The sequence below is a fragment of the Cynocephalus volans genome, chromosome 10 (assembly GCF_027409185.1).
Source record: "Cynocephalus volans isolate mCynVol1 chromosome 10, mCynVol1.pri, whole genome shotgun sequence".
NCBI lineage: Eukaryota > Metazoa > Chordata > Mammalia > Dermoptera > Cynocephalidae > Cynocephalus > Cynocephalus volans.
Window position 1 is genome coordinate 44,809,093 of NC_084469.1, and position 121,136 is coordinate 44,930,228.

The window sequence follows — 121,136 nt, forward strand, 5'->3', positions numbered from 1 at the left end:
AGAAGGGGCCCTGTGCTGGTCTGGGGGAGGCGGTCAGTAGCTGCTTCCCTTCCCCGAGGAGAGGGTCTTGGGAGGACTGCCCAAGCATGAGCAGCGGTTGCTCACGCAAAGAGGGTGGAAAGGAGTTTCAGAGGGTGGAACAGCAAGCGCAAAGGCTAGGAGGGTGCAGGAAGGTGCCAGTGCTGAAGCTGACACCACCAGAGGGCACATGGAATGTCAGCTCCACTTGGTCAGTGGGGCCAGAGAGGATCAGGGAGTGCAGTGACTTGCCCAAGGTCGCAAGTGGTGGAGCTAGGATCTGAACCAGTGGTACAGGAACATGAACTCCTAACCTCAGGAGTCTCTGTGGCTTTTTAAAGACCTGCTGCTTTACACAGGAACAGCTGCCAGCCTCCCCAGCAGCAGCCACAGCCAGGCTTCAGAGCCCACCAGGGGCAGGTGCTGGCAGAGAGAACGGCCAGCTGTTGGTGGGAGACCCTGCCCTAGGGAGAGGCAGCAGCGGAAATCACCATGAGATGGTGGAGGCTGTGGTGGGCGTGATGTGGTTTCTCCAGGGCCTCTGTGGTTCCAGCTCGGGCACCGTGCCTGCCTCCTGTGGCTTCTTCACCCACAGAGAGCCCTCACTGGGGCATGTCCTGCTTCTTGGAGCTGGGGCTGGGGTTGAGATCCTAGGTGGGACCTTTCTCACTCTCTGAAGATGTCCCTCCCATTATCTCCTGGGAGGTGGCACCTGGTATCCTGCTTTATAGAAGAGGAAACCAGGCTCAGAGAGGGATAGTGGCAGGCCCAGGACACACAGCAGAAAGGCTGTGTCTGCCCAATGCTTGGAGATATGCAGCTCTTTCCACGATACTTCGTTCATTCATTCACTGCAACAGATGCACATATCACCTGCACTGTTCCCTTGAACACTGACCTAAAGGCTTCCAGCTAGATCACCTGGTGACATTCTGCTTGGAGGCTTTTTCTAACAGCTGGAGCCTTCTGGGCACTGCCCCAAAAGGCTGAAAGTGTTAGAAATTTACCCCTATCCCCCAGCAGCCCTTAGCAATGACTGACCTGGTGGGAGTGGGTGATAAACACATCAGCTCCCTGGTCCATCAGGTAGGATAACTCCCAGGTGCATGTCCACATCATCCCCCAAGTTTCCCCAGCAGCACTGAGTGCCAGTCGCCCACAGGGATACTCCCTTCTCTGTCTTATTTGCCTGCTCCCCTAAAGGTGATCCCTGGATCACATTCAAACAAAACACTTGTATTGGAATCTTTGCTACAGGGTGGGCTTCTGAAGGCACCAGATGAAGACAGTCAGTCAGTTAGTCAGTCAGTCAGTCTTCAAACGTCACAGAATTCATACCCTGAGCCCAGCCCCACATTGGGCTCGGTGATGTGGGCATAATTCACAGGCATTCTTTGGTTTCCAGAACCCCTCTCCTAGTGGGAGAGGCAGGAACAGCAACAGAGGATCCTAACCCAGTGCAGCTACTGCTGTGACCAAAGGATCCCCCAGGGAGAGTGGCCACTTCTGCCTGGGCGGTCAAGCAGTTTCTCAGAAGTTCCCTTTCAGCTTGGCTTTGACGGATGAGGAGGCATTCCCCAGCAGGACAAGGGGGCTGGGGAAAGGGCATTCTTGGTGAAGAGAACAGCATGTGCAGACCACGAGCAGGAGCAGGAGGGGCTGCCAGATGGTGACACTAGAGATGTGAGTGGGTCAGACCGCCAGGCGTGAATCCCAGGAAGACCCTCAGACTGCTGCGTGGCCATGGGGAACTGCCACTGAAAGTTTTTGAGCAAGGGCAGGATTCAGTTTTAGAAAACCCGCTTTCTGGGCCGGCCCGTGGCTCACTCGGGAGAGTGCGGTGCTGATAACACCAAGGCCCCGGGTTCGGATCCCATATACGGATGGCCGGTTTGCTCACTGGCTGAGCGTGGTGCTCACAACACCAAGTCAAGGGTTAAGATCCCCTTACCGGTCATCTTTTAAAAAAAAAAAAGAAAGAAAGAAAACCCGCTTTCTCTGGAAACACCTACAAGTTTAACCTTCCCTCCCTTGTCATAACCCCCGGGAAGTCAGGGGAGCCCACCCTGAGACAGCTGGAACAGTGGCATATATGGAGTTCTCACTAATGTGCTGAACACCTGATTCATTGGGTCTTCAGACCCTGTGAGTGAGGGAGGCACCCTTTATAGTAGCCTCTTTTCATGAATGGGGAAACGGAGCCACAGCGCAGGAACTCAATCAAAGTTCCCTAGCTAGGAAGTAGGGACACTGGGATTAGAACCCAGGCTCTTTGGCTTTAAGCCCATCCTCTAGATAGCTCCACTGCCCTGCTCTTCAGTGGGTGGAGAAGGGGCGAGCAGCCCACGTTGCAGCCAGGGACGGTGCCAGCCTGGCTTCCTTTAGGGGACTTAAGAAGCAAGAGGGTGGTTCTGCGCCAGGATGGGAAATGGGTTGGAATCTTGGCTCTGAAGAGCACTGGACACATGGCCTGTAGCAAGCCATGTCCTCACACTGTCTTGACTTACCCATCTGTGAAATGGGGGTTCCCCACCTCCTAGGGCCGCCCAGAGACCGAGCACACTGAAGACTGTAAAATCCTTAGCACACTGCCGGGCACATGAGGCGCTAAGAGCCCTCGTGTGTGGAGAGAGAGAGTAAGCAAATCCCTGATTTCCCACTACTAGCCCATTTGTGACCAGGGGCAAGTCACTTCACTTTCCTGTGCCTCAGTTTCGTCATTGGCAAAATGGGATAATGGTGGTGCTTTCCTCACTGGGTTGTAGTAAAGGTTAAACATGACGATATATGGAAGTGCTTAGGAGAGGGGCTGCCATGGTGGTCTCTATGTGGGTGCCACTGTCACTGCTGGGCACCTACCAAGTGCTGTGACTGTGAACGGAGGAGTCAACCTCTGAGACCTGCTCGATCTTTGCATCACCAGTGAGGCAGGTGCTTTCACACCTCCTTTCACAGATGCTGAAGTGGAGGTTCAGCAGGGTTAGGAGGTGGCCTGGAGCCTCACAGCTGGTAAGGTGGTGTCAGGACCGGAACCCCGGCCAGGCTGACTCAGACATCCCCGGCCCCCGGCTGACAGGGTGGCTGTGACTCAAGTTTGCGGGAAGAAGAGGAGGAGGGTGGGGTGGGTGGGTGCCCAGGAAAAGCCCTGACCTCTGTTTTCTCAGAAATGGAAGTGCTTGGCAAGGTCGCACATGGTGTGGTTGGGGCTGGCTAAACCGAGAAGCAGCCAGTGACGGGCCTGGGAGTCGCTTGATACAGCTGCTTGACAAGGCCTCGGAGGCTCTTAGCCTCTGATGCCTCAGCCTGGGCACAACTGAAATTTGGGCTTAATCCCTGGCAGTGCAGGGATGGCCAGGCTGGCACGAGAGTCCCGAGTCTTCCCTGGCTCTGCCCTAGCCTGCTATGAGACTCAAGGCGCAGACACAGACCTGGCTCTAGTACTGGAGGGGAGGCAAGTGGCTGGGACAAGTGGGTCCCCAGCCCTCTCTACCTGGAGGGCTGTGAGTCGGTGGACTCAGAATTTGGAAGTGTCGGGCCGGCCCATGGCTCACTCGATAGAGTGCGGTGCTGATAACACCAAGGCCACGGGTTCGGATCCTATATAGGGATGGCCAGTTGGCTCACTGGCTTGAGCATGGTGCTGACAACACCAAGCCAAGGGTTGAGATCCCCTTACCAGTCATCTTAAAGAAATAAATAAATAAAAGAATTTAGAAGTGTCTGGGGAGAAGCCAGAGGCAGGGCCAGGGAGGGCCTTGGCCACCAGGGTTCATGTCTGGTGAGCAGGGCACCCTCTAACCATAAGCAGGGCAAAGCAAGGCACATCCCTCTCCATATGGGAGCTGGCAGTTCACCCCTTCCCCCAGCCCTGCACACTCTGGGCATCAGGGACGTTGCCTTGGCCCATCTGTCCTGTGGGTGTACACTCTACAGCCCCGGGTCCTGAACTCCACCCACCAGCAGGAACCTAGGCTCCTGAGGGGGACAGCTGGACGGGGAGGTCAGAGGACTGTTCCTGAGCACTTCTGTGTGCCACTCATCTAGAGCGGTTCACCAGATCTTGTCCAAGCACCCACTGTGTGCCAGGCCCTGACCTAGGTTCTGGGGATACTGCCGTAAACAAGACAGACAGAAGTCCCTGCCCTCACAGACGGAAGGAGACAATAAGCAAAGAAATAAATGCATGACAGTGTCAAGTAGTGACCGATGCTGCACGGCAGGGAGGGGTGGAGAGGGACGCAGGCAGGGTGGAGAAGCACCGTCCTAGTGGTCAAAGGAGACTGCCCCGAGACATGGACTGGAGGGAGTGGGGATGGGCATCGAGGTGTCTGAGGCAAGGGCATTTTGCGTGGGGGGAAGAGCAAGGGGCTGAGTGGGGGAGGCTCAGTGTGCAGGGGGGAGGAAGGGGGAGGGGCTGGGGCAGGAGGGGCATGTTCTTCCAGCCGTGGAAGGGGCTGTGGATTTGATTCTAACTGTGATGCAGGTCCTTGCTGGGTTTGGGAGCGGGTGACGTGATCTCATTTGTTCATCCTGGTCATCCCCCTCCCAGCAAGGGACAGGGCCCCCGAACTGCAGTGAGGAAGCTGAAGGCTCAGAAAGCATCCCAGCATGTGTCTGAGGTCTCACGTCACCAGTGGTAGAGCTGTGACTTGAGCCCAGCCCCGGAATCTGCTCTCTGTCCTCAACCCTGCAATGACATTGGGCGAGGTGCCAGGTGCAGATCCCAACTCTTCCTCCTCACCCACACTTGGTTAACCCGTGGCTTACCGAGTGGCTTCCGGTAAGACAGAGCTGGGGGTCTTGTCTCTCAACTCTTTACTCAGCCAATACACGTGGGCATTCCTTTCTGCGGCCAGAACCTCGCGAGGGTCAGAGACATGGATGTCCCTGTCTGTTTTAGTCTATTTCTGTTGCTTATAACACAATACCTGGAATTGGGTAATTTGTAAGAAAACAAAATTTATTGCTTACTGTTTCAGAGGCTGGGAAGTCCAAAGTCCAGGGAACACATCTGGTGAGGGTCTTTGGTGGTGGCTTTACAGCAATGCAGGGGTCTCACATGGCAGAAAACAGCAGAGCAGAGAGAGAGAGAGAGAGAGAGACTCTCATGTACTGTCCTTTTAAAGCCCTCAGAATCTTAAAGGTTCGGTTCCCCACACTGGCAGGTGCCAGAAAAATAAATAAATAATAAAGCGCTCAGAACCACGCCCATGACCACCGTTAATCTATCAACTTATTACTCAGTGAACGGGTCAATCCATTCACTACGGCATAATCGTCACAGTCCAATCACCTCTTCAAAGCCCCACCTTTCAATTACCATCATAGGATTTCCTACCCTCTTTCCACTGTCACAGTGGGGACTAAGTTTTGGAGGGATATCAATCCATAGCACTGTCCTTCCTCAAGAATCTGCAATATCACAGGGTGACAGAACCCAAACTGTTTGTCTCCATCCAGGGGGCAGGTTCTGGGAGGGCCAGCAGCCAGAGAAGGCCCCTAACCTGGCCTGTGGCCACTGAAGAATGCTCCCAGGGCAGGGTGCCTCCCGGAATCCTAGAGCCTACCAGCCGTCATCCAGGCCAACTGCTGGATGGGGCCTGAGGAGAGTGAAGAGGATGTTCCAGGCAGAGGGAACAGCACACACAAAGGCTCAGAGGTGAGCACGTGCAGGCCATGTCAGGGACCCCACACATGTGGCGGGGCTGCAGTGCAGGATGTCAGGGGAGCGGTGCCAACAGCTGAGCCAGGAGAGGACAATTCCTTCCCCATTCTGGAGCTCAGTTTCAAAATCTACTCAGTGAGCGATCACAGGGGACACGCGAGACCAGGGTTGGGAAGGGCCCTGGGGGTGGGGGGCAGATCCCAGCTGGCTGTCTTGTCCCTTCTGCCTTTGCCTGAGTGTGTGGGTGGCTTGTACCTAGCAGCCCAGATGAAGAGATTAGATTTGCAATTTTGTTCCCATCTTTCTGCTCAGTGCCTCTCAGATGGGCACATTTACAAGAATTAATAACAATATTTGCTTTAGGTCTTCAGCTTGAATTTCCTTTGGATTAATGAAAGTAATGGAGGGAAGGAAAGAAGAAAGGGAGGAGGGAAGGAGGGAGGAAGTAAGGAGAGAAAGAGGCAAAAGAAAGAAAAGGATTTGGGGAATCTTCTTGCTTTTCTGGGCTAAAATAGCCCATCCTTTGCATTTTCTCAACCCTTGAGTCACTGGCCTCCTGCCCTCTTTCCAGACCCCTAATCTCGGCCTTTACACTGCTGTGTCTGTGTCAGCTCCTGCACAACCTGGTGGCCCCTGGGATGGTCCTGCCGCAGGCCCAGGCCCCAGCACCGTACAGCAGGGGCTCAGAAAACTACAGCTGCATGAACCAGCAGCGACAGGGGAGGCCCTGGTGGCAGGGAGAACTGGTCTGGAGGTGTCCATGCCTCTGGATTGACCAGTAGATCCTGGTACCTCATTTCACCGGCCTTGGCCGAGAGCCCCTGCCAGTGCCGAGGCCAGCCCTCTCAGCGTTCTTCTGACAACACGGAGGTAAGGGTTCATGAGTGCCTACTCTGCTCTGGGCCCCCTACAAAGTGCTGTCCATCCAGCACCACTGTAGAGAGCGGCAGGTGGCCTGAGGCTCAGAGAATAACAGTGGCTTGTCCCAGCTGACACCGCTGGGAAGGGACTGAGTCTGGATTCCAACCCAGGCCTCCTTGTTTCAGGACCTGTATGTGGCCCCCATTAGGAACCAGATTATGGCTGTCTACACAGAGAAAAGCACCCAAATGAGAAGGCTGGAGAAGTCAAGCGATTTTCCCAACCTGTCTGACAATCCTGTTTCCCTTCTCCTTCAAACAGACCCATGCAGGCATACAACGCTTCCTTGTGTGTACAACAAATGTTCATATTTTGTGTGTAGTCAGGGCCTCCCAGCCACCGTGTGAAGTAGACAAGTCATTGTACCGTGTCCGTTTTATAATTAAGAAAACTGAGGCTCAAAAAGGAAATCAAGGAGCAGAGCACGGGCTGCCTGACCACCTCCCCCATCGCCCTCAGGTGACTCTGGCAGGACTGGCAGAGGAGCACTGCAGCATGAGCGCCGTTCCATTATTCTATTAAATGATTGAACGGAGGTGCAGTGTGGGGACACCTGCTTATTGATTTTGTGCATAACTTAAAACAGAAATGGAGACGATATCAGGTAGGGTTCTTTGTTCTTAAGCAATAGAAATGGATTCTAGTTAACCAAAGAAAAAAAAGAGAGGGGTGAGGATTTAGTGGGAAGAAGTGGAGTAGCCTAGAGAATCAAAGTCAAGGTTTAGAAAGGCCACCACCCAAGATCTCAGAGGTGAGAATTGATGGGCAAATTTTTGAAGATGACGCTGCTATGGGGTGGTCCACGAAGGGTAGACAGATGCCGAGCAGTTAATCCAATGGAGGACCCCTCCAGGTGCCTAGGATGTTGGCCACAGAGATCTCATCTGCAGCTGGTACATGGGACCCCACTGAACAGGAAGCAATTTTGCGAGATAAAAACCTAAGACTAAACTATGGGATTGCTCTTCTAGAAACTTACCCTGCAGATCAATTTGCACAGGAGTGCAAAGACATATATGATCAAGGATACACATTGTATGTAGCATCGTTCCTAGAAATAGAATGCAGGGGATAATGTACTTCATCCATTGGGGACTGGTTCAACACACTAAGCCATTAAGAAAGAGCCAGTTCTCTTGACCCTGATATGGAGGAATCTCCAAGAGATACACTGTTAAGTAAAATAAGCACGAGGCAGTGTGCAGAAGGAGTTACTATTTGTACTGTTTGTGAGAGTGTGTGTGTGTGTGTGCACAAGGCAGAGAGATACACACAAGACTGGCCGAGAATCCCTGTTACACCATAACAGTGGTTGCTTCTAGCAATGGGGACTGCGGGTTTGAGGGATAGCAGGAGGGAGACTTGTTTTTCACTGCATGTCCTGATGCACTGTTTGAACTTTTTCTGTGCATGTATATCTTTAAAAACCTTTATTTTGGAATGATTTTAGAATTAAGGAAAAATGGCCAAGATAACACAGGGAGTTCCCCTTTACCCTTCCCTCAGCTTCCCCTAGTTCCCTCACATAACCACTGTCCATTTGTCAAAACTAAGATATAAACATTGGTATAATACTATGGATTAAGTTACAGAAATTATTTGGATTTCACAAGGTTTTCCACCAATCTCCTTTTTCTGAATGAGTGTCTCATGCAGCATACCACGTTGTATTTAGTCATCCTGTCTCCTTAGACTCCTCTGACCTGTGACAGTTTTTTAGTCTTTCATGACCTTGATAGTTTCGAAGAGTCCTGGTCAGATAATTGTAGAATGGGGTATGTATATTTGTAGGAATATTTTCAAAGACCTTTATTACATATAAAAAGAAATAAAGAAAGAACAAAAAGAGATGGAAAGAAAGAGAGAATGAATAAATGAACAAACAAACAAACAAACAAACAAGAAAGATGGGAAAAAAGAAAAGAAAGACTTTCGGGTTTCTCTCAATAGAAAACTTTGCTTGAGTGGATGGGGCTTTTAAGAAAGCCCCATCCAGCTCTGATCCCCTGGCTCCTGGGCTGGTCTGAACTGAAGGTGTGAAGAATTGTCTCTGTGGGGTGACAAAGAGAGCTCCTGGCAGCTTCAGGCTTCTGTGGTCCTTGGTGCCCACAGTATCAGAAGAAGAGAGGGCCTCTTTCCTGATGGTTTTAGCTAAAATCCTGGGGAAAGCTCTTATTGGCTGGGCTTGAATCACATGCCCATCACTGAACCAATCACCATGGCCAGGGAGATGTGGTATTTCCATTGGCCATCCAGGGAGATGCCCACACCCTGAGGAGGGTGCCCTCCAAAGCCGGAGAGCAGGCATAAATGTATGTGTCCAGTGCACCTTCCAGCCAGTCTCTCCTGAGGTATCCCCTGCTTCTCTCTTCTGTGCATCCTGCAATACAGCTGTACTGCTCCACTTGTCAGTGATTTTTTGCCTCCTGGTCTTTTCTAAGCCTGTCCCCACTGCCTGGGTTTCTCTTTCCCTCTCTCTGCATAGCCAGTAAATAGCCATCCTAAAAGGCCCAGCTCAAATGCTGCTCTTTTGGGCAGACTTCTTTGTGCTGTACTTTTGGGTGGTTATGTTTTAAATCTCAACCCAAGCTGAAAGCTTTGTGAACTGTGTCCAAGTTGTTCGTAAATTTTCTGAAGAAGCAAGCACAGTGCCTTTCTGTGGCCAGAGAGGGGCTAAGGCCTTCTCAGACCATGCCATGACTTTTGAGCAGACAGGTACCATGCAATTTCTGAAGAAGGGGTGCTCTGAGGGAGGAGATGCAAGGGAGATGCCAGCTCTTGACTCCAACCGGCTTGTGGGAAATCTCAGCCCTGCACTTGTCAGCTGGGCCACCAGCTAATGCCACTCTCTGCATCTCACTTCACTTACCTGCAAAATGCAGATGACATGAGTGCCTATCTCATAGGGTGGTTGTGACTGTCTCCTGTAATAATGCATGTGCATGTAAGATGTTTAGTCCACGTAGTTAAGTATTTCAAGTCAGAATTTGACAATTTCAGGAAAACATTTTAAAAATGGCCTGGGTCTGACCGGTCAGCTTAGTTGGTTAGAGCATGGTGCAGATAACACCAATGTCCAGGGTTCGATCCCTGTACTGGCCAGCCACCCAAACAAGCAGACAAACAAAAGCAACAAAAAAATAAATAAAAATGCCATACCGGCCAGCCACCGAACAAACAAACAAAAACAAAAACAAATGGCCAGTCTTGTTTGGAATCTTCACCATTATAGGGGAAAAAAACCTGAAGATTAATAGTCAAGGAACAGAAATGTGTGTCATAAGATCAGAAACTAGGTATTAAGTGGATGCTGTTTTGAAGAAGGGCTTCATGTAAATCCCAAGCAGAATTATCAATCTATCGATTGATTTAAAGAAGACTGCGAGTATGAAAGACTAGAATTGACAAAAAACTAAGTAAAACCTATTTGGAAATGGGGTCTTTGTCAGGAATCTGGGTACTGACTAATGAAAACACAAGTCAACTGGCTGAAGGAGAGAAAGGACTTCGTTAGCGTGGCGGGCATTGCTGGCCACCTCCCAGCATCTGTTTCTCTCCCATAACTCTGCCCTCACCTCCAGGGGTGAGCCGCCTAAGCCATCCCATAATTCCCCACACCCTCCTCCCACCATCCAAGTTCTCCCAATCGGAGCAAGCCTAGGATGTTAGTTTGCTGAGCTGAGAGAAAGAGTGGCTGTCTGCTTCTGGGTAGTGTGGCCAATTTACAGCCAGTCAAGACACCAGCCAAGGAAAATGGTCACATGCCTAGGAGGCATATATCAAAGAAACAAAGCTTTGATCATACTGCATCTAAAGCCCTAGCTCTGGAGATTCCAGTTAAATGAGCCAATTGATTCCAATGATCGATTAAGCCAATTTGAATTGTTTTTTTGGTTTTTTTTGAAGATGACCAGTAAGGGGATCTTAACCCTTGACTTGGTGTTATCAGCACCACGCTCTCCCAAGTGAGCGAACCGGCCATCCCTATGTAGGGATCCGAACCCGTGGCCTTAGTGTTTTCAGCACCACACTCTCCCAAGTGAGCCACAGGCTGGCCCTTGAATTAGGTTTTCTATCAGAATAGTTCCAACTAACGTATTGGCTTGTGTGCCAAAAAGTCCACAGTAAAAGCTTCAGGCATGGCTGGTTCAAGGTGCTTAATGTCATCAGGAATCTATCTTTTCTCTCATCTCTGCCCCTGTCTGTGTTGGCTTGAGTCTTAGGCTGGCTCTCCAGTGTGGAACTGCTCCGGGCTTGTCTCCTAGCTCAGCAGCCTGAGGGGAAGAGAAGCTGTAGAAGTTCAGGGCTTGAGTCTCAGTCGCCTGCCTTGAATAACGTGTGCATTCCTGAAGCAACCACTGTGACCAGGGAGATAATGCTCTGGTGGACTTTTCCTTGGTTATACACTCATCCATGCAGCTGGAGGGGAGGGAAAATCTCTCCCTTCAGCCTACTCAACCCCCCTCAAGAGTGTAGCTTTGGAATCAGACAGGCCTGGGGTTTCCGGCATTGCCGCTTCTCAGCTGTGTGATCTTGGGCAAATAACTGAATGCCTTCCAACCCCATCTGTCGAATGGAGACAGTGATGGTCTCAACCTCTTAGGGTTGCTGTGAAGAAGAAATAGGATACTCCATGCAAAGCATTTGCACAGGGCTCCAGCACCTCCACTGCCCTGATTCCTCCGTCCCCATAAGCTAGAAGGAAACTTCCTCCTGTGAGCTCTCACAGCCCGTTCTCTTGATTGTCTACATGGGGTTTCAGTTTCTGCTCACGTTCATGTGTTTCTGTTTATGACTCCTCTGTCCTTCTAGACTTCTAGCTCTTGGAGGTGCCAGAATAGTTCCATCCATCTCAATGTCTTCATAAGCACCACTGCTAGCACCTATCTAGGGCTTTACAGTTTCCAGAGCATTTTCTCCTCTGCCTTTTCATCTGACCTGGAATGCAATTCCATGAGATGGGAGAGGTTATTATTCCCACTTCACAGATGGGGAAACTAAGGCCCAGAGGAGGCAGTGACATGGCCAAGATCAAGGATCAAGGAACACAAGAAGTTAGGTGTTTTTGGATTCCCAGCATGGGCTCTTTTGTGGGACAAATGGTTCTGAATGTAGCGTTCGAGCCTCTGGTGCAGAGCCCTGGTACCTCCTCCTCCACTTTTACTAGGCAATTCTCACCTGGCCTGCAGTCCCTCCCTGCCCCGTCTGCCAGTCTTCCTTCCAAAGTCCCTCCCCCTTGAAGCCCGCCTTCCCTAGCCCAGAAACGTCCCTGGCCTGCACCACCATCTCTATCTTCTTCTGAATACACCACTCTGACCAGTCCCGATCACTCTGCCTCATTATCTACCTGGAGCCAACCTCCAAATCCTTGGAAAGGAAGACAAGACTGTCTACTCCTGCCCTGTCCACTTGGACTGCTTTGGGCATGGGCAAAGTGTCCAAGTTATCCTGCACCCTCCTCTGCAAAACTGCTTATGCACCCTGGACTTGGCAGAACCTGGATCTGAATCCCAGTACTGCCACGTTCTGCCTCTGTTTCCTCATTTGTAAAATGGGAATAGCACTGCTGACCTCAAGCGATTGTCCGTGAGGATGAATTGAGAGAGGGAATGTGATAGAGGGTGATATGCTTCAAAGGAGTCAGAGAAGAAGTGACTTCGAGGAATGCAGGAATGTCCCCTCTGACCCTGAACATGGGTAGTGGTCTTCCAGCCTCAGGAGGCCCTCCCCCACCTCCCCAGCCTGAACCAATCTCTTGCTCTCCAATTCTCACATCACCTCTTTATCTGTATCCAGTTCTCTTTCCAGAGCTTGCATCTTATCTCTGTGACTGCACACACTTGCTAGCTGGGCAGTGAAGGGAGTAGGCTCTGCATGTAGAAGAATCTGCTTGGTGACCACGCCCCAGCATGTCTCCAAACCTCCATTTCTTGTCTGTAAAATGAGGACAATAGGTATGCACACCTTGGGGAGTTACAGTAAGGTTTTAGGCTGACGCTGTTCAATAAAGTTTAAAAAATTCAGCTACTCAGTCACACTAGCCACATTTCAAGTATTTACTAGCTGCATGTGGCTAGTGGCTACCATACTGGACAGCACAGATAGAGAATATTTCCATCATGGAAGGAAGTTCTACTGGGCAGTGCTGGTTTAGTCAATCTTGGGTATGTGTTAGATATAAATCACTTGAAGTTGTTAACTGAGGGCAGGGGGCAGAATCTCAATGTAAAGTTCTGCTCGTCATGAAGTTCTAGCAAAGAGCTGAGGCTCATGAGGAACATTGTACTAGTTAAGTGCATTCTCCAAGGTGGCGGTGGACCAAGTTAAAAATGGGGAGATCCAGTGAACCACTTTGCAGTGGCAGGCACATAAAATATAATTCACTCTCCTGTGGAGAAGGGACATTGAGCAGTAGGAGGGGCAGCTAACTGTGGGAAGGGGTTTCTAGCACCTAGAACTATCAAAGGAAAAGTGGCCGTGTGGGTTTGCAAATGTGTTAGGGACTCTCTCTCCATCTCCATTGCTAGATCCCAGCTTGTGAGAACCATAAGAGATACTTTTGTACATCTAGCTTCCTTACAGCGAGGAGGAATCTGAGGCTCAGAGAAGTACAGTGACTTGCCTTGCCTAAGGTCCCTCAGTGAGTGAGGACAGAATGGGACTTCTGGACACAGCTTCCCTGAAGCCAGAGCTTGGCATACTGTTTTTGTTTTTTGCGGTTGGCCAGTAAGGGGATCAGAACCCTTGACCTTAGTGTTATAAAGCTGTGCTCTAACCAACTGAGTAATGAGCCAGCCTTGGCATACTGTTGATGTCACCCAAGCAACAGGGATGGTAGCTTCTGCCCACCTAGCAAGCCCTCATTCAGGCCCTGAGGGGTCTCTGCAGACTCTCACCCTGGTGGAACAGGTTAGTCAGTTTTGAGGTCCAGCCTCCAGTTCTGACTTCGCTGAGAAGCTTCCACCAGGGAGGGCAGGGCCCCGCTTCGCAGGCCCCAGGGTCTGTCTCACTTGTCGCTTTCGGGGTTGTCTCTTTCTGTGCCCAGCACAGGGCTGGGTGCATAGGAGGTGATGTGTGGGTGCTGGTTGAACTGAAGCGAAGAGGTGGTTCATGTTGCTCGTGACTGTGTGTGACAGTGAAACCGTGTGAAGGTGTGGGCCTGCCAGAGGCGTGGCTGTAGCCCTGAGGGTCCTGCTGAACCAAGAGTTTCTGTCTTTTCAGTGCCAAGAGCCCCTTGGGCAGCCTAGTGATGCCTGTCCTCCTCAGAGTAGTCTTGAGTATATTGAAGTATAACACACATATGGAAAAGCCCACAAATCGAAAGTGGACGTCGATGAGTTTTCACAAAGTGAACACACTTGTAGCTGAAGAACCCAACCGTGACCAGCGCCCCAGCGGGCCCTCTGGTCTCCTTCCAGCCTCGGGCTCCCCAGAGAAGCCTGTCTCCCACATTGTTTCCAAGTGCCAGCTGCAAGGGTAAGAACGCGAGTTTTAGCGTGCGGTGTGGGGCGGCGTTGTGTGTGTGCGCTCCAGGGTGAGTGTGCGGGAGGGTCGTGAGCGTGGCGCCGCTGGGTTTGCAGGGGTCCGAGTGCGTGCGTTTGGGTATTAATTTGCCCGTGTTAGCGCGACGGCCGGGGTTTGGGGGAGCATCGTTTGGGGGATTCGGTGCGGGCTGGGGGATGTAGGAGGGTGGGCCGTCTGCGCGCGCAGGAAGGTCGAGGGGCCGCAGGGGCGGGCCGCGGAAGGGCGGGGCCGCGCCGCGGGGGCGGGGCCTCGGGCGCGCGCACGCAGCGGCGCGCCCCCTCCCGGCCGCCATGTTGGCTGGTGTGTGGGTGTCAAACCGAGCCAGACGCGGCGGCGGCGGCGGCTGCGGCTCCGCGGGCTTCGGTCGCTCCCGCCCCCGCAGCGCCTCCGGCGGCCGCAGCCGCGCACCTCCGCCGGCCCGAAGAAGCGGAGGTGAGCCGGGGCCTGCGGGGCGCGGTAGCCGGCGCGGGGCCCCGGGGCGCGGACCCTCCCCCTCCTCAGGGCGCGGACGCCCCCAGAGCACAGGCGCCCCCACCCAGCAAGCGCCCCAGCATGCACCCCTACCGCCCCAGCTGGTCCCCACCCCAGGTGGGATCCCCTCCTCCCCAATCAGGCCCCGCCTTACGGGCTGGACCATGGCCCCCTCCCCGTCTGGGTTCCCCTCTCCGCTGCAAGGACCCCCCAGTTTCCCTACCACCGAGCCTTCCTTGTCTATCCTCGGAGTCTGGGGCTCCCCTTACTCCCGCCTCAGATCCGGGAGCCACTTCATCTTGGAACAGCCCCGTTCCCCCCTCCGCGGGGCACATTCCTCTGCTCCCCGGGCCGGGAGCCTCTGGCCCCAGAGCCCCGCGGCTCTCCCTCCGCCCCGTGCAGAGCACAGCCGGGCTCCTCCAGGAATCGGAGATGGGTCCCCTTCTCTGTCCAGGATCCCGGCCCGTCCTCCCTCTCCTTCGGGCTGGAGCGGGGCCCCCTTTCTCTCCTCCGGGACCAGGTTTCCCCTTCCCCAGCCCCCACCCCTCCAGCACAGCGGGGACGGGGGCGGCAGAGCCGGGCTCCAGCTGCCTTTTGTTGCGCGTGGGATGGTAGAGACCCGGGCCGGCGGTCCAGCTCGCCGAATCGGGGCGGGTGAATGGGTGCGTGGGGGCCGGCCTCTTCCCGGTCACCCTTCCTCTCTGTCTCCGTGGGGCGGCTCCCCCGGAGCCCAGCGTGTTGGGGGAAGCTAGCCCTTCCTAGAGGAGTCCGTGCCAACAGGTTTTTGCGACCTGAAGTTGGCCCAGTGGCTTTTCTCAGGGGTGGGGGTGATGGTGGGTTGCTTGAGCTCCCTAGAAACCCCAGTAGGGGCCCGTGAAAGCCCATTTCTCTGCCCAGGGGCTCTGTCCCAGCGGCCCCTTCACTGTCGCGCTGCCCTGGGGACGCATCTGAAGACTGCTTTCAGAGAGGAGGGAACTTAGCCGTCTTTAAGGTTTAGATGAGGGAAACTGAGGCCTGGAGATGCAGTAATTTGCCCAAGGTCACGGATGCTGTGTCAGTACCATACCTGGAAGCTCGGTCTCCAGGGGGCTCTCTACCACATTAGAGATTTTTTTTAAGAGAGATGTTCGGAATTACCCCTACATTCCACGCCCCCCTTTTTGACATTCACACAAGAACATGGGCAGAAAAAGATGAGAAGCTTGAGTTCTTCCTTTCTGCCTCCGGAGAATACCCTGTGAAAGAAGGGATCGGATCAGGAGGTTAAAATAATTGGGAAGGGTGAATTTTAATTATGCACACTCCCCCCGTTATGTAATATAACGAGAATTTGGCAGAAAACACGTGCATCTTATAGTTGTAGATACAAAATGATAGATGCTGACAAAATCATATACTGAATTCTGCCCCAGGAGTGATTGAGCTTGCACTGATAATTAAGTGTTCATCTGTATTTAAATGAACATCCAAAGGGACTACAATTTGTTTCTGAATGATAGTTCAGGTGCTTGTGTTTGGGAGAAGTAATTGTGTTGGGGAAGCACACCTAGATCTCATCTTTTATTTATCTGTACTTTTACTTTTACATTTTAAAAGCTTATTTGTTTTCCTGGTTTTAAAATTGGGCTTACCATCCTTACCAGTCTCACTGAGCTATGCTTTCGTAAGCAATGAATGAGATTCTGGTTGTTAAAGAGTTTGGTAAAGTGTAAATTATCATGAGGCATGATTCAGGACTGCTGCCCATAAGCCCCTGGACCAGGCGCAAGTTTGGATTGTCCTGTGGGACATACAGATCCCTCTTGGTTTACAGAGGCTTTTGGCCTCCCTGAACACTGAACTGGACAGATCGGGAGGTCTGTAGAGAACCATCTTCCAGAAAGGTGTGTGTGCCAGGCACTTGAGGTGTGAAGGAATGTAAACCTTTCAAGTGATAAGACCTAGCATCTGGTTTGTAGTCTTGAATAATAATCCATCCTCTGTAGAAATATAGTTGCCTCTTCCGTAACTGTCTTCCATAATGAGGCGTGGATTTCCTGAGAGTTGGAATTATGATAAGTCCTGTAAAAGTAGTTGGAAGGTTTTTTGGACTCTGATTTATTTTAATAGTTTGGCTTTTCCTGAGCTTAAGGCAAGAGCAGTCAAACATTTTTCTTTTCATTAGGAGGAATGGCAACTTTCAATTCTTTGTGGACTAAACTGCTAAGAAATTTTTATGCATGGAATTGTCACTGTTAACATTTTTGGGAAGCACATTACAGTTTTCTAAGCTTTTTGTCAGTTGTTCCCACTGTTCCCCAGAATCTTCCTGCAATGTTGATGGGGTGTGAATGACTGTGATTGTTGCCATTTTATGGCATGAGTACCTGGTGACCCTGAGTCTTGGAGAAGTCAGAAGTCAGGGGTCTTCTATTTGAGGTTGGAGAGGTTGTGAAGAATTATTTAGTTCTGACCCCCACCCCCAATTTGTCTGCTGGACATTTTACTCATATGTTTGATTTAAACAAACCTCATCTGTGAAGCCTTGGCCAGCCTACTCCATCGGTGTTTGGACACTCTTCCTCTGCTCTCCTAACCTCAGCATTCCACACGATCTATTGGAGCCCCTATCACATTGTTTGTGTATCTGGGGTGCTTGTGATAACTGTGACATCTTTGGTCACCCTTTGTTTATTTCTCCGGTAGCCTGCTCAGTCTCTGGCACATAGTAGGTGTTTATTAAAGGTCTGTAATAAGTAGTCCTGAAGGCAGAGGGACAAATTTTTATTGATCCCTTATCCCTTACTACGGGCTCCACTGTTCTATCTTAATCTTGCAAAAACCACTACTATTGGTCCAGCAGTCATGTGTCAGTCGCATAGGTATTATCCCCCTTCTACAGATGAGGAAACCGAGACCCAGGGGGCTCAACTCATGTGACCAAGGTCGCAAAGCCAGTAAGTGCTGGGGCTGTGATTTGAACAGGTCCTTTGGACTCCAAAATATTATTATACCTGTTACTTCATTTGAGAAACTGAACCTCAAAGGGATGAAGAGACTAGACTGGGTAACATGGAGTGATGTAATTAAGATGGTTGAGGACAGGAACGAGCACAGTTTGTTTTTGTCAGATGCGTTGTGAGATGACTGTGTCCATCTGGTGAATTTTGAAAAGCTTTCTGATAAGGTTGTCAATGGCATTTTCTTTCTTAGCTTGTTGAAGGTATCTAAAAATAGAAACGTAGAAAAACATATGCAGTGAAATAAGTCGAGTGTGTGTATTGAGTGCCTTCCAGCTGTGGGCTTGTTTGGCCATACCTATTTCCAGTCAGGCAGTTAAGGGTTCAGGGTCCTGAAATCTTAAAAGCTGTATCAGCAGCCTTTTAATTTTTATTTATTTATTTATTAGCCTTTTTATTTTTAAAACATAATTTCACATTATCATACAACATAGGGATTATCACACATCTGTGAGTGGAAAACCGAGACCCAGAGAGGTTAAGTAATCTGTGAGGAACTGGCACAGCCAGGATTCCAACAGAGGTCTGTGTGACTCCAGATCTGGGTCCCTTCTACTCCAGCGGCTCCTGTAGAATGCGCCACAGAATAATGGGTGTTCATTTAAATTATAGCATAAATTTGTACTAACTTTTTTTGGGCCGGCGGGGGGGCCCGGCATCTGGCCGGTACAGGGATTTAACCCTGGACCTTGGTGTTATCAGCACCATGCTCTGACCAGCTGAACTAATGGCCAGCCAGAATTGTAGGATAAGTTTGTGATTTGAAAATCACCATCAAGTTTATTTGGAAGGTTGGGAATCATGAATAAGGAGAACTCTGGCTTTTTCCTAACCTTAGGATCTGTGAAAGCACTGCAGTTTGAATGTCAGTAATTTAATGGACCACTTTAGCTGACAGACGCTAGATTTAGGATTTGATTTTTTTAAAAAAGCCTGCCTCCTGTGAACCAGATCTGCAGCATTGTTAAAATGCTCCCTTTATATGCACTGGATTCTTTCTGGTGACTGACTCCCAGAGTACCCAGGGATGGAGCCTGCTTTGTTCCTGGGCACAGAAAGACCTTTTCCTGGTTCTGTTTCCTGTTGGTCCTGGTCTAGACAGTGTGTTGCACTTTTAAGCCCTCTAGAGAGAGAACAAGTAACTTAATTCTCTTTCTGTTCAAAGTAGTGCAAGGAATTGGGTGCACAGAAGGCTGTAAATAAAGGGACTCCCCGTCTTCTCCTCGTGGTGACCCAGCTGATAAATACAGCAGGGAGAATCAGGCACATCCTGAGGGGTGGCTGATCATGTAGGGCTAATGCATAATGTGGATTTAAAAGCATTTATAATTAATCACTTCTGAGTGCAGTCTTCATCCTTGCTCTCACTCCCACCCCTCTTAGGTAATGCCATGGTCACATTGTGGCAGCTTGGTAGCTGAGAGCACCAAATGGTACAAACACTTTGGCTACAAAGGCCATCTGGCAAATAGCTTTGGAATCAAGTGTGGGCACTAATGAGCCTCTTGGCTGGGTGGCTTTGGGCCCTTCAATCACTGAGCTTTGGTCTCCTCATTTCTAAAGTGAGACTAGTAATGACCGCTTCACGGAATGGACTAGCAGTGTTTCTCAAACTCGTCTGCATCACAGTCACCCAGACTGCTTGCAAACACATTGCCAGGCTCCTCTCCAGAGTTTCTGATTCAGTTGGTGAGGCATAGAGTGTGCATTTTTAACCAGCTTCCAAGTGCTACTGATGCTGTAGGTTTGGGGACCAAATTTGGGAACCCTGGCCCAGAGGACTGAATGAGAAGGTACATAAGGTGGCTAGCACCAGCTGGCTGTGCAGTGGAAACTCAAAATGACACTTCCTTTCTGCCTCTGAAATTCTTCTAAATACTGCTCTGAAGATGGTTGTGTGATGTTTGGAAAGGAAATTTGGTTTCTCAACGAGATGTTTTCATTTTGTTCTTTCATGATTGTAACTTGGACTGTCTCAGGCATTATCACCACAGGGGTTAGTTGGGACATTTTCCTTAGTGAAGGGAAGACATTAGTGTCCTTTGAAAAGGCAGTAAATCTTGGATTCTGTTGGTAAAGCAGGTCATCGTTCCCACACATCAGGCAAGATGTTTGCTGTCAAGGCTTTTGAGAAAGGCAACTTGGGAAGGTTGGGGGGAATGGTGTTGGTGAGTCCAGGCAGACTTGCATGTGGCCATTAGGGATGGACTGCTAGTGTTAATAGAAATTACTCCTCCTCCCTCCAATAATTCAGATTGATTTAATAGTCTTTGGTGTTTAGAGTTTGGGAAAAAAATTGTTTTCCTCCACTAGTAATTATCAGCTTGTCCATCAAAACCAAACATATAGTGTGTGTGTGCGTGCACACAGGTGTGTGTGTGGGAGCCCTCATGGTTTTTGAATGTCTCCTTTGTGCCAGCTCCTATGCTACTCTTTTTTTTTTTAAGGGCCGGCCCTGTGGCTCTCTCGGGAGAGTGTGGCGCTGGTAGCGCCGAGGCCCCGGGTTCAGATCCTATATAGGAATGGCCGGTGCGCTCAGTGGCTGAGCGTGGTGCAGATAACACCATGCCGAGGGTTGCGATTCCCTTACCAGTCAAATAAAATAAAATAAAATATAAATAAATAAATAAATAAATAAAAGATGATCGGTAAGGGGATCTTAACCCTTGGCTTGGTGTTGTCAGCACCATGCTCCCCCAAGTGAGCTAACTGACCATCCCTATATAGGGATCCAAACCCATGCCCTTGGTATTATCAGCACCACACTCTCCCAAGTGAGCCACGGGCTGGCCCTCTATGCTACTCTTTTTATGCACAGAATTGAATTTGATTTTCATGATGATTTTGCAAGGCTTGTCACCATTTCTTTTACTGCATATGAGAAAACTAAGACTCAGAGGGGTTCAGCAACTAGCCTCAGGCCACACAGCCAGTAGGTGCTCCAGCTGGTATTTGCTTCTATCTGTGTCAGACTCAGAACCGCATTATTTCCACTACTTCACTCTGCAGGTGTGCTCCCATTACCTCATTGTACCCTCACAACAGCCCTGAGAGGGAGGTATTTCACAGATGAGCAAGCTGAGGCTTGGAGGGGGAAGCTTGGCCACGTGCACCCAGCCAGTGGCTAGCAGGATCTGCATTCATTCCCAGTGCCTGTCTGATTTCGGAGCTTTATGAAGTTGTTTCTATGACAACACCTCACTTCTCTGTCCAGGACCACAGAAGTAAATTCTAAGACCCTAAGCTGCCTGGATAGGTACAGCAGGCACCTGGGAGTACTCCAGCTGGGCTGGCTGGGAGGAAGTCTGTGTGGGCTGGTAAGAGTTTTTGTGTTTGCAAAACGGTGTTAAAGTAATTGGCCAAATTGCTCTTTGAGGGAAGAGACATTTCTTCTTACTTTGTAATCCTAAAGCCCAGCACACTGGTTCTCTAAACATTACACATAGGTACTAAGGACTCAAAAATGCTCAGTAATGCTCTTGTTAAAACTGGACCAAATTCATAAGGAAGAACTTGGTAGTCTTAAAAAGTTACATATAAATAAAAATGTAAAGTATCTCTTTCCTCATTTGGCAATTAACACATGAGTTCTAGCCAAAGGGTAATTCTCTCTGGTCTCACAAATGTCTTAAGGAGGTTAGGGTGTGAGCACTTTCCCAAGGTTTGAAACTGCCTGCAGCTACCGAGCCAAGGATGGTAAACAGCTATGTGTTGGTACCTGCCCTGCACTTGGGGGAGGCCCTGGAGGTTTGGACCAGAGTTTGTTGTTTTGTAAAGTCTTTAAGACTCTGAGGTAAATAAATCAATACAAGCAAAAAGTTGCTATCAAAAGGCCTACACCCTCCTACTCCCCCCCCCAATCATAGCAGTAAAGGAATACTGAGGCTAAACATTCACATTTTTTCTTGAAAGCAAGTCCTCACTGAGTGCCTATTTAATACCCAGGACATAATGACTATACTTCGGGTCAAAATATTTTGGAAACATATGATCAGAGAAAGAATTTTTATACAACTTTCTGAGAGGCAGTCCAGGAAACAGAGAAGTATAGGCATTTTGAGGACAGTTTCATGACAATAGGGCAGAATGTTTGAGGTCAGTGTCAGTCTGGAAAATACACAACACGTGGTCTCTGGTGTCAAAATGGTGGGTGTAAATGAAATACCATGTTTCTTGCCATAAAGAATTTCGTCTAATTGAAAAGACAAAGTTAACATCTGTGAGACAATTAGAAGCTAGCACTTCTTTAAGCTGTGATTTTTTTTTTTTTTTTTTTTTGTCGTTTTTTCGTGACCGGCACTCAGCCAGTGAGTGCACTGGTCAGTCCTATATAGGATCCGAACCCGCGGCGGGAGCGTTGCCGCGCTCCCAGCGCAGCACTCTACCAAGTGCGCCACGGGCTCGGCCCTTTTAAGCTGTGATTTTGATTCTTTGTCATGAGGTCAAGACTGGAGAAAAAAATCTAGAAGAGCCAGGGAAGGTGTCAGGGAGAAGATAGGATTTGAGCTGGACCTTGAAGGCAGGGAATAGCATCCTAATCCTAGATCTGCATTTCAGATCTAGGGAGCAGCAGGAGGCAAAGCTTGGGGTGGGCTTGGGCATGGTTCATGAGTATGTGTGTTCATGCTTGCCCGCCTGTGTGTGTGTAGGCTCCCAAAGCAGCTCTGCCTGGTGGATGCAGTAAGGACCGAGATGGTCACCAGCTCTGATGCGGCAGCAGCCTTGGGATTTGGTTTTGTTGGTGGTAGGAAGCAGGGTAGGTCTTGAGGAGTGTGTGCCACAAGTATTTGGGAAGGGGCCCTCTGGCAGTGGCCTGCAGATTGGAGTAATTCCTATGGGTGAGGGCCTGGCCCAAGCTGGCTTCATGAGACTGGTTAGATCACAGTTCTGGAGAAGGAGGGTGAAGGGAGGCCAGAGTCCAGTTCTGTCTAGGGAGAGGCAGAGGCCTCAGTGCTGGATGGGAAGTTTGCATTTAACACCTTGGGAGTCTGCAGTTCTTATCCTTGGCTGCACTTGCAAACCACGTGGCCTGGAAAACTTTTAAAAAATGCCGTGATGAGGTCCCACCCCACATAATCAAGATAGAGCCAGTAATTTTTAGAAGTGCCCCGGACAATTCTAGTGGTCTGTGTGGGTTGAAAAGCTGAGCTATGTGCTCGGGGGAGCCTCTGGGAGTGTCAGGTATTGGAAGGTGGGAGAAAATTAGAGCCAGAGAGAACAGGAAGCCTTAGTAATAGTGAGGTATGGTGTCCTGGGGCCCTGAACTATTGTAGAGTAACTGTGAGTGGGCTCTGAGAAAAGAGAAAGGGGGCAGCAAATGAGAATCGTGGCCAGAGACTGACTGGTGAAGGTGGCTGCCCTGGCTGAAGTTTGCCTCTGAGCCGTCTTGGAAAAGGGCCCAGAGTTCAGCAAAGAGTGTAAACAAGGTGAGGGCAGGAGAAGAGATTGTGATCCACCTATTTGGTAGTCCTCCTTTCAGCCTGAATTTTAGGTGGGGCAGGCACAGCAGGTTCTTATCTGTTCATTCAAGCTTGCCAGCGAGGTTCTTGCTCACACCCCAAATTGTAATGACTGCAGCAGACAAATTTAAAACTACATTTCTTTAAGTTTGTTAAAAATAGTTGTAATGTAGAGTTCCTAATTTAGATAGATTCAATTTATTAGTCAAAGATAAGAAGTGAGGTTTTACTTGGTACACTTAATGCATGTCACAATATTATTATAATTTATGGTATTTCCATCAAAAATTATAGTCCAATTCATTTACTCTTTATTTAGTTCTTATTGAGCACATATGTGCTGTAGGCCGGGCACACATGGATAAATAACATGTAAGTTTCTGCCCTCATAGCTTTTGGTCTGCGGAGGGTGGTGGGTCTTGACTTAGGGACAAGTAATATCAGCCCTGGGAGAGAAGGGCTGGCGGAGAAGTTTAGCAAGTGGCGTCAGACACTGGGAATGGGACCTAGGGGTCAGAGAAGGCTTCAGGGGAAGTGATGTGCGAGTTGTCTTGAAGGAAAGTGAGTTCTGGGGGACAGACAAGAGAAACCTGGGCCGAGGAAGCTGCATTGTGCAGAGTCCTGGGGGTGGAAGGGTCCAGCTGGTGCTGAGTGAGGACGGTACAGTGAGGAGGCTGAACACATGGCAGGGGACGCTGACCAGGCGGGACAGGCTGGAGCTTGGTGAGGGTTTATTTTATTTTTTTTTAGGGGAAGTATTTTCTTTCTTTCTTTCTTTTTTTAACCAAATGATGATCCTGTGCAACTGCCTGGAATAGGACACCATCTTAAGTCATTAACCCCCCGGGGCTTGTATATAGATTATAAATATATAAGGGGGAGAGGGGTGGGTGGGGAGGGGTTGTGGGGCTGGGGCCTCATTTCCCCTCCTCACCCTTCTCCTGGTCCCCTATCCCTGGGGCCGTTTGTTAAAAAAGAATAATAAAAGGATTAAAAAAAAAAAAAAGTCATTAACATGCCATATGAGTTCTGAATAAATAAATGCTATAAAGCCCAAGTTATACACAAATATCTTAGGCAATCATGTTTACAAACCTATGTACAATAAAACAAATGTGAACAATAAATGCAGCATGAGAATAATTAAAGGGTGCACAGGGACAACCACTGGTCAGTCTGCCCCAGGAGCCGGCACCCAAGGCCACCAGCCCTTCCTATCACAGAGAGCTTGGCGAGACTTGACTTGTGGGCTGTGGTTTTCACAGTCTTTGGTGGTGAGTGGCAGGGCTGTGGGCCCTCTACCCCGCCTCTGATCACAGCAGCCCTCCTCTGATGAAAGTGGGGAACTAAAAAGAGCTCATCTGGGAAGTGTTGTTCCTCTGCTGTTTAGAAGGAACTGAAGTGATCTCCTTGCTCTTGGTGCTTGTGGAGCCACCATGAACACGAGTGCCCTGTGGGTACTGGAAGGAGGGACTAGAGGCTTCTCCCAGCGCACCTGGAGAGCTTCACTTTTCTCCATTTGGTGTGAAGTATAAAGTTGAAAAGTGCTCGTTCCATTCTCTACTGGTGGCCTGTCTCAGGGCCCCAGGGTAACGTCTCTGTGAGTGCTGGAGCTGTGATTTACCAGTCGCTCAGGAATAGAACTCCTCGCGGTTAAGCAGCTCTGTTTTCCAGAAACCCCTGGAGAATTTTAGGACCATGTGGTAAAGGTAAGGGGACTTGTAGTTAACTTAGGATGCATTTCGGGGAGCTGCTGTATGCCAGGCTCTGTGCTGGGTACCAAGGAGATGGTTCCAGCCCTCAACTCTTCTCAGTTTGGTCCATGGGCGGATCAAGCCCACAGACGTGTTTGGTTTGGGCTGTATGTACTGTGCTTCTTTTTAAACATTAAAATTGGTTGCTTTATCAGTTTCCTGTGGCTGCAGTAACAAATTACCACAAATACAATGACTTAAAACAACACAGTCCAACATGGGTCTTAGTGGGCTGAGATCATGGTGTAGTCAGGGCTGTGTTCCTTCTGGAGGCTCTAGGGGAGATCCCATTTCCTTGCCCTCTCCAGCACCTAGAGAGGCCATCCCTGTTCTGGCTTGTGCCCTTTCCAACTTCTAAACAGCAATGGCCAGTCCAGTCTTTCCCACATGGCTTCACTCTGACACTGACTCTTCTGTCTCCCACTTTCACTTTGTGATGACACTGGGCCCACTGGATAACCCAGGATACTTTCCCTGTTTTAAAGTCACCTGATTAGGAACTTTAATTCAATCTGCTGCCTCAATTCCCTTCTGCCATGTAACCTAACATTAGGATGTGAAGGTCTTTGGAAGGCCACTATTCTTCTACCATAGTTGCCAGCATTAAAATCAGGAGATCTTACATAGCCATCCAGACTTGCAGTTTCCTTGACAAATCGGAGCACTTGGCTGCGGGGGCCTGCCTGTTGCCTGGCAACAATGGCCTGAGCCAGTGTCACTGCCATCTCTGGATGGGGCTAGTGTGCCAGTTCTCCACAGTCCCCACCCTCCCCTTGCTGCCCATTCATTTCCCTTCGTTGCTTGGTCCCTGCTCCAGGGACCTTACACATCCAGGCATGGCAGCATCCTGTGTGCAGGATGGGCGGGCTTGCCTACCTCCCTGTTTGGTGCCTTCCTGCTTGTCCCCTTTCCCTCCACCCCGCCTTGCTGCCCCAGACTCTTGTCCCACAGCCTCCTCTTCTGCCTCTGCCTGACACACACACTGTCCCTCCTTTCTCTAACCCAAGGTTCTACATTCCACAGCATTTCTGATGCTATTTTAGGTGGGATTGCTTGTGCTGTGATTCTTGTCTCCTGTCCCCTCCTTTTCTGGCACTTAACATTAGTACATTCTGGTGCCTTCCATTTTGTCTTGCATTGGCATTTGTGAAAAGCAAGTTTTTATAATATACTTTTAGAGCAGTATCTGTCAAAAATCAGGATCACACAACAAGCATGTAGTCAAACATCTATGTGCCATGCACTCTCCTAGACACTGGGAATGTAACAGGGAATGTGACAGAGACTCCTGCCTCTCTCTCCCCACCCCCAAATGCAAATCTAGTTCTGGAAGAGGGAGGAGAAGAAACCAGAGAATAGGCAATTACAGTATCAACCTCCTGCTGCTTCTGGGGAGGGCCTTGGCCTGGAGGTGAGCTCTCTTTGCATTGTGTGTTTGGGGAGGAGAAGTTTCTGGGGCTCTGTTAAAGGCATTTTGGTGAAAGATCCCCCTTGTTTCAGACATTGCATGGACCCTAGCTGATACCTGAATTTTGAGCAGGCATCTCGGAGGCCTGGATGTCATTGGTTGGCAGTGTGGGGGACCAAACCCCTCCCTGCACTGCTGCCTGGCAGTCTGAACTGGGGCTCTGGTTATTTCCCAAGGGGCTCTTTGCGCGGCCTCCTGTGGAGAGGCCTGGAGCCAGTGACCTCGTGTTGTTGGGCCCAGGGTAGAGGGTGTCTGGTTGAGCCACAGGAGTTTGACAGCTAAGGGCAGCCAGTTCTTTTACTATACAGTATTATCCAGCATGCAAAGATCTTTGGAAACTTGCTTAAAAACAAAAAAAATGTTTCATTGTGGAGGATTTAAAACATAGAAATAGAATAGTTTAGTGAAACCCCTATCACTCGGCTTTAACAGTTTTAATCTAGGCTTCCTTCCTCCCCTTGGATTATTTTAAAGCGAACTTCAGACTTCACATTATTGATTCTTGCGTTGGTATGTATCTGTCACAGATATGGACTCTCTGCAGACTTATTTTTAAGTGAAGATTGACCACTGGCCCTCCTAATTCTGATTTTCATATACTCTGTGTTTGTAGCTGATTTTTTTCAGTTGTGGAATAATGATCATCTTTACAGAAAATCTTGATTTAGGTTGAATTTTATTAGCAGTTCTATTAGGACAAAATAATGAAAGTTTTGCTATTTTATTTTATTTATTTATTTTTAAAAAGATGACCGGTAAGGGGATCTCAACCCTTGGCTTGGTGTTGTCAGCACCATGCTCAGCCAGTGAGCAAACCGGCCATCCCTATATAGGATCTGAACCCGTGGCCTTGGTGTTATCAGCACTGCACTCTCCCGAGTGAGCCGCTGGCCCCAAGTTTTGCTGTTTTAATTTTTTATTGTAAAAACATAAAATTTACCATAAAATTTACATAACATAAAATTTACCATTGTGACCATTTTTAAATGAACGATTCAGTGTCATTTGATACATTCCCAATGTTGTGTAACCATCTGCACTATCTAGTTTCAGAACTTCTTCATCAACTTTTTTCAGCTTTTTCATTTCTGATAAAAAACCTACACGCATTGAGCAGTCACTCCCCACTAACCCCTCCCCCAGCGCTGGCAACCACTAACCTACTTTCTGACTCTGGATTTGCCTAATGTGGACATTTCGTATGAACGGAATCACACGCTCTGGCTGTTGTGGCGTCTTTCACCTGGCATACTTTCCAGGTTTGTCCATGTGGTAGTTTGCATCAGCATTTCCCTGCTTTCTGTGGCTGATTACTGTTTCATTGTGTGAATATACCACAGTTTGTTTTTCATCTGATTGTGGGGTTTTGGGTTGTTTCCACCTTTGACTATTGTGAACATTTGCTACTTTAACTCGTCATTGCTTGATTTGAAATGTGGGGATGTGATGTGTGGGTCAGAAAGCACATTGTCACATAGAGGGCAGGAGATGATTTGCTCTTGACTCCATTTATTTCAACAAACACACTTAAAGAGAACTTATTACTGAAGTATAATATACTTGACAGAGAAGTATGCTATGTATAACAGTACATAAGGGACGCAGAGGCCCCTTCTGATTTTTTTTGTTTATTTTTGTTGATCGGTAGACCTGCTTAACAGGCAGCTAGTCTGATGGACAAACAATACCTTTCTTAGGCTTGAGAGGTCACAGCTGCAGGTGTGAGGGTGGCTGGCCTTTCTGAGCACTGCCGTGGAGGAAAATGCTCAGCAGTCTCTGGGACTTTGCTCTACTCCTGAGTTATGGGGACAGACTTGTGTTTTTGGTGTTTTCATGAGAGCTGTTGATAGAAGAGTTTGTTTTCTTGGATACTGAGTCAGTACCTTTATTTATATACCTCAGTAAAATAGTCGAAGAGTCTGTGCCTCTGTTTTCTGCTTGTGTTTTCGTGGCAGTGCACTGGAGCTCAGGATGGCAGTTTGCGTACATTGTTGTCAGCATGGAAATGAAGCGGATTTGGTAGTGTGTTTATATGCAGGGCGTTGGTTTTGGTCAGGAGTTTGCTTCCAGCTGGGCATCAGCAGGCAGCCCTTAGTGAATAACCAAGTGCTGGCGGGTGGGCACCCGCATCAAGGGCTGCTTCTGTGGAGCTGTGCTTTGAGAGGTGTGGTAAGAAGTGACCTTGTGCCACGTCTTTGGTGGCTGTGGTCATGGTGTTGGGGAAGGTACTCCACTGCATCATGCTGTATGTCTCCTTGTGAAGGGCATGCGGGAGGTGTTCCTCTCAGGTTCCAGGAAAAGAAGACCCATCTGTGAATCTGGTTTATTTTGATCTTGTGGATAGTTTGAATCTTCTTTGCTTTGGCCACCAGGAAGCTCAGTTCAGAGCTAGTGATTTGTCCCAGCTATAGTGTGGCCTGCACTTTGGGTTCTAGCCTTGCTTTCCGGCCCCATTTTGGGGGGTTTTTTTGTTTGTTTGTTTTTTCTTTGGTCTTCTTTCCCATTTCCCTGTTGCCTGGGTGTTGTCATTCATTGCTTTTCATTATGTTCTCTGGATTTCTCTGTGCCTGTGATTCTCACCTTCGGCTGTACTTTAAGCAGCATCACCTGGAGATTTTTTTGTTGTTGTTTTTAGTGCGCCACTGCTCTGCCCTCACTCCCTTCTGTTTTAATTGTTCTGGGATTGGGCCTGAGCATAAGTATGTTTCCAAATCTCCCCGAAGATGTGAATATGTGGCTAGGGTTGAGAACTGCTGCTTTAGGGCATTTCACATCTTTTTAGCAAAAAAGCAGGGATAAATAGACAAACAGGGTAGAGTCTGGGAGAATAGCTGAACCAGAGGGCAGAGGTATGAGCTCAGAGAAGCCAAGTAAAGAGGATTATGTAGCTTCCAGTGGTTTTCCTGCCAATAGCACCCAGTGGGAGAGCTCAGAGGGGCTTCTCTCCTTGTCCAGAACCACAGGAGACTCAACTCCTGGACCAGAGTGGGTAGGAGTGACCCCAGATTTAGCTCTGAGGGTCTTGGGCCTGTCTGGTGGTGGTATGGCTTTGTAACAAGGTCTTCTGGGCCATTCAGGACACAAGTCTCATACTTGGAGCCTAGTTTATGCTCAATTTTGCTATAGAATGTAATTGTAGAGAAGAACCAGTGTATAAAGAGAACATTGAAAACATGGTCTTTGCTACTAATCTGACCCTTCCTACACTTCAGAAAAGAAAAAGTCCCACTCTCCCTGCTTTAAAGGAGACAAGAAATTATGAAAGAAAACAGATTCTTTCTTGATTTAAAAGAATATATTTTCTTTGTAGAAGAAAATGGCAAGTAGCACAGAAATTACTATGTGACTTGACTGCAGTGTGTTGGGCAGACTTTAACATTTGTCTTTCTTCAAACATGTTTCTTTAAATAAGTTAAACTCCTAATTCCCAACCCCTGCCTAAACACCTAGCTTGTTTTCATTTAGTTCTTTAACAAAAATCTTGCTATCTTTTTTTCCCTTTTCCACCACCTGGAATCATTTCCAAAAAAAATGTTAAAGTCAGTCCTGTCAAAACAATATGGTATTTCCAGACTGATTTTCTATTTTTCTGACCGGGAAGGGGATCGCAACCCTCCGGCACGGTGTGGTCCGCACCACACAGCCAGTGAGCGCACTGGCCATCCCTATATAGGATCCGAACCTGTGGCCTCGGTGCTACCAGCGCTGCACTCTCCTGAGTGAGCCACGGGGCCGGCCCCCAGACTGATTTTCTTTTTTGTACTAGATCCTGGGGAGATTATTTAGGATGCCTGTTTTAATGGTCATCAGAGAAAATTTGGAAAGTATGAATAAGCAGGAAGGACGTATAGCTTTGTCATTGTAATCACTGTTAATGTTTTGGTTTATTTTCTCTCGCGCGTGCCTGCGTGTGTGCGTGTTTAGTACCCAGGGGTCTTCATGGCCTGTGTGGCCCAGAGCTGTTCATTGACTGGCCATGCTGGGAGGAGGTCAGCTGCCTCCTTTGATTGTCATCTACTAAAGGAAGCTGTTGCTCCTCTGCTCCCATGCTCTTGGTGGTAGGGGTCTGCAGCCCCCCAGAGGCTTCAGGAGACCAGGAGGGAAATATCTGGTAGGGGAGAGGCTTTGCTGGACTGATAGGGCATGTTAACTGGTTGGATGTGGGTGAGGGAGGAAGAATAAACACTGACCTGGCTGGCTGCTGGTGCTGTTGCTTAGGCAGGGAGTGTGGAAGAGGAACCAGTTTGGCAGGGAAGATGATTTCAGGGCTGGACGATGGAACCAGAGACTTCTAGCACTCTGGAACCAGAGGCTTCCAGAGTGGGGCAGACCGGCTCCCTAGACAAAGCCACTTAATGTGCTCTAGGCCTCAGTTTCCCCAGCTGTGGTATAAATGAGAGTAGGACTGCATGGTATCCAAGTCCTTTCCAGTGCTGACATGCTTTGGTTCTGTGTCTTTCAAGCCTTTCCATTCCAGGTGAGAGCAGCAATCTAGCTGGAAGCTGTCTTGTTTCTGAGTGTCTCTTTCCCTTTGGTGGAGTGGGGTTTGGTTAATGATGAGAAGTTGGTAATGGATGTCAGCATGTTCTTCCCACACAGTTTATTGCTTCTCTTTTCTGGAATCTCCAGAAGAGAAAACATGCCAATTCCTCAGGAAGTGTGTTTTCCTGAGACTCAACAGCTAATTCTGATACAACCCAGAAAGCTGGTCCAGGCTGTAGGTTGACCAGGTCACTTCGGGGTGACCTGTGATACATGCCAATGTCTAGTTTCCTTCTGGGGGCCCTTGACATCGACGCATGCAGGCAGTCAGAGGTGGTTTGTGAGTCCCTGTGAGCAGATCCTCCATGCTGGGAAAGGTCCCTGGTTTCCCACAGTGGTGCGAGGCATACCTGGCTGGTCAGAGCCAACCCCAGTGGAAAAAAGTTGGTCTTCCCACAAGGCAACCAGTACCCTGTGTACGATGTGTCTGGCTCAGGGCCTGGCCTCCACACGTGGCTTAATGCAGACTTGCCAGGTTTGCATTTGTGTTGCTACATTACACTACCAAATGGTGGATATTTAAGAAATCCTTTTGATAGACGTTTAAAGGCTACTGTGAAGCATTTTTTGTTTTATTTGGAAGAAAAAATCGGTTTAAAACTTGGAAAGGGGAAACAAATGTTATATTCCTTTTTTTTTTTTTTTTTAAAGGATGACTGGTAATGGGATCTTAACCCTTGACTTGGTTGGTGTCAGCACCACGCTCTCCCAAGTGAGCGAACCGGCCATCCCTATATAGGGATCCAAACCCGTGGCCTTGGTGTCATCAGCACCACAATCTTCCAAGTGAGCCACAGGCCAGCCCTCAAATGTTATATTCCTTAAAAGAAAGAACTCATTCTGTAACACACTGAATGGCTGCTGAATCAAGCTCTGGGAAATTTGAGATTTTTTTTTTTAACTGCCCTTTGAGGCCCATGGAAATACAATTTGGAATCAGACAGCCTAGGGTCTTTCTCCTTTCAGTAGGTGATGTGGAAACATGGTTTTGCTTGTGTTTGTCCAGTGTGAGAGGAGCACCTTGTTGATCTGGCATCTTTCGAAGTTGGGTCATTTCGGACGGAAATTTACAAATGAAATCTCTTCACTTTGAGGGCCGGGGCCTTTTGTTTTTCCTCTTTTGCATGCTCCCTCTTCCCTGATTTAATGAAGGCCAGGCTTGCTGGTTCCAGGGGAAAGGCCAGGGTTGCCTGGAGTAAGGTAGATGGGCGTGTGTTCACAGATGGGCCTTGAGATAGCAACTCCTCACACCTGAATGCTTGGAGGAGCGGGCCAGTCTTTCTGTTGTGGCATTCAGGCCCCATCCTGCTCTAGCTGGTGGTCTTCCCTCCCCTTCTGGCCTTACCTCTGGCTGCTCTTCTCTCTTTACGTGCTTTTCCTCGTTTTTCTTGGAACACACTTTGCCAGTTGCTCACCTGTCTTGTCCATCCCCTTGCATGCTCCACGCCTGACAGTATTGTTGCCTTTAGACTCCCATTGCAGGGTTATCATCTGTTTCCTCTGCTCCCTGTAGACTGTGTCACTTGAGCTCTTTGCAGACAGGGGCTGTGTCTGATCTGCATGTCCCAGCACTGTGCTGGAAGTACCTGCTGCTTGGTGGATATTGGGAGCTTCTTGTGGTCTCCTCTGCCAACTTTTGATGGGAGGGACACAGACCTGCACAGGGCCACCTTGGGTGGGGGTTTGTGCATGATGCTGTAGGCAGCCCATGGGAGACTGCCGAGAGAGAGAGAAAGCTCAGACCAGAGTGGACAGTGGGTTGGACGGGGCATGGACAGCAGGGGAAGCCATGAAGGTGTGAAGCTGGAATGGCCTGGAGGGGAGTTGCAGAAAGGAAGAGACAGTCTGGGGTCCCTGCCCTTCAGCTTCACAGTTGGCAATGCCTGGCTCGCCTATAGGTTGACAGCAGAGGGACACGGATGAACCTGGGCTAGTGTTCACTCCTCGGTTGTTCTTGGCATTGGCGCCTGAGACCTGTTGGCCAAAGACTTTGACTTTTTTTTTTTTAATTTTAAATAAAATGCTCTTTTGAATAGGCAATACATTCACATAGTTCTAAAATGAAAAGATATTAAATATACTTTGAGAAATTTTGCCCTTTACTCCTGATCTCATCTGTGCTGTGCCTTCTCCCGATAACCACTTTTAGTAATCTGAATACCCTTCTAGTGTTTCTTTTAGCAAGTACAGTCAAACACAGATGTATATTCTTATTTCTCCATTTTTATTAAATAAAAGATAGCATACTATGTACACTGTTCTATTCTTTGCTTTTTTTCACTTACCGGTATATCTTAGAGATTTTCCATATCAGTCCATGCAGAATCATTGCCATTCTCTTCTTCAGTTGTGTGGTATTGAAATGTTGTCCCCACCCTCCCCCCACCTTTTTTTTTTTTTTCCTGTATCTTATCCTCTAAAGAAAAGCATCTGGGCTGGTTCCAACATGCTGTTTCATAACACACCTTTAATCAGTTCTCTTCCATGTGCACCATTTCCTGCTTGTGTAGGAGGTCCCATGGGGTCTTTGCCCACAGGGACATTGCTGGATCAGAGGGGAAACGCATTTGTAGTTTTGGCAGATTTTGCCCCATTGCGCTCCACAGGGCTTGTTGCATGTTGTACTCCTTCCAGCTTTGCCAACAGAAGGTGTAGTCAAACATTTGGATTTTTGCCAGCCTGACAGGTGTAAATAGTATCTAAGTGTAGTTTTAATTTCGGTTTTTCTGAAGTGTGAGCTGATCATGTCATATGTTGAAGGACTGTTTATATTTTTCTGTGGACGTCCTTTTCCCTTTTTTCTCCTGGGTTATTATTTCTCAGTTTCTGTAAGTTCATTGTATCATGGCATTATAAGTTGTAAATATTTTTTCAGGCTAGGAATTATTCTAAGCCAGCCAGATTCTTTAACTCCATTCCTCTCCTTCCCCTGCCCCATCTCCTTGTGTTTGAAGATTCGGACTATGGCCCAGGGACAAAGTCTGGTCCCAGAATGGGACAGAACCACAGCCTTGGCTTCCTTCCAGGATTTTAAGTTAATTGGTCACAGACATGTTTCCAACATGAACATATGATAATGTGGATATGTTGGAGTCATATCAAGATGGGCTCCATGATGTCGTGAGAACAGCCAGCCCCTCCCAGCTCAGTGGCCAGACGCAGCAGAGGCCTGTTGCTCCCTCATGCTGTGTTTCCAGAGTGTAGGGTCAGGGGACTTTGCTTGTCAAGGTCATTTATGGACCCAACATGATGACGGTGTTTTTTTTCTATTAATAGTTTTATTGATATGTAATTTATGTACCACGTAATAAAGTTCAATCATTTGAAGTATACAGTTTTTAGTATAAACAATTCAGTAATTTTTAGTATACCTAGGTTTGTGCAACCATTAGCATGATCTTATTTTAGAACATTTCATCACCCCAAAGAGAAATACCATAACCATTAAGCAGTCCTTCGCCCTCCTGCTGTTCCCTAGCTCCTGGTAACTATCAATCTGTTTTCTGTCTCTATGGGCTTGCTTAATCTGGATTTTTCATATAAATGGAATCATATGATATGTGGCTTTTTGTGTCTGGCTTCTTTCACTCAGCATCATATTTTCAAGATTCATTCATGTCGTAGCATGTGTCAGTGCTTCGTTCCTTTTTCAGGTTGAATAATATTTCATTGTGTGGATAGACCACATTTTGTTTATACATTCATCTGTTGATGGAAGAAATTGTCTCCAGTCATGGGCTGTCATGAGTAAGGCAGCTGTGAACATGGTGCACAGGTCTGTGTGTGGACATGTAGATACAGAGGCACCACTGTCACCACCACAGGGAAGGGAATGTGGAGGATGGCACTTGCCTTTTGCGGTGTTTGACAGAGGGTGACAGATTACTTCTATCTCATTTTATCATCCTTTGCCAGGACTCACTTCAGAGGGGGTAGGAAAATGCAGTTCTGTCATAGCCCCAGAAGGAGGTGAACTGGAAATATTGGTGAGCACAAACAGTATTACAGAAGAGAAGAGAAATGGGCATTTCTGGGACCCGAGAAAGTGGTTCAGTGTGGACAGGCACTATCCCTCTGGGAAGGGTTCATTAGTGAGGTGGAAGTTCCGGGATAGAAATGATAATGGGTCGTCGACCTTGAAAGCTGGTTGGTGGGAAAACCTCACACCTTCTGAGGAGCATCTTAGATGGGTGTGATGACACTGTAGTGGAGAAGGGCAGTGATGTGGAAGTTGTGCTGGACTGCACTGAGGTTTAGGGTTGGCTCTTCTGGCTTTCACAGGGGGGTGGTGGCTCAGTAGAGAAAGCACAGAGCCTCGTCCCAGCTCTGTGGCTGAGTCACTTACCCTCTTGCTTCACTTGTAAAATGCCTCCCTTGTGTAATTGCAGCAGATCGCTGCCGTGAGACCCCTGGGTCGGTGCCTGCACATCATAGGCTCTCAGTAAATCACGGCTGTCATCTTGGTGCATTTGACCAGCAGCAGCTGAGCCTGTGGTCACTGAGTGACTAGGCCCAGCCTTCCTGAGCCTTGGGTTCATGTTTTCCTCAGGAAGCATGAGTGTACTGAAGGATAGCCCTGTTCTCATGGCCTGGTTTTCCACATGGTGGCTGAAGGAGGAGGGATGGCTGGAGCAAGGAGGGAGGTTGCTGGCACTGATGTGGCCAGTGCATATTCTGAGGGCAAGTAAGTAGTTCTTTCTGGGCTTCTTGACACAAGTTTCTGAAGTAGAGCATTTTCTGGACACAGGAGCAGTTGGGCAGATCTGCACACACTCAGTTGTCAGTGCTGGAAGGGCGCCTCTCTATTATTATTTTTCTAAACAAAGCAGGACAATGGCAGTATAAACACTGTTTGAACAAAAGCATTTGGCTAATGGAGATAAAGCCAAAAGGAAAATAACTTTAATTTCCTTTTGGTTTTTGTGTTTTGACATTTGATGGCATACTTCTAATTTTTTAAGAATTAAAAATATTTACATGGTATGCAAACTGATGTTTGTTTATGCTTGTTAAATTTAGTGTGAAATAGACAAAATTCTCCTCCTGTTGGGATGTCAGCTTGCTGCATTTTGCTTTCTTTTGAAGGGGGTGTGGTCAAGGGACCAGCAGGGCCCAAGAGGGCCAATCAACAGCATGTGGCACAAGTGGGCACACACGGGAACCTGTAATAAAAAAGTTCAACCTTGTTTCATACAGCTCCTTTATGTCTAGTATCTTGCTAATCCTCACTGCTATTCCCATTTTACAAGTGAGGAAACTGAGATTCGAGGAGGTGACTAAAAAGTGGTGGGTAGAGCAGCGATCTTTCCACTCTACTGAGTTATTTTAAGACTATGCCAATATTGATAGGCCTTGTTTTATATTCAGCAAGGGCATTTGTGGGTCCTTGCTTTGGAGGTTTGGTGAGGGTGTAGAGAGGATCTAGGAGCTCTGAGGGAGGGAGGGAAGGAAAGAGTGTGCGAGCAGGTGGGGTTGGGCTTGGTGCTCTGCGGAGTCATTCTTTCCTGCAGCAGATGTGTGCCAGGCACCGAGCCAGGCCGGCATACAGCAGTGAGGAGACAGTCGAGGCTTCTGTGTCCTGTGAGCCTGCAGCCCAGAGGTCGTGGGAGGAAGGAGGGAGGGCGGAGTGAGAGCCGGAAGCCCAGGCAAGCTCCAAGGCCTCTGGCTTCGTCAGCTGGGTAGCAGGTGGTGGATCTCTGTAGCAGAGGATCCCTAGAGGGAAGGAGAATGGGGTTATGGGTTCAGTTCAGTTTTGTCCTGAGACTGGAGGGAGAGGTGGGGTGCCGCAGAGGTGTGTGCCAATGATCAGAAAGGTCTGGGAGGTTACGTATGGTTCCCCAGAAGGGTGTCTGAACGGTCACTCGTGGTCATCGGTAGGAAAAGGCACCATTCTTTCAGCCCCACACTGCTGTGCACAGAGCACAAAAGCATGTCCTCTCTGCTCTCTGCATCCCTGGCACGGGTGGTTCTCCTGTGTCCCCGTCCTGCCCCCGGCCCTTTCTTGGGCTTCACTGCTGTCCACTTGCCTCCTCCTGACTTGTGTCCTTGTCTCCATTTTCCCTACTCCTCCCAGGTGAGCACACCGGCCCCAGACCCCTCCTGTGTGCAGTCCCAGGCTCCACCTGCACTTGGTCGTCTCCATTCTCCTTGCCTGTGCTGCCAGTACCTCTAGCTGTGTTTATCTGAAATAAAACTAAGTATTCTGCCTCTTGGCTTCCCCTGAAACCTCTCCACCTTTACTTTCTGTTCAGGGTGCCTCTGTTCTCCTGGCTGCTCCTGGCCCTCCCAGCCCATGCCCACCGACACTGGTTGTCAGGGTTCATTCTTCCACTCTGTGTTTCTGTCCATTTTCTGCCCTTTCCCTTTCTCCTGCTGTACCGGGATGATCAAGCCCTGGTTTCTTCTCATTGCTTTTGTTGTGGCTTCTTTGTGTTCTTCCTGTCTTCTTCCTTTCCTCTCCACCCCAGTCCTCTCTCCCCTTGCTGCTTGATCAGGATTTCAGAAACACTGTCCTGACAACATCAGTTCCCTGCTCCCAAACAAAACAAAAACTAACTCCAGTAGCTTTGTTTTCAGCAGAATTTCACCAAGTAATTTTAAGTGGTATGCAGTTGAATATTATTAGTTTTAATAGTTGTCTTAAAAATGCAATGGTACTTTGGCAGTTCCACAAAAAGTTAAACATGTAGTTAACACTCCTCAGTATATACCCAGGAGAACTGGAAACATACGTTCACGCAAAAACTTGTACACAGATGTTCATATCAACATTATTTATAATAGCCAAAAAAATTGGAAACAAGCCACATGTCCATCAACTGATGAATGGATGAATAAAAAGTAGTATGAATATACAATGGAAAATTATTCAGCCATAAAAAGGAATGGGGCACTGATATATAATTCAGCGTTGATGAAACTTTAAAACATTATGCAAAGTGAAAATGCCAGCTACGAAAGGCCATTGCTGTATGATTCCATTCGTAAGAAATGTCCAGAATAGGCAAATCCATAGAGAGCGGAAGGAGATTAGTGATTGCCAGGGGCTGAGGAAGGGGGCAGTGGATAGTGACTGCTAATGGATATGGGGTTTCTCTTTGAGGTGATGAAAATGTTCTGGAACTAGGTAGTAGTGATAATTGCACAACATTGTGAATGTACTAAAAAAAACACTGAATTGTACACTTTAAAATGGTGAATATTATGCTATATGAATTATATTTCAGTAAAACGAAACAAAAACAAAAAGACACCCCCCCCCAGATGCCATAGCATTTCATATCTGTTGTAAGTGGGTATTTGAATTTGACAGTAAATCAATTTAAAGAGGAATATCAAGCAAACAGTAGCATGGCTTATAGGAATGATTAAATGAGATAATTCCTAAGAGTGCACCTGGCACACGGCAAGTATTCTTTAAGTGTCAGGTGTTATTATTATTTGGAGGAAATGGCAGAAATCTTGAAGGGGAATAACTAAAAGTGGCAAGTGCAGATTTCTTGTGTGCCTAGTGAGACCCTGGTGATGCAACCTCACCCTGTCCCACTCCCTGCAGGGTCTGCATTCCCACCCGCTGTGCTGTTCTGTGTCTCTCCTTGAGGGATCCCACTCTGCCCACAGTGGCCTGCTTCCCCTGACGCACTCCCTCGTCCCTCTCCTCCTTCATGGCATCACCTCAGGTGAACTTACATTCTGTACCCTGTCCTCGTCTTCTCAAGAGCTGCTTGGAGCACCCAGTTTTGTTGTCCTCTGGGGTTGTCGTCCCCCAACCAGACTGGAAGCCACATCTTGTGCTTACCTAAGTCCCCTATGCCTACTGATATCACTTTACACACAGTGAGCACATGAAAATGCCTGTCACGTCTAGTATCAACTGAACTACTAACACATCTTATTGCAAATGAAAAAATGGTGGTATAAAATAAGATGGCAAAAATCTTTTAAAAATATGGTACAGAGAGATTTGTATACCCTATGAATGAGCAATTCTCCTCTTAGGAACATGCTCTAGAAAAGCTTGGCACATGTGCCCCAGGAGACACACGTGCATAACAGCACTATTTATGATGGCAAAAATCTGGAAATATCCCAGATATCCATTGACAGGAGCATGGGCAGGCACATTGTTAAATATTAACATAATCACCTATTATACAGCAGTGAAAGTGGATGAGCGGCTAGGTATACAGAGCAGCAGGGATGAATCTCAGAAACATACTGAGTGACACAAGCAAGTTGGGGAAGACCATATATCGTTTAATTTTACAGCGTGTGTGATACAATTGTTTTCTTTTTAAAAAAGCAAGGGATTGAAAACCCAGAAGTGGTTGGTTTGCCCTGGGGTGGAGAGGGTGGGGAGGGAAGGAGCCCCAGGAGGACGCTGTAGTTGTGGAGGCCTTGAGGGACCCTGGGGTCATCAGGGTGCTCATTTTGCTGGTGCCTCCATGTGGTTTGCACATATTCTCTTATGTACCCAATGGTACATAATAAAACATTTAAGAAAACAGAAGAGTAGCAAGAAAACACTGGGGCTGGCCCACGCCTCTTCTGGGGCAGACTGACATTTAAGAGTTAGGAAGGAACGTTTCCCCCTGATGTATCCAGTCAGTGTTGCAGAGAAAATAAAACTCTGGGAATGCCGCCAGCAGAGGAGGAAAATAGGAAAGTAATATTTTTATTCTGAACCAAAAAAGGAAGTTTACCTTTCAGCATTAAGAGACCCTTTTTTTCCTGAGTGGTGTTTCAGGTGGCAACAGCTATTTCAACAGAACAATGCAGACTGCTCAGGTTGTTAAAGTCAGTGAGACTGATTTAGTGGAAGACACGGTTATAGCTAAAGAGGCATCATTTCTTGAGGATGTGAGTTCTGAATAAACACATCTTTAAAATTAGTTTTGGAGTCTCTGTGGTGGTATTTCAGACTTCTACCCTGACAGATTCCATTTGTATTGCCAGTCTGCACAGCTGCACACATTTCAAGGTAAGGCTTTCTTTAAAGAGCATTAAGGCCTCTTTCCTTTTGCTGGGGGCACTAGAAACAGCTGGGAGTGCCAGTTCTGGCCCTGGCACAGCACTAAGCAATGCTGGGCCCCAGCATCCACAGTGGGGGAGCTCTGCGTCTTTTTAGCCCTGCTAGCTCTAGCATCTTTGCTCCTGCCAGCTTGACTTAGTGAGCTGGCCAGGAAAGGAGCTGCCATGGCTCACTGAACAGGGTGGGAAAATGGTTGCTTCTCTGCTGTCTTTTGGTCTCAAACATCTAGACAGAAGGGGCCTTTCTGGGTCTGCAGATTCAGCAAGGAAAAATCCATTGTTCTTATGACTTTGAGTGCTGGATTTTTCTAAAGCCAGAAAGAATGAGAACAGGGATTAAGAGGATGGGACCGGAAGCCAGAGGCCTGGGATCAAATCCTGGTCCTACCACTTGCTGATAGTGCAGCCTTGGGCCAGTTGCTTAATCTCTTTGTGCCTCAATTTCCTCCTCTGTAAAATGGGGATCTGAAGAATGACTCTCCCATAGGATTGTTATGAAGATTCAATGGGTGGATCCAGGGGAAGTGCTTAGAACATCCATATAACCTGGCATATGGTAAGGGCCCAGTGAGTGTTCACTAGCTTCTACTTAGAGACCTGCTTCTGTTTGCTTTTACTCTTTCAATTCCATTCTGTTGCTAGTATCAAAGAATTAGCACACCTGAGAGTTGTCTTGTAAAAGAGCAGGCAGGACTGATGACAGTGTTGAACAGGTTGTGTGTATGGTCTGGAAAGAGCAGCTTGTGCATGATACCACCACGCTGGAGGTGATTTCCACCCCACATGCCCTCATGGAGATGCTCCTTGGGCTTCATCTCCTGCTGAGTTCTCTTGAGGGACCTGCTGAGAAACATCCCTATAGACATATGCAGCCTTGCAGGGCAGGGGAGGGGAAGCAGATGTTTGGACACCTATTTGCCAGTCTTGCTCTTGACAGCCCTCACAGCAGCCCTGAGCAGCAGCTGTCCGTGCCTCCATTTGACAGGTGTGGAAATGGAGGATGAGAAGAGCTCCTTGCCTTGTCTCACGCCACGCAGCTGGAAAGGCAGGCTGCTAAGCCCGGGCTGTGAGGAGGGCTGCCTGGCTGCCTCGGTGTCCCCGCCCACAGGACCCAGGCTTCAGCCACTACTTGTTCATGTGGTGAGCGTTTGTTAAGCACGAGGTGTGACTGTTCCCAGACAGTACAGCAGCTGTTTTTAACTCAAGAGATAGAGACCTAAAAGAAACAGGAACTGGGGAAATAGCCTGAAGGTGTTAATTCTGGCAATCTCTGAGTTAATGGGATGACAGATACTTTTAAAAGTTTCTTATTTTTTGTTTCTATGTGATTCACACAGTTGATGTTCACTGAGTGCTTGCATGCGCCACGCGCTGTTCTGGGCTCTGGACAGTGGTGAAGAGCTGGCTGGGCCTGCTCACATAAAGAGGTAGGGCAGGGGCAGGAGACAAGCAGGTAGAGGAGGACTCTGCCCCAAGGACAACCAGCGATGTCATAGAGAGCGCCTGGGGGTTTCTGAAGAGGCAATGTTTAAACTGCAATGTAAGTGAGGAGGAGCCAGTGCAGTGGCAGTCATGGGAAGGAAGGTGGGTAGAGCGCAAGGCAGGAGATGGTTTGGTGTGCAGGCTTCTCTGAGGGGACAGCATATTGCTTCAGTGATGAGTGACTGGAAAAGAGAGTGCTGCATGTGGGTGGCAGGTAGAGAAAGCCTTCAGGTCTTGCCCTTCACTGGGGTACCCCAGGGCCCAGATTTAGGAGGATTTGGCTTCTCGTTTGAGTTTTTGCTGAGGTGAGCCTGTCCTCTGGTCTCTGGGATTCTGGCTCACCCCCCACCCCCCAGTGCTGCTGGGAGTGGGGACCAAGGCCAGCAGGCGAGGCTCAGCGGACATTGGCCATCACTACCAGGAGTCCATGCACACACCTCCTTCAGCTGCCCACAGAAATCCACCTTGTTCCTCCACAGCCACTGCAGGAAGAGTCAGGGTGACCTTCCAGAAGTGTTGGTTGACAGGCAAGGTGAGCAAGCTAGGTCTTTTTCTTGTGGCTACAGTCTTACACTTCTGTGGTGTGAAAATACCTGCTCCTTGTCAGGCACCCTCTTGGCAAGCAGCTGGAGCTCCCTGTGAGGAAAGAGTTAAGTCTCTGCTGTGTCTATGCAGGTCTGGTCCCCTTTCACTTCCACACTTTCCCTGGCTCCTCAGTAGATGGCAACAACCCAGCACTAAGCGCCACCACAGCCACCAGCCAGGTCTAAATTAAGAACAAAATCTTGGGAATTCTAGATTTTCCCATGTGGTTCTGCATTTTTTCCACATGTCTAAAGCTGGAAAATAGTACTGATCAAATAGTAATCCATAGCTTGGCCTGTCCCGTGGGGCAGGAGGGAGTGAATCCATCAAAGGCTTCTGCTCCATGGTGCCCAGTTGTCTCCCATCAGTGAGAGTCTCCAGTGGCAGAGTCACTCAGCATGTTAGAAATGGACAGTCTCTGACCAGGGTCATAGCTGCCCTCCTGGGAGGAGGGAAGGGTTCTGAGGGCTGCTCTTCATACTTCCAAAGGCCAAAGGAAAACCCTACCTCTTTTGCCTATGATGGAGCCCCACAGGCCAACAGAAATATCTGCCTCTTAGCTTGTGCTGGGGCTGATCGGAAGCTTGGTCTCCCCATGACACCTTTGAGAGGGCAGGAATCGAGCCATTTGTCAGCATGGGGGCCTTTGGAACCAGAGGGTCTGGAGGAAGCATCTAGTCTAACCCCATCATTTCAGAAGTGAGGATCCTGGTCACATTGGAACGTAGTCCCTGGTTTCCTGTCTCCCATTCTGGGCTCTCTTTACCACACCACATTGTTTCTTTTTGACATGATCTTTTTTAAGAATGTGATCCATCAATCGGTCATTTGTGAAATGACTTTGAGGAGTAGGAGAGAGGCAGGAGAGCATTGAAGGATTCTTGTTTTCCTTTATGGCATGTTTATGCCTCCCCTTTGTGCGGTTGTCAGGTGCTTGGTGCAGCTCATCTCATCCTCGCTTCCTGGATCAGCAGGAACAGCCAGAACCCAGTCCCTGACCCTGTCCTTGCTTCACACAGTCTTTTTAAATGACTGCGTTTCACCACCCTTGCAGTCTGCACCCACAGACTGCTGTTCCCAGCAACCGAATGGTTGGGGCACATTGGTAAAGAAAAATAAAATTCCTTGTATATGTTTTTGGTACTTGATTTCTGCTTTTAGAAAAATTAAAGACATGTAAAGTCACAGGAAGCTGTCTGACATCTAATTTGAGCTCTCCTGTGCTTGTTCCAAAGGCCCCCTATGGGAAGACCTCCTTAGCACCTCAGGCGTGGTGATGCCCAGCATGGGGTTGGTTCTTCCCAGGCAGCCCGCCCTTCACGTCTCCTTCCTCGTGGGAGTTCACTGACATCCTGCAGGGTTCTTCCTTCCTTGGAAGCTCTGTCATCTAGAAGTCAAATCTTAAATGTTTGTTTTCTCTTGAAATCCTTTAAGCATGTGAATGTAAAATTTTATTTAAGCCTACCTTTAGGATACTGATATAAAATTTGATTTCTCTAACCAACAAGAAGTCATTGGACTATGGATGCCCATGTTCCGTTAGTGAAGAAGACCTTTCTTTTCTGGCTGAATCTCACTGCTTTTCTGGTGTGAGGGAAATAAAGGATTTTTTTTCCTTTTTATTTCTCTCCTCTGCATGAGCAGTAGTTATTAGGCTTTAAGTTATTGCTAGCTTGGCTGAGGCAGAGTCATAATAGTCCTTTCTCTTGAGGCTGAAATGATTACTGTTGAAAAGAATGTGGCACTGTCCATATTGTCCTAACTGGACCATTGTCTTCTGGAGTGCCTGTTTGGTTGGTCATGTGAGCTGTGGTCTCAGCTATCCCTGACTGGGCCTCCTTGTAGTGATTGTTGTACCCTTTTCCCTAGCAGGAAAGTGGAAGCATTTCCTCACTCATGGACTGCCGTACAGGAACACGCAGCCGGCTAACCGAGGTCTGCATGTTGCACACGTTCACGTTGTCACATGTCATGCAGGGGTGCTGTGGCACTCCCTTCAGTGTGCCTAAAAACCACTGTGGGGCTTGATAAGATATGGTATCCCCTAAGATCAACCCCCAATTATTCTGTTTTTGGATTTTTGAGCAGACTTCCAGGAGGTTCTGATAGGTGCCGTCAGTGGACCACACCGTGTGATGCTGTGGGAGGGGTGGGCTGCACCCCCTTCCCAAGCTTTCTTCATCATCTGCTTTTAGAATAGTGAAGGACATTTGAAGTCACAGAAAGCTGCCAGACATGCACAGTTTGAGCTGCCATCTGAGGTGCAGATGCTCAGATCAGTTCATTCAGTAATATTTATTGATTAGGATTGTCTATACTGATGACCCATGACCATGAGGTTGGGGAGGGGGTTGAGAGACAGGTGTTGCTACTGTTTCAGAGCTGGTCCTGATCTTCAGTAGTGGCAGCTGAAAAGCCACTGCCGAGAATCTCCTTAGGGATTTGGTGTAGACCTCCACTGATGGGGGAGCATCTTCTCAGCACATGGCTCTGGTGGCAGAGAGACCTGTGTGCTTTGACCACAGACTCACCTGGGATGCTTGAAACCACAAAAAAGCCTCTGTTTCCTGTGATTGCAATCTCTGGATTTGGAAGGAATTTCCTCACCCACCTCTGCAACCCCTTGGAGCACATTTTTATAGAATTCTTCTAGCCTCCAGGGGCATCACGCTGGCCTTGGATTTTTTTTTTTTTTTTCAGTTTTCTGTTTGCTGTTTCATTCAGTGTCTTTCCAGTCTCTACTGTCATTTGAATTCTGGTTGTGTTTTCAAGTATGCCAGAATTTTTTTCCCAGCTTGTACCCTGTACTTATGGGGATCCAGCTGTTACTTTTTGGTTTCCATCATACGTCATTTTTGCAAAAAAAACAGATGATCCCAGACTTTGGGGGTGCTGCATTCATGGGGAGTGCCAAGCCTCCCTGGAAGGGTGCATGCAGCCCCTCCTCAGTTGTGGGTCAGGTATGGCTGAGGAGAGCCTGGTTGGTGTCTCTGCACTTCTACTGGAGGTCCTGTTCGTGGTTTGGCTGTTGCTGATTTTCAGGTGCTTGTTGCACAGAGCTTGCTGTTGCAAGTGACAAAAGCTCATATTGGTGTAGGTTACAGATGACTTCTCATGTAACTGAGAAGGCCAGAGGGATAAATGGCTTCAGGCACAGGTGGAGACAGAAGTTCAAACTATGTGATGTTGTGTCTTGTGCCTTTACTCTCCTTACTCCATGTTTTCTTCTGTTTCTGCTTCAGACTTAGGTAAACTCTGGCCCTGTGGTGGCTCCCAGCAGCTTAGCAACCCTGTTGGTTTCCCGGTAGTTTCAGGGCCCATTCAGAGAGGTCTCCAATGTCCCAGTCTGGATTGTTCACATGCCCCTGAGCTAGCCACTGGGCTGGGGGACTGTGGTGCTCTGGCCTGGCCTGAGTCTGGGGCCTACTCCTAGCCAGTTCCCCAAGGAAGATTGAGGCACTCTTTTCTTCATGAGGGGATATGTTTATTGCACAGGTAAAACCAATCAATTCCATTTCCAAGATGGAAATTGAGTATTATTTGACTTAAAGAACCTCCCCTAGTTCTGGTAACTAACGGTAGAAAAGTGAGTGTGTTCCCTTTCATGGTGAATAGATTGTGGCTTTTGACAGGGAGTCTCCGAAGCTCAAAGCTCTGAAGGCCTTTTGAAAGGCCTGACAAGTTCTGCATTGCCCACAGTATGACTTCCCCAGGCCAGTTGATGGGTCCAGTTTCTTTGCTTCCCCACCCCCACTCCCATCTCATCCCTATCTGGCCTGAAGGTACTTAAGAAATGATTGATGTTAGTGAACTGACCACGTTTCCTCAGGTTTCAGTGAGGAGCCAGAAGGTAACAAGTGATCTTAGTTGCTTTTGCATGTGTGTTAGTTCAGGCTCAGCAGGCTGGAAACAGAAGATAACTGGCAAATCGAGAAGGAAAGTTCAGAAAGTGGAGGATGCAAGCTATTCAAAAGAGTATGAAGTAAAACTCAGGTTCTAAGGATTACGGATGTTTCCTTGAGAGTGGTGTGTGTTCGGGGCTTGCTCTTGGGAGGGACTCCTGGCAGATGTTTGCAGGCAGAGGAGACATTTAAATGTTTACAGCCTCAGACAAGGTTGAGGGGAGAGGTTTAAAATAGGAAAACAGGGTCTGAGGCGTACACGGAGGTTCACGTGTTCAGCTAGAGCAGCGTGGAGCTCTGTGCACTGTTGAGGACCTGCTGTGTGGCACACACCTTGTGAGCTCTTTCACAGTTGCAATCAGAAGTTTCGGTCTGCAGTACCTCGCTTGGGTGGGGTGTGTAGCCCAGATGGCCTGGAAAATGGTTTCTCAGAGGCACCTCTGGTGTCCTTTCTCCTGGTAGGGATTTCTTATCTTCAGATCACTCCCTTCGCACCATCCACCAGTCCTAAAAGCTGCTCTTGTCTATAAACTTTAAGAAAATAGTGGGAAACCATGCAAATTATATAGGCTTTATTATATTTTTTCTGGCTATAACAAATATTTTATTAGCTTTTTCCCTCTTCCTGGAGCCTAAATATTTCAAAGAGACCACTAACATATTTTTGCAAGAAAGTCCCTGCCTTGGTCAACAAGCCCCTGTTTCTAAATTGTTTGGAGTTCCTTTCTCAGCTGTGTCTGGGAGGGCAGAGGCACCCCGTCCCTTATTCACAGGAATTGCTGCCTTTTCTTTGCCACCAAAGGCCTAGGAGGCTTAGTGGGAGCCCTGGCTGGGCCTCACAGTCTCTCCCCAGCCTCCCTGGGAGGACACTGGGCCCGTCTAGAGGTTTTCTGCCACCTTCCTCCCCCAAAGGTGGAGGGACTAGAGGAGAGGCAGTGGAGCCAAGGACATCACTTCTCCCTTAGGAAAAGTGTTCTTTGTTTCATAAGATATTCTCAACCATTCGAGGCCTTTTTACAGGGGCCACTTGCTCTTCTGCTTAACTGAGGCTGCCTCATGACCCTGAAGGAGATGGCCAAGGTTCTCTTCAGTGGTGCAGCCCAGCTCCACCCAATTCCACCCTGTGCAGTGAATGGGATGACAAATGTATTGCCCTTTTGGTCCCTGGCACATCATAGGGCCCCTGGGCACTAAGTGCGTCTGAATATTTCTACTGATTTTGACACGTTTCTGCACTTTAAGCTGGGAAATACTCACTCAAAATCAAAGTATTTTTCCTCTGGGAGGTCCATCCCATCTCTGCCAGCAGTGAATGTTGCATCATGAATGAAAAACCTAATTACATAAAATGTACAGGTCACCATGAAAAGGTTTTTATCTCATGTCCCCTGAAAGGCTTTAGAGGATTTATGAGAGCTGGCCAGATCGGTGGAGAGGCAGAATGTGCCTGCTTTCTATGAAGCCCCATTCTGTGGCTTCAGATGGAGACAGAATCCTTGGCATATTTGAGGGTGGGGAGAAGGCCTCGTAGGTGGAGCAGATGTATGGATTGTCACCAGACTGACGTGATTTGAGCTGTCTGCCTCTTATTTGTTTGGCTATATGTGTGATGAGTGATCACTGCATTCCCTGTGGCTTTTACTCACTCCTGACACTTTTTGTTTACTTTTTTTTTTTTTGTGATGTGCCCATTGCCTGCCTGAGACTTTAAATGAGGGGGGTGGAGCTGTCCATTGTTTAGCTGGCTGAAACAGTGCAGTAGCCTGGTGAAGAGAAGGGCCACTGCAGGTGAAGGGAGGAGGGTTAGAGCAAGGGTGCTGGAAGCAAGTCCCAGCAGGGTGACCATAGTCAGCTGACCTCATGTCTCCAGGCCTCAGGTTCTTCTTCTGTACAATGGGAAGAATAGTCCTTACCGGGAGGGTTTTCATGAGCCTTAAGTGAGACAGCCTGCCCTGCCCACAGGGCCCAGCAGGGCCAGGCTGGACTAGTGGGGTGGGTAGAGCCACTTGCTCTCTGTTCAGGCCCTAACTGCTCTGTCTCTGGTAGTCCCTGGAGTCCTCTGGGCCTTAGTTTCTTCATTTTATAGACTGCCAGACTGTGGCTCTCTTGATCTGTGACATCCATTTATTAAACAGCATTTATCTCCGTGCCAGGCACAGTGCTGGGGCTGGGTGCTCACTGGTGACGAGGCAGATGGGGGTCCCCACACTCATGGACCAGAGCCTAGTGTTGCAGATACTAGGACCTGAGTCTAGCTAGGTGAGTGTTTCTATCTGGAGGAAGACGGGGGATGGATGTGTCTGGAGCCAGTTGATGTGCAGCCGGGGCCCCCATTTCCTGCTCTGTGAAATGAGGGGTCAGGCTAGAGCCAGATTTAGTTTCAAGGTTGTGTTAGCCTGGGCCAGACATGGAGGCTTTGGAAAGCCAAGTGGAGGAGCCAAGTCAGCCTCGCTTTAGAAGAGCAGTCAGGACCCTTTATAAATTTTTTGAGCAAGGAGGGTCAGGAGAAAAGTGGTTCTCAAGGAGACTTCCCTGTGTAGTGAGCACAGTGGACCAACGCCAAATGTTTAGCAATTTTAAAGGTGTAGACAGGAGTTTTGGGGTTGGGATAGTCCTAAAATGAGAGGCTTTCTTGCCCCACACATAATTTTAAATCTTTCAGGATCAACTTCCCCCAACGTTTGATTCTTCTATAGCTGGCTTCTGCCTGGCAGTGAAAGTGCAACCCGCTAAGTAGCCATTCCAGTGGAAGCTTTCTGAAAATAGACCAATAGCCATAATGTTTACTTCTTTTCTTCTAAGGGTTTAAACTTCAGTTTACGTTTTATTCATTATTAACTCGTGACGTTGATCTTATCTTAGTTCTGAAGGAAACACAGACTGTCTCATACTGAGGAGGCCAGGGTCTGCCCACTCACAGTCCCCAGTAATACCCAGTGCCTGTGTTTGCAGACGTGTCTGGGCCAGAGCCTCCCACCCTCATGGGAGCTCACGTCACAATACAGTTTGTTTTCTTTCTTTCTCCAGGTCATGTCTTACAGCTTTTCAGATCTGAGGGTCCAGAGGAGGAAATGACTGTTCAGGGATCTTGCTCCAAATCAATTACGGAAACTGAACCTTCATAGGGTGTGGATTTACTGAGGACAGGAAAGTTTCTCTCTTTGAAGGGCTTTAAATTTGTAACAAAGAAAATAAAAATGACGACTTCGTCTATAAGACGGCAGATGAAAAACATTGTGAACAATTACTCAGAGGCCGAAATCAAAGTCCGGGAAGCCACCTCCAATGACCCATGGGGCCCATCCAGCTCTCTGATGACTGAGATCGCCGACCTGACCTACAACGTGGTGGCCTTCTCTGAGATCATGAGCATGGTGTGGAAGCGGCTCAACGACCACGGCAAAAACTGGCGGCACGTGTACAAGGCGTTGACGCTGCTGGACTACCTCATCAAGACAGGCTCCGAGCGGGTGGCCCAGCAGTGCCGTGAGAACATCTTCGCCATCCAGACCCTGAAGGACTTCCAGTACATCGACCGTGATGGCAAGGACCAGGGCATCAACGTGCGTGAGAAGTCAAAGCAGCTGGTGGCCCTCCTTAAGGATGAGGAGCGGCTGAAGGCTGAGAGGGCTCAGGCTCTCAAAACCAAAGAGCGCATGGCCCAGGTGGCCACTGGCATGGGCAGCAACCAGGTCACCTTTGGCCGTGGCTCGAGCCAGCCCAACCTCTCCACCAGCTACTCAGAGCAGGAGTATGGCAAAGCAGGGGGGTCACCGGCCTCCTACCATGGCTGTGAGTAATCGAAGTGCTCCCCAGCCCTTGCCAGAGCAGGCACAGCATGCAGATGCTGCAACACTGGGTGGCAGGTAGGGTGGGTGCCATTGGGCTGATGGAGTGGTGGCCTCTGCAGAGTCTGAATTTGTCCTCAGTTCTTAGCTTTTGGCAGCTCGGACAACAATGCCCTTGGTCTGGACTGAGTTGCAGTTACAAAGGGGCTTTCAGTCCCTTGGCTGCCCTGGCTTAGGGTTCTCTGAGGCCTTTTGCTGCTCTGTAGGTCTCATTCTGAACATCTGGACAGGGCTCCCTGAGTCCTGCCGCCTTTGGGAGAAGGCGGGCATCGACGCAGGTCTCGCCTCCTTCCTCTTTGGAGGAGGTCTGGCAGTGAAGGGGTCCCCTGCTGCACAAATAGGGGGACCCAACTCTATGTGGCAGCCAGGAGGAAAAGAATGCTCTTTCTTGATAGCCTTGTTTCCTTAATCTTGGATTAAATGTTTTTCTACTGCCTGTGCTGCAGGTCTCTTGAAAGGTTCAGTGTATTATTCTGCTTCAGCATCGCAGAGGGCAGGGATTGGATGTCTCTCTCACTTAAAGAGAGAAAAAATGCAAAAGAATCTCTATAGGTTGTTAGCATGAGCAAGGCCTTCTTTTCAAACATGCAAGTGAGAGTTCTTGGTGATTTGGTTGCATGGCTGTGTCTGCACTGGGCGGGGCTGGCCTTTGTTCCAGTTTTGCATGTTGGATTAATTTGGGTTTTTGCCCTATGTTCAGAAGAGATTTCAGGCAACAGAAGTGGAGTTCAGGGTCTCAGAGCCACTTTGGCTTACTGTCCCTTCACTGAAAGTGGTCCCAAGAACAGGAGCCCCTCCATCTTCATATTGCCATACTGGCTACAGTGTGGACCCCACACTCAGAGAGACAGGTGGCCCTGGTGGCCTGTGAGGGGTAGGGCAGGGATGGAGGTGGGTGATACAGAAATTGTATCTTCTGGCTGCAAAAACAAAAGCGCAGATTCCTATACTCTTTCTTTATGGAATCAGTAACACTGTGTCATCATAACAGAAAACTTTATTATTAAAGGAAGTTGTTTATAGTTAGTCAAACCCCTGTCAGCCCTTGCTTAGTCAGTGGTTCTGTTACCAAACCACTTAGAAATGTTTCCTGCTTTTGCAGGTTTCAAATTGACGTTGTACCACCACCACCAGCATTTTGAGAAATGTGTCAAATGAGAGATTTGCATATTGAAGTCGGACTTTCTGCCTCTAGGAATTGTAAATTGTTATAAAGTGTGGAGCAGAGTAGCATTTTCTTGTCCCATTTCTACTTATCGTCATTTCCCCCTTAGTTTGAACAGCTCTGCTTAAGCAAAGGTTTTAAGTGGTTTCATGAAACCACTTGAAAGCAGTTTAACCTTAACCTCCAGAAGTCTCCGTCTGGGTTAAGTTGCACCAGGAAATGAAGATTGCCTGTTAAGAAGTGAAATTCTTTTATTTTTCTTAAGGACCATCTTGCCATCCCCCAGAAAGGCTCCCTTTGGATTGAGTTGGTCCCATGCTGTGTGGTTGCGATGCACGGCCCAGGGGAGCTGCTGTTCGCTTGTGTGCCGGTTTCATGGCCATCATTCTCAAGAAACCAGAGGATACAACGCAAGGAGCTGAAACAGCATTGCGTTCCATGAGCAATTTGTGGAATGTTCTGGGTGCAGGGGCGAGACAGTGGGGATGCAGGAGCCTGGTTGTTTCATCAGGCCCCTTGTCCTCACATGGAGCCCAGGGCCTCCAGCTGCAGTCCTCCTGGCTAAATGATGCTGCCATGGTCCCATCTCTGGTGTTTTCTGGTTCCCTCAGACCTTGAGCTTGAGCTGCATGTTCTGGGTCAGAATGTGGTCAGTGGGCTTTTCACAGCTTCCGAGCACAGTGGGCCACAGGGACAAAGTGGTCTTGGCCCACACCTCCTGCAGGGGCTGCTGCGTATCCTCTAATGGCGTGTCTCTCTCTGTGTGTGTGTATGTGTCCCTACCCGACAGCGCCTGAGGCCTCGCTGTGCCCCCAGCACCGCACAGGGGCCCCGCTGGGTCAGAGTGAGGAGCTGCAGCCGCTGAGCCAGCGCCACCCCTTCCTGCCGCACCTGGGGCTAGCCTCCCGCCCAAATGGTGACTGGTCCCAGCCCTGCCTCACTTGTGACCGTGCAGCCCGAGGTGGGACGGCGGTTTGCTTTTCTCCTTCCTAGACATGCTGGGCAGCTTGCTGGGGGTGTGCTTGTCATGCCAGTACAGCCAACTCTCTCCCTGTCTCCTTCTGGGCCTGTTGGTCCAGCCTCCAGCAGACCCAGGTCCCCTGCTTCCTCTCTGCCAGGAGCCCGCGGCTTGGCTGTGCTACCCTTCACGCCATCACATGTCACTTGCTAAAAGTTCTGCCAACAGCTGAATAGGGGATCAGCTGTGTGGCTAAGGCATGGGGTGATGGCCCATGCTCTCCCCATGTCCACAGACCCTGACAAACTGAAGGGGGCTCTGCTGCCTGCCTGGGTGCCCTGTAGTGGTGGATCAGACCACTTGGCTTGTTGGACGGGAAATGTGTGATTTAAACCGTGGGCAAGTCCAAGATTCTCAGAGGATGGTCAGTGGAAGCCATCTTCCTTAGTGCAGTAGTACGTACCTTGCCAAGCATAAAATGGGATTGTTTTTCCTTCCCAACTAACTGGTATCCTCTGAAATCCCCATTACCATGGTAAACAGAGAGTTAGCTGTACTGTCAATTCTAGGTCACAGTGTGTAGATACCTAATTGAATGGGAAACTAAAAATGGGGCTTCTGTTTTGACTAATTAATAATGTATCCTGGTCAGAGCCTACAACTGTTTCAGGTTAAACTGGAAACAGATTTTCACTGTTGCCTACAAGAAAGTGCTCTCAGTCTAATCTGCTTTCAGTGCCAAGTGGGGTACCGGCTGTGGAGAAGGAAGCTGTCCGTTCTCTTCTCCTCTTACTAGAAGGGGCCCTGACAGAGAGCTTTCGTGGGAGTTCCCTGATAAAGAAGCCAGCTGTTCTTCAGCCCTGGAAACAAGTTACTGTTCGTTCGTGCCTCATTAATATTATAGCTGTTTTACTTAGGTATTTGTGTGATCACTATGTGTAGCTCTGAGATATTTTCCTTCGTGCCCCTGTCTTCCTGTAACAGTTTCACAGGATTTTGACTTCTCTAAACTGATGTTAGGAAACGTAAGGAGGACCAGCTTTGCACTGTGAAGACTGTACATGGTCCAAGTGTGTTTGGAGGGGTCACCCAGAGGCACTTGAGGTCCATGCCCGTTTCTCCTCCAGGCATTCAGGGGCTGTTCCTGGCAGGTCCCCACAGAACTCTCTGGAGCTCTCCCTTTGTTTTTTCCTGTGTTCTATCCATTCAGTAACTGGCAAGGTCTGTGTTGAGTCTTGGTGTTCATTCTGTGCTCACCTGGCCCTCCAGCTCTCCTGCTGGCAGGTTGGCTTTCCCGGGACATTGGCATAGCCCTGCACTGCAGCCAGTCTCTGCTTTGCCTGTGCCCTTCCCTCCGCTTGGACACTCCCCCACCCCCCTCCAATCTGACAAGTTGATTATGGTATACAGCCAGTGTGGATTTCTCCTCTCCTTCAGCTCTGGGATGAATTAAAAGATAAAAATGAATACGTTTTTCTTTTTTTCTTTGACAATTTCTCATGCCCCAGAAGAGTTTCGGGCAGACAAGTGTTACATGGAGTTGCATTTCATTCTTCTCCTGTCTGGTGTGTGCTTTCCTCTCCACATCTCATACCCTCCCTATCATGGGGTAGGGGGTCTGTTGGGGGTGGTACCCTGTCCCATATTTCTTTTCTCTTCTTTCCTGGTGACTCACAAAGTGTTGAGTGTAAGGTAGGTGCTTAATACGCATACGTACGCACACTGGCCGATCTGTGTGGAGCACCCCAGCTTTAAGCCCAGCAGCGAAGTCAGAATGGCACTGGCTATTCAGAAAATGGTCTTGTGACATGCAGGCCATGATTCAGGAGAGACCTTTGAGAGGGGCATGCTGAGGACCCCAGACCTGCAGGGGAGGCGGGCTGCCGAGAGGCCCCCTTCCCATGAGAGCAGCCCTAACCGAGAAGGCCTCTCGTGCCTTTGCGGTTATGCTGATCAGTAGTAATTGTGGTGGTGGTTGAGAACTTTCTTCCACGTGCCATACCTCGTCAGCCTCCCGGTGCCTCCTCTCTCCTCCCAGCTCCCGTGTTTAACTGTAGACCTGACCTTGGACGTCTCTCATATTCTGCCTCTCATTTTGCTCCAGGGCCTCAACTCAGTGCCACCCTGCTGACTGCTCCCTGCTGGTGGCCTCCCGATTCCCACCCACTCCATCTTTATGAACGATGCTCTGGCCTGGCTCTCAGAAACTGCTCAGGGCTCCCACATTTCCTCCCGCACAAGTATTGCTCGAGTTCTCATCATTTGCCAGGCACTGTGTGCTGAGAACAGAGCAGGGCCCCTGCCCTTGTGGAGCTTGGCAGGGAAAGAAAAACATACGATAAATAAATTATACAGCACATTATGTGGTAAGCACTCTGTAAAACAGCAAAATAAAGACAACATGGCCAAAGGTTTTTGTGGGGCATAGGCAAAAAATGCAGTGGACAGGACAAGCCTCTTTAGAAAGTATTGTTGGACCGAGGATTGGAGGAGGAGGAGGAGGGAGCCGTGTGGAGGTCAGGAAGAGCTTTCTGGGCAGAGGGGCAGCAGTGCAAAGGCCCTGGGGTGAGAGTGTGCTGAGGCTCTTTGGGGAACAGGAAGGTGGCCAGCGAGGCTGTTGCTGAGTGAGGGAGTGTGGCAGGTGAGGCCAGGCTGGAGTGTGGCAGAGGGCAGGCCTCCCAAACCACTTCCAGGAGGAAGCGGGCCTGAGATTCCCAGTCCATCCCAGGCGGGTACTTTCGTGTCAGCGTTTGGATGTTGTAGCAATGTCAAATTACTACTGTCTGTACTAATTGTCTGTACTTATCATGCCACAGACCACGCACTTAGTAGACTGGAGCCTTCTGGGTCTATGTCAAAGTCCTTTTAGCTTTTACACAGAGTGAGATGGAGAAACAGGAGGGTTTTGAACTGAGGAGGGATTTGGTCTGAGTTAAGGATGAGAAGGGTTAGGAGGATCCCTCTGGCTGCGTATGGATTAGTGCAGCCACTGCCCTCCCTAATCCAGATGGGGGGTGACAGGGGCTTGGACCTGGATGGTGCTGCAGAGGTCTGGGAAGTGGCCAGGTTCTGGGTGTGTTTTAAAGAAGAGCCAGCAAGACTTGCTGGAGAACTGGACAACAGTGGGAGAGAGGAGTTGAAGACCACTCTGAGCCGTGAGCTGCGCACCTAGGAGATGGCACTGCCATCACCTGAGGTGAGGCAGGCTGTGGGTGCAGCAGGTTTGGAGGGGTGAGGGGTTGAGGTCTGGACATGTTGAAGTGTGTACTAGACACGCAAATGGAGGTGTCAGGAAGGTCTGAGAAGTCTAGAGTTAGGGGAGAGTTCCAGGCTGGAGTTGCCTGTTGGGAGTTGTCGGTGCTGGACAGTGCTCCCCAGGCATTTGCCTCACCTCGTGCTACTGTCTGCTTCACAGTTTTGTAACCCTGGGCTCTCCAGCGGCCCTCCCACCCAAAGCTGGAGCTTGGCAACCCCGGATTGGCTGCCCTCTTGTGATCCTGGCGTGTAGCGGGTGCTCGGGATTGTCAAGGGGAGGCTGAAGGCTCAAGGGTCGGGATCTGCCTGCCATCACACAGACCTGGCAGCCGGCTGGAGCCCAAGCAGAAGCAGCCCCTATTCTCCCCACTCAGGGCTCTTCTCACCTCTCGTGTGCTGTAGGACCAGCCACGGCGTCTGGCAGGCTGTGGAGAAGTTGCAGAAGCTGGGGTGGCAGGAGCCTACATCAGAGGTGGTAGGTGGAGTGGAAGACTGATTTTTGTGACTCAAGGTGAAGGCCTGGGAATGAGATTGCTGCTGTCCTCTGACCACAGATGCTCTACGGTCAGGAGCCAGATCTCCTCCTCCTACTGTCTCTCCTGCCCTGGGCTGGCGAGAGAAGGAAGGAGTGCCTGGCTCAGCATCCAGCTCCCTTTGCTGAGCTCCTGAATCAGACTCTGGAGCTGGTGCTGCAGCTGTCATGAGGCACCTTGAACAAGTCCCGTGTGGCCTAGAGCTTGGATTTCTTGGTGGGAGTTTCACTGCCAGCATTCCTGCTCTTAAAAAAAAAAAAAAAAGAAAGAAAAGAAAGGAAGAAAAAGGAAGGAAAACAGACTAGAAATCCTCATTACCCTCTGATTTGCTCATGTGAATCAGAACCAACTTGAAATCCTGGAAGCAAAGCTGCCACTGGTGGTGTTTGCACCAGGTGGGTGCCACCATCTGCAGTGAGGTCTTCTGGGTCTGTCCTGATGCCCTCCTGTCTTGATAACAGCTTTGGCACTCTGCTGCAGAGCAGCTGGCTGTGGTGTGGTTCCAGTCTGTTCCCAGGGGAATGTCAGGGACTCCTTCAGGCCACTGTTTCTCTGGGCTGAGAAGCCCCTCCCACGCCACCCGGCAGTGGTTTACCAAGTGATTACTAGAGATTATGACCATTTAATTTATTTGCCCTGCTTCACTCTAGAAAGGATTTAAGTTGGCTTACAAAACACACGCAATACCACAGGATTAAATAGATACCAGAAGAAATTGGGGCAAAAGGAAAATAAGGGTGAGAAGATAAAACAAAGCCAGGATCATACACAATTGCTATAAGATGGATCCAAATTTGGCTTTGAAATTCTCAGCCACCAAGTGCCAAAGAGGACAGTTTCTCTTTGGTTTCTGGACAAGAGTCCAGGGTCCAGATGGAGGTACAGGGAGATCAGGTGCTTCCCATGCAGGTGGGAGGGGCAGGACCTGAGAGCAGCCCACCCAGGACTTCATATGGCAGTGGCCGTTGGTGCTGTCCCCTCAGCTGCTGCTACCTCCACCCAGGCCTGAGCCTGGAGTCCTTCAGGTAGGCCTCCACACTCTAGTAGCCTGGTAGGAATCCAAGCGGAGTTCAGGATCTCTTGGGGAGTGGTGAGGTGGCATAGCCATCATGTTTCTTTCATGGTGGTCAGCCGTTCCTAAACCTATAGGGACTCTGGATAATCTGAAAGCTTCCTTGTGCACCGTTTCGCAGGCAGAAGGCCCTCTGTAGACTCTAGGGAAGCTAGTTCTTTACATTAAGGGAACCTCAGGGGTGAACCCCTTGCCATGGCCCAGCCCTGCTGGCCAGACTGTTGGTAGAACTAGAGCGTGCACACACACGGAAGAGGATGTTTTTAATAAGTAGCAGCATCTGAGAAAGGGAGTTCTACATTTGAGGATGTGGGAAAATACATTGATTGTTAAAAAAAGAAAAACCCATGTCCCTTAGAAGTGCTCCTGAGGTGGACCTTGGAGGGAGCCTGGCCAGCCGAGGTCTCCTGAGAGCATGGGAGGTAGAGGGGAGCAAAGCTCCAAGGTGCAGGGTGGTTGAGTGACACTGCCAGGAAGCGGGGGTTGGAGCAGGGGAGCCACCAGCCAGGTATTTCTTGGTGTCAGGAAAGGTCAGGGAAAGCCAGCCAGTGGGGAATGTGCCCCACCCTCAGGGGCCATCTGCCCTGCTTTGGGGATGGACCAGGAGTTTGGTGGGAGATGGGACTTATTTGCCATCTCATTTTGCTGGAACAAATGTGTTCTGTAAGTCATGGGAACCGTACGTCTTTGGCAGGCAGTCAGTTCCAGGGCTGAGGCAGGGGCAGGGCTGTCAGCGTTAGCTCACTCTAGAGAGAGTTAATCTTTTCAAGTGGAGAATGGAATCACAGAGGAAGCTGGTCAGTAACACGACCACACCCGTGCAGGTGGCAGCTTTATTGACACATCTATCCAAGTGCCAAATATAAAAGATGCTCATATTTGCCACAAGGGCTTGGGTCTTAAGTGGGATTTGGATGTGTGATGTTAAGGCTTGATGGATGGCTGAGCTGCTGAAGTCAGCAGTGGCCCGAGACAGCCAGAGGCACAAGGCTCACCCTCCCTGGGCCTCTGCCTTCCCTTGTGGGGATTCCCTGTGCTTCTTGCACTTGCTTAGGAGGGCAGGGCAGGCGTGGTTAATAAGGACACTGAGCTGGAATCACTCCCCCAAATCCACTCGGTCCTAAGTGGTGAAGCTAGAATTTGAACCAGGGTTTTGGAGAATTCTGGTTCTCTTTCCTCTACTTTACAATGAAAAAAAAAAAAAAGTTAAAAAATTTTTCTACAAAATAGATGAACACAGTGTGTATCTATTTCACTTTTAAGATTGTATGGTCCTTCTCTTGTAATGCTTTTTTCTTCCTTTTATGGTTTTTAAAAGCAGGAATAACTATATAAACTACTTATTTGGGACCCAGAGATGGTCAGAGAGTATGGGGTTGTTCTTGGAATTAACATAGCTATCAAAATTGTTGATTAGGGATTATTAATTAAGTGACTGACATTGACTTGAGTCACAGAAAGTTGAAATCATCAATACAATATCTGCCTGTCTTTAAAGCATCCTTTGTTGTATAGGTAAACGATTGTTTCTAAACTGTCAATAAGTGTCATAGGGAAAAGGGAAATGTTTGAAGTCAGTTTGGAGAATAGTTACACAGCTGCTGACAGTGTCTTTAATTCACAAACAGTAGAGCAGTTGCTAGTTTCAAATAGTCAACTTCAAGGGACATTTTAAAATTATATGAATAAAAATAGGAAGGTGTAAAGATTTATCTTTGCTTGGGAAAGTAGACCATATACTTTAAATATAATCTCTCTAAGGGCCAAGCCCGTGGCGCATTCGGGAGTGCGGCGCTGGGAGCGCAGCGACGCTCCCGCCGTGGGTTCGGATCCTATATAGGAATGGCCGGTGCACTCACTGGCTGAGCGCTGGTCACGAAAAAGACTAAAAAAAAAAAAAAAAAAAAAATATATATATATATATATAAATATATATATATATATATAATCTCTCTATATATCATAGTAATCTGTTTGATTGTCTTCAGAGTACTTTTCACTAGCTGAAATGATGTTGTTTACTGTGTTTTTTGTCTTCCTGCCCTAAGACAAACTGTTACAGCAGAAACCCTGTCCACGCCCGGTGCTGAGTCCCTCGCGCGCCTGTCACAGTGCCTGAACCAGGAGAGGTGCCTGGGTGGATCAATGCTAAATAACCTTAATTCTTTCCCTCCCTCCCTTCTGTCTTCTTTTCATTCCTTTTTTTCCTTTTCCCTCCCTCCCCACTCCCTTCCTTCCTTATTTATTAATGTTCTCATCTCTGTTGGTGTCTGCCCCAGGTATGAGTGCTAGTCTTTTGAAAATATATCTAGAGGAATTTTCTAGAAATGTAGAAATATTTTTTATATTTGTGTGGTTTATAGATGCTTTGAGGTTAAGTTTAGCAACAGTATGGCTTGTTAGTTTTTGTTTAGTAATATAATGCTGTTTCTCATTTTGCCAGTTGCCTTATCTCATTTCCCTAAGATACTGGCTCTCAAGCTGGCTGCCCAGGAGATTTTAAATGTCCTGAATGTCCCAAAGCCTGGGCCACACCTCTCTAACCAGAACCTCTGGATGGGCCCCAGGTATCACGGTGGTGCATGACTGCAGTGTGCCGCAGGGGCTGTGAACCGCAGCTCTGGTGGTAGATTCTGTGTCAGACTTTATTCACTTGAAGGATTCTTCTTCCTGTCTCCCTGCACCTGATGACCAATAACAGTGCCCTTTCACACAGTTATAGGCAGCAGGCAACACTCCAACTTTCTGCAGGTTGGAAATGGATGTTGCAAATTAAATTAGCCTCTGCCTGTTGACTGCTAGTGGAAAGCTTAGTCCAGCTCTCAGCAGAATGACCAGCACCCTTCTGACTGGTAAGCAAGGTGTGGGCATGAAATAAGTAATTCTGTCAGTTTTTTCATTATAAAAGTAATGTATGTCCATTCATAATAATTTAGAAAATGCAAAATAAATAAATAAATAAATAAAGTATCCTGTTATCTTATTACACAAAGACAGCTGTTGTTTAGGTGTTGGTGTATTTCTTTCTGGACCTTTTTCCTGAGCATTTTCTTTTCCACCATTGCAGTTACACGGTCACTGTGACTTGTAACTGGGCATCCCTGCTTTCTGTCTGATGACATTGTAACAGCAGTATGTTCTCTGGTTCCTACACAACCCTGTGAACATGTCAGCTGCCACATACAATCTTCCACTGGGTGGAGATCCATAACTTATCCTTGTCCTGACATTGGACTATCAGTCATCTGTCACCTTCATACTGAAGTGCCCAGCAATTTCCAGTGACAGGGTCCTGGCTGCGCAGACTGTGCCCATGGGCAGAGCCACCAGGTTGTGCAGTTTTGATGTGGTCATTTGTCCGTGGGCAGAACAAGCAGGATCTTAATCTGGAGAAGAGCTGAAGACCAGGTCAGGATCACATCCCCAAAGGCAGCTGTCCTGACAGATCTGAATCACCTGCCTGAACAGTGAAAACAAAATCTAACGTTTTGTTATACAGATAATATGAGGGTACTTCAGAAAGTTTGTGGAAAAATAGAATTGAAAGATTATCTTTCCATGAACTTTTTGAAGTGCCCTCATGTAACAGTATTTATGCATGTGTCACTCATAACTTTGTGACATTTTCAGAGCACATTTTCTAAAATGTTGGTTTGTTCGTTTGCTCAGTTTTTGTGCCCATGTGTGTCAGTGCCAGCTGGTAGCTGATACCTTGCTCTCAGTGGTCCCTGTTTAGCAGAGGCAGACACACCAACAGAGTGCTCAGTGTGGTCCTTGGGTGGGGTGGGGGCTGGGCAGGCACTGTAGGTCGTCTGTAGCCACTGAGCTGTTCAAACCTTCCCTCCGTCATTCTCGTGGCTCACAAGGGAGCAGCCAGGATGCATGCAGGAGCAGTGCGTCCCTGTTCGCACTTGGCCGAGGAGGATGCGCCTCGCTGACTCCTTACCACTGATTCCATGAGAAATAAGGCAATTAGGCAGTCTGCTTTTTATCACCGCACTCTATCTGCATTTTCCATACTGCTGTGTAGGTACACCTAATTTTGAAAGTTAAACCATAGACAATTTACTTCTCCAAGTTTAAGTCCTCCGGTCTGTAAAGTGAGCACAACCACAGTACTCTCCTGGCCTGTTGTGTGAATCACATGTGCGGCTGTGTATACCCTACATGCTGTCTTGCACATGGGAAGTGCTCCAGAAGCGGCTCACCACTGACTGTCATCCTGTGATCAGAGTTGTTTTCGGGTTCTCACTGCTGTACACAACACTGTGGTGAACGTCTTTGAACAGGGGCTTGTTTTTTGGTTTTTTTTTAAAAAGGATTCTTTGGATTATTTCTTCCACATAGAACTCCCACAAGTGAGATTAATAGAAAAGTGTGGGAACATCATTCTGTCTCTTCAAACATTGCAGATTGTGCCCCAGTACTGGATACCTGTGCTCAGTTGATAGCCTCAGAGCCCATAGCACCGTAATTTTTTTAAGGATTACTACCAATTTAATAGATGGAAATTACTATCACCCCATGCTGGCCAAAACAAAAAAAGAACTAAATTTACTATGAGAACACTCGTTTTAAAAATGAGTTTCCTGTTTTCAAAGATTATTCTAAGAACTATGGGCATTTACCTTTTTTTTTTTTCAGTTTATGATTGAATTAAAAAAGAGGTAAGTCATGTGTTTGTTGGCATTCTCACTGCACTCTGTGCCTGCTCACAATTTGGGTGTCAGTGTTTGTTCACCTCTGCTGGTACCACTGGGACTTAAGCGGGCTCCTCCCACCCTCCCTCCTGCCTGGGGAGCTGGGGGTGACTCCAAGGCGAGACCAGCAGGTCCTCCTTTCTTTACCATTGGTTCCCAACCACCATGAGGTCCTCGTCCCAGCGCTCCACCCAAAGAGGGACAGACTGTGGCTTTGTTACTTTCACCAAGGACAGAAGCGGCAGGAACCACAGGGATCCTTGGGTAAATAGCAGTGAGAAAAAGCTGCTCAATGTTTTGGACAAGCCTTCCCTTCCCCACGCAACACACTGGTGATCTCGTAATGGAGAGAGTTTAATCCGTAGCCCAAAGAGAACAACACAGACTTGCTTTTTTATTGCAGACTGAGGATGGTTTTGAATCATGCAGACAAACGGAAGGGACTGCCTTGTGTCTCCGCCCACTCTCCCCCATCTCAATCACGAGCTCTGCTCTGGGGCCCAAATGTGGCCATTGTTTGGGCTCTGCCTTTTTTCTCCCTGGGTTTCAGCTTTCTAGTCTGTAAACTGAGGTGGTAGTACCAATATTATAGGATGGTGGGGAGGAAGTTAACAGCCTTTATTAGTTTTCACCAGAAGCTAAACATGAGCTGATAGGTGTTTTGAGTGCCTGCTCTGGGCCAGGAACAAAGCCTCCATGGGCCCTGCCTTCCTAGAGCCTGCAGCCAGGTGGGGAAGGTGCAGGCTGTAAGCAAGGCAGCAGTGTGGAATGTGCACTCAGGTTACAAAGGGTGCAGCCTTGTGCTGCACCGGCGCCATCCGGCGAAGCCACCGAGCGCTCGCTGTGTGCCATGCCTGCTCCAGGTGCTGTGGAGTTGGTGGCGAATAAAGCCAATAAACCCCCTGTCCTGTGGAGGTAGGAAAGGCAGCACACACAGCAGGGAATGGACGTGGGTGAAGGTCAGAAAGGGAAGCGCACCATACATGTCCACACATACAGCATGCATTAGAAAGCTTTTCTGGGTGGAATCACACAGAACGTTGACAGCTGTTTCCTCTGGGGCATGCGATGTGGGCAGGATGAGAGGAGAGGGTGGTTCTTGCTTCCTTTTATGCTCAAGTTTTTCAACAGAAGTTACGGGCATCGTCACATTCCGCTGCACATACTTCAGTATGCGTCTCTTCCTGAGTGTTGCAAAGCCCCTGGCATACATCACAGAATCGGTGATCACCATGTCATCTCATACCCAGATTTGCCGACGTCCTGGGAGTGACTTGCTGCAGGTCTGTCTAAAGCAGGATCTCCCCGGACCACGTGTTGTGTCTGGTCAGCCTGTCCTTGCAGTCAGTGCTGTCGCAGCGCAGTCTCTTTTCTTAGGGGCACTAACACACAAGGAGATGGGACAGTAGTCCTGCAGAGCATCCCCAGCCTCAGTCTGTTCATCCGCTGTCTCTTGTCATGCTCAACCCATCCTCGCCCTGAACTTCCTCTGAGCTGGGAATCACATCTGGAGTCTGGCTTCCACTCAAGTCAGCGTTTTGCTGGGACAGTGGTGGGTGGTGATGTGACGCCACCTGATAGGCAGCCGTCCCACCACTGCTGCTCCTGGGGTTGGCCATGGCACGAAGTGGCTACAGTTTGTCCCTCTGTTGTAAAGTCACATCTACCCTGCAGCCAGATACTGATCTGGCTGTGGTCGTGCTTTACACCATGTATTTATATTCCTTTTCTTTTCTCATGTTATCTGGGGTAGTCTGAGGTTATTTTCTCATAATTTGCTTAGTTCAACTAAAAGCAGCCTCTCTTACTGCTTCCTGTGAGTGCCCTGGAGGGTCTGCCGTGTTCAGAAGCCTCAGCTCAGGCCAGAGCCGCTGGGTGGGAGTGTCGTCCGTGGCTGTGGTCATTGCTGATTCAGGAAGTGGCCTGGGAGCCACAGGAAGGTGTTACCACATAGAGGAAGACCCAGGGAGCACTGTGCTGCATTCAGTAATGAGGAAGGAACTTAGCTGGTCTGGAGAACGGGTCACTGGGTGGAGGAAGCTGGCCCTGAGCTGGCTCTGGGCTCAGTGTTGGCTTCCTGGCACCTCCCTCGAAGGATGCCAGCCGGCAGAAAGAGGAGGCAGAGACCAGCCCTGGCTGGAAAGGTCCAGGTTCCTCTATGTGAAGTGGGGGGTGGGGGTGCCTGACAGAGCTCTGGCCCCCTGGAGGAATGGTGGTCACAGCATGGAGGAGAGGGCACCGGCCTGGGGAAAGGATCAAAGCCACTAGGGAGAGCTAGCTGCATCCTGGTCACTTCTGACCCCACAAGCCCCACTGTCTCCATCTTGTAGATGTGGGAGCAGAAGCTCAGAGAGGTTGGGCCATTCAGCTGTGTTCCCACTGCTGGCCAGTGGCGGGGACAGGACTTGTCCATTCAGTGCTCTTTCACTACTTGATCTCCCCCTCGGCTGCTATGCATGGGGTGCAGGCCGGGGATGAGTGGTGGCAGCAGTGCCTGCACATACGTGGGCTCTTCTGGGCCTGAGGTCTGGCAGCCTTGCTTTCTCGCACTGTCAGCCATGCCCATGGGCCCAGCATCACCAGGCCAGGCCCTCCTACAGGGTCTCGTCATGCTGGTCACCACACAGAGCCATTTAACACTAAAGTCATGTCCCACGCATGGTATCTGGTCATTTTAATCAGTGTTTCGTGATTGGCAGATGCGGCTTTGGTACTTTCTAGGAAAATTGCAAAAGCTTGACTGCCTTGCTTTCTTTTTTCAAAATTACCTGAAATTGGCCAGCTGAAGCATCTTGATCTTTCGGCCTTTGTTTAAGAGCACATTTGGGAAAGGGCGGCTCTGCCTGGGCAGTCCCTGGAGCAGGCAGGAGTGGAGTTGGATGGGGGAGACCTTGTCTGCCTTAGCTGGGAGGGCTTTCTTGCTCTTCCTTACTGACTGTACTTTGAGGGAAATGTTGGGCTTTTTAGCCTTCCTGCTCAACCTCTCCCCTTAGGCTTTCTCGGAGCCGGTGTGCAGACTGAAAGGATAAAAATGAGGCCTGCCCATGGTTATAATTCCTGGCCACAGCGAGTGAAGACTCGGAGCTCTCCAGGTGGGGGTCTGCGATGCTAACGGCTGTCCTAGTAGTAGGAGAAGGCTGATGGTGTGTTCAATGCTGCTTTGGTGATTAGCTTCCACTAACAATTCCTCTTCTTCCCTCCAGAGGCTGCGGTGGGGGAGCAGCCAGCTCACTGAGAGAGCAGCCCCTCCCTTGGGCACTTGCCTTCTCCTTGGGTCCCTGTGAGTGTGGACCTTCAGATCCTCAGCGCAGGGCCAGGCTCAGGTGGTCAGAGGGCCCATTCAGGCCCTCTTACAACACCATTTGTGTTCACTGTCACGTGCAGGGGCACAAGAGGCCTTTGTGGAGCCAAGATGCTGTCACTGAGGCCAGAACATCTCTGCTGGAATCCTCCCTTGAAGCCGAGACCGCAGTGTGCAGCTCAGCTGATATTCAGGGGTGGTGGCTGTGAAATCTGCCCTCTGCGGAACTGAGAGACGTACATCCGTTCATAAAAACCCCAGCGTTTAGGGGAATACCCTTGGTCTCTAATTTCCACATTGATGTGGTGAGCTACTTCCGTATGTGCCAGCCACGCATTAATCTAGCGGCATCAGTGATGTAGATATAAGCATGTACATCTGCGTTTGAAGCCAGGTTGGCCTTGCAGATGTGCTGAAAAGCCTAGAGAACAAAGGAGGTGTCATTTCTCCAGCAGGTCCTGGTCAAAGCCCAGTGCCATTCACCTGGCCTGGCTGGATCAGATGCTGTGCCAGTGCCACCAGGCAGCAGCTTTCCCCGCCAGGGTGGGCTCATGGGGTGGGGAGTGGGGCCTTCTACTTTATTCACTCATGATTTCCACTTGGTGGTAAATGGAGGGTGTCAGATGTGCTATGTTCAGAGATTCTTTATTAGGAAAGAGGCTGGGAACAGGTGGCTGGAGTGGCTAATGATTTGGAGGGGAGAGCTGCATTTAGTTGAGGAGAGGCCCCAAGAACTGTCTAGCTTCCTTTGTTCCTGACAGTCTGGATGGTGACATCTTTGTTTCTTGAGCACAAGAAAGCCCAAACTTGAGCATTCTGATTGGCATAGGTGAAGTTTGGGAACAAGACCAACAAAAAGATGTACTTTGTGTTTTGGTGTACTATTAGGATATCAAATTATTAAGATGGATTTGATTTACTTATTAGCTTTATATGGAGAAATATAATTGGAGTCATGCACTAAGATGGTATTTGACTTTGTGTTATTTAGAAAAATACATTTGTGCTTTTTATAACTGCAGCTTTTTTTGTTCTTTGGCCTGTTATGCAAATTAGAGGAGACACAAGGCAGTTGGTTAGTGGCTTTTTTTTTTTTTTTTGCTTGGTGGTTCTTTTGCACTGGATATTCTTTTTTTTTTTTTTTTTGGCAGCTGACTGGTATGGGGATCCAAACCCTTGATATTAGAAGGCTGTGCTCAGGGCTGGCCTGGCTCATTCGGAAGAGTGTGGTGCTGATAACGCCAAGGCCACGGGTTCGGATCCTATATAGGTATGGCCGGTTCGCTCACTGGCTGAGCGTGGTGCTGACAACGCCAAGCCAAGGGTTGGGATCCCCTTACCGGTCATTTAAAAAAAAGAAGGCTGTGCTCTAATTAGCTGAGGCCTGGTAGTTCTTTTGGATGACAGTAAATCACGGCAGACACACTGCGCTTCACGCCACAGAATTGTTCCAAATTAAATCTTATTGCTATATGTTTTGTGTGTTTTTTAAAATTTCACTATAAAGTAATACCTCTGTTTGGCAACATCAGGGCAGCACATCTGTCTCCTGCCCTGCGATACCCCAGCCCTGTGCTCAGAAGCAGCTTCTGTACACCTCACCTGGTTCTTCTGTGGATTACCTCTGTGGCCCCAGCTGCATTTAGGCCTCTTTTCCTGTGTCATTCACTGTAGCCAGGGCCCAGCCAGCCAGAAACCTCTATTGTCAGGAAGCATTCCCAACCTTTTACTTTCTCCCAAAGAGGCAAATCCTAAGAAGCAAGTTTAGATTGGAGATTTAAGTAGAAGCAACATTTAGCTGAGTGAATCCTGATAGGTCTGCAAGAATGTATGTAATGAAAGAAGGAAGTAAACTAATACACAGTTAGAATATTTTAAAACAACTGCCCATAGCTATGAAATTGAATTCCCCTCTGTCCATCTGTCCATCCACCCCTCCATCTGTCTGTGCATGTGTCCATCCACTCAGCAGGTATTTGCCAGCCAGGGAGGAGTGCCGTGAGGGAGGGGCACCGAGTCTGACCCCCGGTGGCCTCAGTGTGGAGGGCCGTCCTGGACAACCAGCTCAGGGAAGCTGGACTTTGAAGAGTGAGGAGGCGATGGGTGAGCTGAGGGAAGAGCACGCACAAGGCACAGAGCCAGGGAGTCTGTAAGGCAGTCGCTTCTGACCTCTTCCAGAGAGAGGCTTGCTTTGAGAATTTTGGAGATGCTATGGGCCCTTTCCTGGGATCAGGGCAGAGGTGGGCACACACTTAGGCACATGCTCTCAAAACTTTACATCTAATTTCTGGAGGTGTCTAGACTCTCTGATCCGGAAAACATCCTAATGGCCCTGTAAGTCCTAGCGTGTTCCCCTGGGGAGGCCCAGCCAGGTTTACAGTGTGATTGCAAAGTTTCCTTCATTTGGGGTTTGTAACCTCAACTAGGAACTCACCTCTCATCCCTTCAATAAAAACTGTCTTTCCAGGAGCTGCTTGCAAGTGTTTAAACTAGCAGAGTACTCACAGCAAGAATATCTACATGTGTGTTTTTTTCCTAGTCAATGGACAGTGTTATTTACAAGACGAAACTGTTCAGGGTCATTGCAGAAATGGGTGGGCGTCATCTTCCAGGACCCTTAACACTACAAGATGAAAAGTGTGACTCTTAAACATCCTTGGTCCCCAGATGTCCTGCATCTATTTGAAAGATGTTCTTTGGTCCAGCGTTTCAAACACTATACTCTGGAAAAACTAAGACAAAGAAGAAAAAAGGAGAAAAAGAACCATACTCTGGGTCTCTGAGTTAGCTCCTTGCTTCGGGGTAGTGCAGATGTGCAGTGAAAACAGGTTCTGATCCTTGTGAGGTCTGACCGCCTGGGCTTGTACACCCAAAGGCACCTTCTCTTGGTTGCTGCCATTTGGCTTATGTACTTGTGAAGCCACATTTGACTGTCACATTATTTTAGCCTTGAAATATTTGTAAGCCTTTCACATCCTCTGCTTGCATAGTTGACAGTTGCTGGACCTTGTGGGTTTGAGATGGGAATGGGGTGTGCTGGGCGTGAGTTGGGACCACCCTGCCTTTTATATGTGGTGACTTTGGCTTCCCCCAACAGCTACCTCTCCGCGTGTGTCCTCTGAGCTGGAGCAAGCCCGGCCCCAGACTAGCGGAGAAGAGGAGCTTCAGCTGCAGCTGGCACTTGCCATGAGCAGAGAAGTGGCCGAGCAGGTCAGTGCCCTGCGGGTCTGCACCGAGGTAACTGCCCATGCAGAGGGTGGGGTGGGGCTCACAGGGAGGACGACGACACATACAGCCCTGTCTTCAACACATTTCTGATGTGCTTGCCAAAGTGGCACTTTGTTGCCACAAGTGTGCTTCTATTACCTACTGCCCCAGTCAGGAAGGGACCTCATGCAAAGTTCCATTTAGGAAAAGTTTTTGGGGAAGTCGTTGCCAAGGGAGGAAACCAGTCAAAAGTGCTTCCCAGAAACACTTGTGCATACACAGCCAGCAGCTCCGGGCTCTCCTGGAGTGAGCCCAGTGCACACGGCCTCCTCCTTGGAGGGCAGGGAGTTTGGTGAAGTGCAGCAAGAGATGGGAAGGGAAAGGGCTGGAAGGAAGTGCTCCAGGAAATGGGTGTGGTTATGGTTCCATGACAGAAGTATGTGTAGTTTTAATTCTTTTTCAGTTCCTGTTTTTCTTTAATAAGCCTGCATTACTTTTAAATTTTTAAATGGGGCATGGGGGAAGGAGTGATTAAAATGACCTCAGCAATTACTGCCTTCTCAGTTGCGGTTGTCAGGGCCATCTTCACTGACATTTAGTTAAAAAGGGTAGATGGAGGGGCCAGCCTATGGCTCACTTGGGAGAGTGAGGTGCTGATAACACCAACGCCACCGGTTCGGATCCTATATAGGGGTGGCCGGTTGGCTCACTGGCTGAGCATGGTGCTGACAACTCAAAGCCAAGGGTTAAGATCCCCTTACTGGTCATCTTTAAAAAAAAAAAAAAAAAGGGTAGATGGAGCCTGGGATAGCACAGGGATTCCTCTCATTTCGAAGTTGGTGTTCAGAGAAAAGTATTAGAGATAGTCAGATTTGAGTACAGAGAGGTTTGTCCCACCATTGTGTATGCGTAACTGTAAATGTCTGAAAGCTCGGTAATAGTGCACAGTTTCAGTCATGACCTCTCTCTCCCTACAGTAGAAAATGTGCAGCCATTAAATCTGTGCACGTGGATGGTAATGGCTTTGTGGCTGACACCTGGGAAGAAGGTACACAGGAGTGTTCACTGAGAAGCATAGGGATACAGATGGCGTGAGCCCACTTTAGTTAATATGTATAATAAAGAAACTAAGTGATGTATTTGCTTATATTTAATCATTATATAAAAGCTAGGATGACTCTGTCTTTTGCCTATGGTGACTTCACCTTAAATAAATATAATTAATTATTTCTGTTAGAAATAAGAAATATACAACCATTTTCTAGAAGCATACATTAGAAGTGGGAGGTGAAATGATACATGATTTTCATTCTCCTCATTCCTTTCTGGGTTGTCAGATTTGTGTTTATAAGGAGACATATTGCTTCTGTAAGTGGAAAGAATTATACAGCCATTTCATTTTGAGAAAACATATTTTAGATTAAGCATTCTCTTTCCTTACTTTGCTGGTGCCTGAACCACAGGCTCCCTGGTATGACCCCCAAGGGGATTGAAGTCACACAAGGTGCAGTGGGGGAGGAGCCTTCTGAGTACACACACATTCAGGATTGGGAAGTCATCATGTTTACAAGTTCTCTTAAATCATCCTTTAAAATAATGCATAGTACAATGTGCATTTCCTGTTGCTGGCCAGTGTTGCCTTGTTCTGTCCAGTGATGTTATTATAGTCATCCTCAGTGTCAAGTTCGTATTGTCCCTCTACAGGAAGAACGCCTCAGGCGGGGTGATGACCTCAGATTACAGATGGCCCTCGAAGAAAGCCGAAGAGACACAGTTAAAGTTCCAAAAAAGAAAGAGGTAAGAGCTTGCCAGGAAGGTGAATGTTTGAGATTGTCCTGTGGTAGTTGCCGCCGCACACCCCCCTCGCCTGCAGCGCGGGCGCCACATGCCGTGAGTTCTCCAACCTCAGCAGTAACTGCATGCCTGTGGAGAGCCAGGAGCAAGGGAGGACGCCACTGAAACACACCCGTGCTGAGCAGACACTTAATGTCCCAGTGCTGCGTTCCCCCATCTGTGGCATGAGGATGATAATAGCACCACCTCCTGCGGTTATGGCAGCTATTAAATATGCTGAATGTCGTGCTTTGGAACACTTTCTTGGCACAGGGTAAGCCCTCAGTAGTGCTGGTCTTCATCATCGTTGTCAGTACTCTGTGCCAGGCTGTGGCTCTGCTCCTGACAAGCTCTTCACCATCTGGTCTGGAGATAGACCCCCGACCCCCACCACAGCACAGGGGTTGGAGCTCCAGTGGCCTCCCCTGTTATGGTTGTGTGGTGTCTCAGATGACAGACAGGTGGTCATGGGGATGGGGAGGGTGGAGGCAGGCCTGAGGAGAGAGGGCTCCTGGGCCAGACCCTGGACGGTGGCTGGCAGCTTGGGGGATGAGGCCAGTGGAGAGGGGTGGCATTCTGGAGGGAGGCCGCAGCCAGGGCAAAAGACAGTGATATCCTTGAAAAGTTTGCAGAGCCATGATGTCTGAAAGCAGTGGGGCATTTGACACACAGTAAGCAGCATGGTGTGGCGAGGCCTGGCTATGCTGGGAAGCAGCAATGTTAGTGCAGCTGGCAGGGATGCGGCAGGAGATAGGGCAGCTCAGTTTCCAAGTTCCTTCTGGCCTCTCCCAGAGGGCCCCTCCTGTAGTAAGAGGTACAGGTGATATTTAGGGCTAATGCATGGATGTTTGCTCTAACTGTAGCAAAGTAAAACTGTCCCCTTCTCTTTGTCTTACAAGCACGGCTCCCACCCACAGCAGACCACTCTCTTGGATTTAATGGATGCTCTCCCCAGCTCAGGCCCTGCTGCCCAGAAAGCGGAGCCCTGGGGCCCATCAGCCTCTGCTAACCAGACCAACCCCTGGGGCGGGCCAGCGGCTCCTGCGAACACTTTGGACCCCTGGCCGTCATTTGGTAAAGACCCCATACTGGTCTCCCATGCTTGCCCATGGGTTGGGTGGGGGGCAGGGCACGCTTCTTGCTGTCTCGCCTGGCCTGGCCGATGGTGCTGGTGTTCAGGCTTCTCCACTCCTGCAGTGATGTCCAGCAGGCCCTGGCCCTCCTCCTTGAGGATGGTGGCACAGCATCCTCTTTCTTTCCGTTCTGAGTGGTTTTCTGCTTTGGTGGAAAGAAAGCTTGCTTGCTCTCTGCCTCTGACTTGCACCAGAAATGACTTGTCTCTTCTCCGGGACACATTTCGACACTCTCTGCCTCAGAATTGCACCCAGCATCCCAGCTTAAGAAACGGTAATACATAGCATGAAACATCTAAATCAAGTTGCTGTAATTTGCTGGAAATTTTGATGTGTTTACCACCACTGCCAATGAAAAGGGGATACATTTGCTGTAATTCTTCTTTCTTGTTCTTTAAAGCGATAGTGAATCAGTTTAATAGGCCAAATGAATATTTTAAGGCTTTGCCTAATGTCAAACGTGAAAGAATTTGAAACATGAGCATGACAGAATTGGTGTGATCTGGGTGATGGTTTTGGGCACGTGAGTTTCTTCATCCTTGGGCAGGGGGCTTGGCCTGGCAATCTTGCTGAGGGTTTTCTGGCCTGGTGCCCTGGGAGGTCCCCACTGGTCTTCTGAACCCTGTGGCCATGGCTGGCCTGTGGGCCCCCTGTGTAGGAACCTCGAACATGTATGTGGTGTCATCTTGCCTACATTTCTTGGAGTCCCTGTTTCCCCAAACAGGGACTCCAAGAACCATCTTTTGTATTCAGCTCAGTCCCCTGGATGTTTGCTGAAGTGTACCAAATGCTGGGCTCTGTCCTGCCATGCAGGAACCCTAAGACGAACAGGTAATGATCCCTGTTGTCAAGGCCCTGTTAGGTGTGGGCAGGATGGGAACACAGCATAGTAGCAGTGCCATGTTGCCCAGGCTTGGTTATGGTTGGAGGTTATTGAGAGTATCCGAGGGCAGGACTCAGCCCCCGGGTCTGGGGGTCCAGGGACGTGAGGCAAGTGTCTTGGCAGAGGGCTGATTCCGTTGAGTCTTCAGGAAAGAGCAGGTGGTGAGGCAGCGAAGACTAGTCTTGTGAGAAAGCATGGCGGCATGGAATGCTGGAGTGAATACAGGTGCAGGACCTGCCCAATGTGCAGCCGGCAGCAGGGGGTCACTCAGGGCCTGGATTGAGCCTTGCCAAATGCTGGGACTTGGTCCAGGAGGCGGTGTCAGCCCCAGATATCCTTTGGTGCAGCTGTTGGCCTCAGTGACCCTGGCGGAGCCCCACACCCCTTTGGCAGGAGTCCTCTGGGCCTTGGGCAAAGCCCAGGCAAAGTTTTCCTCAGTTTTCACTCCCTGAAGACCAGTTCCAGGGCTGATCGGGAGCTTGGTTCCCACAGTTCGTCGCCTGGCCTGCTGTGCCTCTCCCTGAGGTGGCAGTGGCTGCAGTCTTGCTGAGCACTCATGGGGACCTTGTGAAGCAGGTGGGCCAGAGTGCCGCATGGGGTACTGCCCTGGGGACAGCATGTCTTTCCAGACAGTGGCTTTGACTTTATTTTTACATCTGAAAAATGATTCTCCTGTAAAGTGATGGCCACTTTAAGTTATGGATAGGATGTTCTTCAGGAAACACTGTTCAGTTTAATGGATCGTTAAACTGATGGGTAGTTTTCTTAGTACCCAGAAAAGAAAGTGGTCACACCAGGAGCCAGGTGAGTTAAATTAGATTAAATTCTGCTGAGTCAGCGGTTGATTCTTGGGAGGAGTTCGGGCTGTAGGAGGGAGATTTCATTTTCACTTGTTAACTGTTCATGCTGTTTGACTTGTTTACCAGGGGTGAGTTGTACCTTGTCAGGAGGAACAAAATATCAATTATTTTTTTAAATGCCCAGCCCTTCATTTGGCTGGTGGACAGCACTGTGCCTTGGACCTGAGTGTCTTGGGCTGAGCCTGGCCAACCTTGGAGGGAGTGTTCTGGCAGATGGAGTAGCACCGCCTCCAGGGGTTGGAGTCCTCGCAAGGTTGCGGGGAGCAGGGGCTGCTAGGAGGTAGCTGAGCATCGCCTGGGGACTCCACCCATGTTGCTCTGCTCTTCCCATTTTATTTTAATTTAGATAAAATTCACCATTTTAATAATTTCAAAGTGGACAATTCAGTGGTTTTTAGCACATTCACAGTGTTGTGCTACCACCCCCACTATCTAATTCCAGAACATTTCCATCACCCCAGAAAGAAACACCCATGCTGAGCCCCTGGCAACTATCAGTCTGCTTTCTGTCTTTAAGGATTTGCTTGATCTGAATATTTCATATAAATGGAATCATACAATATGTGGTCTTTTGTGACTGGCTTCTTTCATTTAGCTTCATGTTCAAGGTTGGTCTGATGTCCAAGGTAGGGTCTAGGGGGCCCAATAGTCAGCCTCAACCCACCCTATCCACCCAGTCATTTTACCAGGTTCTTGACTCCACCACAGGAAAGAATTCAAGGGCAGAGTCAGTCAAAAGTGAGAACAAGTTTAATATAATAGATAAGAAATACAGGTTCCACAGAGAGAGTGCAGCTCCAGAGACTGAGCAGGGCCTACACCAGGTGTAACACAAAAAAGCAAGTTCAGTACAGACATCAAGTCTAACACAAAAGCCAGAAAAACATACTTAAAGTCCACTACAAAGTGCAGGCTGGCTCAAGAGAGTGAGCTGCCACCTGCTGTAAGTAAGTTTGATACAAAATAAAGTATACACACCTCAGCCAGCAAACCATGGGTTGCCTCTAGGGTTGCCTCCAGGAGAGCAACAACCCTGCCTTTGCCTGAGATTGGCTTTTATAGTATCTTACCTAATGAATATTCAATTAAGGGGTGGTTCCCAGTGGTGTAACATTTATTCTTGTACACGCTCAGTCTCTTCCTGGAACAAGTTCACTGGTCAAATCCTATCACACGCACCAGGCACATTCAAGAATATTCTGTGCTCTCTAGTGGAAGGTCATTCAGTTTACCAGGGTTATATAACCCCTCTCTACTGAGCATGCCCAGCTGCTGGATATGCATAAGCCAGTCCCTTGTGGTCTCACTTTCCCCTGCTGGTGCTGAAAATAGGTCTAACTGGCAACAGTAACTTTCCTCCAGGGGGGAGAGCCCAGAGGAGGGGGCCAGAGGAGGGGGCCTGAGACCTCAGGGAGTGGCTGGAAACCCAGAGGTATGTCCTGAAACCCAAGCCCAGGGAAACTGAGCACCTCCCATATCAGGCCTATGTTGTAGCATGTGTCATTCATTCCTTTTAATGGCTGAGTAATATTCCATTGTGTGGATATACAAGATTTTGTTTAACCATTCATCAACTGATGAACATTTGAGCTGTTTCCACTTTTTGGCTATTATGAATCCAGTTGTTTAAAGAAAAGATCAAAACCTGAATTTTTGAAATCTATTAATATTTAAATGTTGGCAATGAATTTAAACAATTAAGAGTGTGGTTGGGGCTAACCAAAATCTGTCTGAAGGTGCCACATGTGGCTGGTGTGCCGCCAGTTTGCTGTCTCGTGCCACTTGCTCAACCCAGGGCCTTCCCTTATTCTTATGTACTTGGCGTTTTTACCAGTGACTTGGTGAGGGAACAGGGCACCAAAGCCCAGAGAGGCTGTGAATTCCTCTGGGCTCACACAGCAAGTTAGGAGCAGGCTCAATGCTTATGGCACCACATCCTGGACTTGTCACACTGTCCTGGGTTGCTGCAAAGTCCTTCTGTGGCCCTGGCATATTCTGGAAAGGTCACCTCAAATTCCAGCATTGAGAGAGAAACCTTGTTAAAATGTTAGCTTATCTGCTTCTTGTTTTTTTCTGGACATTATGTTTTTACTTAGTTGAGGCTGTATTATACATACAGCTTTACATGGATATACACACACGTTTGTGTGCGTGTGTGTGTGTATATATATATATATACACACACACACACTTTAATTTGTGCAATGTCACGAGCATTTCCAGGCATCATTAGAAACTCTAAACAACATGGCTCCAGTGGAACATCACGTGGCTGTACTGTTGTTTACTTAGCAGCCTGGTGATGTCCACAGAGGTGGTTTTGCGGTTCTAGCACTCTGCCTTCAATAGAGAAAGACATTAAAATCACAGTGGTCTCTTAAGGATCCTTGGTGGTGGCACTGACCAGCTCTGTAGGAGAATGGCATTATGCTAGCTCGCAGGTCATGGACATGTGTCAGCAGACCCTTTGCTTCCTTGGTCCACTGACAGGTCCATAGCAAGAATGTGGCATTGTAGCTACTCTCTGTCTCTAGTCCAGTCCAGTAGTGCTCATTTTCAGGGCCACCCTCCATCCCAAGATGCATTCATAAATGAGAGAGATTAGAGTATCTTCCCACAGGACCATTAGCCTCTGGATGAAAACTGCGCTGTCTTGAAAGCCACCGTTTGTATGAGCCCAGTCATAGTTCTTTCCAGGCAGCTCTGGGGGCAGGTTGGCCAAGTGGCCTTGGGAGGAAATGCTCAGGGCTGAGAGGAGGGAAATGAGAGCCTGCCAGGTCAGCAGGGCACTTCCTCCTCTGTGTCAGACACACAAAGCAGCCACCTGGTCTGAGGAGGGCTCACAGCCTGGCGATTCAGAAGGCCTTGGCGGCTTGAGCCCTCTCTTTGCCCCCCACCCCCTGCCCGCTGCCTGGGCCGGACAGAGGCCGTCTTCCGTCCCAGCAGCAGCAGGTGGTGCTGCTGGCTTCTTGGTGAGCCCTGAGTTATGACTCTCCCCGCGCCCCCCACCTCGGGCACATGAATAGTCACCCGTGAGACGCAGGATGATCCAGGCTGGCAGCTGAGAGGCGAGGGGGACGCCTGCTCCCTGTGAATGGGCCCCACAGAAGAGGAGGCCGGAAACTGCTTGATCTTTCCGACCTTGGTTCCATCCTCCTTTCCTCTCCTTTGCTCGAGTTTTCAACAAGCATTTATTTATTTGGTGTGTGGCATGGCCCAGCCCACGCCTAAGACGTGGGGGTGAGAGCACAGAGGAGCCTCGCAGCGGCTCTGCTGTCCTCTCACACAGAGGAGTGAGCCCCCAGCCAGCGTTCTTCCCCAAGGGCAGCTGTGCCCCTGCCCTGTGCTGGCCTCTTTCGCACAGAAGGGGGGGGGGGGATGTTATTGGACCCACATCATGTTTGGAAAAAGCAAGGTGCCACAATGTGTGGCCTCCTGTCACTCCCCGGCACACAGTGAAGAAAGTCGCACTGGCCATGGGACTGTTCACCTATGTATGTGGGGTTTTGCTCATTTGCATAATCTGAATTCAGCCCAGCAGCTTACCCAGTGTCACTTGCAGAATGGAAGCCAGGTAGAGTTCACCAAGGCTAACCAGCTTGTCCGTGGTTGTCTGGATGCTGTGAGGGTAGCCAGGCTTTGAACTGAGTATCTGTTTCACTCCGTGTCCAAAGCTCTCTGAGCTATGACCAACTTTGTTCACACAGCTGACAAGAGCAGAGGGTTCCTTCTGAGCCAGAGCTAGCTGGTTTCAACATTGTGTGTAATTTAGGTTGCTGGTTTTTAAAATTCTTGGTAATGCTGTTGTTTTTGTTATTTCAGCAGCAGATTCCAAAGTGGAGGCAGGGCTCATGGGAACTAACTAGAGGTATCAGAAGAGGCTCTAGAATAATTTCAGGGTGGAATTGCCCAGCAGCATGGGCCTCTGCATGTGGATGCCTGGCCTGCAAGCCCCGGGTGGTGGGGCTCAGCCTGATGCTGACGTGTGGGGAGAGCATTAAAATCCAGGCAGCAGCTGCAGCTGCCTGTGCCTCAGAGCTCACAGTAGGAGTTCTTCCAGAAATGTTACAATACCTTGTCTTAACTCTTAAAGATATAAGCCTATCAGTTTTGGGGAAAACTGTGTTTAGAACCTTATTGTCCAAGAGTATGTCCAGATGGAAAAACAGATCCTACTTTTGCACAGAGGCTGAGGTCAGGAAAGCAAAGTCTGAGGGGCCGAGGGCTGGGGGCTGAGTGTTCCAGGACTCATCTCTGGTTGGCGAGGGCTTATACACATGCTCAGTGGCCTAGAGGCCCTTAAGTGCCTCATTGTGTTTCATTGTCTGTCCAGCAAACTCCTATTTATTCTTGAAAACATGGCTCGGATGTCTCTGCTTGGGGATACATGATCACCCTGTCCTCAGGCCTACCTCCTGCCCCATCCCCTGCTGCTGGCTGCCCATGACCCGCATGCTGGTTGTGGTGGCTTGTGTCTGTATTTCTTTCTCAGAGGCAGGGAGGTCCTAGGGCTGGACCTGGGGGATGCTGAGCAAATGTTGCCTGGATAGAGCCAGGGCTTGTCCGCACAAGGTATCCAGCCATTCAGGCCTGTGTGTCTGAGCTGTGTCACTTGTGTGCAGAGCTTGGCAAGGGGCCTGAGTGCACCAGGAATTCAGTGGTTCTCATGCATCCTGGCTGCCCATTTGAGCCACCTGAGGAGCCTCTAAAAATCCAAATGCCCAGGCCCTCTCCAGAATATTTGGGGGGTGTGGGGGGTAGCATCAGCATTTGCCATGGCCGAGAACCACTGGTCTGATGCCCCCTGAGCACCATGGTGAATGAGTTCCACCCAGTCTAACCATTTGAATGCTCCCTGTGTAGACTGTCAGGATGGAGGTTAGGGGCAGCTCTTACCTGCATGAGTTTCTAGCACCTGAAGACACATACCTGGAACCTGCTAGAAGTGGTCCCTGAATCCCTGTGTTGAAAGCTGCCTCACTGGAGTCAGAGCAGGTGAACTGCTGAGTGCCTTCTGCCTGAGGGCTCCCCTCTACTCCCTAGTTAGCAATGGAGCATCTCTGCGTGTCAGGCTCAGCTCAGAGGGGTGTAGCCGACCACCCTTGCTCTCGTGGAGCACATGCTGTAGCAGTGGGACAGACACCTTCTCACATAAGCAAGAGCATGGTGAGTGCCCGGTGGAGGGTTTTGGGCCAAGTTTAGAGTAGGGGACTGGGTGACAACTTGGCGTGGAGGCCACAGGGTAGGGACCGTGCCTTCCCAGCAAGCCCCCGTGCACAGAATATGCCAGAGCAGGCAGTTGAGTCATGACCTTGCAGATAGCTTCCGTAGAGACAGGCAGCTGTGCCTTAAGGCCAGTTTGATCACACCCTCTTTGCCCAATGGTCCCTCCCCCACCTCCCGCTGGCCTCAGAAGTCTAAGGCACTGCTATTTTGCAAGCATAGTGGCACTTGTGGCTGCCCACTGCAGAGTCTCAGTCCCCATAGCCAGGGGGTAGAGAGGGTTTCTCAGCTGCCCCTGTATTGGGGTTGAGGGGACTTTGTAGATTGGCTTTAGCCAGTGAGAACCCTCCCCTGTTGCCAGGGCAGGGTCAGTCCCCCTCAGACTGTGGATAGGGGCGGGTTAGGGGAGAATTATACTGAGAAGTATCGGGATTTCCTTGAAGCAGAAAGGGAGAGAGGGGGCTGGAAGAAACCAGGGCATGTCCCCAGACAGAGGCAAGAGAAAGGAAAGGACTGTAGCTGACTGTCCACAAGGAGAAAGATGCTCAGGGTTGCAGAGGAAGCTAGGCTCCCCAGTCTGTGTCCTCCAGGCACAGCCAAGCTGAGAGCATGTGGGCCATGTAGCAGCTCTCCTCACGTGAGCTTATTAAGTTCTCACTGGTGCTGGTGAGCAGTGGCCAGTAAGGAAGGTGTGCTGACTTCCCCTGTGGCTCCACAGGGAGCCAGCGCAGCCTGGCACAGGGGCCCTATCTTCCCATGTCCTCTCCTTGCATCACGGCACATCATGGCTCTTTTTTTGGCTTGTAGTCCAGGTCTCTCTCGAATGCACCGTTCTTACCATGTCACTTCCTGCATTTGGGATGGAGAGTCAAGAACCCTTGAGGTGTCCTGTTGGGGGGCAGAGCAAAGGCTCATCCCCATGGTGTGATTGAGGTGTGGGCCTGGTTCAGTTTCCTGGTATGCCCTTCATCAAGTCAGGCAGAAATGGACCTGGGGAGAGCACTTACAGTTCCCAGGGGAGGTGGTTCTAGGTGAGATGCTGGAAGACCAGGAGTGAAGGGTCAGAAGGAGCTTCTGGAAGGAGATGGGTGTTTCTAGGGCCTCTGGAAGGTTGTGGGTTCTGGGGCACAGCAGGAGAAGCTCTAAGTCCAAACAGGATTTGATAGGCCATGAGTAAATGAAAGGCATGAGTGTCACTGGATGTTGGGAATGAAGCCTGTAGATCAGTGGCCACCCTGGCCTGTCTCTAGCTTGTAGCTCGTTGGTATAGTCACCACAGCGAACCTGGGAAGGAGCGAAAGCAGCACTGTCCTCTTCCCTTCCCTGCTCTGCTCCAGCTGGCTGGCAGCTGATCCCTTCCAAAAGTTAAAAAGGCAGTCAAGACGGTGGCTAGCATGGCTTAATACAGAGGCCTGTATTAAAGCCACTGAGCATTTCAGAGACTAGAAGGCCTGAAGCCACATGGTAGGATGACTAGCAGTGGGTTTATTCTGTGAAAGCCAAGGAGTCTCCTACCCATGCATTTATCCCTGAGCAGTGGAGCTAGGGCTGTTAAGAGGAGCTTATGTAGGAATGGGGGCCTAGGGAGTTGAGTCCTTAGAGGCTCAGAGGAGCATTCCCTGGTCTTCTCTAAGGTGGTGGGTCACTGCCACCTCCTGCTGCCCCCTCTCTGAGTCTCAGAGCTCAGCCAGGTCATCACAGGTTTACTGGGCACCACCCTCACCACAAGGGAGTTTGTAGTCCAGGGGAGACCTGTGTTAAATGAGTAGTTATGGTGCAGTATGATAAGTGAGCTAAAAGAAAGCTGAGTGGAGGGTTCTGAGGAGTCAGGGAAGATAGGAAGAGAAGGTAAAGGATGGAGGGCTGGCGAGGCCCGGAGGTCAGTGGAGCTTCCCTAGATGTGTTTGGGGAGAAGGGGCGAGTCAGTGTGGCCAGGGACAAACATAGAAGCAGAGTGAGGACACCTAACATGTATCTGTTGGGAATTCCAGAAGCAGTAACATTTGAAAAAATAATGACTGAGGGCTTTCTAGAACTGTGGAAGGATGCTGCTGCTTAGATCCAGGAAGTCTATTGAATTATAAGCAAGATAAATAAAAGAAATCTCCACCTAGACACATGATCAGGAAATTGCATAACACTAAAGAAAGAGAAAACTTTAAATAAACACACAGAGAACAGTCCATCCGTTACAAAGAAACAGCAGTTAAACTGACAGCTGATTTCTAGGCAACACTGATGGGTGCAGAGGACAGTGGAAGAGTGTCTTCAATGTGCTGAAAGAGAAACACTGTCAACCTGCAGATCCACTCCTAGTGAAATCATCTTTCTTTCAAGAATGATGGTAAAAAGATATTTTAAGTTTGGAAACAACAACAGCAGAAAACTGTCAACTTTCAGAATTTTGCATTCAGTGAAGGTGTTCTCCAAGAACAAAGGTGACAGGATGGCGTCTCCTGGTAGCAAAACATGAAGAGAACGTGCTGCCAGCATGTCTGCACCGGAAATGCTAATGACGTTCCTCAGGCTGACAACAGAGGAAAGCAGATGGAAACTCAAGTCTCCAGCACAGAATGAAGAGTATGGGAAGTAGGAAATAATGTGGGAGAGTATTTAAAAAGTAATAAGAATGTAAGAAAATTTGAGCAGCACCGTTCACAAGCTTGTGAGTTTGTTGTTCCCAGAATTGGAGAATACATATTCTTTGTAGTCACATGCAGAATACTTGCAAAAAATTGACCGTGTGCTAGACAAAAAAAGTTAGCTAGCCTTAAGAAATTTCAAAAAATTGAGACGACATAGAACACATTTCAGATCACAATTCACTTACGTCAAAAATCAGTGCTAAAAAGATGAGTAGAAAACTGCCTACCCTTGTAATTTTAAAAACCTTTCTAATTCTTGAGTCAAAGAAATTATTTTGAGGATCAGTAATATTTAGAATCAAATAATAATGTAAATATTTTCACATCAGAATTTAAAATATCTGTTTTTTATCGTCATTCTTGGAAGAAAGATGATTTTGCTAGAAATGGATTTCTAGGTTGACAGTGTTTTTCTTTCAGCACATTGAACAATCTTAAGAGGGAAATTTATAGCTTTAAATGTTCAAATGAATAAAGAAAGGCATGGAATTGATGAGGTGGAATAGCATTACACCCATTATAAAGCAGAAGAAAGGAAATATTAAGGTTAAGAACAGAAATTAATGAAATAGACCATAAACACAACAGTGTCTACAGATTTTTGTTTGTTTGTTTTTTGGTTTTACTTTGTGGGGAGGGGAGCTGGCAGGTGCGGGGATCTGAACCCTTTGACCTTGGTGCTAAAACACCATGCTTTAACCAACTGAGCCAACTGGCCAGCTCGTGTCTGCAAATTAAAAAGAATAATGAAATAGACAAATCTCTGGCAAGATTAATTTTTAAAAAATAAAGAGGAAGGGCATAGACAGTAACAAGAATGAAACAACAGAACTGCAGACAGTGCCGAGACTTAACAGCGTGAGAGGCTACATAAGCAACTCTGTGCTTACAAATCTGAAAACTTAGAAAAAATAGATAAAATAAAAAGTAAAACTTTGCTTGACTGAAGAATAATAGAAACCTATAAATAGGGATAGTCTTATAATTGTGAAAGAAATTGAATCAGTACTTCAGTCCTCTCTCCCCTGTCCTCCAGAGGGCTTTACTGGCAAGTATTGGCAATATTCAAGAAGCAATTCCATTTTGTAAACTCCTTCAGCAAATAGGAAAATAGGGAAAATTCCTATTCATTTTATGAAACTAGCATAACCTTAACACCAAAACCAGACAAAGATAGTAAAGTGCGAGGATAAACATCTTAGGCCAGTCTCACTTTTGAAGATAGATGCAAAAATCCCAAGGAAACAAGCAATTGCAAAACCCAAACCAGGAAAATATTAAAAATGATATGTAGTACATCATGAAAAACTTTATTTGCAAGGACCAATCTATTATAACATTTATTAATGTACCATATTAACAGATTAAAAGAGAAAATCATGTGATCAGCTTAATAGAGGCAGAAACAGTTTAATAAAATTCATCAGCCATTCATAGCAAAGTTCTCAGCAAACTTGGAATAATGAGGAGCTTTCATTACCTGACAAAGGGCTTCTAAAAGGAAAAAGCCTATAGCCAACATTCTACTTAATGGTAAAATGTTGAGAATTGATCCTGTAAGACCAAGAGCTAGACAAGGATGCTGGCTGTCAGCACTCCTACTTTATGTTGTGCCTGTGGCCCCAGCCAGTGCAGTTAGACAAGAAAATGTATAAAGGAGTAGAAAGAACACTGAACAGTCATCATTTGTGTATGCTCGTGTACACAGAATATAAAAAATGTTTTACAGATAAATTATTAGAGTTAAGAGTTATTAGAATTATTAGAATCAGTAATTAGAGTGGCTTTCAATTATTAGAATTAAGAGTTTATTAAGATTGCTGGACACAAAAACAGTATACAAAATTAAATTGTTTTTCTGCATAACAATAGATAAATAGATTATGAAATTTTAAGAAGATACCAAGTTCCTAGGAATAAATCTTACAAAAGTTGTATAAATTTCTTTATGAAGACAAAAGATAACATATTAAATTTCACTGAAAGATATTAAAGACAACTTAGTAAACCCCATGATTTTGGTTTGGGAAACTTGCTATTATAGTGATAATACTTCTCCCCAAATTGATCTGAAATACAATACAATTCTGGTCAAAATCCCAACAATGTTTTTTTTGTTGTTGTTTTTTAAACTTGACTATATGAATATGGAAGAGCAAAGGACCAAGAATAGCCAAGAACGAGGTTGGGATTCCCTGTACCAGATACCAGGAATTCAAATCATAACGACATCTGTGAGGATAATTAGGAAGGTTCAGGGATGGAGCTAGATAAATGGGTCAGTGGAACAGAAGAGCGGGCCCAGTGGTAAGGCTTGGAGACAGCGCATGCAGAGGAGGCTCTGCACACAGGTCCGTGGGAGCAGTGCACACTTCATCCGTGCTGCTGGACAAGTCCATAAGAAAGAGAGAGCCCTTAAGGAGAGCGGATGAAAGACTCAAACAGGCACCTTGTAGGAGAGGAATTATGAATGACCCATGAATGTATGAAAAGATGTATAGCTTCATTAAGGAACAAGGAAATGCATATAAAAACCACAATAAAATAACTTTTCTCACCCAACAGATAGGCACAAATGAAAAGTAAGGTCATACTAAGCATTAGAGAGATTATGGGACAACTCCTGGGGCAACAGGACTTGCAGGCACTGCTGGAGGGAACACACGCCAGCACAGCCATTGTGGTGAAGTGGTCTTGGCATTACTAGAAGTGAAGGTTGCCTGTGGCCTAGCAGTCTCGTGTATACATTTGAATAAGGGGATGTGAGGCAGACAAGCAACAAAACCAAACCAGTGTCCTTCAACAAGAGCAATTGTTGTGCCTTTTGTTTTGCATGAAATGGAGCACCATACAGCAGTAAAACAAATGCATTTCATCAGCCACACCTCAACACAGATGAATCTCTGAAATAGAATGTGGAGTGAACAAAGCCAGTCACAAAAGAATGTGTACGGTGTGTCTCTGTCTTTATAAAGTTCAGAGAATAAGCACAACTAACTCATCGGTTGTTTAAAGGTATAACTACATGATAAACTAGAAGAAGAAGAAAATGGCGATCACACAATTCACGGTGATCAGGGTGGGGTGTCACTGGGGAGGCACCTCCTGTCCCTGAAAGGAAATAGTGGTGTCCAAACATCTGTTGTGGTGCTCCCCAGAAGATGTATTCTATATTTACGCATATGTACACAAGTGCATCACACGACAGGATTGACACTTAGCATCAGATGCACTCAGATGTATTCTTTTCTTTAAAAAAAAGCAGCCACTTGTGACCCACTGAATTGATTTGTCACTCACAGCTTGAAAATGTTTCAGGGCTTAAGCTGGGTGGTGAGTACATGGCTTTTAGTTTGCGACTCCTCTTCACCTGGTGCTCATTGTTTTGTTTACACTTCTGTCACAAAGTAGAAACTGCTCAAAGCCAGCAGGGAGAGGATGCCTCTCAGTGCCTCTGAAGAGCCAGGACTGAGCTGGGAGGGCTGCCCTGGGCTCCCTGTTTGCAGAGGGAGCCTGGGTTCTGTGGGGAGATGGCTTGTTTCAGATGGTCCATTAAAGTGGGGTTTAGCTCAGGGAGCGTTTTGCAAGCCTCGTGTGTGGCAGGGAGCTCAGAGAGGGTCTCCCTCAGCTGTTTCCTCCTGGTCCTGACCAGAGGGGCTCTCCTGGGCCATTTTGGCCCAGCACTCTCCCTCCCCGGGCTTGTCAGGCCTGGGCTCCAGCTCTGCTAGCTTTGCTGGTGTGGGACAGCACACTGGGTGGCTGCCTCACCTAGCACAGGGCACACATCCTGGCATGGCCCATTATCCTTTTCCTTCTCATCCCAGCTTCCCAGAACTTTCTCAGAGCATTTCTGAGTCCCGATCCCACCTTCCGACAGGTGCCAAGCCAGCTGCCTCTGTCGACCCATGGGGAGTACCCACCGGAGCCAGCACACACTCTGTCCCCAAGAGCCCAGACCCCTGGGCAGCTTTGCAGCAGCCTGCCCCCAGTACTGGGAAAACTACTTCTGATGCCTGGGGCACTGCCTCAGCCGCCAAGCCCATGTCTGCCTCTGGTGAGCCCCTCAATCCTGCCCGGGCTCTGAGTGCCCCTGGCCCAGCAGCGTTTCCTGGTCCTGGCCCTCGGCCTGTTGGTTTGCCTACATTTGCTCCCCTCCCCGCCTTAGCCTTTGTCCCGATCCCCAGATCCCAAGCACCAAAAGCAGTGAGCCCACACTCACTGCACACCCCACACCTCCCTCCCTAAGGGCTTCTTGATTGGGTGTTGAGAGAAGAGGCTGCTCTGGGCCCACAGCCACAGCCCTGTCCTCACCCTGGGTCCCTGGGCAGGCTGGCCTCCATGCACTCCTTCAGGTAACTTCCTACAGACCCTCATCCTAGCGTTCATACCCTGCTCCATGTGCCTCTGCTATCTGTTTGGGGCGGGGATGATAGAGGCAGTGGCAGGTGGGTTCCCACACTGTGCACTGGGAGGCCAGGCTTCCTGCTCCCTTCCTGGTTCTCCTCCCAGCTTACCAGTAGACCTGAGCCCATCTTGCCCCCTTTGGCTCTTGGAGTTCTCCCCCATGAGGTGGGGTAGGTAAGGAGAAGCCCCTGTTGCCAGCCCACCCCAGGGAGTGGACTGGGCAGCTGAAGTGCCACGAAGTCGTGTGATGCACCCACTGAGTTGCTGGCTTCTGTGTCTACCCAGGGTCCTTTGATCTCTTCAGCAATTTGAATGGTACAATTAAAGATGACTTTTCTGAATTTGACAACCTCCGAACTTCAAAAAAAACAGGTATGTAAAGGTGGTGGTGGTTTCAGTAATATACTGTGCATTTGACCAGCTCAGTTATTGCAGAAATAATAATCAGCTTTCAAAACCGATCACCTTCATGCATTTCTTTGTATTTTGATCTTGGGAGCCTGAATCTTCTAATTCCAGGAATTCACACATCAACAGTGAAAAGCCACAAAGTTGTGAGCTTTTCTCCTTTCCCTCAGCTTGCGCCCAGTTCTGTGTCTCGCCAGTTCTCCCCTGGGGCTGCATCTCTGAGTCAAACAAGCCCTGCAGCTCCCCACAGAAACCCACCACCCTGGCCCCCCAGCCCTGTGTGGCCCCCATATCGTTTCCAGACACCTTCCTCCTGCAAACTTCCTACTCCTCACAGTGCATCCTTTTCGTAGATAGCCCTGCCCTTGGGCATGTGGGGGCCAATCACTGCCCCACATCATCATCCCCCAGGTTACAGGCCCTGCCCAGGAGATAGTCCAGTCTCTAAACCCAGCTTCCTCCCTTTGTGCCCCTGGGCTGGCGGGGGTATCAGGTGGGTGCAGAAAGAAGAGACTCTGGGGGTGGAGGGGCCCTGGGAAGAGGCCTGGGATGTGTTCTTCACGTAGTCCTGTGTGGAGTGGGGACAGAGCTGGGCAGCCTGTGTCCACCTTGGGATCACACCCCCAGCCATGCCCAGCGACTTCTGTCCTTTGTCTCTCTTCTCTTGGCCTCCCCTCTCACCTTCCCCAATCCCCACCACTTCCTCCCTCCCACCCTCCTCCTCTGCCTCTCCTTTCTTTTTTAGCCCCCCTAGCTGCAGCCACAGGTCTGGCTGGGCCCTGGTCTAAGGTATAAGCAGCCAGCATCCCTGACCACCCCTTTGGCCCCCTCTCATTGGGGATCGGGACGAAGGCTTAAGTGGGGAGGGGAGCAAATGCAGGGGCTCCTAGCCAGGAGGCCAGAGGCAGCTTCAAGAACGTGCTGCTTTTCAGGGTGTTTTCAGGTGTGTCTCCTCCACAGGCCAGAGTGCAACCTCACCTGTCCTTGCCTGACCCTGTGCCTCAGCGAGAAAGCAGCTGGGCCCTTGTTACATGTTGGCTTTTAACATGTTTATCTCCAGTTATAGAAGTATTCCCATTGTAGAAAATTTGGAATAGTACAATTTGGAATTTCCAATTTGTAGAAAATTTGGAAAAGTTTATGGAAGAAAATGAAAATTTTCTATAATCCTTTCACCAGCACTTGGCCACTGAGCTCCCACAGTCATTTGTTCAACTCGTGCTGTCAGGTGGGATTGAGTCCTGCCCGCCTGTCCACCCCAATTTTTATGGATTGACAGATTGAAAACATTTCCTCATGACTTAGAGAAGACTTTGTAGCTATATAGAATCTCTTAGAATGGCTCAGCACTAATTCATTTAATCCTTACTTTTGGGGAGGACGTTTTGGGTAGATTTCAAGTTCTGCTGAAGTAAATAATGCTCTTGTGAACGTGTCTGTGCTTTTATTTCTGTTCACACTCTGCATTATTTCCTTAGACTGGATTTCTAGAAATGGGATCGCTGAGCGGAAGCAGGACTGTTTTCAGAGCCCCTACATCCTGGCCACGTTGCGTCCCACAGAGCAGTCGCTTTCTCACTGGCTTATCTCAGCACACCCTCTGTTGGCTGCATTTTGAAAAACAATTTGCTCTTTCTTTACTATCAAGAAATTCCTGTTCATTATAGAAAATTTAGAAAATGAAAATTTTAAAAAGGTAAATTACCCACACCTAGCTCCCAACCCAAAGTAATGTCTTAGTATTTGCGGAGGACTGTGCTACATGCAGTTTTGTAACCTGCTTTCTTCACTTAATGTTTTGGTGCAGCTTTCTTTGCTCATCATAAAGTATTCTTCTGTCACTGCGTTTTGCTGATTGGTTATGTGGACGCGAGGTTTATTTAACCCGCCCCACACTGGCTGTGTGTCTCCATTTGGGGCTGTTGGAGCAACCCTGCAGTGACCACGCCATTTTGTCCATAGCCCTGTGTGTCCGCCGGGGAATCGCGGCACCAGGAACGTCCCTGTTTTGCTTTGATGCTCGCAGGGTTGGCAGCATTAGGTGCTTGGGGCCCTTGCCCTCCGTGCTTACTGTGCCTGTGTGTGTCCTTGTCTTGTAGCCGAGTCCGTGGCCTCTGTGCCATCCCAAAACAATGGAACTGCAAGCCCTGACCCCTTTGAGTCTCAACCCCCGACTGTCGCCTCGAGCAAGCCCAGCAGTGCCCGGAAAACACCCGAGTCCTTCCTGGGCCCCAACGCGGCCCTGGTGAACCTGGACTCGCTGGTGACCAGGCCCGCCCCGCCGGCCCAGTCCCTCAACCCTTTCCTGGCACCAGGTAGGCCTGCATCCCGGGGCTTCACTCAGCTGCTTGTTCGGCCTGAGGCTGGGTGTGTGGCAGGTCTCCTGGGGGGCTCTACCCACACCGTGTCCCATACGCCGCCTGTGGGTGGGAAGGAGCGGAGCCAGCAGGATCTCCAGACCTGGTGCTTCAGCCTCCCTCCAGCACCACGCGGGGAGGGCGTGGCTGCAGAAGTCCCTCTTCTCTCGGTGGACAGCACCAAGCAGCAGCTGCCGCCGACTTGGTGCCCCTGACAGGGAGCCCCCTGAGCAAGTGCCAGCTCCGGATCTGGCGGAGGAGGACGGGGTGCTGGGGTGCGGAGTAGTTGCGTTTGCTGCCCAGCACCTCCCCTTTTGGGGGAAGATGTAACTTGGCTGTTTAGTATAAGCTCCCCTCCAGGGACCTCACTTCTGCTGCCGGTGCAGGGCTCTGCTCTGCGCCCTTCAGGGGCTCCACGCTGGCTGCAGGACAAGCCCCCAGCCCCTTGACTTCGTGTCCAGGGACATTGTGGCCTGACCCAACCCCACCCTCCCTCCCCGGGTGCATCCAACCCTCAGCTACACCGAGCTCTGCAACATTCCTTAACTTTGTGCCTGGAATGTCCTGCCTCCAGTGGAGACATCTTATTCACCCTCCAGCACCCGGCTCGGTGGATCCTCTTCTACAGGCAGCCCTCCTTCCTCATAGATTTCCCCAAGGCCTTGGGCTCCCCACAGGCAGGAATGTGTCCCCTGTCAGGTGTTCAGCCTCGGACCTGACCCCATGATGTAGGGAATCTGAAGATCCTGGGCCACCGCCCCTGACAGGACCTTGCAATGGAGAATGACCTCTGGGCTTAGAGGGGCTGAGGTTGGGGACCCTCGGGCAGAAGCAAGTTAGGGAGTTCCTGGGTCCCACTCAACCATGAGGTCTGGAGATGGGTGAGGATGGCAGGTGGCCCCCAGGCTGGAGCTGAATGAGAACCCAGGCTCCTCAGCCAGCCTGGAGCTTGTCCCTGCTTCAGGAGGGCTCCTGCCTCTTCTGCTTAGAGAGCCCTCTAGGACCCTGCAGGAGCTCCACTGGCCAGCTGTGTCCATCAGCTGTCAGTACCACCTTGGAGCCGTAGGGCAGCTTTGCTGTCTGCAGACCGGTCATGGTCCCTGGGGGCTGTAGCCAAGATGGCAGAAAATTTGGCAGCTCTACTGGATCTCCAGGGCCATTCTGCAGGCCACACAGGTGGCCCTGGGCTGTCATTTGTGGGATCCCATGGACCAAAGACGCAGTCCTGGCTCTGTCCCTTCCTGGCTGGTGGGCTCGAGCAAGTCACTGTACTGCTCTGTAGTCCATTTCCTCAGCTGTACCTGGAGGTATGGTGCAGAGCCCTCTCTTAGGGTTATGGGGGCTCTGTTTCCTCAGCTGTACCTGGGGGTGATGGGCAGAGCCCTTTCCTAGGGTTATGGGGGGTTGATGCAAGGATCTCTGTGTGCCTCCCCCGTGCGATTGGAAGAGTGGCAGCTTTGTCTCCGTAGTGTTGACTTCTGGGGCTGCCCCTTGATGGGCACCCTCGGTGAGCAGGGGCTGGGCTCTAGAGACTCAGTGCTGGCAGCACCCACATTACGTGGTAGTAAATGTTTTGCTAAAAGGGGGAAGAGGCTTTGTGGTGTGAGTCAATCCCAGAGACGCTGGGTAAACCAGGCTACATCAGTCTCTCGGCTGCCCGACTTCTCTGAGCTTTCATGGTGGCAGGGTGCAGGTCTTGCGCGCCCTCTGCCATCCTCTGTGCCAGGCACCTGTGGTCACAGGGCTGGGTGTAGGGGCAGCCGTGTGCTGCTGAAGGCATCCCAGTGTGCCAGCCCTGCAGAGGAGCTGGGGTCCCTGAGCCTGGTGTGTTCCTGGCACTGCCTTGTTTAGCTCTGTGACCCTGGACATGTCACTTGGCTTCTCTCAGCCTTTGTCTCCTCATCCTCAGAATGGACATTCATGCAGTCAACAAATGTGTCCCAGTGTTTCCATAGACCCAGCCACAGTGTCATAGGACTGGAGGGTACAGCAGGGACCAGAACACACACAGCCCCTGACCTGGAGCTCAAATCTGGTACCAGTAAGCTGCATCCTGGCAGGGACAGATGCTGTCCTGACAGCTCAGTCTCTGCCCCACCTGCTTTTTCCCCAGGTGCAGCTGCTGCCCCAGCCCCCATCAACCCCTTCCAGGTGAACCAGCCCCAGCCGCTGACGCTGAACCAGCTGCGGGGGAGCCCAGTCCCAGGGACCAGCACGTCCTTCGGGCCTGGTCCAAGTGTGGAGCCCATGGCCACGGCCCCCATGACCTCTGCAGCCTCACTCCCAGCTATGGGGGCCAGTGGTTCTTCTTTGACACCACTGGGCCCTGCAACGATGAACATGGTGGGCAGCGTGGGCATCCCCCCATCGGCAGCTCAGGCCACCAGCACAACCAACCCTTTCCTTCTCTAGTGCCCTGGGCCTGGGACCCGCCCCAGCGTGAACACCCAGAGCGGACACCAAGCAGGGACCGTGGGGGTGGGGGTGTTAGGGCTTTCAAGTTCCAGCTTCCTGATAAAAGGGTTGTCTTTATGGCCCCGAGCCTCAGAATGGAGCGGCCCACAGGGTGTCCTCACCCCCTGAAGCAGGCGTGCTTTCTTGTCCCCAGCCTGGCCTGCCCTCACACCTCCTCCCATCTGCTCAGGTCCTGACAGGGCTCCTCTGAGGTCTGGAATGAGGAGGCGTGATCTCCAGTGCTGCCCTTGCTCCCATCTCAGCCCAAGGGTGCCTGGGACATTGCCTAGCCCAGGACCTGGGATGGTCGGTCGTCTGGTCTTTGCACCCCACCCCCCAGCCCTAAGTACACCCAGGTGGTCCCAGGTGTGGATGGGATGAAGGGCCAGCTCCATCAGACACCTTTTGGGGAAGTGGTTGTGTATATTTTATTTTTCTTTGGCTCGTTGTGTGAGTTCAAAGCAAACACCACCACCGTGGACAACTCTTGAATTAAATCCACTAGAGCAAGCTTTAAAACTAATCTGAGCATAACCCTACCACGTGGCTCTATGCTTGTATACGTTTGCACATATTTTGTTTAGTACAGTTTCATATTTGAGTTTGCAGAATTATCTAATAGTCTTTTTTTGGCTAATATTTTTATAACGTGGTTCTTATTTAACTGTCTAGTTTTGATAGAATTTACCAGGTCTGGCTGAATTAAGATATTGGCACATGTCATTCTAGTGGTTTAAATCCTCTTATTTATGGTTTTTACTCTGTTAGAGAATTTAAAAAGGAAGAGATGTTTGGATGAAAAAAATGCCTTATGGAAAAACTAAAGCAAATTCTTTATAGGATAAAATATGGGAATTTGGTTACACATAAAAGATGATGTTTATTTAAAAAAAACAAACTACAGTACAACAAAACCCCAAGCCCCTGGCTGCCTTTCCTTTCTCTAACTCCCTTTTTTGGTGAATTACTAAACTGATTGACTTTCAGCCTTTTTGGCTAGATCCTGAGAGAGGCTGTTTTTCTTACTGATATACCAACATCTTGAAAGTTAAAAAAATCTAACGTATGAATGTGACTCACCAGTTTTTATCAATTAATTCCTTTTTAAAATTAAAGGCATGCAGGGATTAAGGACTTCTGCTTAGAGTGGAAATCTGAAATGCAAGAATCTTTAACCTTGTGTATCTGTGCTCTCTCCTCTGTCTTAATCCACGCTCAGGTTAAAGATGGGGTAATGTGGAAATGGCAGTAGTCCCAGGGGTTGGTGCCCACAGGTCCCTGGGGATGGTCCCCAGATGAGATGGGGGTGTGGGACCAGGGCTGGCCCTGATCCACCTACCTGCTAACCCCAGACACATGTTGCAGACTTAAAAATAATCCTCTTTTTTTGGAGAAAAATATTCTCACACGGGATAGATTTTTAACAAACGTGCACTAATATTACCTCCCTCTCCCAACCTCCTGCTGTCCTCACCCCACCCACCACTATAAAAAGTATTAAGTCAAATTAAAAGAACAGACTTGCTTGTCCCCAGGGGTGGGCACCTCACCTCCAGATCCAAGGGCAGCTGACCGCCTGCTTGCCCCTGTCTGGTTCCAGAAGGAGCTCTGACCCTTAGCACTGGCACTGGAGAGATTAGAATGGTCTCTGGGCTGCTGAGAGGATGTACAGGCTCTAAGGGAGGACTGCCCATTCAAACATGCTGTCCTGAGGCCCCCGGAGCCACGTTCCCCAAGTCCTTGACCACCCACCCTCTGCCAGAACCAAGACCTGGTGCTGGGCCTCAGGGCTCCTGATGCCATTCAGGAAGGCTGGTGGTTGGGCCCTTCCTGCCTGGGGGAAGTGTGGGGGGCACGGTGGGATGCAGGGTGCTTGTCCAGGAAGGTGCTTTCCCTCAAATGGTGCAGGGCCTGGGCCAGCCTTACAGGTCAGTAGACCGTCCTCAACTACTTGGGGTCAGTGATTCTTTTTTAACAGATAAGAGCCCTCCTGACAAGACTTTGAGGCCCCAACGTGACAGCCACTGGGCCAGCAGAGCCCAAGAAAGCAGCCTATGCCTCGCCTCCCGGCATAGCCATTCTGAGTGCACGTTGTCCCTGTTGCCCGCTGCACTGATCCTGAAACCACCGGCCGTGCCATGCGTGTTGCCATGGGCCAATGTGCTCCCTCCTGATGGCCCCGTGGTGGCGGAAGTCATCCAGCCGTTAATCAGTCCCAGGGGCCGGTGGCTGGTTTTGAACTTGTGTTGACTGTTGATACTTATTTACTGTATAAATATAATTTATCATTTGTATCATGATGCGGTTTCTGGCTGTGTCCTTCCCCGGCCCCGTCTCTATCAATCCTGTGCCACAGGACAGGGGTGGGTAGGCTAGGGAGCCAATTCCTGCCCAGAAGCCAGCTCTGCCTACCACGAATGAAGCCACCAGCCTGGTCCTGGTGCCTGTGTGAGCTGGGCACTTGGTGCCCCTGAACCTCGGGGAAAGCCTGCCCTTGGTGGAAGCATTGGCCCATCCCCACCCCTTCCTGCGTCCACCCTTGCAGGGCCTGCACATCAGTGGAGTTGAAAGTCTGCCAGCTCCAAGGCCGGGGTTCCCACTGCCACCTGGTCAGCAGGGTCCCAGAAGGAGCATGTGGAGGGAGCTGCCAGCCAACCCGCAGCTTCACTGGCAATAGCTGGCTGGTGCAGAGGGCCCAGGCCCTCTCAGAGCCTGTGATCAGAGGAGGGCAGCGCTGGAGGACAGAAGCTTGTTTCCAGGCAGCAGAGGTGGAAGAGGTGTTCAATTGTAGGAGAAGGCAGGGCATGGGTGGTCGGGGAGGTGCAGATGGGACGGTGGGTGGAGAGGCCTGAGATGGGCTGGAGGGAGGTCCTGGCCCTGTGCTCTGGCCTCTGCTCAGGCTGCCGCTCCCTGGACTGCCCTGCAGCCCATCTGCTCTCTGCTGAGCACCTGGCTCCCAGAGGCCACTCGGGCGAGCAGATGAGCCTGGCCCTGCGGGGCTCAGCTGGGGTTTGAGGGGGTCCGTTCTGCACACGTGACGGGAGAAGAGGAGGGGTGTGTTGGGATGCTCCAGCCTATACTGCGGTAGCAAAGCTCCATGTCTTGGTGGCTTGACACAATATGAATTTATTCTCACAGTGGGTGACTCAGGGACCCAAGCTGCTTCCATCTTGAGACACTGCCATCCTCCACAGACAGCCCTGAAGGCTGCTTTCAGAGGGAAAAATTGAGAAGGGTCAAGTGTGGGAGATCTCTTACATGACTGCCACCCATGGTCCAGCACCAGAACTGTCCCAGGTCCCATCCAGACGAGGAATGGGAAAACGCAGACGCCCTCTGTGCCCAGGGGACGGCAAACGGGCTTGGTTCACACATGCCAGTTACTGTTGCAGTCGGTGCTCTTCCCACACACAGACCATACCGTCCCACTGCATCTCTGTGACCAGGTCAGAGCCCAGGTCCAGCAAGACAGAGCCTTCTCCAGCAAGGCAGGCCCAGCCTACAAACTAGAGACCCCTTCTCTGCACATTCCCCTGACAACAACAAACAGGGCAGCAGGGCTGAGTGGCCACTGCACACACTCCGTGGACCCACCTGGATGTGAGGGGCCTGGGAGATGCAGTCTTCCAGTGTGCTCAGGAGAAAAGGAAAGGCTGGTGAACACACGGCTTTTGTGACAGTGAGTGAGGGTGAGTCTGGGGCCTGGGGCCTGGACTGTCCATGGAGATGGTCACACGTGCCTCCCTGCTCCCCACTCCCCAGGCGCCTTCAGCCTCCAAAGCTCCTCACTGCATCGTTCTCCACCTTGGCAGGGGCTGAGGAATCTACTGAGGTGATGGTGACTTTCTGTGCCTTGGGGCTGGGGTACGCATTCATCCAAACTCAGCTGTGGCACACTTGAGATGTCTGCATTGCACGTAAATGTTCACTCAAAATAAAAACAGTAAAAATATTGCACTCTAGTTCATGATAAGCATGATGTCTGCAGTTTATTCTGAAATGCACTAAAAACAGGATGGTTTGAACGAGAGACGGACGTGTGGAAATGCAGGTGTAGGAAGATGATAATGGTAAAACCGAGGTGGTGGGCATGTGGTGTTCATTGTTAAGATTATTTCAACCTTTCTATGTTGAAACAGTTTAATAATGTTGGAAACAATTGGATAATAAATACAAGAGGGTGACCCAGTACATAAAGGCTGCTGACTGGCTGGGCAGATGCGCCCTGAGGCTGGAACATGGGCTTGACAGGTTTCAGGACAGTGATGGAAAAGAAGGCCAGTTGGCATGGGTGGGGGGGGACACGTGGCCAGAGAGCACGGCTGCTCAAGGAGCTGCCACAAAATGAGGCAGAGAAGCAGAGCAGCCCGTGAGGGGTCCAGGGCCTTTGCTTTGTGTAGTTGTTCTGTAATACAGGTTGAGCATCTCTTATCCAAAACGCTGGGGACCATAAGTGTTTTGGAATTTGGATTTGCTTGAATTTTGGAATATTTGCAAAATACATGCAGTTGAGCATCCCTAAATCCAAAAATCAAACCCAAAATGCTCTGATGGGCGTTTCCTTTGAGTGTCGTATCAGTGCTCAAAAGTTTCAAATTTTGGAGCATTTCAGATTTCTGGGTTGGGGACACTCAACCTGTGTAAGTGATGTGGCGATCCTCTAGAGGAGGAGGACTCGTGGCGTGGGAAGGAGGGGAGAACCCCCTTACGGGGGACACCTGTGAGAAGCCGGAGGGCACCAGGGTCTTGTACACACCTGAGGGGCAGTCTCAGGAGCAAACACAGGCTGGCCATGGACATGCTGGTGGGAGCCTGAGTGAGCTCTTCGTGGAGGGGCAGGGAGTGCCCTGAAGGTTTGAAGAGAAAAGGTGTGAGTTTTCTCAGACTGCAAAAGGAAGTTGTCTGAGGAAGTACACTGGGACTCTGGTGGCATTGAGGGCCACATGAGAGCTGGGCCATGGACCGACATGGGCCAGTCAGCAGGCCCTGGTGCCCAGGAAGATGCAGAGCAGGCGGTAGCTAACTATCCCAGGGCGAGGCCTGCACAGCGAGGTTGGAAAAAGGAGAGGCTCAGAGAAGTGCATGTTGAGTGACACCATGACTTCCAAACTGGATGGGAAGAAGCAAGGAGAGAGGGGCTGACGGGCGGCGAGGAGGGGGCTGGCCAGTGGCTCGGAGGTCCCGAGTGGAAGGAAGGACTGTTGGAATGGGGATCGCGGGAAAGGGCCGCGTGGGGGGCTGGCAGTGGTGTGCGAGAGGGAAGCTTGGATCCAGATTTTGGAGGTGGTGCAGTCACAGTAGCAACGAGCGTGCTCTATGGGCTTGGGTGGCTGTGAGGAGTAGAGGTCAAGATATTGCAAGTGAGGAGGCTGAGGAAGAGGCCAGGTTGTTGGATCATCCACAAGGACAGCGATGTCACAGAATAGCTGGAGCAAAAGATGGTGAGCAAGGTAGTTAATCAGGTCTTTGGCGGACACCAGTAGCTGGTGACGTGGTCTGCTGGCTGGGGCTTCAGGAAGCTGTGATGGGCAGGGAGGAGGGAAGCAGTCTGGAAATGCTCATGAGGGGCAAGGACCCCCAGCCCCCCATCTCTAGACTGTGGTACATGGGAGGAAAGAGATGCTGCTGAAGAGGGCTGCAGGGGACAGAGTGGGTTTCAGGAAGGGCCAGAAGGTAGAGGGAACTTTGCGTTCAGAGAAGATGGTCAGAATCGCAGCAATTTTGCTGACAGACCAGGAGATACAGAACGCAGTGAGCTGGGGGCAGTGGATGGGAGTGCGCTGTAAGCGACATAAAGGGTAGAAGAGGGTCAGTTTGGATGGCCTTGTTGGGCAAGTTCCAGTGACAGCCCAGGGCAACATGTAGTGGTGAGGCTGGTGGGCCTCAGGCTGGGCGGTGGGGCATGCCAGTTGTCTGGGGCCTGGCACATTTTGGCTTCCCTTCAGCCCCACTGTGGGTCGCGTCCAGCCTAGGGCATCGTATATGCTGCGGAAAGCTCTGTGGCAGGGCAGGGAGAGCGCTGCAGCCCGCGCCTAGAGGGTTCCCTGAGGCTGCCTCGTGCTGTGCCGGGCGAGTGCGTGGAGACGGCGAGGAGGCCCAGTACCTGCAGTAGTGCCGCAGGGACTTGTGTGCTGAGAGGGCTCAGATCCCAGAGTGGCCTGGGACCAGCTCCGATGCCAGGGTGTTGGGCCAAGGAGCTTGCCAGAAAGCTGGGGTCCAGTGTTGCCACCCACCTCTGGAAAGTTTCCAGCCCCCATCCTTGGGCTGCAAGAGGAGGCAGACAGAGACCAGGCTGGGAGTCTGTGTCCCCAGGGCACCTTGCCATCCAGCTCTCACTAACAGAATCCTCTCCTTGCCAGGGAAGGCTGGCAGTCATGGAACACACTGGCGCTACCAGGGCCAGGCGAGTGATTCTACTTCACTCCAAAGCCTCCGAGGTGGATGATGTGCTCACTTTAGGGGTGAGTGTGTTGAGGTGCAGAAAAGACCACACAGCTGTTAGTGGCAGAGCCAGGGTTATGTCAAAGCTCATGTCCTAGTTGGCCATCCTGGTGTGTGGTCTCCTGGCAGCTTCCACCCCTGCACAGTACTCTGCAGGGTTGGGGAGGAGGGAGGGAACCCCCAGCCCCTGTGGCCTGCTCCCATGGGAGAGGTGCTAAAGAGGAGAGAAGGCAGCCCCAGGCCAGGGCTCTGAAAACATGACACTTTATTATATAAAACTATCCCCCCCAGCGCCCCTACCCCTGCTTCCACCACCAGGCTGCACTTTGGGCTGATGGGTCAGTGGCCGACTCCGAAAGAGCCTTTCCCAGAGGCCGATGCCTTCACCGGGGGATGCCCTGGGGCAGGCTGGGTCCCAAGACTCCCTGTGTGTCTGCAGGCCCAGTGTCGTAGCCCAGCTTCCTCATGTCCTTGGTCACCACATTGAAGAGGAGGGTGACAAAGCCCTGAGAGCGGACACGGGTCACTGGAGACAGAAGGATAGGGTTGGCTGGGCTGGGGCAGACACACACCTAGGCTGCTTTGAGACTCTCAGCCTCAGCCTTCTCTTCTGTAAAGTGGGGATGACCGTCCCATGTCCCTCACTGGGAGGTAAAGGGCTCCAGTGGGAACAGACATGGTAACCCTCTGTGCTCTGACCAGGCCTTCATCTGTGACGTGCTCCAGGAAAATTCTTGGGCCGGCTCCTGCAGTAGTGGTTCCCAGGTGCCCCAGAGGTCCCCATCTGTTCCCTGGAGGCCCACCTTGTCCCTCCCCAGGCTCCAACCTGCTAGTGGGGTGGGGATGGCATTGGGGAGCATCAAGCTTTACCTTCCCGGCCTTCACCCTGAGCCACCACCTTGGGATCTGTGTACTCGGGCCGCCGTCCCATGAACCAGCTGGGAACACAGGAGAACATGGGTGAGCAGGGCCCTGCCTGGGTATTCCTGGCCTCAGACCCTGGATGTGGACTCTCCTTGTTTCAGAAACAAGCATCCCTTCTCCAACCCCTCCCCCAGGGGCCTGCCTGCCCCGTGCCCATCAGAAGGGCAAAGCCGGGCACCAGGGTAGTGTCATCCCTTGTCTGGGTCCGGTGGCCAGTGAAGGCATGGCGGGGTTTTGCAGGGCCTCAGGTGCTCCGCAGCCCACTCAGCTGGAGTGGCGAGCTCTCCTTCCCAGTCTCTCATGGGTTGGACTCTTGGGATGAAAAATAAGGGAGATTTGGGGTTGGGGTGGCGGTGCAGCCTGAACCCAGCTGGGAATCCCAGAAAGGTGACAGCAGATGAGGTGGGGGAATGGCAGGAGGGGGCAGTGACCCCCCCAGCCTCCCCAGGAAGGACAGCCCCACCCCAGAGTCCATGGGGTGGGCAGAGAGGCCAGATCTGGGCCCCCAGCGTTGCCTCTTAGTAGTGTGGGGTCCAGGACAAGTCACTTCTCATCTCTGAATCTCCACTTGTCAACTGTGCAATGAGGATAATGATGGTGCCTACCTCGGGGGGCTGTGGGGTGAGGGCAGTCTGTCAGCTGCCGTGAAAACACTGCCCTTCCTGGGTAGGTCTGGCCCTGGGCCATCTGACTCCACGGTCAGCCCTGCTGTGGGCAGTGTGGGGCCCAGTAGGGTCCTAGGGGAGCCCCAGGCCCGGGTGTGCAGGCCACGCCTCCGACACACCCACTCAAGCCTGAAACAACAAGGTGCACTGTTCCCGGCTGGGCGGGTCCCTGCAGTCATGGGCTTCATCCCCGGGGCACCAGGAAGAACTTGTCGTCTCTGCTGGGCAGGGACAGCTCCCATGAAAACACTCGACCCCCAGGACAGCCCGGCCCACAGCAGCTCCCAGTGCGGGGGCGGGGGGCACAGATAAGGGCTGCCGGTAACCCTGACAAGGCAATGCCCTGCCCCTGCCACCCAGCGTCTCCCCCCCTGACTGTGACAGGGGTCACGGGGAGGGGAGGGGCTCCCACTGGAGAAGACAGTAAGGGAGCACTGCGTGCTGACTCCTGGCCCGAGGAAGGGGACCCAGGGCTCCAGCCAGGAGCTGTGCATTCCAGATGGGGACTGGATGGGCGTGTCCACCCTCTGTGTGCCTCAATTTCTCCATCTGTGTGCCAAGGCCCTAACAGCACCCACCTCCCAGGTGGCTGCATGTGAGGACTGAGGCCCAGGAAGCAGTCCCCACCATGCCCACAGGCCCTAAGTGCTAATGCACAGAGCTGCCATCCTCCTTGCATTTCTGATTCTCTCCTGGGGCCCACAAGGGTGTCTGCTCATCTGACTGGGGTGGATGTCCCGGGCAAGGGCCGCAGGCAGGGAAGGATCCAGTGGGCTGGAGAGACCAAGGCAGGTGAGGAGCAGGACAGATGGAAGCAGGCAGGAGAGAGGCTGTGAAGTCAGCAGGGCCCACAGCCTGAGACCTTGTAGCTTTCTGGTCGAAATTAACCCTAAATGCCAAGGGATGTGCCTGGGCTGTTTCTAGCAGGGGAAGGGCATGGCCTAAATTGTCTTTTAGGTATACCATTTTTGTTGCTATGTGAAGACTAGATTGCAGGGGCTGCGGTAGGATGAAAGAAGACCCTGTCCAGTTGAGAGCCCCTCTAGAGGGCTGGAGCTGGCCCCCGCCCCAGCTGCTATCCCTCAGGCACTCTGCAGGCTGCAAGGCCTTGCTCCTTGAGCACAGAACCCTCTCCTCAGCAAGTGGTCTCCTGGAGCTGTGGGACATGGAGCAGTGTGCACGTGGCCAGGGTGGCGGTGTGGACTCTAAAAGCACCTAACTTGCCCCCAGCCTGTAGACACACACTGTCCCATTGCTCCCTGACCACCCAGGTGACACTGGCCCAGGACATTTGTCTAAGAAGCTCCTTCCCACATGGTGGTCTCCCAAGGGGGCTGCTAGGAGCAGTGGCCCCATATTCCCGGGCCAAGGCCAGTGGAGAAACTGCTGTCCGCCCCTCCATGGCCACAGAGCTCAGCGAGGCTGTCTCAGCCCTGAGGCCTGACGTTGTCCCTCCACTAGTAGGGCTCTAGCCAAGCCTGCAGGGAGTGCTCGCTGACTGCCGCCTGGGAACCCAGGAGGTCCTCCACCTGCTCCTCGTCCCCTCTGACCCTCTGGGGAGCAGCGGTGGCTTGCAGCCAAGTTGACGGACACTCCATCGCCAGCCTTCAGTCGGTCAGCCAGGGCCCGCAGGCCCTCCAAGCCCCTAGTCAAATGTAGCACAGGGTAAGAGGCCTTCCCACAGGTGCTTCTTCCAGGACCTGTGTCTGGCCCCGCCTGCCTCCCTGGCTTCTCCCCCCCACATCCCCCTTGTTCACCACTCACCAGCCACACCGACCCCCTGGCTGCTCCTAACGTGCTAAGCTCACGCCTTCCTCAGGCCTGGCACGTGCTATTGCTCCCTGTACCTAGAATGTTCTTCCCCCAGGTCTTCCCATGGTGGCTGCTTACCTCTGCTCAAACATCACCTGCTCCCAAAGGCTCCCACAATGTAAAGGCAATTAGCAACTTCCTGAAAAAAGCTACCTATTGTCATTATCACTGTTTTAAGGCGTTGGCTCATGCTGCTGTATCCTCTTGTATCCTACCTTTTAATGTCACATTATGCCATGAGCATTTTCCCATTGACAGACGTAACACGGTACAGGGTAAAGCTGCATGGTCTTATGTTGCTAGGAGGCGGAAGGGAGCTCAGTGACCTTCTGCAACCCCATGGGACCCGTTTCCATTTGTCCCCAGTAACTGGAGCAGCTTGAAGATAGGGTGGAATGTGACATCCATTCATCATAGATCAGGAGGGGCTGGGGTTATGGACAGAAAACTCACCTCGTAAACTTCTGTAGTTTAGACGTCGATTCTGGGACAAACATAGGGATGGTCCTTTTGTGCCTGAAACAAATGTTTTCACAGACATATGTGCCAAGTGACAAAAAAGTGATGAGCCTTTCTGAGCCTCCAAAGAGCAATGAGCAGGAACACTTGTGGGTCAGGGCGGCATGGCTGCAGCGTGGGCTGGGTCAGGGTCGATGCCAGCAGACCCACCCTGCGCTCCTGAGCATCAGCTGTGCTTGGCAGGGTGCTGAGTGCTCAGAGACAGCAGGGAATGTCACAGGCCCAGGCCGAGCCTTGCGGAGATCCTTTTCTTTTCAGGGGCCCATGCCCTCCCGATCCACCTGGTGCTTGGTCAGCAGCATGAGCCTCACCACCCACCCACGTCGGTCATTTCTAGATCTGGTCTGCACCCCAGCTTCCATGTTGAGCTGCCCAGGCCTCTGGGGACCCCAGAGTGTTCCCAGCCTGAGACCAAGATGGAAGAGGAAGTGATTCCTGTCCTAGGACAAGAACTGCCAAGGGTGCCCAGTACCAAGGCCAGCATGGCCTAGCATAGGACAGGCCAGAGTGAGGACCTACCGGCCGGGTGAGAAGGGCACATGCACTGCTCCGTAGCCTCGGACCACATCGTTTCCAAACATGTCCAGTCCATAAACACTGAGCACGATCTGTGGCCCTTGGAAAGGACAAGACGGGGTTGACATGTGGGGAAAAACGGGGATCGTGCAGGGCAGAGAATGGGGCATTCCAGAAGAGTCCCAGGATGGTGCTCAAAGCCCTGGGGGTGGCGGGCTCCAGAGGGCAGGAGTGGACGTGGAACCCTGACTGCACCAAGAGCTTCTGTCCACCTGGTACTCCCTGTGCCTCTGCAGATGCCCTGGGAAGGCACTCTCTACACCCCCTCTTACATCTGGGGAGACAGGGCCAACACGCTGTCCCAACTCTGTCACCTGATGGACACAGGAAGTGTCTCCAGAGGCCCTGTTGTAGGCACTGGGCCTCAGCTACCATCAGAGCAAAGGGCCCACACTCCCGTTCTCTGGGAGCTTCCTTTCTGATGGAGGCGGTCACACTCAAGTGTGCATGGCATGCACGGGCTCTCATTTTGGGGGTGTTTGAGAGATGTCAGAGAGAAAGCAAAGATCTTCCAGGCATCATCCTTTAAAATATTAACAATTACACCTGTTTCCTGTTAACATCAAGGCATATTAGGAGCTTTCACCCAGTTAGTTTCTCAGTGTAGGGGAGAGATCGTTGCCCCAGGTGACAGGTGAGGCATGGAGGAGCAGGGAGGACCTGTCTGCCAGGCTCGGATCCTGCAGTCACTGCTGAATGACCTCGAGCAAGTTACCCAGCCTCTCTGCCACTCAGTTTCCCCGTCTCTAAAACACTCAGAACAGTGCCTGACGCATAATAAGTGCTCAAGAAATGTTAGGGAGAGGTTTGTACACTTTCCGTCACTACCACCCACCAAAGGTAACACTACTCTGAATTTTATGGAAATCTCTACTTTTCTTTAAGACTTCTCCATCAAAGAAAGCGTCCCAAACATGGTACTTTAGTTTTACCCATTCTTTGAACTTTACATAAAAGGAATCATACAGCGTGTACATTTTTGAACCCAGCCTCTTTAATTCAACATTGTGAGATTCACTCAGATGGTCTCATGTACAGGAGTATGTTCATTTTCAATGCTGTGTAATATTCTACCATCAGAATACAGCACAATAACTGTGCATTCTAGTGCTATGGACAAACAGGCTGTTGAACTGGGAGGCTCTGAGCACTCTGGTACAGCTTTTTATCCATAATCTTGAACAGATTAAGGAAGTTTCCTTCTATTCCTATATAAGGAAAAACATATTCCTATATATATATATATATTTTTTTTTTTTAATAAAAAAGATGAGCTGTAAGGGGATCGTAACCCTTGACTTGGTGTTGTCAGCACCACGCTCATCCAGTGAGCGAACCAGCCATCCCTATATAGGGATCCGAACCCGTGGCCTTGGTGTTATCAGCACCACACTCTCCCAAGTGAGCCAAGGGCCGGCCCCTCACCAAGTTTTTATCATGGATGGATATTGAATTTTATCACGTTTTCTTCATTTATGGCAACGATCATGACTTTTCTTCTTTTTAATGTGGTGAATCACATTGGTCGCTTTTAGATGTTAAACAAGTTTTATATTTTGGAACTAAATCCTTCTCACAATGTATTTAAAATTTTTTGTTTTCTTTACAGCACAGTCTAATGTGCAGGAACATGCTATATTATAATATCCTTTTAATATCTTGCTAGATTCAGTTTATGAATATTTTGTTTGGGATTTTTGCAACCATGTTCATGAGTGAGTTTTTCTTTCTTCTTTTTTTTTTTTTGGTGGCTGGCCGGGTGGGTTTCTTTTTAATGTCCTCAGCAGACTTTGAAAATCAAAATTATGCTGACCTAAAAAAAAAAGTTGGAGAATGTTTAATCTTTTCTATTTTCTCTAAGAGTTTGTGTAAGCCTGATGTTCTTTCTTCCTTAAATATATGGAAGAATTCACCGATGAAGACATTTGAACCTGGAGTTTTCTTTGAGAGAAAAGTTTAAATTACAGATTCAATTTAATAGATAGAAGACTGCTCAGGTTCTCTTTCTTCTTCTGTCAGTTTTTTTTTTTTTTTTTTTAAAAGATGACCGGTAAGGGGATCTCAACCCTTGGCTTGGTGGTGTCAGCACCACGCTCAGCCAGTGAGCAAACCGGCCATCCCTATATAGGATCCGAACCCGTGGCCTTGGTGTTATCAGCACCGCACTCTACCAAGTGAGCCACGGGCCGGCCTCTGTCAGTTTTGATAGTTGCATTTTTCCAGGAATTTGACCATTTCATCTAACTTATCAAATGTATTAGCAAATAGTTGTTCTTAATATCTCGTCTTTTGACTGTCTGCGAGATCTGTAACGATGCCCCCTTTTTCTTTCCTGCCATTTCAATCTTCTCTCTTTTCTTTTTGATCAATCTCAATATAGGCTTTTCAATTTTAAAAACCAACTTTTGTCTTTTTTTAATCTCCTCTATTGTAAATGTGCTTTCTGTTTAATTTCTGCTTTTTCTTATTCTTCTACTGGTTTAATTTGCTATTTTACTAATTTCTTTTCTTCTTTTTTTCTCTTTTACTAATTTATTAAGATGGATGCTTAGATCATCAATTTTTCAGCCTATCTCCTTTAACACATGCATTTAAAATGACAAAATTTCCCTCTTACCGTGATTTTAACTGCCCCCCCCCACAAGTGTAAATAGCTGAGTATTTTCATCACCATTAAATTGAAAATATTTCCTAGTTTCCATTATTATTTCTTCTCTGACACTTAGGGATTTTTTTGTTTGTTTTTTGGTGGCTGGATGGCCCAGGGATCCGAACCCTTGACCTTGGTGTTGGCAGCACGCTCTACCCCACTGAGCCGACTGGCCGGCCCCAGAAGTCATTTTCTTATCTTTCCAACATAAGGAGATTTTCTTATTACCCTTTTTTTAAAAAAAAAATTAATCCCTAGCTTAATTTCATCATGGTCAAAGAAAATACTTTACTTCCCCAGAAAAGTTGAAAGAATTTTCCAGCGAGTCCTTGATTTCTCACCACCCGGACTCTCCCACAAGCTGCTGACTGCACCTGCCTCACTGCCTCTCGGGCCTGCCGTCCCCACTGCTTGCTGTGAGGCGCTTCAGGTAAGTTGCGGAGACCGATGCATGTTCCCTACAATACTTCACATGCACGTCTTTGACTACAATTCAATATTTGTTCACAGTTCGAGATAAAATTTACACGTAATGAAACTCCCAGATCTTAAGTGTACTTCCTATATTCTCTGTGTCACCTACTCTCTCATCATATTTTTTCAATTCTGAATTTCTATTAGAACCTTTTTAAAATGTCAGACTTTCTAGTTCTTTGCCATAATTCTCAATATTGTGTATTCTCTCTTTAGATCACGGTAAGAATAGAGCTAACAATTTCAGTATCTGGAGATTCTGTTTATCTCTGCTGTCTTATTTTTGCTGTTTAACATTCATGTTGTCTTGATTCTTGGGTGCCTCTATTTATTTTATTATATGTCAGACATTATATTGGAAAAAAAAAGAAATAACTTGAGATATTCTCCAAAGAGGTTTCTTATTTACTTTTGCCAGCTGTCTTGGCTGTAATAATCTTGGAGCTTAATCAACAAACCAGGGGACTGAGGGTGATCAGAGGCTGGGCTGCGCCCACATCTCTCTTACTGCCAGGACAGCTCTTTGAGGTCTGAACCCAAGTTGCAGAGATTCACATGAGGCCCTTCCCCATAGCCCCTTGGAGAGCTCTGAACATCGGTTTTTGTGCCCTGAGCCTAGAGAAGCTGTCAGAGGTCTTGATCAGCCTCTCCGTCACCTCTGTTGGCATCGGCAAACACTTCCAGGGGAGATGTGACTTGGGTCACATCTCTGGATTTGTTTTTCTCCTGGATCGTGGACTGGTAAATTTCCACTGCTTTGCTAGCTCTCTGATGCCTTCAAGTAGTTGGTTTTTGGTTTTGCTTTAGTGTTTTACTTCCTTCTCCTAGTTGTCCTCAGCATTACCTAGTGCACTGTGGGAGGAAGTCTATCAAAGCTTTCTTACTCAGGGCTGGCCCGTTGCTCACTCGGGAGACTGTGGTGCTGACAACACCAAGGCTGCGCATTCAGATCCCTATACAGGGATGGTCGATTAGCCAACTTGGGAGAGCATGGTGCCGACAACACCAAGTCAAGGGTTAAGATCTCCTTACCAGCCATCTTTAAAAAAAAAAAAAAAAGCTTTCTTACTCATGGATGATGACAGCAGGATGGAAGTCCCTACACAGGAGGACAACCAGGCAGCCCCTGCTCCAGACCCTCTGCACCCTGATAAGCCTAGGCCCAGGCCACGTGCAGTAGGAAGGCATGGACTATGAAGTCAGACAGACCTGAATTCAAACCCATACTCAGCTACTAGATGTAAGCATAAGGCAAGCGACGTCACTGTTTTGAATCAGTTTCCTAACGTGGGAAAGGAAATGGAGAGAAATCTATACCAGACAGGATTAGGAAGCTTGGACAAACCCCACGGGAAAGTAGTCACAGCCCCCAGGCTCTGCACACAGGGGGCACTGAGAGAATGGCCAGTGATTACAGACAAGGTAGGAAGTAAATACTGTAAGCAAAGAAGGTCACTGGGAAGGAGGTAAGAAGTACGATGCAGGAAGGGTCTAGGCAGAGGGAAGAGCTGAACAAAGGCCCAGAAGAGGGAACTTGAGGGAACAGCACAAGAGGAGCAAGTGTTAGGGTCTGGCTGGGGAACACACAGGATGGGAAGCTGAGAGACACAGGGATCAGATCTCCAGGCCAGGTTGCTGCAGCCCTGCACGCCAAGCTCAGGAGTCTGCTCTGCACAGACACAGCAACTAGCAAAGATGGATCTGATCCACTCTGAACTTCCAGAAGGTCAAGTGCACAGCATGTAGAAGATGAACTGGGGTGGAGCAGGGATGAGGAAGAAGTAGAAGGAAATGGGCAGGTGGCGAGAGAGTACGTCAAAGGCTGGTGCAGGAGCCCAGATGACACGCAGTGATGATCTGAATGTGGACACTGGTGGACAGGATGAGGCAGTGGCTGTCCTTGGGGCACCGCGTGAAAGCTCTGGCCCTCCCTCCTTGCAGGGCCCCTGCAAACTCACAGCCATAGGGGTTGGTGCTTTTAAAGGTGACATCGATGGGGAAGTTCCACACCAGCAATTGCCGCACATCTTGGCTCTTGGATGTGATCTGTGAGATCCCCTCCTCCAGACCCTGTGGGAACAATGACAGGGACAGCTGGTGTCTGTGCTCTGCGTTGCTAGATCCCCTCCCCTCACCTCAGGTGGGGGGGCAGTTGGGAGGGCTGTCTTCTCAGCTGTCTTCTACCAAGACACTAACTTCCAAACAAAGAGATAACAGAGCACCTCTCAGGTCTGCTACTTAGCGCACTGCCTCATCAGAGCATGAGGCGGGATGCCAGCCCCTCTACCAGGCACCAGGTGGTGTCTGCTCTCGCCTCACTGAAGGAAAGGGCACGGCAGTGTTTGCCCCCTCTCTCGTGCATCCCCAGTCTTGCCCAGATCATCCCCACTGGCATTGCAATACTGTGCGTGTTATTTTCTGTAGCACAAATAACCCTCTCTTGGCTCTACTTCCTCCACCTACCAACCCATTCTTTGCTCCGCTGTACAGCAAAACTCCTTAAAAGAGCTGTCACACTCACCAGCTCCAGTTCCTCCTCTGCTGTTCTTTCGTGAACCCACTCCAACCTGAGTCCTGGCTCCACCGTTCTACCAAAGGGTTTTTTAAAAGTAATACCAGTGACCTCGACATTGCTATATCCAAAGGTCATTTGTCTGCCTCACTTTACTTGACCCATCAGCAGCATTCAACACAGCTGGTCACTTCTGGAATGTGATCTGCTTCCAGATACACTTGCTTCCCTTGGTTTCTGGGATACCACACGTCTCTGGGTCTTTCTGCCCACCAGGGTGGCTCCTGTTCTTTGTCTCCTACAGGTCCCTTCTGAGTGCTGGGGTGTCCTGAGGCTCATCTCTGGCCCACTCCTTTACCTGTGCTTGGTGAGCTCACTGGTCTCATGGCTTTCAGTGTGGTCTCCATGTTGACGGTTCCCAAATGTGTACGTGGGGTAAATGCTGGACATAGCCCACTGCCCCCTCCCTTGCATACCAGGGTTCCCCACCCCGCTCCTTGGTGGGGGGCTGCCCCTGGCCAAGGCGGTTATCCAAAGCCACATCCTCTTTAGATAAGTAGGATGCTGGAAGAAGCAGGACACTAAGCATGTAAAAGTGGTTCACACCAGCTGGCTGAGGGCCTGCATGTGAAAGGGATTTACAGTCTTACTTTGATCCGTTCACTGTGTAACTGCTGTGTGCGCTCCGCGGTGGCATGGACTTCTTACTGACTGGCTGCCATCGGTGCCTCTCGAAAGTCTAATAAACTAATGTCTCTACGTGCTGGACCTCCAGGTGATTTCTTCGGAATAGGTAAACACTATGGGAGTGCCCTGTCAGATTTGGGGCTCCCACATTACAGGATGTCTCCAGCCTGGTCCTCACCTATGAACTTGGATCAGCATCGCCCATCTCCTACTGACCTCACCTCTCCACTTGGATGTCTAGTGGGCATCTCAACCTTAACACACACCAGGCTCTAGAAGGTTCTCCCAAATCTGCTCTATCCATAGTCTTCTCTCTGAAAGGCAACTCTCTGCTTCCAAGTGCTCAGGCTAAAAACATGGGTGTTATTCTCAACCCTTTTTCTCTCATACCTGACATTAATATCTTCAAAGTATACCTAAAATTCAGCCACCCCTCCCCCGCCACTGCTGCCACCATCCTCTCTCATCTGTGTTACTGTCACAGCCAACTGGTCTCCCTGCTCTTGCCCTTGCTCTGCAGTCTGTTCTTAGTATGGAAGCCACAGGGATCTTTTAAAAAAATTAAGTCAGATCACTTTTGTCTCTGTTCAGAACTCTCTGATGGAGTCCCATCTCCCTGTGAGTAAAGGTCACGGTCCTTACTCTGCCCTTCCAAGCCCTACAGGATCTGCCCGACCCCCAAATACTCCGCTGCTTTGTCTCCAGCCACTGTCCTCCTGGCTCAGTCATTTCACTGGCCACACTAGCTCCTTTGCTGGTCCTCAGACGTGCCAGGCAAACTCCTGCCTCGGGGCCTTTGCACTCGCTGCTCCTCCTGGCTGGAAAGTTCTTCCACAGATTTCTACATGGCTTGTCCTCTCACTTCCTTCAGGTCTTTACTCACAAGTTACCTTCTCAGTGAGGCCTTCCCTGGCCACCTTATCTAGATCTCAGCCTCCCTTCTATCTGTCCTGCTGTCTTTCTTAACCTCCTGCTTCCTGACTCGCTTCTGCCCTCCGCACTTCTTACTTGCTAACACACTAGAATACACACTGTTTATTCTGTCTCCCCGCGTGGATGCGCAGTCCAGGATGCCTGGCTGTGGTCACCACTGCGTCCTCAGCACCCAGAAAAGCCTCAGTAAGTAGTACTCAGTGAACAGATGAATGGAAAATAAGTATCACCATCTCAGTTGTACCGATGAGCAAACAGGCTCAGAGAGGTTAGATAGGTCAGGCTTCCGTTTCTTAAACTGCTGTGCACATTAAACAACCCCTTTGCAGACAGCGAAGTGTGGGACCGGCTAAGGTCTTCACACAGTGTCTCTCCTGGTGGAGACAGACTGCCCCTTGGAAAGTCTTGGAAGGGGAGCTCCTGTTCTGTCTTCTGACTCCCCAGAGACCATGCCACCAGCTGAGAAGAGGCCAGATGGTGAGGGGAATGGTCAGCTGTCTACTGCTCAGCCTCTCCCAGGCTCTCTGGGGCCAGCCTGCCTGCATTGCCCATGCATTCCTCTTTGCAGCCACCTGCAAGCTCACAGGATAGGGTATGTGAGTGAGCGCAGGCTTGGTGGATGCAGCAGGGAGCCCCGTGCTGGCTGTGTTCTCTGTTCCACCTTTGCCAGGAACAAACTCAAGTTTGGGTCCTCTCTGAATTTGGTGTCTACCTCTCAACTGGTTCTGAGCAGGGAGAAGAAGGGTGTGATGGGCACCTTCAGAACCCAAACAATAACGAAGGCCATAAGTAAGGGAAGCCCAAGAGTCCAGCTTACCGCCGTGGGGGCCCAGTCCTGGCCGTACACAAAGCAGTACTTGCAGTAGAGGTCATCATATTCTGGAAACTGTGGAAAAAGCACATGCGGGTCCTGTTTACTGGGCCTCAGGCTGAGGCCAGTGTGCAGGCTGGGCAGGTACAACCAATGGGAACTTTATTTATTTTTATTTTTATTTTTTTATTTTTGTCCTTTTTTTTTTGTGACCGGTAAGGGGATCGCAACCCTTGGCTTGGTGTCGCCCGCACCGTGCTCAGCCAGTGAGTGCACCGGCCATCCCTATATAGGATCCGAACCCGCGGCCGCAGCGCTGCTGCGCTCCCAGCGCCGCACTCTCCCAAGTGAGCCACGGGGCCGGCCCCCAATGGGAACTTTAAAACGAGGTACCTGGAGCAGGGTCTAAAGACAGCTGGGGATGTGCACATGGAGTTCAGCTGAGAGGCTAGGGACCCAGATGTGGGAGTCCAAGGGAGAGTCCCAGGCTGCTACTGCCCCTGGCCTTTGCTCAGGCTCATCTTCTGTGTGATATGCCCTTCCCACTCCTTCATCTGGGAAACTCATTATTCGAAACTTACTCCTCAGGGAGCCTGCTCTAACTCCCAAGCTGGTTCAAGGGCCACCTCTTGGCTCCTTCAGCCCTTGTGTTTCGCTCCATCAGTGCACTGATGGCCTGTGTCTATGTCTGTCAGCCCCACTAGATTGTGAAGAGGGAACATGTTTGATGCCTTCTGTGTCCCCAGTGCCTGGCACAGGGGTAGGCTCAGACAATATCTAAGGGAAGGTGCTGAAGTGAAAGGTCTGGGAACCCAGGAAGCCATCTGGACACAGTATGTACATGGCTGGAGCTGAGGGCCTGAAAAGAGGGAGCGGCCCAGAGCAGAAGGGGACGTTCAGTGCGGGTGGGGGTGCTGAGAGCACAGACACATGTGACCCAGCCCAGCTGAGAGACTCTAATGGGGCCGGACAGGAGAGAAGGGGAAGACGTGGGCACTAGGTCAAGGCGGAGGCGGGGACAGGGTGGAGCATCCCTGATGAAAACAGGAAGGCAGAAGACACCTACTCAGCGTCAGGTCCTGGCAGAGCTCTACCTAAACGATCTCAATCAATCTTCACAACAATGTAATAATAACAAACACCATCTCCAACAGCTTGGTAGGACAGTGAGCAGAGCTTTGACACCAGATAGACAAGTTTTCTCAGCTGTAAAATGGGGAGGTTAGTGAAATTACCCTCCAGGGTTGTTGTGAGGACTAAGTGAGTATTGCCGTGCACTGAGTTTGGCACACAGCGAGCACGTGACGAACGCTCGATTACATTTATTTATGATAAATGGTGCTTATAAGGCGTAGGGTGGGGGACAGTAGCGTCCCTTTGGTTTGACAGACATACCCTTCCTGGATCACTCCAGGCCACCACGATCGTGGATCAGACCAAAGCATCCCAGTTTGAACCACGTTCAAGCATCCGCGGCTTTAGAGCCCCAGACTCGCCCACCGAGGACGAGGCCCCGTGTGCCGGCCGAGCCTCGGCTCCTCCCGTTACACGCCGGGAGGCTCCGCCGTGACTCAACCGAGTGGACACGATCCGACCAGGGGCCACAGGCTTGGCCGGCGTGACCTGGGTACCGGCTCAGCTCTCGAGGTTGCTCCCTCCCCGCACAGCGGGGCTCAGGGCTCCCAGCAACCGCGCGCCGAGCCCCTCCAGCGCCGGTTCCCGTCCCCCGCCTGGCCGCGGGGCTGGGAGCGAGGACCTGGCTCTCCGGGCTCCGCGGCCGCTCACCTGGGCGCTCTCCACCTGCCCGTTGACCATGAGCAGGAAGACGCTGGGATTCGCGGCCGCCATGGCAGGGCTGTGGGCTCGGGGGACCGCGGGCTCGGGGGGACCGCGCAGGCCGCGCGCGCGGTTGCTAGGAGACGCAGGGGTTGTCCTGGAAACAGACGGCGCGGCGCGAGGGACACGTTTCTTGGCAGCGGCGTTTTCGCAAAGGCTAGTGTACGCGTGTGGTGCTGCGCAGGCGCAGTCAGCGGAAGCCGTCCGGGCTGGAATTCTGGAGGGGCGCGGCCCCTCTGGAGGAGCCAGGACCGGCCCCGCGGGGCCAGGACGGGAGTGTGGACCCGCGGGGAGGACCAGCCGCGCCCCTGGTACTCCCCGAAGCGCCGAGGCGGAAAAGAGCGGGGCCGCGGGCAGAAGCGCCCTGGCCCTCCGCAGGCCACGTGTAGAAAATACCCGTCGGCCGCGAGATGTCGCTGTGGCCCTGCGGGAGGACTGCGGGGCGGGCAGCGCGACCACGGCGCGTCGGGGTTAACGCTGGAAGGCCGGGGACGCAGAGGACGGTCCTCCGCTGGGGCCAGGCAGCTCCCTGCGTCACGTGGAGGGGACGCGCCCTTGTGGGTTTTGAGACTCTCGTCCCGAGAAAGTTTATTAAACAAGCTTAGAAGGGACCTCAAGAATCTTTATATCCAAGCCACCGCTCCTCAGTGTGAAGCTGGGGAAACTGAGGCCCAGGGAGGGGCAGCACCTGGCACCCCCGTCAGCCAGCCGTCAGGGGAATTGCTGGCCAGAACCCAGGGGTCTGTCAAGGCCCTTTGCAAATGCTGGTTACTCCCTGGTCACCCCAGCAGGTCGCAGCTTCCACTAACGCATGGGACTGGTTCCTCTGAGTGATCACCGCGTCTGTTTCGTGCATTTATTATTGTCCCGATGCTTGCCTTCCTCACTGCACTGCCAGCTCTGTGAGGACAGGGACCACGTATCCTCGTGGCCTTGCTCATAGTAAGCACTCGGTAACTACTTGCCGAATGAGTAAGTAATTGAATACATCTCTATTTTACAGAGGAGAGACTGAAATCCAGGGGGAAGGGGTCTTGTAAACAATCACAGCAACAGGTAGGATTCAAACCCAGGACTCCCCAGGCTGAAGACCCTTACTGCTGCCTCTGCCTTGTCCTGGGCCGGTCCCAACGGTGCCTCTTGGTGGAGGTGTCAAAGGAGACATTAGAGACCTTATCTTGGATCCAGGCAATGGAGAGATGCACAGGTGTGTAGATTTCAGGGAGACCTGGCCCGAAGCAGGGACCCCAGGCCATGATGCCCTGCAGCAACCAGATGCCACCTTGGAAATAGATTAGGGGGCCCCCATCAGCCACGTGTGCGGAAGAGAGAAGTCCCAGTCTGGCTCAGACCCCCATGTGAAGCCCCCCCAGGTGAGCAGAGGTACCTGATCAGGGGACGGGGGTGTGGGCAACCAGGGTTGGGGGTGTAAGTCTAAGAGCAACACTCAGAACACAGGGCAGGACCTGTCTGCCTCCCAAGGGACGCAGTCATACTCCCACCGCTCCTCACACCGTCTCTCCAGTTGAAATGCTTTCTCCCACAAATTCCACCAGTCTCGCCCTAGTGTTTCCTCCCTGTGACCTTTGAGGCTCAGTATTGCACGAAAGCTAGTTTTCAGCAATATGCTTGTGATTATCAAATAGCTGGGGGCTCTTAGTGGTTTAAAACCTGGCTACGTCAAAGGCTGTCCCACATTCAAACAGGACGTAATGAGGACATCTGCCCAAGGGGCAGGGAGCTCTGGAGTGGTCCTAGAGGTGCAGATAAGCACAATCCCTGGGTGTTGGGGAATGAGAGGGTGACCAGTCCTAACTTTAGCAAGCCTAGTGGCATTAGAAGGGATTCAGGGGAGGGGGTCTTTGGGGCTTGCTCAGGGTCCATGAGAATATTTACCACTACTTCAGGTGGGCCGGCGGGGGGCATGGTGCACTGGGAACCCTCAGGCAGGCTGTCCTTCATGTCAGGACAGTCAGGTTGGAGGAGAAAGTTGTCTCTGCAGCTGCTGATGTGCAGCGGTCTCAGCAGGACTCTGTGCAGTTCTTGGGGTGGGATGTAGGGATCTGCACAGCGGTGGGCGGGGGAGGGTGGAACAGGAGGCAGACCCTCAGCCCAGGCTGACAGGCAGCAGATTTGCACCAGTGCAGTCATGCCAGCTGTGAGCACATCGCCAGCCTCCGTGCCTATGCCAAGCCTCCCGGCCCCCATGCACGTTCCTGGGCTTCTGATCCCGACACTCCTCACTTCCTCCTTACCCTTCGTACAACTCCATCCTCCGCTGGACTCTCACACACCCCCTCGGGGAAGCTTCCAGCCCATTGGGAGCTGGGGAACACACCGAGGCTGGGGAGGGGCGGGGAGGGTGGTGGCAAGGTGGTGCCCAGCGCCAGCCATCTGGGCAGGGGTGGGTTGGAAGCTGACTCAGGCATAGCAGGTGTCAGTGTCCACCCTCTCCCGCTGCACGCCCATGGCTTGGTTCTGACAAGCAGCTGGCCAGAGCTAGGCTGTTATCTGGGGCTCAGGGACTCTGGAATTACTGCCCCTGCATGGTCCCGAGCTCCACCTGGGCTGTCCACCTCCCCCAATCTGGCATCTCACACTGCCCTCAACTGCCCTGGGCTTACCGAAATCAGGTTCAAACCCTTGGGCCCAGCAGAACTGCCATGGGAGGAAAGGTTGGGGCAAGGTGGCCAGGGGGATAGGCTGCACAGCACTGCTGAGAGCAGGGGGACTTGCCAGTCTGGCCAGGGCCAGGCCACCAAACCTGGAGCCCTCAGACCCTTCTGAAGACAGGAGCAGCTCCTTCACAGCAGAGTTGATCTCACAAGTGTCCAGCCACAGTCGACGTGGGCCTAGGGTCACATTGAAGTGGGACCGAGGCCAACTGTGGGGAGAGGGAGGTGAAGGGAGTGGAGAAGCTGGGGGCCCTCCATCTGGAGCCCCTTTTTGCCACCCTCCCTGGCCCCTGCACCCACCTGCTGAGACAGTTTGCGTTTGTGAGCACCCACTCTTGGGAGATGAGGGCGCCCTCGCAGTGGTACCGGGTGTCCAGGCAGATGCTGGCCTGCCAAGGCCACATGGCTGGGCCCTTCCTGCTGTAGGCCTCGGCCAGCCTGGACCATGCGCCTTGCGAGAATGAGGCCTTGGAGCTGAGCTCTGGGTCCCATGACCCTCTGAGTCTGCCATCCATCTCTTTCCACCCAGCCCCTGCTGGTCTCTGCAGCCCCAACTCCCACCTCTTGGCCCTCCAGCTTGAGATCAGACTGCCTGCAGTGGAGTCCTTTGTGACTCGGGGCAAGTTACTTACTCAGAGTCAGTTTCCTCGCCACACCCTGAGGGTGGTTGTGAGGATTACCTGTGATAATATATGTCAGGGACTTAGAACATACTGGAGCTCACAACATTTTTAGCTGTTCTTACTACTGAAAGTTGTTCTTGGGATGCTCAGGTTTTTTCATGCCCCCAGGTTTGCACATGCTCTTCCCTCTACCTAGTGTATCGTTCCCTACCTTGTCCACCTGGAGAACTTCTATTCAGCCTCCAAAGCCCACCTTTGTGAAGGCTTCCTTGCCCCCACAGTCTGCTCCTCACCTCCTGCCCAGGAGCTCATTATAGGTGGTGTCCAGCTCTGCTTGCTTTCCTCTCAAGCCAGGGAGCTCACTCATTACTAAGGCAGCTGGGCCTCCTTTAGTAGTGCCCTCTTTCTTCCCCACCCTGTTAATCAGGATCCACCCTCAGGACCTTCAAAGGCAGTGTCCGAGCTGAATGGAGCTTCCCCCTCCAGGCTAGAAGCCCCCGCTATCTGTCATCTCTGTCCTAGGCCCAGGTTCCTGTTCCTCAAACCCAAGACTGGGTTGCGGGTTTTAACAGACCCTGGACTCTCAGCCCTCCAGGGATGGGCAGCCCCCTCCCCCGTAAGAGCTCTTCCCTTCCTTTCTACCTGCCAGACCCCCTATCCTCAGCTCTTTACCAAATAGAAGCAACAGCAGCAGTGGAGACATCTGTAGAGAGATCTCCAGCCAGGCGGCCTCCTCGCTGTCAGCTCGGGAAACTTAAGCTCTCCAGTGCCTCCTCCCCGCTGCCCCCATCAGACTCACGTCACTGGGTGAAGGGGAACTGGCCTGGCGAAGAGGAAGCTGCCATGGCAGGGCCTGAGCTCAGACCTGGGGTGGGCAGGTATCCTGTTTACAGACCTCGGCACTCCTGGGCTCTGTAGATCCTCCTCCCAGGATCCCATCCTGGTGATGGGTGCCAGAGAACTTCTCCGAGCCCTGTGCTGCCTCCTGTCTCAAGTGAGAGGCAGAGAGGACAGCCAGCTAAGATCGACAGCAACAGAAATAACCCAGCCAGGAAGCTCTGGGCATTGTTGCAGGGCTCCACGGTGACCCCACAAGACCAATGCTTCTAGCCCTTTTTGACGGATGGGGAGACTGGGGCTTAGAGAGAGGAAGTGACTTCCCAATAGCAGTGCGTTGGAAGCAGTCAGGATTCGAACCAGGATCCCTGGGACTCCAAGTCCCCAAACCATTCCTCTCCAAGCACTTATAGGTCTTTCCTCCTGGCTTTGCCTCTCGGCTCGTCAGTGGAGAGGACACACCTGGAATGCCTGCTTTCCCTGTGGTCTGGGAGGCAGGTCAGGCATAGGGCTAAACTTCACAAATGACACAATGTCAACACCCTTGGTGGCCTCACCCTGCACCTCAGCCCTGCAGTATTGGATGTCTGCTCACCACCTTCTTAAGTGTTGTATTTTATTTTTTTAATTTTTAAAATTTTTTTAATTTTTAATTTTTTAAAAAAATTTTTAATTTTTTATTATTTTTTAATTTTTTTAAGCTCCCGTGTTGTATATTTTTTATTGAGGGCAAATTCATATAACCTAAGATGAACCTTTTAAATTTTTTAAATTTTATTTTAACATTCATTGTATGTATTTGTGGAGTACAGTGTGTTGTTTCAATACAGGCATATACTGCACAATGATTCACTTTGGGTAGAGAGCGTAGCTTTGTACTCGACCCACCACTTCCCCTCCCTGCAGGCCTCAGGTAACCATTATTATACTCTCTTCTTCTATGAGAAACACTTTTTTTTTTCATATTCCACATGAGTGGGATCATGTGGTATTTTCCTTCTGTGCCTGACTGATTTCACTTAACACATTCGTTAATGGTTATTAATGGTTTCCAGTTCCATCTATGTAGCTGCAAATGATAGGATATCATTACTTTTTATAGCTGAATGGTGTTCCATTGTGTATGTATACCACAGGTTTTTATCCATTCATTCATTGATGGCCATTTATGATGATTCTGTCTCTTGGCTATTGTGAATAGTGTTACGATGAACATGGGAGTGCATGTGTCTCTTCGATATATTGATTTCATTTCCTTTGGGTATATACCCAGTAGTGGGATTACTGGATTGTACGGTAGTTCTCTCTATGGTTATCTGAGAAATCTCCATACTGTTTTGCACAGTGGCTGTACCGATTTACATTCCCAGCATTGTAGGAGGGTTTCCTTTTCTCCATATCCTCGCCAGAATTTGTTATTTTCTATCTTGTTGATAATAGCCATTCTAACTGGAGTGAGATATCTCATTGCGGTTTTGATTTCATTTCCCTGATTATTGATTTCATGTGCTTGTTGGCCATTTGTGTGTCTGCTTTTGAGAAATGTCTGTTCAGGTCCTTTGCCCATTTTTTGGTTATTTGTTTATTTGCTTTTTTTGCTGTTCAGTTTTTTAAGTTCCTTGTATATTCTAGATATTAGCCCCTTGTCTGATGTGGAGTTTGCAAACACTTTCTCCCATTCTGTAGATTGTCTCTTCACTTTGTTGATTGTGTCCTTTGCTGTGCAGAAGCTTCTTAGTTTGATGTGGTCACATTTGTCTGTTTTTGCTTTAGTTTCCTGTGCCTTTTGCAGTCTTGTTCAAAAGAGCGCTGCCCTCTCCCATTTTGTGTAGTGTTTCCCCTGTGTTTTCTTCTAGTAGCTTCATGGCTTGGGGCCTTAAATTTAGGTATTTAACCCATTTTGAGTTGATTTTTCATGTATGGTGAGAGATAGAGTCTCGTTTCAGTCTTCTGCATGTGGCTGTCCGGTTTTCCCAGCACCATTGATTAAAGAAGCCATCCTCTCCCCAGTGTAGATCAGCTGTTTTTTAATTGTACACTTTGGTGGCATTCTGTACATCACATTGTCTTTGCACATGCTGTTTCTTCAAGTCTGGAATGTCCTTCCCACTTTTTCTGCCTGAAAGTTTCATATTGAACTTCAAGAGACAAATAAATGCCCCCTCATTAAGGATGCCTTTTTTCTGACCCCCAAGTTGGCCCAGGGGCTTTCTCTGGGATCCTTGAGCCCCTCGGTCATAGCCTTACTGCACTAATGGTCTGACTCAGTCTCCCTGATCAGACTCAGAACTCCCTGAGTGCCCAAAGAGGGGTGGGGTCATTGTGGTCACTCACTAAATGCTCCTTCAGTGACTGCAGGAGTGATGAGTGGAGGTTTTTTTGAGGACACTCTGGGAGGCCCTGGAGGCTTCCGGGAGGAGGGCCTACTGTCAGAGGTGGAGAGCGATGACTCAGGGAGCCCAGCACCCAGCAGCACAACAGAACAACCAGATCTGAGACTGGGACAGAGCCCACAATGGGATGCAGGGCCCTCAGTTTCCATCTTCAGCCTGTCCCCAACTTGCAGTGGGAGCCTGGGCCAGTCATTGCCTTACTTGGGGCCTCAAAATCTTCATTAGTAATAGTAGGGCATTGCCTGGACTATCTCACTCTCCCATTAAGTCATTCAAAGAGCAGGGGAATCCTTGGCCCCTCCACACCCTGACTTGGGCCGGGCATGGAGGAAGTGCCTCAAACAGCAGCTTCTAGGAGTTAAGCAGAAGAGGGAGCTGTAGAGATGTGAGTCAGACAGCCCTGGGTTCCAATCCAGACTCTGCCCCTCGTTAGCTGTGTGACCTTGGGCTGATTGCTCAACCTCTCTGAGTCTCAGCTTCTGGGAAAATGGGGATCATAAGGCCTCTACCTAGCAGGACTCTGCAAATGGCAGCAGCAGTCTCCACAGTGAAGATGATGATGTGATTGGAGTACAGCTTGGTGGCAGACGTATGAGTTGCTTTGCCAAATTCTCATAAACACTGTAAATCTTTAAACACCATTCATCTCTAATCCAGTGGCTACAACTCAGCATCAGCCAAAGCCAGGCAGATAAGTGAAGCACGCCAGGAGTTCCCAGGCTGGACCCATGACGTAGCTGTCAGGCTCTTGTTCAACTGCACATAACAGAAACCCCAATTAGGGCTTAAATACATAGGGGCCATTTGTCTCAAACATCATGTTGGTCCAGAACTTGACTAGGCAGTGGAGGGCCCAGGTCCTTCTATCCCCCTGCACCACCTCCTCAGCATATGGCTTTCTTCCTCATGGCCACAGGATGGCTGACTCATCTCCAGGAACAGTGTCCATTCCAGGCAGAAGGGGATAGCCCGGGGGTTCCCGGCAAGACTATGCAGGATGGAACATCCTCCATAAACCATTGGTTGGATGGGAACTTTCACACACAACCCACCTGTAGCTGCCAGGGCATCAGGAAGCCCCAGCATCTGTCCTTCCAGGCTCGTAAGACAGGATGGCAAGGGAAAGTGGTTAGATGAGCATTGAGTTGGCCCCTTCTTCATGGAAGTGATTTAAAAAGCAGATCTTGCTTCTGTTAACTTAAAAAGCAGATCTCCATATCTAGCTTTTGTTTTCCACCTTTGTTGAAAGACATGACTATCAGAAGTATTTCTCTTTCTGATGGACTTTGGATGTGTTGTCCCCTGCAAAACTTATGTGGAAATTTGATCCCCAATGTGGCAGTGTTGGAAACTGATTGAGTCATGAGGGCGGATCCCTCATGAATGGATTAATGCTCTCACTGGGGGAGGGGGGGTAGTGAGTGAGTTCTCGCTCTATTAGTTCCCTGGAGAGCTGATTGTTTAAAGGACCCTGCACCTCCTCTCTCTCTCTCTTGCTTGCTCTTGCCATGTGATCTGCTTGTACCCGCCAGCTCCCTGCCACTTTCTGCCATGAGTAGAAGCAGCCTGAGGCCCATGCCAGATGCAGCTGTCCCAGAATTGTAAGCCAAATAAACCTCTTTTCTCTATAAATTACCCAGTCTCAGGTATTCCGTTACAGCAACACAAAACGGACTAAAACACTTCCTTGAGAAAACAACAGTTCAGGTATGGAAATAAGGAAATAATGGGCCGTGATTAGCCCCAGGCAATTTTTGAGGATGGGGTGGTATTTAAAATATTGATGTATGAGCACCAACCAACTGGATCATATGCCTAACTGATCAAATCCTGCCCAGTCAATCCACATGGACACCTGCTGAAGAGCTGTATTGCCACGTACTGCCAGAGTACCAGCCCTGGTGGTAGGCATTCGGGTCACAGTTGTCAGAATGTCCAATTCTTAAAAGATAGCTGGGAAATCTGCATGTTTCCTGAGATCTCCTAATTTTGCCATGTTGGGTAAATATTTAGGTGACACTGTGTATCAAAGAAAACCCATTCGTGGCTGTTGATCTTTCATTCCTCATTTTTGGGTCATGCTATGGCATAGGCATGGCCTGGCTAGCTTGTGGGAGGTGGCACCTGCTGGCCACTTTCCACAGTCCTTGACAGATGGTTTTCTTGTCTCTGAGACACCACTTCTTCCAGCCACTCTCAGGAATTCCAGCCCAGGAAAGGGATGGGGCTGTGGAGGGAAGGGAGATGGGGACCAGGAGAGAGTGGAAGAGGCTCCCTGGAAGGAGTCCCTGCTGAAAACAAGGATCATTTAGTGTGGCATCATTTTTAAATGGACTGAGATCATACAGGTTGAAATGGGACAACAGAAGGATGATTTAAAAAAAAAAAAAGTTCCAGATGAGGCAAAGCCACTCAAATGTTTCCATACCTGGGTGGTGGTCAAGGAGAATCTCTCTAAGTGGAGACTGCATTGCTAAAGTGACCCTCAGGTTTCTTTTCTATCTGATGAAAATTTGGATTTTTTAAATGCTGTTGCAAAATATATAGAACCGTGAGTTATTTTTACATCCTATGTAGCTGCATGTAGGTACCTTTGACAGTTCTAGGGTGCTTATTTCCAAGAGCTCCATTTTTTCCCCCCTGAGAAACAGTGGAGTGGATGGGATTCCCTGCACTACATTTTAGGGGCTACCTGGCCCCACAACAGCCAAGGAGGTGGAAGCTGATAACTGCCTCACAGGGAACAAAACCACGAGGCTGAGAAATGGACAGGGCCTCCCTGAGGCTGCATGAGCAAGGTCGGGATGGAGCTGGACCAGAACTCACTTCCCTGTCGGGCACCTCTTGGGGTGGGAGTGGCCTTGGTGGGGGTTGGGGGGAGGAAGAAACCTTTCGTTGGCATATCAAGGTGGTCCAGCCACAGCAGGCACTGTGAGGAGGCAAGGCGGGGTGAAGGACTGGAGAGCGATGGGGCTGGTAGGGTGGCTGCAGCGGGGTGGACGAGGAAGGCCTCTCTGGGGAGGAGACATTTGAGCACAGTCCTGAAAGAAGCAAAGGGGTGAGCTGTGCAAGGATCTGGGGCCAGCACCACAGGCCTGCGGTGGGCGAGGCAGACGGAACCTGCTCCTCTGCACTCCACGATGTCATCAGCTGCAGAGGTGATATTTGCACCGTGGAAATTGGCCAGTGCTAAAATCAGGGCTTTAAGTCTTTTTTTGTATTTCATTTCTTTCAGAGATCCACTTTACCAGTATACCACTGGGGGTAGGAGACGAGGTCAGAGAGTTGGCCAGGGCCTCAGAGCAGCTGGAGGGCTCTGGGCTGAGGAGGAAATGGCTTGGGTTCGCATGGGATCCCTCCGGCTGCCTATGCAGAGGAGACTGCTGGGGGCAGGGGGAAGCTGGGAGGCCAAGGAGGAGGCAGACTCCAGTTGGGGGTGCCAGATTTAGCAAAGAAAAATGCAGGATGTATGCAAATACTTGGGATGTGTGTAACTAAAAAAGTATTATTTTTTTTATCTGAAATCAAAATTTAACTGGGCATCCTGTATTTTATCTGGCAACCCCCGTGCAGGTGCCAGAAGAGAGAAGGTGAAGACTCACAATTGCTTCTGGAAAGCTCCCCCAGTCTTCAGGAGGGGGACTCCCCATGGCTGTGTCCTCCTCCTCCCAGGATGTTGAGAGTGGCATCTCCATCTCCCCCCAACCCT

At 49.9% G+C, this 121,136-nt stretch overlaps 2 protein-coding genes across 7 annotated transcripts; one reads left to right on the plus strand and one right to left on the minus strand.

Annotated features, from left to right (window-relative positions):
* Positions 1 to 14,474: 14,474 nt before the first annotated feature.
* Positions 14,475 to 92,311, plus strand: EPN2 (epsin 2). Of its 4 annotated transcripts, XM_063112390.1 has the most exons (10): positions 14,475 to 14,560; positions 48,848 to 49,612; positions 51,624 to 51,794; positions 67,750 to 67,862; positions 69,564 to 69,656; positions 70,592 to 70,766; positions 84,314 to 84,490; positions 85,126 to 85,212; positions 87,348 to 87,563; positions 89,719 to 92,311. In XM_063112390.1, the coding sequence occupies exons 2-10, from the start codon at positions 49,018 to 49,020 to the stop codon at positions 90,015 to 90,017; spliced, it is 1,926 nt and encodes a 641-aa protein (XP_062968460.1). In that variant the 5' UTR covers positions 14,475 to 14,560; positions 48,848 to 49,017; the 3' UTR covers positions 90,018 to 92,311. The 4 variants fall into 4 exon arrangements, with proteins under 4 accessions (XP_062968460.1, XP_062968457.1, XP_062968459.1 ...); XM_063112387.1 differs by lacking the exon at positions 51,624 to 51,794; XM_063112388.1 differs by lacking the exon at positions 51,624 to 51,794 and having other exon boundaries at positions 14,500 to 14,560; positions 48,826 to 49,612.
* A 2,354-nt stretch (positions 92,312 to 94,665) lies between these two features.
* On the minus strand, positions 94,666 to 110,930 carry B9D1 (B9 domain containing 1). 3 transcript variants are annotated; one of them, XM_063111849.1, is made up of 7 exons: positions 110,849 to 110,930; positions 109,070 to 109,138; positions 106,079 to 106,190; positions 100,940 to 101,036; positions 100,355 to 100,417; positions 97,371 to 97,438; positions 95,416 to 95,485 (listed from the first exon to the last, which is right to left on the minus strand). In XM_063111849.1, the coding sequence occupies exons 1-7, from the start codon at positions 110,909 to 110,911 to the stop codon at positions 95,475 to 95,477; spliced, it is 483 nt and encodes a 160-aa protein (XP_062967919.1). In that variant the 5' UTR covers positions 110,912 to 110,930; the 3' UTR covers positions 95,416 to 95,474. The 3 variants fall into 3 exon arrangements, with proteins under 3 accessions (XP_062967916.1, XP_062967919.1, XP_062967918.1); XM_063111848.1 differs by lacking the exon at positions 95,416 to 95,485 and adding an exon at positions 96,799 to 97,026; XM_063111846.1 differs by lacking the exon at positions 100,940 to 101,036 and having other exon boundaries at positions 94,666 to 95,485.
* Between the last annotated feature and the right edge of the window lie 10,206 nt (positions 110,931 to 121,136).

Excerpts from the sequence above, each read along its gene's own strand:
- EPN2 (XM_063112390.1), top strand. The coding sequence starts at position 49,018 with ATGACGACTTCGTCTATAAGACGGCAGATGAAAAACATTGTGAACAAT. Across the intron at positions 84,491-85,125 it reads CAAGCCCATGTCTGCCTCTG|GGTCCTTTGATCTCTTCAGC; the intron begins GTGAGCCCCTCA and ends GTGTCTACCCAG. Across the intron at positions 87,564-89,718 it reads CAACCCTTTCCTGGCACCAG|GTGCAGCTGCTGCCCCAGCC; the intron begins GTAGGCCTGCAT and ends CTTTTTCCCCAG.
- B9D1 (XM_063111846.1), bottom strand. The coding sequence starts at position 110,911 with ATGGCGGCCGCGAATCCCAGCGTCTTCCTGCTCATGGTCAACGGGCAG. Across the intron at positions 106,191-109,069 it reads AGGACTGGGCCCCCACGGCG|GGTCTGGAGGAGGGGATCTC; the intron begins GTAAGCTGGACT and ends TTGTTCCCACAG. Across the intron at positions 95,486-97,370 it reads TCAGGGTGAAGGCCGGGAAG|CTATTCTGTGACATCGCTGT; the intron begins GTAAAGCTTGAT and ends CTTTTGCTCCAG.